This window comes from Manis pentadactyla, chromosome 3, assembly GCF_030020395.1.
Source record: "Manis pentadactyla isolate mManPen7 chromosome 3, mManPen7.hap1, whole genome shotgun sequence".
Classification (NCBI taxonomy): domain Eukaryota; kingdom Metazoa; phylum Chordata; class Mammalia; order Pholidota; family Manidae; genus Manis; species Manis pentadactyla.
This window is the reverse complement of record NC_080021.1, coordinates 207,917,593-208,041,672: the sequence shown is the minus strand read 5'-3', so window position 1 is coordinate 208,041,672 and position 124,080 is coordinate 207,917,593. Positions and strand designations below refer to the sequence as shown.

The following is a 124,080-nucleotide window of genomic DNA, read 5'->3' as shown; positions in this document are numbered from 1 at the left end:
ACGCTAGGACAACAGGGAAGGTGGAATGAAGCAGGTGAGAGCTCTGGGTACAGGGCACTGGGCAGTGTGAGTGCTGGCATTGGTACAGAAAAGTGAAGAAAGGCAGCACCAAAGATAAACTCAACAGATTTGCAAAATGTGTCCTGAAGTCATTTTCCATGTGGATACAATAATCTGTAGAACTCTGGATTGACAGGTCCCCTACTTCCCCTTAAAAGACTCTAATTTGCCAGTTGATGTTCTTTCCCTACTGAACCTTCTATGTAGAATCATAAAATATTGAAGCTTGAAGGTGCCCTAGAGATCATTTAATCAACCTCTGTCCATTTCACAGACTGATTCCTCAAATAGGCAAGGAAGGAGCAAGGGCTCTCCAACAGTTCCACAGGGGAATCTGGGCTAAAACCCAAGTGCCAGGCTCCTTTTCCTTCATCTTGGTGCCTGGGGTCTCCTCAAACAGCTGGGCCTAATGCAGAAGCAGAGACCAGAGCCCCAGGACTAACATTTCTAGAAGATGAGATGAGAGAGATCAGAACTGTCCTGGAAAGAGGGTTTTTGTTTGGCTGGAGTCTCGGTTATTGAGGGGGGGGCGGTGTTTGTGTATGTGTGTGTTTTATGTGTTTCGTGTTGTTTTTAGGGGCAGGTAGAAAGGGAGGGTGAAGCTGACTAAGGCAAGAGAAATCAGACCTAAGGAAACGATTATTTGGCTTAACAATTTTTTTTCCAAATAGAAAATCATTAGGAAATTAGAGCCAAGACAGAACTCAAATCCTCTGAGAACAGAGAAAGAGAAAGGAGCTATGCCCAGAGTAGGAGGAAAAAGTAGAACCGTTTCTTGGTCTGTTGGGGCCTTGGGACGGGGTTGGTTATCATTCATCTTCCTCTTGCCATCTCCTTTCATCTCTAAGGCAAAAGGCCAAACCGTGGCCCATTCATTAATTAAATGCTGGGTGTGGACATTAAAATGGCCCCTCTGTTTGGCTACTCTGTGTGTGTGTGTGTGTGTGTGTGAGAGAGGTGGACCGAAAAAAGGGTAGTTGCCATGGGGAAATGATAGGGTGAAGAAGTAAGAATTGCCCTGGTTTGTGACGTTTCAAAAGTTCCTTAACCTCACCAGTGTCTTAGTTTGTCCCTCTATAAAGTGAGAGTAGCATTATCAGCCTAGAAGGGTTGTAAGGATTAGAAATAATACAGAGATGTGGTAACCAATGGAAGGAAGCTGGCTGTGTGGTCTCTAGCTCAGAGCTCTCTGTGCCTTCACTCTCTCTTTCAGAAATGTGGTAAGACTTTGTCCCAGCTCAACTTACAGGGTTGTACAGGAAGATGTAAGATCAAACAAGTCAAAGACCTTTTAAGGTGTAGAATTTTGAACAAATATGGAAATAGCATTAATTATCAAAAGTCTCCTTGTGCTAAGATACCATGGGCAGAGACCACCTGATGTGCTTTTGAAAGACTGGAAAAGGGTACACTATCCTAAAAGCAATCTCCCTGAATGCCTCAAACTTCCCTATTCAAGCTTCATTTCTTTGGTCCTAGAGGCTGTCAGTCTCAAGCAAAGTGTGGTCCCTTACCCAGCAGCATCCCCATCACCTGTTATCAGTGCAAATTCTCAGGCCCCACCTCAGACCTAATGAATCAGAAACTCTGGGAATAGAACCCAGAAAACTCTATTTTAGGAAGATCTCCAGGAAAATCACAGGCATCTTATAGTTTAAGAAGTATTGTTTTAGAGCTTGTGAAAATGCAGATTCTGATTCTGTAGGTCTGGGGTGGCCCCAAGATTCTGCATCTCCTAGTGATTGTCTATGGTGCTGGTTCTTGGACCTAACAGGGTTCTAGAGTGTCATACAAAGTCAGGGATCCTTGCATGAAGTGAAGTAACCGTTTAACAGCCAACACTTTAGTTGAGAGTAGTTTCACACAAGGCCTTTCAGGAACAGGTTGCGAAACAGGCCAAGGGATTCTAGGGACAAGAGGAATGCAGGGCAACAAATAGAAAGAGGTCTCAAGAAAAAAAGAGGTACAAGGTAGCTAAAGGAAAGGTAGGCTACCTCTGTAGAATGTGCCCAGGGCAGGTCTGGACATTAATTAACCCATTCATTCACTAAGTACCATCTATGTACTAGGCACTCTTCTGTATTTCATACAGTAATCAACTCAGTTAATCCACAAAACAATTCAATAAGTTTGGTATTATTATTATCTACATTTTAGAGAGGAGTAAACCAAGGAACAGAGAAGTTAAGTAACTTGCCCAAGGTCACTCAGCTAGTAAATGGTAGAGCCAGGATTTAGAACTCAGGCAGCCTGACTTATTAGTACTAGCTACTTGGCTTAAAGACAGTTTCTGCCCTCAGGAAGCTTACAGTCCCATGAGAAAGATGATTAGGACTAACAATGTCCAACACTTAGATGATGGCTATTATGTAGCCAGGCAGTATTTTGAGCACTTTACATATATCTACTATTTTAGCTCTTGCAGCAATTCTAAGAGATGGGTAGGGTGTTGCTGAATGGATCTAGCTGTGTGTGGAAATGTGTAAACAGGTTTCTGTTTCTGGAAGTTTGTGTACTGTGGATCTCAAATCACTTAATACTCCAGACTTTGAGTTCTAAGCAGAAAAGCTTCATTTCAGAAATAGTCTTTGCAAAGAGGCCTCCAGTAGCAGGTCCAAGGCCTACTCTGTATCTTTGACTTTTACCCCCTTTACCACTTCATGAACCCCCCACCCACTGCCTCCAGGACTAGGCCTCGCTGCTCTGAAGAGCAGGTGCACTTTCCAGCTCTTCTGCTCACCCTGGCTCCTACAGCCAGACCCACGTTCATGCAACAGATGGGTCTACCTGCATGTGCTGTCCCAGGCAATTCTGTGAGGCCAGGCTGTTTCCCATCCAGGCAGATACTAGAATCAGGGGCTTGCTGTATTGGTTGATCACTGCTGCTGCAGCTCAGTGCCCAGGCCCACCAGGGTAGCAGCTGTGACCTGCTACCACCACTCTGGCCCATGTCTTCCTTCACATACCAGAAATCACTTCCTTACCACTTGGGATTCAAAAGATTGCCTAACAAATGAAAACTGATCTTACATCTTCACAAACCAATCTGACAATACATTTGAAGAGCCAAAATATGTTTATACCTCTTGATCCAGTAACCCTCCTCTGGCTTGGATTATTTATATGAAGTAAATTTCCAAAGGTGGTTTTGGGGTTGGGGGAGTTGTACACAAAGATCTTCTGTGCAAGATTAATTATTCATTCAATAAATATTGATTGAGTTCCTTCTATGTGCCAGACACAGTTCTAGATGGTGTAATCAAGATAAACAAGGTCCCTGCTCTCCTACAGATTATGTTATAATTAGAAAGACAATAAATACCTACACAAATGAGAAAATTAATCTATTTATAAAAATTCTCTGCAGAGAATTAAAGGTCTGTGATAGAGAATATATGTTCTCTGGCTGCTCTTGATTGGGTGGTTAGGGACGGTCTCTCAAACATCACTAAATAAGGTGACATTTAAGCTGAGAGTCTCACAACAAGAAGAGGCAGCCATATGAAGGTCCAGAAAAGAGCATTCCAGAAAGGCAGGCAGGCAGGCCAGCAGTCCAGGAAACTGCAAGAAGGCCAGTCAAAGAAAGCAAGTGTTGGGAAATGAAATCAGAGGAGGAGGGGCCAGATCAATAGGATTTTGTAAGCACAGGTGAGATGTTTGAATTTTATTCAGTAGACAGTACTGAGCAAGAGTGAAACCAGATTGTAGATGAGAAGACGGCAGGGAGACCAGTTAGGAATTATTGCATCTACCTTGGTGAAAGATGATAGTAGTTTGAACTAGAAGGTAGAAGTGGAGATGAAGAGGAATGGATGGGTTCAGAGTATTTTTGGAGGTAGTGTTGAAGGGTTTGCTGAGGGAGTGGGGATGGAGGTGATGAAGGCAGGGGAATAAGGATTACTCGTGGATTCTTGGCTTGAGCTACTACAGGAGCCATTTGTACAGGAAGATAGGAGAAGCTGCCAGTTTAGGGAAATGAGGAAGAAAGACATTATGGGTTGAACTGTATCCCCCCCCCCACCAAAATATGTTGAAATCCTAACCCCAAGCCCCTCAGAATGTGACCTTATTTGAAATGGGGTTGTAGATATAACTAGCCAAGGTAATATAAGGTCATATTGGAGTAGGGCGGGTCCTTACTCCAATGTGACTGGTGTCCTTATAAGAAGAGGGAAATTGGGAAACAGACACACAGAGGAAAGGCATGTAGACACACAGAGGAAAGGCCATGTAAACACACAGACACTCTCAGGAAGCCAGCCGTGTGGACGGGACACAGATTGGAGTGATGCCTCAACAAGTCAAGGAGTGCGAGAACTGCCAGGTGTCATCGGAAACCAGGAGAGAAGCATGGGAAAGATTCTCCCTCAGAGCTCCCAGGAGTCAATCCTGTTGACACCTTGATTTCAGACTTCTAGTCTCCAGAACTGTGAGAAAAGAAATTCCTGTTGTTTTAAGCCACCCAGTTTGTGGTTCTTTGTTATGGCAGCCCTAGGAAACTAAGGGAGAAGACAATAAAGATTTCTGTGGGGAGCTTGTTATGTTTAAGAAGCCTTTTAGATATCCATGTGGAGATGGATATAAGTAGCAATTGGATATATGAGCCTATAATTATGATATTTAAAGAAATGTACTATATTATACTACTTTAGGTGATATATTAAATATGACATACAAAGTGATGGCCTAAGAAAATGAGAAATAATCATATAAATAATGGTATGCACACTCCATATATTATGTCTCCTCTAAACAGAATCATTATAAAGACTAGGTAAGAACATGGAAAATGCTTATGATAATATTATGCATGCAAAGCCAGTGATTGCCACCATGTAAAAACTGTCTATAGATCAGAAGCAGATGCCAAACTGAGTTCAAAGCTCACCTTCAGCTCTTTTGAATGGCTTGGGATAAGCTGCATATCACTGCATCCTGCAGGTTAAATTTATTCAATATATTTGCAGCACCAGGGTAAGTGAACATGGGGCTAAACTGCTAAGTGTCGAGATGCAGAGTGAAGAAGCAATCAGAGTGGAAGTAGAATTAAGCAGGAAGTCTTCCTAGAAGAGCTGACCTTCTCTAAAGATGTACATGACCTGGGGCAGAGTGCTTCCGTTTGGCTAGGCACTGCAGCAGCATCAAGAGGTAGATTTAGTAAAACCTCTAGTGAGTCCTTCTCTGTGAACACACCTGTGCTGGAGTTCTTACCACACACTGAGTGTTCTGATTGTCCACATTCTTCCATCCCACTTGAGGACAGGGGATATATCTTGTTCCTCTCTGTGCTCTTAAACACAAGACCTGGCACAAGTGAGATATCAAGCCTGTTACGTTTAATAGAACATAAGAATCAGAATTTGTTTGTCATATAGGAACATGCAACAAAGGTATGATGATACCTAGTCAATCAAACTGCAGACGTGAGGCTCCTTAAAATTCCTACAAAGTAGGGATCTGAAGCCTGAAGCATAGCTGAACTTTTGGGGGACAGTTAAGTGACTTTATCTGAGGTGAGGACGGGGACTTGATTGCTTTAGAAGTGATAGAAACAAACACAACAAATAGTAAAATATAATAGAAGAAGACAACCCATTTTACAATAGCAAATAGAGTTAATGTATTGAGTAAATAGAACTCAAAGTATATAAAATCACCTTAATTTTGTTTTCCACTCTCAAATAAAAATGTCTTCAGAGGAAAGAGAGAGAAGCCCTTTCATGAAAACTTAAGCATCCTATGACTTTTGATCAACCTTAGGAAATAAAGTCCTGTGATCACTTCAGTCACCAAACTCTATTCATAACTTAGATGTTCAGTTCCATACAAAAGGAAAATATAAAATTTGATTTAAAATTCTATCTTTTTTCCAGCCCAGACTTGCTGAAGGTGGGACCCTTATAACTGGGGACCAGTGCATGGACAGCTGCTTCTGTCTTTCCTCCCCAGTTTGCTAACTGTGGCTTCTGACCTCTCCAGGGCTTGAGGCCCGGGAGAGTAAAGAGAGGCAGAAGGAAGGGGATCAGGAGGGCTCTTCCTTGAGCAGCCTGTTGTCAGATGGCTGACTCCCATTTGGGCTCATCTGTGGACTCTCAGACGGTCTCCCAAGGCCTGAAGACCTGTCACCGTGATGTGGGTGGTACACTGCCTTGTATCCCACTGTTCTTGCTTCTGTGGCCCTTGGAATCCAGCATTTCCTTCAGTTTGTGTCCCCTGTTGGGCAGACCTAAGTGGCCTTCACATCAGTTCTTCCAGTGCATGGCCCTCTTCTAGTCCTTGGGAATAGCATTCTTTGCTAACCAATTTGAGGCCTTCAGGCTGATCCGAGCAGTGAACTTCTCCTTTGTCTTGTTTGCCTACAATGACATCCAACTCTCATCCCTTAGAGCTCTCTGGTGACTCAGATGCCAGTCTGCCATGTCTCCCTATCTCAAACTACCATAGATATGTATTAAGGTCTCTGAGTAGATTCTATGAAGCCCCTCTTGACTTGAGAAGGGGAGAAGCACAGCAACTTACTCCAACACCAACTTATTCAACCCTAATCTCCTAATGACAGAGCTAAGGGTCTCAGGGCTCCTCCTAAGCACCATACTGTTAAATGGCATAAAGGGCATACACACACACACACACACACACACACACACACACACACACACGTATGTGCTCAAAGAGGAATCACAGGTGAATTCAATATCGTTTCTCAGTCTATTAGCCAACCTGAAAAATGCATTCATGAAGTTAACACAGGGCAGGATAGTTCCTGTTAGACACAGAAGAAAAAGCTCCATGGAGAAGGCAAATTCTCCTTAAAAAATGAGTAAGATATGGATAAGCTGAAATGAAATATTTTCAGGGAGAGAAAATAATGTGAGCAAATCGAGAGAGGTGTGCACAGAGACCTCTTAGTAGTTTGTTTAAATGAGACAAGTGGAAGATAAGGTTGAGCCAGACGAAAAACAAACAAGATAAAGGGTTTGAATTTTTTCCTGCAGGAAGCGAGAAGTTTGACGGTTTTGAACGGGGCAGCAGGATGGAGGATGGGCTGGGGAGGGCAGTGACTAATTCTTGGTGAAATGTGTTCTTCATTTCCTTGAGTCATTAACCAGGGCCCCATTAATAAGAAAAACAAAAAAAACCCTCCCAGAACTTGCTTTCTTTTCCAGGAAAACCCTTGCCCTTTGGAACCTCTCATGAGTTCAGTTTATAAAGACATCCAATCCTGTTTTTACTGTCAGTTAAGGGGCCTTGGCACAGCTGCCAGTCCCAGGATGCTCCTCCTAGCGCTGGGACCCTCAGCTTCAAGCCTGAGGGACTGCATGGCCCACCCCACCCATGGCCCCCAGTGCTGCCCTCTGGAAGAGGCTATGGAGACGGGCTTCCCTTTCTGAGCAGGAGGGCCATCGAAGCCTCGACTCTAGCCATAAGGGCTCCGCCCTGGGCCCACTAAAGCCAAATGGGAAAAATCCAGGAGGCAGCAAAGCCAAGAAAACAGCAGGTTTGGATTTAAATCCCAGCTCTCCCCCTTCCTTTTCTGAGAACTCACTCAGCCTCTGTGTCTTAATCTGTAAAATGGAAACAAAACCACCTACCTCACAAGGTTTCTATGAGGACTGAGAATTTGTAAGCATAGCTTAGCACATAGCAGATGCTTGATAAACATTCCTCTTACTTCTTCCCCCAACATCTCTCTGTGTCTCATTATTAAATGTGGTGGGGATTCAAGGATAAAGTTGAATCTGGTGAAGTTGCCAAACCTCTGCCATCTGCTCCACACAGAGACCCAGGGGAGAGCAGAGGGCTTTTTTTTTTTTGCTGTGTCTGAGCTCTGTAAGACACTTCTTCGTTTATTATTTTCAACAATTAAAAAAATCACAAGGCCACTTAGTAGCTGCGTGCACTGGTACAGACCTGGAATGAGTCCACCGCCCCCAACCTCTTCCCACCACTACTATCTGTCTCAGTTTCCCCACCTGTAAAGCAATTGAGACGTGCCCCCTTCCCCTTCGGTAAGTACCCACTAGGTTGAGAGGACAGTGCCCAGCAGAGGGCGCTCTGAGTGTAAACTTCCAGCCAAGGCCCTAGGAAAAGGCACTGGGCCAAGGAAAATTCTAGTGGAAAAAACGAAGAAAAGATTCCAGGTTTATGAGTCCCAGACTTTGAAAAACAGAACTGCTGAGTTGTCTCCTGAGTTAGGGAAAAAGAGCACCACAGCCGCCTCGAGATTTCCAGGAAACAGTTGAGTTTGTGAAAGCTTTAGGCAAGACTGGCAGAGGTGCTGGCGAGGCCCAGCTGGGTTCCAATGCCCTGGGATGTGGGGATGGGCAGTGTGCTTGTGAGAGTGTTCAGGTGTTCAGGGTACGGTGCAGTTACGTGACTGGAATTACATACACTGTGTGTGTATGTGAGTCTGTATCATTACATATGTTCATGTGCCTTTGGGCAATCTCACAAGTATTTATTGAGCACCTTCTGTGGTCCACTGGGCACAGGGCGAGGCAATGGGGATGCAACAGCAAATAAAACACAACAAACTAACACAACAAACAAAACACAGAGCTGAGTCTAATGACAGACGCAAATTTGCAAGCATTTTATTTCAGAGTGCAAGCGTCTGGGAGGCGGTTCAAGTGGCATTCCAGAACACTGGCTTTGTGGTCAGGCAGCCTGCGATGTGAGTCCAGCCACCCACTAGGTACACATTGCTGGAGAGCTCCAACACTCAGTTTCCTTAGCTGGAAAATGAAATATTAAAATTACATCCTAGAAGATAGCATGTGTGTGTATGTGTTCAATGACTGGTCTCAATTATGTGCATGCAGGTCTGCACCTGGACAAGCACATACAATGTACAAAGTCCTGGTGAGCTACATGTGGGGCATTAGCTCATCTGCTTAGGTGGTATATATGGTGTGCCAGGCTCCATCGGAGGCTGCAAACAGTTGCCTGCAGACACAGTTTGTGGGGATGCTCATTTGGTTTAGGTTTGTTTTTTGGCTCACAGAGTGTTCTAAAAATCAAGACACTCCACATAAAAATCCAGATTTCCAATGTCTCTTGAAACATTGGAAGATCTGGCCATCCTGCAAGAATTTGCCTGTGTGTGCCTGCATGCCGTGATCTCTGCTTCTCATAGTGTCCTTCCCAGGAGCACCCTCCCTCCTGGCTCATCTCCAGGTCTGTCTTTGGAGGGGTTCCAAGATGGTTCAGGAGGGCTCATGTGCAGACATGTTCTCTATGAAATAAGAAGCAAAACCAAGCAAGAGCTGAGCCCAGGGTCCAGGCTTCCCCAGGCAGTTTCAGTTTCAGTAACCACTGGGGCCGGAGAGAGCTGTGGGCCCTACCCAAGGCTCTCTGACAGTGTGGCTGGACACTGGTTTCAAAAGATAGTAACCAAAGATGGCAGCTAGACAGAATGGCTTTTCTTGTTTATTTGATTTAGCATTTTTTAAATGGCTCAATTATAGCTCTAAAATGATTAAGACAATGATCTCCCCAGAAAGTGTTACTAAATGTATACACTATGGTTCTTGTAAAAATGAGTAAAAGGCTCATGGTAGAAGCCAAAAAATGTATTTGTTAAATACATTTTGGGAACCCACAGTGTGAAAGGTGGGATTGATATTTTCCTAATCTCCATGGATCCTCTTAAGATGGCAAATCAGTCCCTCTTAATAAATATGTACAGCTCCCCCCACCTCATTTTCATGTGCAACATGAAAGCTGGGCACAAGGGTCCCACAAAGATGAGCATGCCCTGCTCCCTGGCCCTTGGGAAACTCTTGTGGAGAGATATCCGAGGAGAAATGAGTGGAGAATGAGAAAGGACAGGGTATTGTTGAGACATATGGGGACAAAAAGGCACCAGAACATAGAGGAAGATACCTCTGGACCTGTGACTTACTGTGAAAGTTCGCTCCCCTCTCTGGGCCCCCATTTCCCCTTTTGCAAGACCAGAAGAACAGAAGAGTTGAGGAAACACCAACCCCACATTCACAACCCTCCCTGGCCCCCAGCTCGGCCATTCTTAGGGGGAAGGCAGGCTGCAGGCCTGGTTCTTAGCCTCTTACTCTCCACCCTACATTCTTGCTTCCAAGTCTTGGCTTGTGCTGGGAATTCATCTGGCTTGAGCTCTGAAAGCAATCCATCAGAGGAGGTTTTTCATGTTGCTTTCTTTTAAAAAAAAAAAAAAGTGTCTGTAGTCCAGAAAGACCAAGCATCTAAAGGAAGCTTCTAGCATTGTTATATGGGTTCCTATTCCAAGAGGGGAGAGCAGCCCCTAGACAAGTGGGAGAGTTGTGGCACCCCATCCCCAGCACCAGGATTTGAATAGCTAAAGGGTTTGCCCTGAAGGAGTCCTCTGAGGTCATTCTCCCACTTTGCAGATGAGACAAATGAGGCCCAAGGTTTGAAAAGACTTTCCCCACAGTACTGAAATAATGTCCAAGGCCGATCTCCTGATTCTGAGTAAGAGCTCACCCTACTCTGCTTTTTCTCTCAGGCGGAGTCCTCGGGACAGAGCGAGATGAGGACTACAGGACTCCATCCCCCCTCAGCCAGGTGCTGGCTGCTGTTGAGCTAGAACATTGAGTTTTGCTCTGCACCAGCCAGGAATGCAGGAAACCCAACCTCACAAAGGCAAGCAATACTTCCTTAGCCCAGCAAAAGGCCTTCCAGGCCAGAGTATCCACTTTTGGGAGAATCTTTACTGCCAGAAGTCCATGAAAGAACGAATTTGACATGTAGAGAAACCAATGTTTTAGAACAGGGCACACAGGGAAGCAGAGATGGCACAGAGAAACAGTAGGTTGGCTAGTATTAATCCAAACATGTTTGCCTTATTCATTATTGGCATCTTAAGAATTTGTCCTTATCAAAGAGTCCATCTGCCAAGCTCTTTGCCTGGACTACATGACCATCCCACACAAGCCATTGGCACTGCCGTCAGAAACTGAAATCCCCATTGCACTTTCAAAGTGGCCAGTCCCACAAATAGTTGGAAAAACCCTAAGGACAGTTCTGGAGCCTACAATTCAGAGAAGTTCAGAGAAGCTTTGTTCCTTTCTTTAAAATCTGGAAATCTATTGAGATAGGGAAAATCACGAGACACAGAAACTCCCCTCAACAAACAACCCCAGACTTCTTCTCAAATTTGTGTTAGAATGCTGTTTATAACTTCATCACAGCCTGAAAAAGGCCAGGCTGTGATGTTTTCTGATGATGGTGGGATCATCAGTAACTATTGTTACCTTAAGTAAAAATGTTTATGGATAGTGTCTTGCATATTAGTCACTTAGTGAGCAAATGTTTACTGATTGCCTCCTGCATGCCTGGCACTCTGCTAAGCCAAGGGAAGCAGTAAAGAAGCAATCAGACACAACTTTATTTTAATGGCTTTAATTCGTTTGATTTCCTATATTCATGGAGTTCATATATCCTAGTGGGGCAGAAAGAAAAAAACTTGTAAACAGGCACATTTTGTGAATTGCCAGTTATAATAAACATAATGAGAAACAAGATGGAGATTAACAGAAGGAAATTTAGGACATTTTAAATCATCTCCCCAAGGCAGAAAATGCCCACAACAGGCTATAGTTTTTACAGGATCATTGGTGTGTTTTTTTGTTTTGTTGTTGCTATCAGCTATGCAAAAGTTACACGGGGAGATCAAATTTGGGTGGCTAAAGAATTCAGTACCATTTGGTCTTCTAATCTACTAGGTGACCGATAACCTGTAATAGTCTCTTTTAATTAAATTTCCTGGTTCAGCAATCAGAAGTTATCTGAGATATTTAAGATTAAGAACAGGAAAGTTTTTCACTGTTTTTATTGAACAGAAGCCGCAAATATATAGAGACAAAGCATATTGCTGGCAATGAAAAGAAGGAATTATAGGAGCAAAATTGGGAATGTTTGGTATTTATAGGGAGAGGGAGTAGTAGCCCATGCCAGGCTCCACATTTTACAAGTTGTTCACAAAGAGGAGCATGCCCAAACGGCTGTCCTTGGAAGACTGGATTCATTCACTTGGTTCATTTACACCCAGGAGGGTAGCCATCGTACGACTACCAGCAGTGACTATCACAGCCACAGCTATAGTTTGGGGCTTTGCTTGTGACCTAACACACTATACGTGTACAGTGAGTATGTGTAGGGTGAAGTGGACAATGTCTGCAGAACTGTAACCACCCTCTGTCCCCTACACCCCTCTGTGGAGCCTAATTTCCTGCCAAGACAGGACTTTTGATTTCCTTCTCTCCCAAACTGCCCTCAGAAAAGACTCCTCCTGACCCTTAAATGGAAGTGTGGGTCACCATGGCTCACTCCTCTCCTCTCACTGAAGAAGCTATCAGTCTGTCTCTTGTTAAAGCAATGTCAAGAATTAAGAGGCTGGAGAGCAGGTTGGACTGGGGTAGGAGTCAGGTGGCTCCACTCATCTACCTGTACTAGGCCTGGATTTTGTAAACTGAAAGATGGCATGCAAAGGACCCGGGAGAGTATCTGTTTGATTCTTTTCACCTAACAAGAGAGGAAACTGAAGCCTAGAGCAGGAAAGTAACTCGCAGCTTGCCAGTGAGGAGCCAGGTGAGATATCAGCTTAGTCTGGACAAGTGGAAAAAATGTGCAAAGCCTGGAGTGAGTGCTCTTCCCCCTCCCGGCACTACCAAATACTGGTAGCTTGACCTGGACCGCAAGACTTAACTTTAAGCCTTAGGTTTCCCATTGGGAAAGTAGAAAATAGTTTGCTCACTTGGTGATTTTATTAAATGGAGCGATGCATGTGATACTCTTAGAGCAGCATCTGATATAAAATAAAGGGTAGTCACTATTATTGTCACTGTTAGACCCCAATCCTCCAGAAGCTAAGGTTCCAACCTGGTCCTCCCACCCTGCTCCGCAGGCTAATGACTTAGGCCAGTGTCATCTCTCCCTCCTCTAATGCCCTTGGTTAACAGCATCCTGAACTATAACACTTATAAAGACACAGATGTTGGTTGGAGAAAAGGTTGAATGGGCTGGGACAGCAGAGCCAAGCCAGGCCAGGAAAAAAAATCCCAGTTTCCACATCTGGGACCCGAGAACATCTCATTAGGTACATGATTTTTAAACTGTGTCCCTTGACCTTAGAGGTCAGGATGAGGAGAGATGCCTAGCACATAGGCTCCCAGCTGCCTGCTCTGCTTAACAGAGCATCTCTGTTTCTATCTAGCTTGTATATTTGGGCTCCGTGTGAGAAAGCATTCGAAGACACAGTCCTGCAGTTAATATACAGTTTGAAAATGCCAACACATTCTGTAATCTTTAAGGTCATTTTCCACTAAAAGAGCAAAATCTATGAGCTATTATTTCTTGAATTATTATTTGAGCATTCATTTATTTATCTTCCATCTCCCCTCTATTAACAATGGTTTAGTGGCAGGGGGGAAAAAAGAACACAAGTCTCCTGGCTCCTAATCCAGTGCTTACTCCAATATATAAATATATCCTCCAATACATCACAGATTTCAGACAGGGGCAGAGAGACAGAAGATACAATTCCTTTCATCCTAGTACCAAATTGTCAGGGCCTCGTCAGTTTTCACCAGTTTTCTATTCTGCATTTTAGAAGGGATTAAAAATCTCTACTGTGGGGAACAGGACAGGAGGTTGTAGGACACTTAGAGTGTCAAGTACTTCAAGGGCTCGTCACACATGCTCTACCATCTTCAGGGCAGAATGGCTCATAAGACTTTAATTGTCCAGAGTCCTAGCCATTCAGTCCTGAGCTCCTTGCAGGAGCCACAAGCTCAAAAGGCCACGATGCTAAACTAGGCAAACAACTTCAAAGTCAAGAGGCTAAGACCTGAAGGATTGGGGCAAATCAGAGAACAGAAGCCCTTTGGTGCCTCCTAGAACAAGCAGAGCAGATATGGATGGTAAAGGCACCACCAAGGCTCAAATATTTCCTGCTTCCGTGTGTTTGCTTTCTTGTTCCTCAATCATGGCCCCATGCTCAGAACACCAGCTCTTAGGCCTTAACCAGATGGACCATTTTTCTTTTTAAACGTATTTTTAGAAAAAAAAATTTTTTTTTTTTCTGCTGGATAGAGATGAGTGATCTCCAAAAGGTTTCATTTCCTTTCTGAGTCAGGTTCAGCCTCACGGAGCTCAACTTTGAATTTCTGCTTTGCCATTCCCTGAGCACTCAGAGGTCCTCCCGTGATGCCCCCTCTATTTCAAGAGCCCCCCAAAATACGCCAAGTGACTACAGATAAGTTTTTGGTACTTTCCAAAATTAAACTATTTCCCTTGGTAAATTTCCACCGAATGAGGTCATTAATCTAAAAACAGGATGTGGCACATGAAGAGAGTGAGTTGAGGTTGCCTATTCACTTACACTGGCTGGGGCAGAGAAAAGGGATGGTTGGGAGAGAGGTGGGACCAGGGAATGGCTTTTACAGCTTCCAAATCCTTCAGGGATTGGACTGAGAATCAATGGATTTTTAAATCACTCTCAAACTTTCAATCTTTTTCTCTTAGAATTGAAAGACCCCACAGAGGCCGCCTCTGATTAACCTTCCAGACTGCCTGTCTTGGATGCCCTGGAGACCCTCTGCTTGTGGGCAAGCAGACATCTTCCCTCCAGGTAGGAACCTGAGGCCCTCCTTTCACCGGCAGACTCTATCTGGCTGCACCAACTTCTCCCTCAGAAGCTGGAATAAGCTTCTGCCCCAGAAGGATAAGAGGCTTAAATACATCCCAGGTTGAAAAAAGTACAAAGAAACCCAAAGGAATAAAACACAGTTCCCACCTCCAGCTAGGTGTCAAGACAAAATATTGGACCCTAATAATAAATAGAATGTAGTGGGTGTCTCTGAGTAACTAAAATAAAACAAAATCAACAAATTTGGTTGGTTTGGGCAGCCTCACTCCCTCAGCTAACAGTCTTGCAAATATTGGAGGTCTGATGGAGGGCCGTTATCAAATTCACAGAAATAAAGGTTGTTCATATCTTTTAAACAAGAATTCTATTCCAACACCAAGTTCCATTACTATTTTGATCGAAACACACAAATCCACAGGAAATAAGTGGCTCTGTGTGTGTGTGTTCAGATGGAAAACAAAACCGATTCCTTATAACATCCAGTTTTTTAAAGCACCTGCCTTCGGAACTGCTTTGTACTGCCTCTTTGCTGACTGCTCCAATCCAGTAAGCTTGGGCGAGCCTGGCACTGTGCAAGGCTCTTTGCAGAAATCCAAGAGGGCTGAGACTCGGGTTTTAATACTGCTCACTCCATTCCCACGCGGGATTTCAGGCTGGGGACGGGGGTGGGGCTTCAAGTCCCAGGTCTGCATTCGCTTATTCTGCTAACACTTGAAATTCATCCTTCTTAGGCGCCAGGAACACAGGTTGGGGAAGTGGGGATAGCAGCGTATCAGTCCCTACAGGGAGAAAGAACCTGCGATGCCGCAGTCCCGCCTCCGCTCGTTTCCCCTCCAAGAGAGTGCTCGCCCTGCCCCCGTGGCGGCCTCGGGAGCCGGCTAGGGCTGCGGAGACCCGCCCCGGCCCTCCCCGGCTTCCGCCGCCGGGGCCACGTCCTCTGCGCACACCGGAAGTTCCCGCCGGGCCGCGGAGAGGCGGCGGCGGCGGTGGCGCTGAGGTTGGTTGCGCTGCGCCCGCCCCACCCCACCCGACGCCAGGCAGTCCCGGGACTGCCGGCGGCTCCCTCGCCCCGGCCCCTCCTCCCGTCCCCGACGCCGCAGCTCCTTTAGCTCTCGCGGGGCCTCGCCGCGCGGCTCGGACTCGCAGCTGCAGACCCGCCCCCGGACTCAGGGCCCAGCCCATCCTGCGGCACCCGGGGCACCCCTGGGGCTCGCTTATCCTCGAACAGTCCCGAACGCTGGGCACGCAACAGATGCGGCAGTAGCGAGAGGACAGCCACCTGCCCTCGGAGGGCTCACGGGCAGGGCTGGGGGACACTGACAGGCAACTCACATCACCGAGCCGGGCCGTGGTGGGGTGCGGGGCGCGATGGGATCACAAAGCCGGGCGTCCAACTTCATTCGGGGTGGGAAAGCCACTCTGGTCCAGGTGCGCCCCGAAGGACAGGTGGAAGGTTGCGGAGATGTGCGTAAGCGGCAGAGAGACTCCGCGCGTGCCGCCCCCCGTAGGTGTGCACGGAGATGGGAGCGGTGCAGGTTCAGAGTGGAAGGAAAGAGGTCGAAAAGATTATAAAAAACAGCCAAAGAAATGGGGGCTGGCGGAGGGGGCAGGGATGCAAACACACGGAGTTGGTGCGGGAAACCAAGGAATGGAAGGGAATTCCAAAGGAGGGGCTGGGAGTCCTGTCAGGTGCTGGCCAGAGCACTGGTTGGACAGAAACTGGGAATGTCCCAGGCCATTTGTTGGCCTCGCCATTGAGAAGCTTGGGGAGATTGTTCCCTGAAATTCAACTGAGGAAGTAGAGTGCCTGGGTAAACAATCTTTTCTAGAAGTCCTGTTAAAGTAAGGAGTTGTAGGGAGAGGAATTTGGGGTGAGAGTGAAAAGGGATTTTGGGCACAATGTGTGCTTAGGGCACAGGCTCTGGGTTCTGGAGTTCCCACTCACTATCTGTGAGACCTTGGGTTAAGTCCCCTAACCTCTTTGTGCCTCACTTCCCTCATCTGTGCAATGGGGTGATGACAATACCTGCCTCGGTTCCTGTGAAGGTTAGCTGAGATGGTGCTGGTAAAGGTGCTTAACAGTACTAAAAGGTAGTACCTATTATTTGTCACTTTTATTTTAGAAGAGCTTGGGCATATTTTGATGCTGATAGGAAGGAGTTGGTAGAGAGGGAGGCATTGATGCGGGGGGAAAGAAAAGGGACTAGAGAGATAAATCAGGTTCCTGTCTAGGCCAAACCAAGGGAGGAGGGAATAGATGGGGCTCTGGGGAAGTTTGCAGGTTTGGAGTATGTGATTAAGGGGTAGTCTTTTCTCCGAAGTAGTCCTCAGGACCATTTGCTGAGAGGCAGGCCAGGTGAGGGAACAGTTCCTGATTTACACTGCAGTGGTTCATGTCCTCTTTTGCCAACAGCCCCTGGCAGCCCCAGTATTGCCCCCAGGGAAGGGGATCAATTGAATTTAGGGTCAGAGGACAGCATCTGACCTTCCTTGCCCACTTGTGAGGCTCAAGTAAAGTTGATGGATGCGAAAACACGAGATAAACACAATTTACCATTTTAATTCTTTTCCCTGATCTTGAGTAGCTGCAAGCACTGTAGCAATCATCAAAATACAATGTCAAAGCCTTTTCAGCACTTCACTTGGGCTGTGCACCATGCCACAAATCCACCCACCATCTCATTTAGTCATCACAACAGTCAGGTGAAGCAGGTGCTGTTATCCCCATTTTACAGATGCAGAAATGGGGTTCAGGAAAGTTAAGGACCTTTTCCCAGGACCCACAGTTAGTAAGTGGTAAACTTGGGATCCCAACCCAGATTGGTCAGCCCTCAAAGCCCGTATTTTGAAACCACTGTGAAAGTTTGCAAAACCCTGGTAGCAGCCCAGCAGGATAAAAAGATGTGGAGGGATCATCTTTTCCATCTGATAGATGAGCAAACAGGCTGGATGCTCTGACCTCCATCCTGAGTTCCCTAGACTCCACCAAGCAGCCTTGCTTTTGTCTCTCGTGTGGGTGGAAGAACGCAGAACTTGAAGTCTCACAGACCTGGTGCTAATTCTGCTCCACCACAAGGGGCTTGTGACTTTGCACCAGGCATCTGGTTTCTCTGTGCCTGAATGTGGCTGCAGAATTCCTGGCAGGTTTGCTCTAAGGTTTCTGTAAAGAATAGGAAGGAAAATGTTGCCCAGTGCACAGTAGACATACCAGGAGCCATAGTTTCCAGACAACCACGGATTTTTGTCTCATCTGGCCACTAAGACAGACTCTCTGTGACTTGTATTTATTTAGATCTTTGTTCTCCTCAGGGCTGGGAAGTGGTAGCACCTGACGCAAGTATGTGGCCACTTATGACTTCCTGAGTGGGGCAGTAGGGGGAGGACCCTGAGCAGCCCATGGTCCTGAGGCCTTACTTCAAAGGAGAGGAGGGCCCTATGCCATCATGGGGACTGCTGAGGAATGCCTCCCTGCTACCTCTGGTTGCCTTGGCCATAGGGTCCCGGGATCTTAGAGCCCAGAAGAGCCTTGGAGACGACCTGTTGTAACTTTTTTTTTTTTGCAGATGGGGTCGCTGAGACCTGCTGTGAAGCAATGCCTTTTACCTGAGACGCTCTGGACAGGGCAGAAGTAAAGCACCTGGAACCTTCATTTTTGGACCTGCCTCCAGAACCCTGAGAATTCCCACCAGGGTGGTGAGCACCCCCACTGAGAATTCCAGGCTGCTCGGAGGTCCCTGAACACAGATAGGCTGACAGCTGTGGCTCTCTGGTGACGTCCTCCGGGGGAGGAGGTGGAGGAAGCCAGTGGCAGCCCGAGGATCTCCAACAGGGGAACTCTAACTGTGTTTCCTGAAAGTTTGTGTCACAGGTCTTTTTTTCTCTCTGACTTGCTGTCTTGCTCTGTCTCACTCTGAAGAATGATTGGATACTCTGAGAGCCTTCAGTCAGCATCCAGGGGATTTTTTGCACCACAAAGGGTAATTCCTGCCCCATCCCTGCTGTGACTCAGCTGTGACGTTGAACCACACAAACCAGCAAGAAGATAAAGTCATCATATTCCTGCTCACCAGAGAGGGTGGCCCAGGCCAGAACTTACCTCTTCTCCCAGCACAGACCCACGGGGCTGGTCCCCTCTTCAGAGAAGCTAAAACAGACCCCCTGGCCAGCCTGGGACCCCGGGATGGCCTCTGGTTCAGCCAGCAGCCCTCACCCGGCCCCTGATGAGAATGAGTTTCCCTTTGGGTGCCCCCCGACCGTCTGCCAGGACCCATCAGAGCCCAGGGCCCTCTGCTGCACCACCTGTCGCTTTGAGAACGTGAGGTGAGGGGTTGGAGGAGCAAAGGGTGGGTGGGAAGAAGGTGCCAGGGTCGGGACCCCTGATGGGAGGCAAGGGTGAGAGGAACCAGTGGCTTTGGGCAGGAGACCTCACCTTTCTGGGCCTCAGTTTCCACACCCTTTCCTCACAGTCCCTGGTGCTGCCCCTTCTGATTATCGGTGGAAGGAGAAGTAACCACAGAAAGATGTTAGCTCCTACAGTAGAAGACCAGGGTGGAGGGGAAGCTTCTAGGCCCAATGGGGCTACTTACTTACTGTGTGGTCTGTGCAAATGGCTTAATATCTCAAAGGCTCAGCTTCCTTGTTTGTGAAATATCTATAAAGCTGTTTTCTGCCTCCCAGGATTATTACAAGGCCCAATCAGTAACATTCAAAAAAGGTCTTGTAATACTGAATATAAACTCTCTTGGAAAATGACAAACTGCTATACAAATGTAGCTCTTTCCACAATATCACCCATCTCCTCAGACTGTTTGCTGGGAACACTTTGAAAGGGGCCAAAGATATCTATGTTTATACATGATATATTTAAGTATGTGTATATATTAAGCTATATATTTGGATATAAATATATGTTTATGTTTATTTAAAATACACATGTTTTATATATGTATATAAGTATACATATATACTGTGTCACATATATGTAATATATATAAATGTGTATATTTATATTTAAAATATAAATAGCTCAGAGACGTGTGATAGCAATACGATCATTAGTATCCCATCTTAAGCAACTGTTTTGCACCTAGTGTGTGCCAAGTACTCTTTCTTTGCATCTTCAGAAGAACCTGGAAAGGTGGATAGTGTTCTTACCCTGTTTTACAGTGAGCGCAGGGAGGCCTAGTGGAGAGATTAGGTCAGCTTGCCCCAGCTCAGCTTCCTGGCAAATGTGCTCTTAAACTGCCGGGCACCCACAGCATGACCTTTGTGTGGGACATTACAGCTTAAGATGCTGGGGAAACTGAATTGAGCAAGCTTGAAAAGTTCAAATGTTTTGACAAAGGGGGAGGCTGTGAGGAGGGGAAAGGTTGCGGCTGTGGAAAGACCAGGTTGAGGGTGAAGCAAAGTTTGACTGGTTTTACCATCAAGCTGATGGTTCTGAGTTCACCTCAGGCTTTTACCATGGGTCTCTTGGCTTCCCTCCCCATTCTTCTAAAATTGGCTGAGGAAGGAGCTGACTGGATGTCAGAGGGGCCCAGATCTGAAGTCTGAAGAGCTCTGCCTGGCTCTGTTCCTGACGCCCTCTATCCTTGGCCAATCCAGATGTCCTCCAAGGCCTCATTTTCCTCCCCTGTAAAATGGGCCTGACCAGGGGTTCTCACTATGGATCAGAGTCACTTGACTTTGTAAAAGTACATAGGCCCAGGTATCACCCTGGTTAGTCTAACCCACTCCTGGCTAAGAACCTCAGGTTAGAGATCCTCTGAGCCCTCTTTCTATTCTAATAGGCCATGGTCATCTATAATTACTTAAAATAAAAGATCAAGACCAAATAGAGGAACCTGAAGAGGGCTGATGCAGCCACACATCCACAGTCCCTTATCTGGACCTGTCAGGTCAGATGCATTTTGGAATTCAAAATTTTTTCAGATTTTAGAAAAGCAGCTCAGCCTGACTATGTAATTCTTCTAGTGGGTCTTGGGGCAGCACCTTAAAAGCAAGCATATTAATACTTCTGCAGTGGAACATAAATACACTAAGTAGCATAAGTAAGGGCTGCATCAGTCTCCAGTCACTTCAGGTCAGGTTTGGCCACCAAGGAAGCTCACTGCAAACTTCAGGAAAACATTGGGTGTCAGTGCTTTTGAGTTTTGGGAAGGATGAGTCTGGGATTGTGGACCTGTGCACTCATTGATATCAGCCAGCATGCTGAGCCGGGCCTTGGCCTTTGGAGCTATGACAGTGGAGGTGCCAGGGAATCGTGAATGCCTTACTCAGCAGGATTTGTTCATGTGTCCCCAGGAATGGTGAGGATTGGATCTGTCCCAGATGCAGAGGGGATGACCCCCAGTCTGTAAGCCCAGGAAGCCCTCTGTCTCAGGAGAAGGTATGTTGGCACAGCCAGGAAAGCATATTGGTTTGTTTTCTCCATTGTTAAGAATGAAGCCAAGTAGGCAGCTGTGCACACAGGCCCTGGCAGGCATCTCCCTCCTTGTCTTGAGTCTAAACCAAATTCATTTTGTAAGCAGTAAGGAGACTGACATTCATAGGGGTAAAGTAAAAAATCCTCCTGGCTGATCTGTGACAGATTCGGAGAGAGAACACCCGTCTGTACCAGGGATCTACAGACTACCTGCAGGCCAAATCCACTTGCCACCTGTTTTTGTACAGCCCAGGAGCTAAGAATGGTTTTTATATTTTAAATGCTTTTAAAAAGTCAAAAGAATTATATTTTGTGACACATGAAAATTATATGAAATTCAAGCTTCTGTATCCATAAAGTGTATGGGTACAAAGCCACCATCCACTCATTTATGTGTTATGTTATGGGTGCTTTTGCCCGATAGCATCAGAGGTGAGTAATTGCAACAACAGAGGTTTCAAAGCCCAGAGTATTTACTTTCTGGTCTTTATCTAGACAGCTTTTTCTATTCCCGCTTGCCATCAGGGAGAGGCCATTATCAACTCACCTGTCAGGCTCGGCCACCTGTGCTTCTAGGAATAAGAGACGGCTTTGGAAGTGTGAGGGGACAAAGAGACATTCTCAGGCATCACACACAGTAGAACCCACGACCTCCTGAGGTGGAAGAATTCTCACAGGTCATCCATCTAACCCAGAGGTTCCCCATTCCTACTAGTTCATGAAAGGATGATGAAAATAAGGAAATCATAGTGGGTTTTTAATTAAATTCCTTCCATTTATAGAATCAACCTTTATTCTGATACTATGCCCTTCCTAAACATGTCTTTGTGTAAATGAAATATTGATAGTAGATGATAGAATTTTTGGTAAGGCCATTACTTGGTAAAAAGAGATTGCAATCTTTATGTTACTCTCCCAATTTAAAAAACAAACAACCTTGTATTGGTCTATGAATACAACTATAAGAACCACTCCTCTAAATCTAACCCCCTCATCTTCCAGGTGGGCCCTGACACCCACTGGGGAATCTCAGTGGGACTCCAGTGACCAGCGTCCCACTGCTCAGCCACCTTCACTGTCCACACTGTGAGGCACCCAACTTCTTTCAGCCAAAGCTCCCCTCTTCCCCCACATCATGACCCAGGAGTTAGGATGGCTCTGTGTAATTCAGTGTGTGGCTGAGATGGCTCCCATGCCTGTCTCTCCATCTGTGAAGTACAGAAGCTCAGTTGGCGGTACCGAGTCCTTCCCAGGACCTGTGACATCCAGATTAGCAGTCAGTGGCCGACATGGCAGCTCACCCTCCCACCTGTGGAAAGCAGAGGCAGGCACATTTCCACACTTCCTTCTCCCTTCTCCAGAGTTGGGGGACTTTCTTGCCCCACCCAGATCTGGTTTTGAGGGATCTCCCATGTCCTCTCAGCCACCCCTCCCCCACAAGCAGTCGGCAGAATAATAGTAAGAACCCAGTGCATATTCCCAGAACTTAACACTCTGCAACCAGGTTCGAACTAATGAGAGAAACTAAACCATGGAATAAACCTTCCAGGCCTCCCAGTTTGAGCTGAGCATCTAATTGGAATAACCATGAGACATGAGCAGAACCATAGTCCTGCCTGTGGCTGCTGGGCTCCACCCACAAAAGAGAGGGCCTGGGCTAAATGGCTTCTAAGGTCCCTGCTTCAGTGCTCCAGGACTGTTGTTTTTAACTTATTTTATTCCTGCCTCAACAAAATTAATACACATTCATTGTAAAAATCTTAGATAATATAGATAAGAGATCTTTTAATATCTCTAATCCAGTGGTTTTAATTTTTTCATCTTTGTCAACATGAAATCAGGTGAAAATAAAAGTGCTCTGATTAAGGGGGAGCCTGACACCCCATCCTCTTAGTTACCCCATTTCTTTCCCCTGTCCCAGTCCCGAGGGACTCTGGCGATGCCTGCCTGAGGTCATGCAGAGCACAGTTTGAAACTTGCTGCCTTAAATCAAATGAAGTGGCTCTAATGGTGGAATTACAGGCACTCCAACAGGCTTCGGAGTGGGGGTCTGCCTTCATTGGGGCACAGGCTTTCTGGATGCAGGCAGACCTTCGAGCAGCATCAGCCCCCTCCCACCCCTGGCTTCCCCACCCAGTGCAGTCATCACTGTACCCACAATGGAAAGCTGGGGGCCATGCAGAGCACCAAGCCACATCGTGGAAAGACCAGGGACTCCAGTGGCTCCTGACCCTGAAGGGAACTTTGGGGGACTTTTGACCAAACAAAGTGGCTGATTATAAGTCAATACTTTAAATATGTAGTCACACCAAAGTTTGTGCATCAAGGGAAACCTGGGAAATGGAGGTGGAGTGGCCAGAGACCAGCTGAGCTAAGCCCAGAGACACCCATCCTTGCAAACACTTTCCATGCCTTCTGCTCATCAGTTTGTCCTCATCCTCTGACTTCATTAGATTAGTATCTCTCTAAGAAGTGCTTGGAGCCAGGGACCAATTAGCTAATGTAAGAAGCAGATACCAAGATTACCTTCACGTAGAAGTGACAGTAAGTAAGGGGTGATCCAGTGGCTGAAAAATAACATTCAATTCCATCTGCCTGCAACCCTGTGAATGGGGTTGTTTCTCACTCTCTTCCCTCTGAGGCTGCTCAAGAAGGTCAAAAGCAAGCTGGCATCTGATGCTGGTGGCTTACAATAATGCCTTAGCTTATTCTAGAATCAGCAAATGACAGGAGGTCAAGCTGTCTAGTCCAATTTCCATTCTGTACTGGATTCCTGCCAGGTGGCTTTATGTCCTTCCAGTGACAGGGAGCTCATTATCCTGTGAAACCACCACTCCCACCATGGGGGACCCTGACTCTTGCACAGTTTTCCCCTGAATTTGTCCTGAGCTGAAGTCTGTTTCCTTTGGAGCCACAAAAGGCAAGTCAGTCAGCCTCCTGCCCCCTGGGCAGTCCTTCATCTGTGGAAAGGCACTGACCACATCCCTCTGGAGTCTGTCCCCAGTGTCTATACATTTAGGGTAATTGTGCTCCCATTTATTTGTGTCCTTTGAAGTGTGAATGCCCGGAAATGAACCCCTGAACCCTCACTCTGCTGAGCTTGATGGTTGCATTTATAACCTCATCAATTCCATGACCTCTTGGATCGTGGGTGGTGATGATATCCCTGTTTTACATCTCAACAATATATTGAAGCTCAGGGCAGAGGTGTGTTGGAACCAAAGTCATATAACAAGAGGGAGGCAAAGCCAGGCTCTAAGTCCTACCTCCTGGGCTGGTGGCTTCTCCTCTATGTTACCTCAAAATGGTGGCTCACCCCCAATTGCTTTACGCAGGCTTAAGTAATACAGTCAGCCTTAAGTGCTGGAATCCACCAAGTGCTATGGAAAAACAGGAATGGGAAGACTACTTTCAACTAGGAGAATTAGGCAGGGCTTCCTGGAGGAAGTGGCAGTTGAGCTGAGCCCAGGTTGCCAGAGAGGAAACTGGCCCAGGTACAGAGGAGGGCAGGAGCTGGCAGTCCGAGGCAGACTGACTGCCCTGTAACTGTAGAGTGCCTTTCAGCATCAGCTGGGACCTGAGCAAAATCAGCCCCTCCAGGCATCCAAGACTTCAGCCAGCCTCTGTGCCCAGGGTGCTGCAGGCCCCGTGTTCTGTGCTGTGGCTCTACAGAGGCAGCTCTCATGCTCCTGGCACCCTCTTAATGCTCATATTCTTTGAGGCCTACAGATCCCAAGTGGGAGACTCTTGACAGGACCTTCTACTGACCCTGTCACAAGGGGCCTGGGTTAGCACAGTGGCTGGGAACACCACACACCCCCAGGCTTCTCGGATATGGACAGAAGAAGGAGTGTTCCCTCAGGGCTGGGATTTTGTTTTCTGTTTCCTCCTCAGAGGAAATTCCATGTGAATTTTATTTTTAGCAATTTGCAAGCAGTGAGGCCACTCACACAGGCCACTTGTGGCTCCAGACATAGACCAGGCTTCGCCCAGGACAGATGCCCCATTCTTCTGCAACCCCAGCCTCCTCTGAAAGGGTACCTCTTGACTACCCTTGGGTCAAGGCGAGGACTCCCCATGGGGAGGAAGGACCCTGGTTGTGGACTCAAACCCATGGCCTCTATCTTGCCTTTGCCCCAACTTGCATTACCATGTATAAGAGAAGCAGAACCTCAAGGCCCTGACCTCTTCTCCATGACACTGTGAGATCTGATGGGGTGATGCTCACACAGGTGCCAAGGCAGCAAGCCCTTGCAAGTCTCTCTAACTATGGCAGAGAAGACCCAGAGTTGGTCAGCTCCTCAAATGTGAAGCTTGGTATGACTTCAAGCAAGCCATTCATCCGGGTTTCCCATCTCTATTAAGGTGAAACTAATATCTTGCCCTGCTGGCTGCAAAGGATTGCAGGGCTCCTGTGAGGTAACCTAAAAATGCTTTGGTCCTATATAAATACAAACACATGTAGGGATGTTCTACACTTCCCCTGGAAAACGCAATGGGAAAACGGAATTTTACAAAATTAGTCATTAAGACTTTAAGATGTGAAGTATTAAATGAGATTTATGTATATGATATCATGGGGGAAGAAAAAAAGATGTCCCCAAGGGCAGTGCTTAATTCATAGGGATAACAATCCTAGTAATAGTCATAATAATAATGGCTAACATTTACTGAGCACTGCATTAGGCAGAATGACGCTCCCCAAAGACTTCTGAGTCTTACTCCCCAGAACCTGGGAATATGTTACCTTCCATGGCTATGTTAATCCACTTGGATTGCTATAATGAAGTACCATAGACTAGATGGTGGAAACAACAGAAATTTATTTTTGACAGTTCTGGAAACAAGAAGTTGAAAACAGGATTGGGTTCTTCTGTGGTCTTTCTCCTTGGCTTGTAGATGCTGTCTACTCCCTGTGTCTTCCTATCATCTTCCTTCTGTGTGTCTGTGTCCCGAATTAACTCTCCTTAGACACCAGTCTTACTGGATTAGGGCCCACCCTGATGACCTCATTTTAATTTAATTACTTCTTCAAAGACCCTCCAAATGCAGTCACTTTCTGGGGGTTAGGACTTCAATATATGAATTGGGGTGGGGAAGAGCTCAGCCCACACAATGGCAAGAGACTTTGCAGGTGTGATTAAATTTAGGATATGGGGATGGGAAATTACCCTGGATTACCTAGGTGGTCCAGAGTAATCACAGGGTCCTCATAAGAGGGAGATGAGAGTCAGAGTCAGAGAAGGATTGGAAGATGATGCACTGTGGCTTTGAAGATGGAGGAAGGGACCATGAGCCAAGGAATGCGGGCCACCTCTAGAAGTTGGAAAAAGCAAAGAAACAAGATTCTCTCCTAGAGCCTCCAGAAGGAACACAATCATACCAATACCTTGATAAGACTTCTGATCCAGAACTGTAAGATAATAAATTCGTGTTGTTTTAAGCCATGAAGTTTGTCGTATTTTGTTACAGTAGCAATAGGGAACTGATACTAGCACTTACATGTATTATCTCATTTAATCCTCAAATAACTCTGTTTTAGGGGGTACTGTTATTATCCTCACTTTCCAGATGAGGAAGCTGAGACATGACTCTTCCAGGGCCACACAGCTAGTATGTGAGGTGACCAAAATGGGCTTTGCACCCCAACGGGCTGGCTCCAGAGCCTACCCCCTGAGCCCCTTTAGCACTCCAAGGAATGGGTGACTGATGATGGGACTATGAGCAGCCTGGCTGACCACTGAGGCCTCTGAAGGACCCCCAAGACACCCTGCCCCTCTCTGTCAGCCATTGGAGGCTGGTCACAGCCCACACCTATCTACATATCATAATGTTCATATAGCACTCCACCCTGCACCAGATGTTCAGTACAGACACAACACAGGCAAGGCTCAGCTGCTGAAAGAACGCACGCCCCTCCACTTGTGGGGTGAGGTAATGTCTGGAATTCCATCATTACTTTTACCATTTTCACCTTTTCTCTCTAGGAGATGGAGATGGGAGATTACCCTGTATTACCTAGGTGGTTCAGTGTAATCACGGGGTCCTCATAAGAGGGAGACGAGAGTCAGAGTCAGAGAAGGATTGGAAGATGACGCACTGTGGCTTTGAAGATGGAGGAAGGGACCATGAGCCACGCAATGCGGGCCACCTCTAGAAGCTAGAAAAAGCAAAGAAGCTTAGAACCATAGAGAACTGGTTCAAGCTTAGAACCATTAGAGAACTGGAATCATGGACTTGTAGGGATTTTTAGGGTCTGAAAGGTTACCCCTGGTCCATTCACTCTGAAGCCAGGTCCACACCCAGCATCAAGCCTCTGTTGTTACCACAGGCCAGGAAACTTCCTGCTGGGAGAGGCTTTCCTATTGCACCCCAGAGCCAGCATGGTATCCCTGCCTAGGCTGCCCGCTGACACACCAGTAAAACAACTGTTTTCTATTGTTTGTTGAGAACAACTCGTGCTGTAGCCCAGGGTGGTGGGGGCCAAAGCCAAGTAGCTCTTGCTGGGCAATATGCTCTGTGCCCAAGCCAACTGCACTCATTAAGCCTATAGCTCTCACTTATTTTACCTTTAAAGAATGCCTACTAATGTGGCTTTGTATTTGCTCAGCCCAAAACACCTCTGCCCTCCCCTCTTTGATCTAAATGTCCCTTCATTTTGCCCCATAAGATTATGCTTTAAAAAAGGAAAGCTCTTGGAAACTCAAGATGTTATTATATGCAATAAAATTCACTCAATTCAAGTGTACAGTTTGATGAAGGCCAGTAAATGTGTACACTCATGTGACCACTACAGTCAAAATAGTGAATGTTTCTGCACCAGAAAAAGCTTCCTTTTGCTCCTGGCTAGTAAGTCTACTCAAGCTGCATCCCCATGCAGCCACTGATCTACTTTCTGTCACTATAGCTTTGCCTTTTCTAGAACCTCATAAGAATGGAATCATGTATGTAGTCTTTGTGTTTGACTTCTTTCACTTAGCGTACTGTTTTGAAGTTCCTCCATGTTTATTGCGTATTTTAATAATTTAGTCCATCTGATTGCTGAGGAGTATCCTAGAGCATGGATATACCACAGTTTGTCCATTCTCCAGCTAATGGATATTTTGATTGCTTCCAGTTTGGGGTTATTAGGGATAAAGCTACGATGAACATTCACAAATGAACAAGGATGTATGTTTTCAGTTTATCTTGGGTGAATTCCTAGAAATGGAATGTGTGGCTTGTATGATAACTTTATAGGCATGGTTTGTAAGTAAGTTACTTTGTGAGTTCAATTTAACTTTGGGAGATAATTCCATGGGTTTTTCCAAAGTGGCTTTACCATTTCTCATTCCCACTAGCAAAACATGAGTATTACAGTTCCTCCACATCTTCACCAAAATTTGGCATTGTCATTCTTTTTTAAATTTCAGCCATCTACTGAGTGGGTAGTGGTATTTTGTCATAATTTGCATTTCTCTGATGACTAGTGATGTTGAGCATCTTTTCATAGGCTTGTCTCCTTTTGTGAAGTAACTGTTCAGTATTTTACCCATTTTTATTAGTTTTTTTAAAAATACTTTCTGGATTCAAGCCCTTTACTTCTATTCTGGAAAATTTTCTCCTAGTTGCTTATGGGCTTATTCTTGATAAGAGATAGTGTTATGGCATGGGAAGGGCCCTGTGGCTATGCTGCTCCCTACATACTCCTTTTCTGCTGTGAGCCTCAATTTCTTCATCAGTAAAATGGGAATAAAAAAATCTACCCTGCCTTCCCCACAGTGTTGTTAGGGGCCCTAGGAAGAATTATAACCATGAAACCATTATTTAAAACTCAAACCTATAAATAGGTTAACAGTATTGCCAAGTTGCTGTTGAGTACTGAGACCCTTCTGTGTCCCTGTCCTCTGGAAGGGACATTGGTGCGAGGCTGGCACATCTCGGTTAAGGATGGATTGCCAAGGAGGGATACAGATGGAAATTGTGAGAACCCCTGGGATTCAGGAGGTGGGAGGTGCTCACTTGTGCAGCCAGCATGTTCTGAGTGTCTCCTCTGTGCCAGGCACTGCCTTCAGCACTGGGAACACAACTGTGACCCTACTAGGGCCCCCACATTAGTGGGGGGCAACCAAAGAGTGAATGATTACAGGGCTGGGTAGAACATAGCCTGACAGGAGTAGTAGTTTGCCCAGAATCTCAGTGGGAGCCCTGATCCTGTTTTAAAGGAGGGTCACAGAAGGGCTGAAGCTCAGAGGGTGGAAAGGAGTCAGCCAGGCAGAAGGAAGAGTATGTGTAAAGTTAAGTGGGACAGCTGAGCTCCTACCCTGGTGGATTCTGATGCTTTGCAGAGAGCCCCAGTGATGGCCAGCAGGACCCCAATCCCCCATAACATCCAGTGACAACGTTATTATTTACAGGACCACCCGGAGGTGACTGAGGCTGAAGCTGTTTGCCCCTTTGCAGGTGTTGGCTGTTCCTTCAAGGTAAGCATCTGAGTGTGAGAATGGAGATCTGTCCACTCCTGTCCCAGATCTCTTGATTTTCCCACATCAAGCTACTCCTCAAATGCCTCTTACATTAGTGATTTTCCCAAGCAAAAGATCTCAGTAGCAAATCATCTCCTTACTCTGGGAAGTTCTTAATGTCTCACCTGAGCATTGTAGGTAGCATCACTAAAATGGCCCCCTTGCCTCTCTCCATGGTCCTGAATCATCACTGAGCTCAAGGGCAGGGCAGACTTGTTGTGGAGGCCAGGATGCCCATGGCTTACCTTGGGCATGTCTGATGTCAGGGTCCTCATCCAAATCCCTCTTGCTACACACAAAGCAACTTCCCCTTTGCTAGGCAAATGAAGCTGACTTTCCATGGCAACCTTCGGTGGTAGGACACTCCACTGCTCCCTGGTCCTCCCTTCACCTTCTGTTTTCACTAATTGCCCTACTTTTTTGGCAGGGGAACCCAAAATTCATGCAGGAGCATGAGGTAACCTCCCAGGCTGCCCACTTAAACCTGCTGCTGGGGTTCCTGAAAGAGTGGAAGGCCCAGCTGGGCTCTGGCCTAAGATCTGGGTCCATGGCCCTGGAGCAGAATCTGTCAGACCTGCAGCTGCAGGCAGCCGTGGAGGTGGCTGGGGACCTGGAGGTGGATTGCTACAGGGCACCCTGCTCTGAGAACCAGGAGGAGCTGGCCCTCCAACACTTCATGAAGGAGAAACTCTTGGCTGACCTGCAGGGGAAACTACGTGTGTTTGAGAACATTGTTGCCGTCCTCAACAAGGAGGTGGAGGCCTCCCACCTGGCCCTGGCTGCCTCCATCCACCAAAGCCAGCTGGACCGTGAGCACATCCTGAGCCTGGAACAGAGGGTGAGCATGGGAGACAAGTTTTCCTTCAAAGCCAGCTCAGGGGCTCCCCTTTGCCCCATCTTTCTCTAGAGCAGTGGACCAGCTGACCAGCCTTCCTTCCAAGCATTCTTCCTGCTCAGAGCAGTCACCTCCCCATCAAAAAGTATGTCTCCTGTGTCCCAAGATCTTCTAGGACTGAGTCAGCAGTTGCAGTCAAGTTCAGACTTCCCCATCCAGTGCTTCATTTCCTTTGCTTGAACTTCTGCGATGGGATATTCCCTCCCCAAGCTTCTTTTTCCATTGCTGGGTATTACTCACTATTGGAAGGTTCTTCCTCATACTATACTAAAATCATGTCTTCCCTGCATTATTCCTGGCCCTGCCCCTCATAGCCCACAAAATAAATCTGCCTTTTGGTCCCCACAGAAGCCCTTCAGAGATGAGCAGTCAGTGATTATATCCTACTTGAGTGTTTCCTTCTTTAGGCTAAACACCCCCAGTGCCTTCACTCCTTCATCAGAGCACATTGTTTCATGCTGTCCTCATATCCTCTGGCTCAGTCTCTAAAGGATTCCACACACTCAGAGTCGTGGTCCCAGACCACTTCCAATTCCACATAAACCAGTTATCTGACAGTTCTTGGTTGAGTAGGACTGCCCCCTCCTTTGTTCCAGAGCTTATGCTTTGTTAATATAACCAGCAACCATGCAGATGTTGCTTTCTTTCCCCAGCATTGTAACATCACTGTCTTATGTTGAGTTAGGTATGGAGTTTAGTTTTAACTCCACCATTAACTTACTGAGCAAGTCACCTCCCCTCTCAGGACTTAAACTTTCTCATTAGTAAAATTAGGGATTCGGTTTTCTTTAAGGACACTCACTTCCATTCCTGACTTCCCTACCAGAACACACCCAGGAATAAATTTGTATTCTTTCAGATGTCATGGGGAAACTTACCAGAAGAGCCAGGTGCTGGGTTCTATTGACTAAAGCCTTTACTCATATAACTCTTGCCCCAGTTAGGTGGGCTCTCCTCTGAGGGCAGCATCCATGTCCTCAGTTCATCCACAGATTTCATGGCTCTACTTTTACATGCCAAGCACTGTGCAAGGCATGGACACAGAGATAAAATGGGCATGGCTCAGCCCTCAATTGGAAAGATTATCTATCTGATAGGAAAGGCAGAAAAGTATCTATCATAAGACTATTGTAAGGGTTCTGTAAGAACACAGATGAGAGAGAGAGAGAGAGATGAGAGAGACCAGCTGAGCTAGGGAAGTGGTTGAAGTTTTCCCAAAAGAAGCACCAGTGGAGAAGGAAAAGAAATTCCAGGCAGGAGGCAGATGCACATGCCTGAGAGAGGCCTGGTAAGGAAGGCATATTTTGGGCAGCTCTATCTCCATGTCCTGCCATCCCCACTCCATCCCCAAGCTGGGTCCTGGTGCCTCTTGCTGAATGGCCTTCCCCACAGGTGGTAGAGTTGCAGCAGACCTTGACCCAGAAAGACCAGGCCCTGGGTAAGCTGGAGCAGAGCCTGCGCCTCATGGAGGAGGCCTCCTTCGATGGCACCTTCCTGTGGAAGATCACCAATGTCACCAGGCGGTGCCATGAGTCAGCCTGTGGCAGGACTGTCAGTCTCTTCTCCCCAGGTAACAACTCCCCAGGGGCACAGAGACCGTTGGGAGAGGCCCCATAGGCCCAGAAAACGAGCAGGGGAACCAGGGGAATCTGTGACAGCCGTACTGCATCCACTTAGACCAGTGTCCGTTCAGGCCGCCTACATGCTGGACCCATGGAGATAGCAGGCTCCCTGCTCAGCCATGCGGAGCATGGGCTGTTTGAACTGGGCACACCTCTACCTCCCTGAATGTTGGTCACATTCTACAAATAGGAATAAATTGTTATCTACTTCATTTGAAAGAGAGTGTGCTCATTCACTCATTTGTGTAAGTGAGAAGAATGCAGGGGAGAGTTTTCACCAGTGAATTCTGTGGGACCCCTGCCCTCAGAGGAAGGTCTGAAATAAGACTTGTGGGAACTAAAACAACATGCATATATGTACAACTGTGGGTAGCATGTGATATTGCACAAATCGGGACAGTTTATCCATTTCTGGGACCTCGGGGCCTGCCACAAAGTTTTGCATTAAGTAATTACTCAGTAGCTGTTTCTCTTAAATGATATCTGTATATCAATGTATATATGTGTGCATAAAATGTTCAGACCTGTGTGCTTTTCCCCTCACCTAAACGTGTATGAGTCTAAGTGTGTGGATTACAATTTTAACCTCTCACTTCCTACCTTTCCTATTAAGCAGCAACTCGACACATCCACGAGGGATTAAGAGAGGCTCCGGCGTTCACCCCAACCACAGAGCAGGGCTGGGTCCCAAAGTCAGGTCCCTTTCCTCGGGAGCAAGGGCAGACCCCTTCACAGGGCGGCCTTGCCCTCTACATGTGGGCTTTTCCCCCTCACTTCCTTCCAAAGAGGGAAAAAACAAGCAGTGTCTCTGGCTTCCTGTTCTACTAAAACCTAAGGGGCAGAGATGAGTCAGCCTGTTGGCCTGTCCCTTCTCCACCCCTTCCTGCCTGCCCTCCCACACCCTGTCCCCACTCTGCCTCTCCCAGAGGGGCCCTCATGGTGACAGCCACTGGAACCCACACTTGGATGGCCCTTTCAGATGCCCAGGGAGAAAGCGCACGGGCCTCTGTGCTTAGTCACCAGGGGATGATTCATCCCTCAGGGGCCTTTGCTAAGGGTGGCTAGCAGACACTTAGGCCTCACCCCTGCAGTACTAAGTCAGAAACTCCAGGGCTGGGGCCTGGCATCTGATTCTGATGGCCTTTTGACAGCCACTGGGCTGAATGATCTCCAAGATCTGGGTCCTCTTGACACTCCAGAATTGAGAAGAATGCTGGGCTCCAAGCCCAGATTTCTTAGTTTTGAGCCACTGGCCCTGGGCATGCCTCACCACAGGTCCCAGTTTCCTCATCTGCAAAGTCCAGCACTCTCCAGCTGCCTCTGTGCTGACTCTGGCTTCCGCATTTCAGCTTTCTACACTGCCAAGTACGGCTACAAGCTGTGCCTGCGGCTCTACCTGAATGGCGATGGGACGGGAAAGAGGACCCACCTGTCACTCTTCATTGTGATAATGAGAGGGGAGTATGATGCTCTGCTGTCGTGGCCTTTCCGGAACAAGGTATGGGCCAGGGGAGTGATGGGGGTGGGGTGGGGAAACCTGGCTCCTGGTTCTGGCTTAGCCATGAATGTGCCGTGTGACCTGGGCAATTCCTTGCCCTCTCTGTGTTATCAGTTTCCCCTTTTACAAAACAAGAGCCTGAGTTTACACCTAGTAGCCAAGGATCTCTACAGCATCAGTGTCCAGGGCTAAAATGCCTGGACCAACACCCCTAGAAGGGATGTGAAAATAAAATTCTTGTGGTGGGGTGAATGGGGAAAACTTCCTGGAGAGCACTGTGGGGCTAGCCTGAATGGCAGCATTTTCAGAAAAAGAGGAGGCAGATACCACTGCACACCTATGAGAATGGCCAAAATCCAAAACACTGACATCACCAAATGCTGATGAGGATGTGGAGCAAGAAGAACTCTCATTCATTGCCCATGGCACAGCCACTTTGGAAAACAGGTTGGCAATTTCTTATAAAACTAAACATACCCTTACCATATCATCCTGCAGTTGTGCTCCTGTTGTTTACCCAAATGAGTTGAAATTTATGTCCACAAAAAACCCTGAATGTTTGCACATGAATGTTTCTAGCAGCTTTATTCATAATTGCCAAAACTCGGCAGCACCCAAGATATTCTTCAGTAGGCGAATGGATAAATAAACGATGATACATCCAGACAGTGGAATATTATTCAGCAATAAAAAGAAATGAGCTATTAGCCCATGAAAAAACATGGAGGAATCTTAAGTGCATATTATTAAGAGGTAGGTGCCAATCTGAAGAGGCTATGTACTGATGACTCCAGCTATATGACATTCAGGAAAAGGCAAAACTATGGAGACAGTAAAAAGAGCAGTAGTTGCCAGGGCTTGAGAGGAGGCAGAGATGAATAGGCAGAGCATGGAGCATTGTTAGCGCAGTGAAACTATTCCATATACTGTAATGGTGGGTATATGTCATTATACATTTGTTCAATGCCATAGAAGATACAACACCAGAGGTGAACCCTAATGTAAACCACGGACTTTGGGTGATTATGAATTGACTGTGACATCCAAATTTGCCCCTTCCTGTTGGATAGAACATCTTCCCTAATCATAGGCAGCCTCTGAAGACCACTCAGGACACCAGTGCATCTGTTTCTGGATCTTGCCATACTCCAGGTCCCGTCCTTATGTTGCTTCTTTGATACCTAATCAATCTGAGCTCAAGGTCAGAGGGGCTACACAGGAGACAGACTCAGCCCAACTCTGAGCCCCCCAGTGCTGCTGCCCAGGGCCTGACCTCCCACTTGTCCCTGCTCTGCAGGTCACCTTCATGCTGCTCGACCAGAACAACCGTGAGCATGCCATTGATGCCTTTCGGCCCGACTTGACCTCAGCATCCTTCCAGCGGCCCCAGAGTGAAACCAACGTGGCCAGTGGCTGCCCTCTCTTCTTCCCCCTCAGCAGGCTGCAGTCACCCAAGCATGCCTACGTGAAGGACGACACCATGTTCCTTAAGTGCATTGTGGAGACAACTGCATAGGGTGGGCAGGGCCCTGCAAGCTACACCCAGTTCCTGAGGGAGCACAGTTCAGAATGGGGGGTTTAGCGAGATGATTGAGTCCCTGCCTGTAGCGCCCAAGATCCCAGCACAATGATGGGCTGCAGCTGATGTGACCTGAGTAGGACTGACAGATTGACTGTGGCTGGCTGTCAGCTTAGGGTGGTAGGACCTTGGGCTGGGCCCGCAAAGGCAAAGGGTCCAGAAGGAGTTGGTAGCAGGATTGTTCCTCTCTCCACTGACCACACAACACTGGAGGCCCAGGAGCCACTCTAGCCCTGAAGGTGGAGGTGGACTCTGACCAAGACGGGGAGGGAATGGGGACCAGGCCTGGAGCATGAATGGTGAACGGGAGGTGTGGGACCTAGCAGAGAAGCCCTTGGGATGGGAAGCTCTCTGCACTGGGGGAGGGCATCATACCTGGGGGTTGGATTGGAGACCTACAAGGTTCCTTTCAGTCCAGAAAGTCTCCAGTTCTAGGCCTCCTGGTGCAGGTGAGCCCCAGGACTCCAGGGGTTCTGAAAAAGTTCAAAAGCCTCATGCCCACTGGGTTCCTCACTACCTTCAGTAGCACCAGGTGGGCTGAGCTGGCCTCCCTGGCACCTGCCACCTGGGCCAGGCCGCTCTACTCCCCAGCATGCAGACCATACAGGCCCTGCATCTGTGCCTCCACCAGCCCAACTCCCCTTCCTTCGGATGAAACCAAGTCACAGAGCTCCCAGGAGCAGCCCAAAGGAATGTGGAGGAGAGGGCATAAACTCTCCACTCTCCCCCTTTGGGGCATTCCAGAATCCCATGTCACCTGATTCACCAAGGTATTCACTTCTCTCAGTTGACTGACCAGGGCCTCTGAGCTACTGAGCAGAGGTTGTTCTTTTAAATATGTACAAAACCAAAGAACATTTGTTTTAGTCTCTTTTGAAGTTTCCCTGAAGGATATGGCCATGGGAGCTGGCCATAACCGAGCCGCCCTGGGAAAGAACTGCAGAGTTGCAGGTGGTGATGCAGGTAGCGCCCCAGGCCAGTGTGCCCGCAGGAGCATCCCCTCTTGGCCTCTACCTCCTCCTTCCGGTAATGGGGAGGACCGCCCCAGACCTGCGTTCTGGGGAGGAGGTGCCACACAGTGGAGGCTCGAGAAAGAGCCTGGTGCCTACCTGTCACTGCCTGGACGTGGCCCATCCTTGGTTTCCCACCAGGAGGCCTCACACAACCAGTTCCTTTAGGGACCCTTACCTAACTCTCCAGAGACCCTGAGACTTCATGTTGCTAGCCAGGGCTTCTGGTCAAGACCCCGCTTTCCCACCAGCCTTCCTGCAGCTTCCTCCTCTGCCTGCTGACCTGCAGTCACCTTCACTCCACACCTTCAGAGTTTTCATCTGTGAAAAGGGTCCACGGCCCTGCCTGGTCTCCCTACCCAGCATTGGTGACAATGGTCCTCACAAAGAAGGTGAGGGAGCAGCACCACTCAGTGGGCTCAATGCATCAGAAAACCCAGACCCAACCTGGGCCATGCCTAGTATCCCATTGTGCCTGAGCACCTGAAAACAGGGCAGCATCCTCCCTGGCTCTGCCCAGCTCACAGGGTTTTCACAAGGCCCAGCTGGAGCTTACTGCTTTCTGTGTACAGCGGTGCTTTGCCATGCATGACAGGCAACAAACATGTCAGGACACCTTTTCTTGTCCCCAGTGCTGACAGCCTGTCAGTAATGAAGACTGACTTGCCTCCCCTTGACAAGGGTAAATAAGTCCAGATCTGGCCTAGCAAGTTATGGGGACTTCTGCCTCAGAGCTGGTGTCCTGGCAAATCGCACCATCGAGCTAACAGGATTTGTAGGGCAGGTTACTCTGAGGGGCAACGGTTGCCCTATACCTTTACTTATCTCTTATGGGAAGAGACATACTTTCTTTAAACAGTGGGAGTCACAGCTGTTCTTTGAGCAAAGCTTTGCTGAGACCTGGAGTATCATCCACTGCACTAGACTCTAGGGAGGGAAAGGTAAGATGTGCACCCTACCCTCAAATACTCAGCTTAGTGGGAAACAGGCACATAAGCATATCATTGAAACTGATATGTAAGAGTAGCTCAGAGAAAGCACAGGATCCAAATCCTGTGGGTGAAGCAGGAGGGCTTCGTGGAAGAGGTGACATTTAAACACAGCCTTAAAATATTTTGAGATGCAGAAGATAGGGGTGTGGAGAGGAGTAAAGATGATGTGATGGGAAGCAGTCTTGGCTACAGGTAGGGTCTGTGAGGCGGAACCGTAGCGGGGAAGGCAGAAAGGTGGCATAGGCTGGAGCATAGACGGCATCGAAGGCAGTCGCAGCTGCCCGAGAGGAGCGGCACAGGCTTTGGGCAGGGGGCCCCAAATCACCCGTGTGTGAGACCCTTTGGGCTCTGAGCATGACCAGGATTAATTTAAAACATTTACCAATTTGTCTTCCAGTGAAGCTCTGCATTAAGTACACTGAATGTTTGGCATCTCACCTCTTAGGGGTGATTCAAGGGGAGGGAAGGCAAGACACAGGCAAAGCCACTGTCTCACTGGACCCTCACAACCCCCCTGAGACAGGCATCCTGCGATCCCACCTTAAAGGTTGGGAAGCTAAGGTAGGAGAGGCCCAAGGTCAGGTTGGAGCAGGGAGGCAGCCAGAGTTAGAAACCAGGTCTTCTCTTGTTACTTTCCTTCCTCTTCAAGCTTCCTTGTGGCCAGTCTGTGTCTTCAGCTGCAATGAGGTCCCATCTTCATGGAGGCCTTGGGAGGCACTGGATCCCCCTGCTCCCCAGGAGAGCGGCCCAGCCCTATGGAACCACCAGTGCACTCTGTGCCCCAGAGGAGAGTGTAAGCACACACAGCACTCAGGCGTTCGCTCACACCCAATGCTCACAGGCCGCCTCAGTGGTGACAATTCTAACATCACAGTGTTGTTGGGAGGATGCCCAGATTGCCGAAGACACTGGCTTTGAACTCTGTGGGGTCCCAGGCTAATGATAACAAGAATCTCAAAACAGCCACGGAGCATCTAGCTGAGCGGCAGACACTGCACTGAGAATTTACGTGCATTGTTTTAATGAACCTTGCGTAAAAACTCCATGAGGAGGCCTGATTATTATCATCCCTGTTTTACAGAGGAGGAATCCAAGGCTTTGAGGGTGAAAAATCACTCACCCAGGGCCACAAAGAGTCAGAGGCCAGAGCAGTCTATGCCGGGTTCAAACCCCAAGTCCAGTGACTTGATTGGCATACTGTTGTGGAAACAGTACAGAAAGGTGAGATCCAGTTTTCATTCTGCACAGACTGCAAAATTTTTTAAATAGCCATAACAAAATGATAGCTATCATTTGTTGAGCATCCACTTTGCTTGCAAGTACCACACTTAATATTGATTACTGACCTGATTGTTTTCCTCACTTTATAGATGAAATAAACAAGCTCAGAGAGGCCAGGGAACTTCCCCGAAATCACACAGCTAATAGGCAGGTCTCTTTCCACGGTCAGAGGTCTTACCCATGTGTAAAATGGTGATAATTTCCTACCTCACAGGGGTGTTCAGGGATGAAGCAAGCCAACATACAGTAAAAACTTAGCATGGACAGCACGTAGTGTATGAGCTTTATAAATGACAGCTGGCATTACCGCTGTAACCACTACAGTGGTCTTAGCCCTCGGTCTCCAGTGCAGGAGCCATTAGTCAAAGCCATGACATCCTCCTCCCTACTAGTCCGGCTTCCACCTCCAAATCACCGACTGACTGTAGGCCAGCACCTTCCCTTCATCAGGCTTAGAAAATGACACTTGGACTGTAGGAAGGTAGGAACCACAATCCCTTCACCTGGGGCCACAAGACACTGCAGAGAACCTGCCACTAGGAGACAGCAAACATATATCCAGCAGGCTGGTCACCATGCACCTCTGAGGCTGTTTCTGCAAAGTCCTATGCCTTCAGCACTCCTGTCTCCCACAGGCATGGAACCTGCCTAAATAGCATGTTAGGTTGTTACTATCCAGAGCCTTCCTGTTTGAACTGCTTCCAGATGTTTTCAGAGCCTTCCACCCCAATGCTGGCACCTATTCCTTCTGGCCCAGAGACCTCCTTGCAGCTCCACAGGGCAGCCCAGCCTGGACCAAAACCTGGGATAGAGCTGGGAAACTGGCAGGGAGGGGAGAACCCAATGCAGATGGAAGCCAGACTGGGTTTCCTCCTGGGTCCTGCCAGCTGTATGGCCCTGCCCACTAGTGCAGGTGAGAGTTTGACTCAGGAATAGTTGTTGGCACCTATACAGACAGTGAAGGGAGCCCCTGAATGTGAGTATCTCTGGCCTCCCACCCACCCACTATGCAGTCTGGCATAGCGAGGCTAGGAAATGTGTCCAGGTTAGCATGGCCAGCCAGTGGGAGAGCCAGTAAAAGACCCCCAGGCTCAGTCTTCTCCACCCAAGCCTCAAGACCCTCTTGCTTGGCCCCCTGTCCCAACCAAAACACAGACCCCACAGGAAGAACAGAGCTAGGTGAGGGCCAAGCCTTGGGGAGGTCCCTTTCCAGGAAAGGGCCACAGGCCCTTTGTCAACAGGACAAGGCCTGCTCCTGCTGCTCCTGAGGTTTGGTTCTATAAAAAGAAAGACAGGAAGAGTTTGTGAGGACACTCAGGAGACCCTCTTGACCTCCCTGTGTCCAGAGCAATGCAAACCTGGGAGGCAGAGGTGCAGCCAGCCTTTGCCCCGGAGAGCCATCATAACCCCTGTGCCCAGGCATCATCATGATCTTCCATTATACAACCCTCCTAACTGTTCCTAGAGCATGTTCATACCCAAGAGATCCTTTGACCTTCACAAGGGCCCTGAAAGTAGGCCATTACTCTTTGCATTTTATAGATGGGGAAATTAAGGCTCATAGAGGGGATAGGCAGTATGACATAGTGGACAACAGTGTCCCCTCTGGATCCCCTTCCTGGTTCAGCTACCAACTCACTGGGAATCTCTGGTAAGCCTCTTCCCCACTCTGAGCCTCAGTTTTCCCATCTTTAAACTAAGGCTGCTGAATCCAGAAGCCTCTGAGGACCCTCCCAGCATTCAAATCTCACATCACAGGGCAGCACCCACAGCCAACTCATCAGTTCCACCCCCCGACCCTTACAGTTAAATAAGCCCTCATTTAACAGGTAGCATGTTGCATCTTCCCAAACATGGGTTATTATCAAACCTATTTTATGTACAAGGAAAATACAGTCAACCAGGGACATGAAGTGACTTATCCAAGACCCCACCATGAGTTAAGGGCTGAACTGGACTGTGAAATTAAGAGATCCAACTAGATTTTTCACCTTAATTCCCTAGAGCTGCTAACACATGTGGCTATAAAGCACATGTAGCAGGGTGAATAACAGCCCTTCAAAGAAGTCCACAGCCTAATCCCAGAGCCCATGAATATGCTACCTTACATAGTGGCCAAAGGGACTGCAGATGCAATTAAGAATCTTGCAATGGGCAACATTATCCTGGAATATTTGTGCAAGACTAACTTAATCACAGGGGTCCTCATAAGTGGCTCAAAAATGGTCAGAGTCAGAGAAGGCAAATCGACAAAGCAGAGGGAGAGAAGATGTGACAACAGAAGCAGAGGTTGGAACGATGCACTTAGAATATGGAGGAAGGGATGGATGGAGGCCAGCAGCCTCTAAAAGCTGGAAAAGACAGGGAACAGAGAATTTACTTCATGAACTTTTTATATTTAAGACATGTTGAAATCAACATTTCAAAAACAAAATATATTATTGAGCTAGTTTCACATGTTTCTTTTTTTAATGTTGATATTAGAAAGTTTATAATTACTTGTGTAGCTTATATTGTATTTCCACTGGTCAGCCATACAGGACTCCCATTGCCTTGGCTAAAAGGAGCAGATCCCCCCCCCAACAACCCTGTTGTAGTTGGGGAGGGGGCCGGGCGCTGGGTAAGGGAATCAGCCCCCCAAGCACAGTGCAGGTGGGTTGCCCTGGTGGTGGGTGAGGGTCTGGGTGCCCTCCTCCCCACCTCCCATCTGCCTAGAGTAAGCCCTGCCTCTGGGCCAGCCTATGTTCCTGGTAGACGTGACTTTTATTTTTAGCAGCCGTACTGGCTGCCTCGGCACAGCTGGCTCTGAAGCTTGCTGGGTGTGGGCCAGCCCCAGGCCTGCCAACTCCCTGCCAGCAGGCGTCTCAGGAGAACCCAGCTCCATGGCTCTGGGGCCTTCCAGGGCTCATAAGCAAGCCTCTCAAGTCCCTAGCAAGTAAATATTATCATGATCTGCATATTTTCTATGATGAGGCTGAGGCTAAGAGCTCGGAGGGGGCAGGGCAGGGTCTGAGCCGTCCTCCCAAAAGCCTGCAGTACCTACTGAACTCTGGGTGGTTGCCAGGTCTTGCAGCCTTTCTCTGGGGGCATTTTATACTTTGGAAAGTATCCTAAGCAAGAGAAATAGAGATAATTCATTAGGAAGAAGGTAGGTAGTAGGAAGTTTAGTTTCAGAGTGTGCAGCCAACATCTAATAAAGTGGGTCAGAATAATAAAAAGATCCATGCAAACATAAAGATACCTGAAAACCAGAACTGCCTTCTGGTTCAGCCCAAACTCTGGGATCAGGAACACCTGGGTTCTGAGCCCTGCCGGTCTGGTAGAGCACTCTGGCTTGGCCTTCTCTGAGCCTCAGCCTCCTCCACTACATAGTCAGAGTAACAGTGGTTAGAGGAACTAAATGAAGTTGTGGACGTTAAGTGCCTAGCACAGTGCCAGGCACTAGTGAGTCCTCAGTAACAGGAACACCAGCGAATATTTACTGTTATTCCTATCTCCCGAGGGCTTAATGTGTATCCAGCATGGTGCTAGCGGTTACATAAGTCCTCTCATTGCCACATCACAACCTCTATTATTATTATCACCTTTTGAAGATAGGGAAACTGAGGCTGAGGGAGATGAGGTAATCCTTCAAGGTCACACAGCTCCTAAGGGGCAAAACTAGAAATGTTTTGGTAAAAAGTTTATTAAGATATAATTCACATGCCATACAATTCACCCCTCTAAATGGTACAATTCAAAAACATTTATATTCATAAAGTTTTCATATATTTATATATATATATATATATATACATACCTAAAGTACATATGTGTGCATATATACTTTCTTCTGTTTCTTTCATAGAATCCTAACTGACACTGTCTAAAAACTGTTTTTCAATTTTAAATAATGTTTTATTTTATAAACAAATTTATTTTTAAGTAGACAAAATTATAATAATTTTAAATAATATAAAAGTGGGGTGCATTTTATGGTAAGTAAATCATCCTGCAGTAAAGCCATTACAAATGCTATAAGTGTTAGCTGCTCATTATTTTAAAAAGAGAGAGGGAAATACAGAAAAATATTCCACTATTCAGAGATAGCTACTATTAACATAGTAGTATATTTCCTTCCAGATGTATAGATACATACAGACATGCCAGACATACACAATCTCCGACGTTGAGATATGTGTACATTTTTTATTATCCTGCATTTTCTATTTCATATTGTTAACCATTTTCTATACCAGTGGGAAAAAATCTATGACAAGTTACTATTCATGGCAATGTATAATTCCATTATATGGAGGGGCAGAAGTAATTTCCATCCTCTTACTGTTGGATAATTCAGTTATGTCCCTCTGTGGTGAACGATCTTGTACCGAAGTCTTTGGTGGTCCCTCTGATCACTGAGGAGAGGTACTTGGAGGGACAATAACTGGACCAAAGGGCGTGAACAGGATGAAGACTCCGGGTACATAACTGAAATGTGTTTTCCAGGAATGACTTAGCAATTTAAACTGCCCAAGTAGTATACCAGAGTATATATCTCACCTCAGTAAATGTTGCTGTATTTAAAAACATGTGCTAATTTGCTACACAAGAAATGGCACTTAAAAATTGTAACATGCAGTTGAATCAATCTTTCTTTACCTGGCAATTTGCACTGCCATTCTTATCACACACTGAGGTCTGTATCTGATAAGGACTATTCCTGGGGGATTTTTGCTCTTCTGATCCTTTGCCATTTCCTATATCCTTATCACCTTGTTTTGATTATTACAGCTTTATAGTATGTTCTAAAATGTGCCACAACAAGGGTTATTTTCCTTCACACAATAAATTACCCTTTTTTGAAATTACTCTCCTTTTTCAACATTTGTTGACTTTTTATTCTTCCAGCTAGAACAAACATGATCAAACATTTCAGAGATTTTTATTGGAGTCTCATTAAACTTGCAAATGAACTTGATAAAAGCTGACATCTTTACAATATCCAGTTTTCCCATTCAAGACCATAATATGAATGAACCTCCATTTCTTTATCTTTGTATATTTCCCAATAAATGTTTATCATTTTCTTCTTAAAGGTTTTTCACATTTCTTGTTAAGGTTAGTTATTGGTACTTTATGACAGATTTTTTAAAGTCATTTTCTGATTGGTTATGTTGGTATATAGGTGGTACAGATATATTAGGCTGTGACTGCCTTTATATCCAACCAATTTACTGAATTCTCTTATTAATTCTAGTAGCTGTTTCAGTTAAATCTCTTGGTTTTCAAGATGGACATACAGATCCTCTTTTTAAACAAAAATTTTTATTGAAGTATCATTGATATACAGTCTTATATTGGTTTCAAATATACAATACAGTGGTTCAGCAGTTACCCATATTAAATCCTCATCCCCTCTAGTATAGTTACTATTTGTCAACATAGAAAGATGTTACAGAATCATTGACTATATTCTCCATGCTGTTCTACTATCCCCGTGACCAACTTATATTATGACTGAGAATTTTTGTGCCCCTTTATCCCTCTCACACTCTCCATCCACTCACCCTAGTGCCCCCGCATGGTGACCACCAGTCACTTCTCAGTGTCTGTGAGTCTACTGTAAACAGATCCTCTTTAACTCAGCATAATTTTGTCTTCTTTCCAATACCAGTAACACTCTGCAGCCACAGGACCATTTGGTGGATAAACATAAACCAGTTAACTTGTGATTTACGATCTTCAATTCCCTTGTAAGTAAAAAAATGGAAATAATATTCATGTATAATTATCTACCTTGTTGAGGTGCTACAATATTAAATATAATATTTAATATAAATTCCAATTTCAGAGTTCCTAAGAAGTAGCAGTATTTTTCTCCTGCCACCTCCTTGCTTCATATCTTACTGCAGTGGTACAACTTTCAGATCAATGCTGAATAACAGTAGTAGCAGACATCCTTAAAATGGGTTCCTAATTTTAATTGGAGGACTTCTAGGGTTTTACACACAGAGCCTGTTAATCAAGTGATCATGCCTTTATAGCTATTACATAAACACAACATGAAAATACAAACTCCTCTTTAAGGCAATCATGCTTCCCTAAATTTGAAAACTCAAATACCTCTGACAATTTTATTTGTCAACTATATTATCAGTGAAACTGGGGAACTTTTTTTTTTTTTTTAAGTTTGCTGGAGGTTTCTATACTTTGTTCTCTTGAGGAGGAAGTTCATTACTTTATGAGTCTTAGTAACTCTGAAATTCAAGTGAGAAAAACCCCTGGGAAGCTAGGTTAGATTAAAACTTCTGCAGGGCTTGCCTCCTCCTGGAGCACTGCACCTGGAGTCCTTTAACCTGGCTTCAGATCCTACTAGCTCCTTGTTGGCTGTGTAACTTGGGACAAGTCACATCACCAGCGCCTAGACCCTGTCATCAGGGGCAAAGCTGGATAACAAAATCCCTGACCGGTTGGGTTATGAGGGTCGCCTGGGATTTCACATGTAAGGTCGAGCCACACAAAAGGTTCCCAAGAATGTTAGGTGCAGCTAAATGCTCTGGGGGATTGTGTGCTGGGTTTATTCAAGGGGGAGAATCCCTAAAGATTCCTACCAATAAGTTGTTTGTCAAGTGTTCACTCATCAAATCCTCCTGACATTCCCGGCACTGTGTTAGTCTTGGGCACCAGTGGTCAACCTCCCAGAGCACAGGTTGTACAGGCAATAAATGAACACAGATAAATATGCCTTCCCATAGCGAGGGGCTGGCAAGGGCCTAACAGGGGAGCGGCTGATGGCCAGAGCCAGCCTCCTCCCCACGGTCCCGCCGTCGGGCGCAGCGCCGCCCAGCACTCAGAGCCATATGGAATGCATTGAGCGGCGCTTGCATTCCAAGCACGCGGTTTTGCTCTCTCAGGCGCCTTTTCCTGGAACGCCAGCCAGGCCCTCTCCGGGCAGGCAGGGCCTCAGCACCCGATAAGAGGGCCTCCTGCCGCTGCCTTACACCCAGAGCAGCGCCAACGCCAGCGAGGGCGGGAGCTTGGGGGGAGAATGGGCTCACGGAGGTGGCGGGGCACTGGCCCTCAGCAGCATGTCCTCCGACAGCCCTGGGGCCGGGGCCTGGAAGGTGGCCTGGTGAGAAGGAACCAGGTGGCCCCAGGGGTCTTTGGAATCACAACGGTCCTGTTGCTTTGTTGTAGAAAATAGAAACATTTAAAATAAAAATCGGAAGGTTGGCATTCCCATGAGGTTCCCCTCACTTTGTCTTGTTTCCCCTCCCTGATGGAGCCCTTCTCTTGTGGCCCATGACGGATTCTGTGCCCATCACGGAACTGTATCAGGTCGTACCTGACCCTCAAAGGTGGGTTTGATGAATGACTGGGTGAGGGAGTTATTCAGTACCAACCAAATGCCCCACACGATTCCCACATGAATCTCATGCCTTACAGAAACCCACTGTCCTAAGCATCGTTTGTGTTTACAGATAAGGTAACCGAAGCTCAGAGCTGGAATCCAGGCCCCACCTCTCGACTGTTCCAGGGGTCTCCAAACTGGCTGAGTCAGAATCACTTGAGGGCTGTTAAAACACAGACTGCTTGGTCCAGTCCGACTTTTTGACTCAGTAGTTCTGGGGTGGGACTGGAGAGTTTGCAGGTATCACACCTTCCCAGGTGGTGCTGATGGTCCCGGTCTGGGATCACACTTTGGGAACCTCTGCCTTACATGGTGGCGTCCCCTCTGAATAAATTCCCAGCACTTTGGCAAACCTTAAATTCACCATAGGCCACTTGCCATGGCAAGGATCTATGATGAATCTGTAATGATATTAGAAGGTTACATGCCTGACTGTCCACCTGATGTCTCCCTCACAAGAATGCCCCCCAGATGCTGCCTTCAGCCCTCTGTAAGCGTTCCCCTTAACACCACAGGACACAAACTTCCAAAAGTGGGGGGCATCCATCAAGCAGTGAGGAATTTGCCCCCTTAAGTGATCACCAGGAGAGAGGCTAGGCAGGGCTGGTGTAGGAGCTGGAAAACTTGGGGAAAACTGTGAGGGGCTGCCAGAAAGGGGCTGTACAGGATAGGACTGGAGAGCTGAGTGGTAGAGGAGGGAAGACAGGGTCTTCCGCACTTGAGCAGGCTGGGAAGAGATTGATGGTTCAGCTGCTGACTCAGGCAGGAAGCTACCTGCCGTTACCACCATAAGCAGGGGTGACCTGGGTGTGGTAAGCAGAGACCTAGGAGCTGAAGAAATTGAGGGTTTCCTGGAACTCATTTCCATTTTATTCCCCCAGTGGGTGCATGTCAGGCTCTAGACAGCTTGAGCAGAGTGAAAGTATTCTCGCTCATGTTGCACCTTATTAATTAGGCTATTAAATGACATCATATACAAGGGTGTTTGTTATTAATTGCAGCTGCCATTTATTAAGTGCTTATTATGTGCCCGATGCTTTGCTTACATCATCTCATTCAATCTCCCAACAACTCCCAGGTGGGTGCTGAGATTATCCCCATTTTATAGGTGAGAGAACTGAGGAAGGAGGCTTAGAGAGGTTAAATAACATGACTAAGGTCCTAGTCGCTGGGAAATGACAGGGCTATTGTTTCCCTATCACTACATTGTTCCTTGCACGGTTTATCATCCTGCCCCTCATTTCCTGAGCACCTGCTCTGTGAGAGGCCCTGGGTGGGACTGCAAGATGAATCATTCAAGAAGTCATTTATTCAACAAACTTTTTTTTGAGCACTTATTATTTTGTGTGGGCCTATTAATTTATAGCATGTCTTATTCCAGAAAGCACTTAACTTCTTTACTTGATATACAAGAGACTACCATTTTAAAGGTGCTTTCATGTGACGGTTGATGAGTGGAAAATAGAAGTTGGAAAGGTCAGAAGAACCCAGGAATGAGACAGGCACACAGGCCGCAGACCTTGAGGTCCTTCATGTTTTGGAGACAGGCCACAAACTGTCCTGAGCTTTCTAGCAGCCAAAACCTGATTCCACCTGGTTCAGGGTCTGTAAGATACCAACAAACCAGTTGCTAAGGCAAAACATGACTCTCATAGGCCCTCAGGCCAGAGAGGCCTTTTCCTAGTGATTTAGCACAAAAAGACTGTTGAACAAAAGGAGCAATGTCCCCAAACAGCTTATTTATTGCATGTACAGCACAAGTCTCAGGGGCTGTTGCCTGTGCCCCCTCCGTGCTGGCCCAAGTTCCAAAGTAGAAAAGAAGCTCAGAGGAGAGCAAGCGACAAACAGGGTAAGCACGCCACTCTCTACCTTAATCTACATGAAGGGTTTATAGGAAACGTTGACAACAAACTGGCAGTCCCCTAGGTAAAAGCAGTCCTCAGGTAAGCTGTGTGTGGCCTGAGAAGTGTAGTTAAACTGATTGAATTGGTTTTCAAATTTAAACAGATTTCACATGAAAATCCAGATTTGGGCTGTTTATTGAAAAAGAAAATCAGGATTTCACAACACGGAGCCCACATTCCCAAAAGACAAGACGTGGCTAGAGCTGAATAGTTTTCCACCTGATTCCATGGTTCCCTGAAGGCCTTTTTTTTTTTAACTTCCTTACCTGGCTTTGCAAGTCATAGAGAACTTGCAGCCCCATTTTATATTTTGAGTTGTGGCACATTGGTATGTGTCAGAATCACCCAGTAACTTGTTTAAAGAGTGGGATCCCAGGTCTGGCTCCTTGGATTTGGGGCAGGGCTGAGACAGGCAGCCTTCTAACAGGTGAGTGTCAAGCAATGGTCTCTCCTATTAGGCCTGGATCACTGGGTCGGGGCTGGGGGTAATTATATAGCTACACTGTATATAGCATTGCTGATCCAGATAAATGGATACATAGTGTTTCTTTCAACATCAACCTGTGGCAAGCACAATGGGTTGTGAGTTGAGGCTCACCCTCCCAGGTGCCCGGAGTTGCAGCAGCTCTGAGTTGCTGGGGAAATCCTGAATGTGGGGAAGTTGCGGTTCCTATGGCCAGGATCCTCACTGAACTTAAACCACCTGATAATGTAACTGGCCTGTTGCTAGGCTACCGCTTCCACACCTTTAGGCAATAAGCTATTATTGCCGTATATAGAGAGCTCAGCCCAGTGCTCTGCGCAGAGGTAGAGATGCTAGTGCTCCACCTGCCGCCGGGAGAACAAGCAAGGTAATAAACCCTTTCACCCCAAAGAACATTCTGCTGTCAATTTCTTTGGTCACATTGAATCCATAGCGAACTTGCCTGGGGCTGAAACCCATTGGCAAGACACTGAGTCAAGTGCTCTAAGTCACCAGGGTACTCAACCTTGGCTGCACATTAGAACCACCTGGGGAACTTCTCAACCATTGGTTCCCAACCCCATGCCAGGCCACCTCCTAGACCAACTAAACCAGAGTCTCTGAGGATGAAAACACAGGCACGGGCATTTTAAAGCTCCCCAGCTGATCCCAGTGCACTGTCAAGTGTGAGGAGCAGGGCTTAAAAATGAGCACCGGCTCTGGGCAGGGTCTGGTATTGACTGTAGGAAGACAGAGATAAGCAAAGCTCCTAGGAGCGGGAAGACGATGGAGGCAGGTGAGTGGGTGGCCTGTTATCCTAAGTGTGATAAGTACTCTAGGGAACCCAAGCGGGGACACCTAACCTAGCCTGGGGAGCTCACACTCTCACCCCTGCCCAACCCCCAGCCTCTGGAGGAGAGGCCTGGGCTGTTTTGGGAGTAAATACCATCCAGCCACATAAGGGAAGGAAAATCCCAGCCCAAGCAAGGGTACAGTGCAAAACTCTAAGGCCTGAATAGAGGAGCAGGAGATGGAGCTGAAGACTGTCCAGCACTGCTGGATCAAGGGGGGGTGGGGAGCATAAGAGGCCACAGAGTTGGGACAGAGCCAGATCACAAGGCCTTGCATCCCAAGCTAAGGAGATTGAATTTAACCCTGACTCTCGGAGGAATCTCTGGGGAGTTTGAAGTCACAAAATCATATGGGTGAAGAACCCCGTGATGAACTGGGGTTACCAAGGAGGGCTTCCTGGAGGAGATCAGACTTGAACCAAGGACCAGGTAGAATTTGGAAAGCTGGCAGGGAGGGAGAGGTGTAGTCATTCTGACTAGCTACTGCAGTTAAAGTTCTTGAAAACCCTTCCCTCCTCCACATCCTTTGAAACATTTGAATCACAGACTGCCTGTGTTAAATATGTGTTTGTCTGTTATTTGAAAGCTGTGGTTTTTCTTTTACAGTTTCTGGGCCCCATCCTTTGACTGGGAACCAGGAAGGAATGAAGAATTCATCCTCTTGCCCAGAGAGCTAATTATTGAAACACTGTGGGCCTCGCCAGGGTTTATGGCGTCACTGATCTCTGTCCTCCAACAGCTCCTAATTTCCAACTGGTCAGAGTTTTCAGTACGTTTTTATGGCCTGCCCCAAAGCCAGCTGGAAGCCCTTTTTCCATAAACTCTCCCTGAGACAAGTAGCCAGGTTTCACATATTAAAATGAAAATGTCAAAGGAGTTGTATTAAAATATATATATAGGCTCATTTGTGAGGCCTCAGCTCACGAAACTCACATCAGCTTCCAACAGCATGTGCCCGTTTTTTCCTGCAAAGCTGATGGTCAAGTTAGAATAATGATAATAATCACTTGATCACTTGTTTATCCAATTCACCCCACAAACAACTTACTGGGCATTTACTAAGTGCCAGGCTTTGAGCTGAGCACCAAGATGAGAAGATACCCCAGGCATAATTGCTCCATCCCCACTGCCCTCTAGGGCTCAGAAATACAGTTTATAAAGTGTTTTCACATGCAGTGTTGTGAACTGTGTGTACTGTTATATCCCCATTTTTCAGAGGAGGAAACTGAGGTTCTTAGAGATTAGATAACTTGCCCAGGGTCACAATGGTAGTAAGTGGTAAAACTGATCTTAGGTCCACAAGTTCAAATCCTAAATTCTGTCCACTCTACCTTGCTGCTTTTTACAATACCATCTAACTGTTACTGGCTTAAGTTGGACCTAGTTCCAAGAGGTTTAGCTATCACTTATAATCTGCCCAATGTCCACTCCCACCTTAGAACCAGGTGTCCCTTTTGGGAGAATTCCTCATTGTGAGGAAAAACTAGCATCCACTTTCCCATGGCCACCATTACTATGCAACCCTAGTGAAGCCAAGTTCTTCCCCAGCCTTTCCTCCTGTCTGGACAGTGGATAGGTACATGCGAACTACAGCTTCAGCCAGTCAGGTACTCATCCCCAGGGCTGACTCTTGAGTGAGTAGTGAGGGGACCCTTGCGGGTAAAATTCATTCTCAGTAGAGAACCCTGGATCAGACTGTGCCTGCAATAGTTCCTTGGCTGGGATTCCCTTGGCTCTGCCCTCTCTGTCCAAGCCTGTTCTCCAACCTCTTGTCAGTTCTATGACCCCTCACTATATTCTGAAGTTGGCCAGAGATGGTCCTGGTTGCTTGTAACCAAGAATCCTCACTGATAAAAGTTCATAGATCTCCATCCTGTTTACAGAGCTAGCAGGAAATAGCTACCTCCCTTGGGGCTGTGGGCACTGACCAAGAAGATTCTTATCAGGAAAACCATTTTTGACTGCTGTGAAATGTTGGCATAGCCTCTTTTGCCACGGCCTGAGAAATAGCATAGCAGTTGGGCCCAGCTGTCCATGCTGCTGCCTTGTCCTGAAAAGCCAGGCGTAATCTCTGTTCCATGCCTCATCGCTGGGTTCCAGACCTCTTAGCTCCTCAAGCTTTCACGTATCTTGCTCTTCCACGATTCCATTCCCCTCTGGGTCTTCTAAGAGTCATGAGCATGGAGAAGCAGGCTGAAGTAAAACCCACGGGTATGTTCTGCTGAAGGAGGGATGGGCTGGGGTATATGGACAGGGGGCAGAAGGGCCAGGAATAAGGGGGCCTTCCTGTGTGCTCAGGAGATGGGCTGTGACGGATCTGATCAGTGGTCTGTTTTCAAGGACTGTGAAAGAGACTTCATCATTCAGTGTTCTCCAGGAAGACAGAAACAATTACATATTAATATGTATATTTTATAAAATTTATGTTTTATTTAGAAATCTCTAAGAATTGGCTCATGTGACTGTAGGACTGCCAAGTCTAAAATCCGTAGGGCTGGCTGACTGACTGGAAACTCAGGCAGGAGTTGATGCCACAGTCACAGGCAGCATTTCTTCTCTGGGAAACGTGTTTTTGCTCTTAAGGCCTCCAAATGATTGGACGAGACCCACCCACACTATCAAGAGTAATCTTTACTTAAATCAACTGATTATAGACATTAACCACATCTACAGAATACCTTCATGGCCACGCCTAGCATAATGTTTGATCAAATAACTGGCTGCTAGAGCCCAGCCAAGTTGACGGATAGAATTAACCATCCCTGAAGGGTCATCCCAGAGGCCTGGGCCTTCTTGTGGTTGTCAGAGGGGGTGACTGCAGGAAGAATGGATCAGTAATTCGGTTGAGACACACTTGAGCTGACATTGGGTCCATTAGGTCATCTCCTGGGCTGCAGAAGAGGACATGGTCCCTTGGTCACACCAAGGGTGAATTGACAAATGTCAGGGTTGGCCATGAAGAGTTTGAGAATAGATTCCTCATTGTTTGAGCCAGAACTCTTCTCTGCTTTCCTTGGGACATGCATAGATGAAGCCCCTTGCTGAGGAAACTGTCCCTGCCTCTTCCCAGTGCTGGTGCCCTTCCCCTTTTTGTTCAGCTGCCTTAGCCTCTATTTTGGCTGGATGTCCATACAAACTTTGCCTGCCTATCCTATATAGGTCCCAGGGCCTCCCTCCTGAGGCCAACTGCTCTGGATTCCCTGTCCCCTTCTCTTCAAACTGCCCCCAACCCCAAGCCACCACACACATAATCTCACAGGCGGGTTAATTTCCAGACCCTATTTGTCTGAACACATCTGCAGTGAAGAGCTCTCAGCTCAAAGGCTCCTACCCAGAGCATCTCCCACACAGGCTGGGCTTCCTCCACACAATTCTGGCCCAGATGTTTCCTTTCCAGGAGGCATAAGGGACCTTGAATTGTAATCTTGGAAGAAGTAGCTCGACAATGCAGATCTGAGTGGTCTCAGCTAAACGTTTTGGAACTATTGCCCCAAATTAGGCCAAAGATCAGGGAGTGGGACAGACCACAGAGAGAAACCAGGCTTCAGAGTTTCTGCTGAGAGCACCAAAAGAATGAAGATTACCTTGTAATAGACATGGAATTCTGGTAGCAGAATCATAGTCTCTCCATGTTGAAAGAGGTCCTGAAGATCACTTAGACATTTCTCCCTGCAGGCAGGGCTCCCTCTGAAATTTGTGAGAATGTCACAAATCACAGACCACTCAACCAGAAAGGTTTTAAAATAATATGTTGGCAGTAGAAAAACCGCAAGAGGACTGCTGGAAATCTGACGAAAGCAACAAGATGTAAATCTCTGGGCAGGGAGGCAGAGACCCTGATCAAATTATGGCTCATCTGCAGATTTATCACTTAACCTTGAGCAGGTCTTTCTGGGATGACCCTGCGCAAGCCTCACCTGCTCTCCAGAAGCCAGTTTCTCCATCTGAAAATAAGGTGGGAAACCTGACTTCGGAGGTCCTCTCCAGTGTTGTGACCACCTGGCCCTGAGTCTGGTGTCTATCATTTTCTAACTGCATGACCTTAATCTCCCATCTCAGTTTCATCATCTACAAAATGAATCAGAATCCCTGCCTTGCTCTTCTTGTACAGTCACCGTGGAAATGCAGTGAGAGATGTGAAATGTCCTGTATAAACTCCAGAGAGCTATTCATAAATGAAGTATTATTGTAAGATGAAATATCACTGTTGGTTGTATCTATAGCGTCTTAAGCTGCATAAGAACTTACAAGACCAAATAGCAACATTGACAGAGACAGAGGGCTTTGGAGTCCTGAGCTCTGCTACATTTACCCATTTCCTCATGAGTGAAGTGGGGTAATAACACCACCTGTGAAACCCAGGGTGTCGTGTGTGCTCATTTGTGTTAGCAATCACCATGATTACCCTCTTATCCCGAGGCAAGGGAGGCAGAGTGGGGCAGTGGCAGGGCTATTGTCTTTGGGATATACCAGACCTAACTGAGTTCAAGCCTAAGTTCTACCATTACTAGCTAAATCATACAAATAAATGATCATGTTATGTCCACTGTCTTCTTTTTTGCTCTCCACTGTTTTTTCCTGAGTAGTTTTATCTTGTCTCCTTCATCAAATGCCCAATAAAGGGCCTGGCTTCTGGGGACCAGTTATCATCCATTTCCTCTCTCTCCCAAATGCCCAGCTTGGGGCTGGGCACTCGGCCACCCTGTGGATAAAATGAGAGTTCCTATAGCCAGGATTCTCACCTGGCCCTGGTTGGCTAGCTCACTGCACACCTGTGGGCAATACATGGCCATTGACTCTATATAAAGAGCTCCGCCCAGTGCTCTGAGCACAACACGGTGGCAGGGCTGCAAGGCTGCAGGAGAGCAGAGCAGAGGCTGGAGTGGTGGCAGCGCTGAAGACAGAGGCCCAGAGGATGGCTGTGCGGGACAACTGTGCAGAGAGGCCTGGAGGATGGCTCTGTGGGACGGTTGTGCAGAGAAGCCCAGAGGACAGCTGTGCGGACAGAGGGGCCCAGAGGCAGAGACTGGCTTGCTGCATGCAGACTCGCTCTGAGTGAATGGGATTTTAGTGACTGACCTGTCATCTGGGAATAAAGTTGGGTATAACCCTTTCACCCCAAGAACATTTTGCTGTCATTTTCTTTGGTCACACTGAATCCATAGCGAACTTACCCGGGGCTGAAACTCTGGAAGTATCTGCTAAAAATGACATAGATTAACAAAATACTGAGGGTTCTTGTTTGAGCTAGAATTTAATTTGTTTCTACCTACCTAATTCTATCTTTTATAATCACAGTATTTGTACCATATCAGCCAAAAACTGTGATGGAATATGTACACTTAATTCATAAAAAAAAAAGAGAAGAAAAAGTATCAAGTAATAAGTATGGTATTTGGTGGGTCAAGTCTTCATATGAGACCCTTTGTGGAGAAATATTGGGAACTACTCATTTGTTCTAACATGCTTTGACCAGTAAGTATATCTGAAGCCCAGATTAGAGAAGTGACTTATTCAAGGTTACCCAGGAAGAAGAAACAAAGTTTAGATTAAGCTCATAGAATCATTTTGTGGTCAGAGGGAGCTTAGAGATCATAGGCATTTGCTCGGAGCCACTGCTCTTGCCTTGATTCCATCATTTAACACATTATCATAATTCACTGTTAGATGTGTCTGTCCCTCAATCCCACCCACCGGCTCTGGACGGGAAGCCTCTTGAGGCCACAGGCTGTGTCTTACTCATCTTTATGGCCCATCTCCCCAGCCCCTATTGCACGGTTCCTTTCCACACCACATTTCCCTAAAAGGCTTATGAATGTTGAAAGTGTGAATAAAGAACCGCTTTATTTTTAACAGATGGAGAAACTACATTTTAGAGAAGAGAAGGGACCCGTCAATGGTTCCACAGCAAGCTTGCAAAGGAGGGCCAACATGATCTCTGGCATCTCTGGAAAGTCTCTCTTTTCTACACCTGGGATCACAGAATAGACAGACACTTGACTTCTCTCATTTCCCCACAAAAGCCACAGGTAAAGGTGTTTATGGCTTAGAAACTAACCAAGGCCACAAGCACTTCAATAGGTCACAGTCTGACCCTGTTAACTGTTGCTGTTTTTCACTTTTTAAATGGTGTTAACAATCATGCTTTATACTGTATTGAAAACTCTCATTACCTCCATGCTGAGGATATTATAAATTGACCCCTCCAAATTCAAGCAGTGAAACACAGGCCCACCTAGCTTGTCACCTGATTTCAAGGGTGAAGGCATAATTACTTCCAAAAATTGTATTACAATAGTAAGTATTCATATTTGGTGAAAAGCATCTTAATCTTTGTAGAGCACATTTTTACATGCTAACTTGTCTAGCACTCAGATATTTCTGAAACAAAATTATGTTTTCTCAAAATAAGTTGGTGCTATAAATTTAAAACAGGGGAACTTACTGTATGTGAATTACATATACCTCAATAATGCTGACTTTAAAAAGGAAGACTTAGAAAGCCACAAGGAAGAAAATAAAAGTCACTTTCATTTTCACTGTTTTCCTTAATTGAAAGAAATTGTCCTTAATTGAAAGAAAACACAGCATAGTGTAGCAGATGGAGTAGAATGAATTACTGCAAGGTAAGAGATCTTCTCTAAATGTGTTGGGCAGTGTCCCCTGCCAGAGAGGGGCCCCCCCAAGCCTCTACTCTCTCCCCTGAAAGTGGATGTGATGCCTGCCACACCTGCTTCATCAAGCTGTGGCAAATCTGCTTAACAGATGTGTTAGGACTCTGTGAGCTAAGATGCCCTCCCAGGTGACAGGTGGCGCTACCCACAAACCTCCTCAGCTGAAATCTTGTCATGGTCTCCCTGCCCTTCCCAACTTTAAAATTACCAAATATTTCAAACATACAGAAAATAGAGAAAAAGTGTTAGACTTGGGAAACAGAAGTATGAGAGAGAGCAACTGGACCAGCCACCCAGGTTTGTCAAATCTTGACACTATGCCAAATTTGCTTCAGACATTTTTATTTTTTCTAAGAAATAAAACATTACAGATGTAATTAAATCTCCTGAGTCCCTCTTCCTGATCTCATTCTCATCTTTCCCTTCCAAGAGGTAACACTATTCTAAATTTGGTGTTTTTGACTTCCCATGCAGGTTTTAGCACTTAAACTATCTGACTTTATCCCTAAAAATATATATAGGATAGTTTTTTAGTGTTTTTAAACACTTTGAGTCACACTACCTCTTCTACAACTTGATGTTTTTTTCAGACAATACCTATGTTGAGGCTTACAGCCTTGGCTTAATTTTACTCCCATATTACATACCACTGTATGGATAGATTACAAGGTATCTCGAATGCTGTTAATGGATTATTAATCAATGTCTAATTTTTCACATTATATGCTGAATGGAGTGGACTCATTAAATTGTAAATATGGGCATCTTCAACTTTTTTAGATACTGTCAAACTCTTAGATACTGTCAAACTTTTCTCCAAAGTAGTTGTGGCAATTTACATCTCTATCCACCGTGTATGAGGCCAAGGGACTCACATTCTCACCACCCCAACCCCCCTCCCCTTATCGACAGACTTTTCACCCTTTGTCAGGTTGGTGGATGTGAAGTGGTGTCCAGGCCTTTTCATTTGCATCTCTCACATGACCAGTGAGGTTGAACCTCTTTTCATATTTTTGGCCATTTAGGTTTCCTCTTTTGTGAACTGTCTGTTCATATCCTTAACCCCTTCTGAAGACAGTTTCAACCTACTTCTGCCAGATCCCAAAGCAAACTCAGGTCATGGCACTTCTCCGTTCTAGGCTTGGCAGGGCCCTGGTTTGCTTGTGGGCTGAAAATCAAGCTCTGCCCATTAACCTCAGCTCCACCTTCTCCAACCTCACCTTCCACTGTTTCCCTCCACACGCCTGAATTCCAGCCCAACAGTCACATCTTGCTGTGTCCAGCTCCCTGTGCATACCATTCCCTCCATCTAGAAGGCTCACCTCCCTATTTCCACATTCTACCTAAAATGCCATCTTTTCTGTGATATGTATCCTCTCATCTCAATTCACAGTTAGAGTTGCCTCTAATCACTAGTGACTCTATACCTTTCTAGTGGCAATTTATAATCGTTTGATTTGTAGTGTTTTAACAATTCCTCTCCTTGCATATCACTTCTTCATTTATTTACAAAAGCATCTGCTCCTTCATATGTTCTTTTAACCTTGTCACTGCTTGTGACAACACCTGACTCCCCCACGAGACTGTGGGCCCCACAGCTCCCAGTTCTAGTCCTGCCCAGGGGGCACCCAATGAATGTCATATCCTGACAAAGGACAATCACTGCACACCCAGTGGGTGCCAGGGGCTATGCGTATATTAATGATCATCTTTCATCTCTATTTAGGTGAGGAAACTGAGGCTTAAGAGTTGGAGTGATGTGCTGGGGGCCAGTAATTAGGGAACTGGCCTTTGAGACCCAGAGGTAAGCACTTACCTCCTTCTATAATCTCTGCCCCAAGTATCCTGGAGATCATACCCCATGGCCCAGAGGCAGAGGTGAACAGGGGAGGTTGGGAGGGGCTGCTGGCCCCAATGGTGATGTACACACTCCCCCAGCTTCCTGGGGTTCTCTGCAGGTTGTGGTAGTAGCAGGTGAGAGGGGGGCTGAGAAATGGGGGGCTGGAGGGGGGGATTGTTGGCACCTTTTCTCCACCCTATCCCTCAAAGAGTGAGTCTGGCAAGGGACATGTCTGCCCTTTCTCCCCAGGGCAAGGACCCTATGTGCCTGGAGCCAAGCCCGTTGCCTCATCTGCTACTACTGTGACTCTGTATGACTGTGCCCATTTATTGGCATGTTGTGTTTCTGTGGTATGTACTTATTATTGTATCTTTGGGTTGTGTTTCTTGCATTTTGTGTGGTTTGCTGTTGGCACACTGTTTCTTTGGTGTCTCTACGCCTGTTGTTTGTCTACCTTATGTGTATGTTCTGTTGTGTGTGCGGTGTACGCTGGGTCTCTCGTTTGTATCTATGTCTGTATTCGGAATTGTCTCTTTATTGTGTGTCTCTGTTGGGCATATGGTGTGCTGTGAACCGGAGCTGTGCGCGCTGTGTATCTGTTTCTGTGTGATGCTTGTGCTATGTCTCTGAGCTGCTCTCCGCTGCAAGTGTGTTTATGCTGTGTGAATCCTGTTGGGTTGTCCAGGGTCTGCGTCTACGCTGTGAGTTTGTGTGTGTCCGCACCTCCGTGCTGCGGTCCGTGATCTGTGCGCAGCGTTGTCTGTTTCCTGGGCAAGCCCGTGCCTGCTCTGCGCGCCGGGCGCGCGGGTGCCGCTTCTCTGCTTGCTCGCGGTGGGCGCGGGCCCTGCGTGTGTGCGTGTGCGCTGTGTGTGCGTGTGCGTTGTGCGCGCGCTGCGCCTCTGCGCCGGGCGCGGGGAGGCGGCGGAGGATGCGCGCCGCGGCAGGCGGGGGCCAGGGCGCGGCGCGGGGGCGGGTGCGCGGCGCGGCGGGGCCCCGCGGCCGCAGGCTCCAATGGCGAGGCCGGCGCGGCCCCCACTAATTACATAAGCGGGACGTCAATAATTCGCGGGAAAACGCGAAAAAGATGGCGCCCCGCGCCCGGGGGGCCCCTTCCTGAGCGCCCCGGCCCCTCCCTCCTCCTCCCCCCTCCTCCCCGCGGCGCCCCCGCCCCGCCCCGCCCCCGCCGAGACCCCGACCCCGGCCCCACGGGCGGACACTCGGCCGGGCAGCCGCGGGCGGAGCGCAGCCGCCTCCGCCGCCGATGCGCCTGGTGGCCAGACTCCAAGTGGGACCGGCGGACACGCAAACTCGCGGTAAGTTCAGCGGGGACTCCCCGCCACTTCTCTCCTCTTCCTGCATACAGCCCACTTTTCGGAATCTCCCTGAACTTTATTAGGTCGAACGCCTCCGGGAGGGGCGGTTTGAAGTCCTTGGGAGCCGCGCGCCTAGGGGATGGAAGTGGGTGCACAATGTCCGCGGGGTGGCGGGAGGCCCGCGTGGGTCCCCTAGCCTTTGGGGGGCGTGAGTGACAGGTCGCTATTCCCTTGCCCCAAACCTTTACTTTTCCTGTTTCGGGCGGGGGGCGGGGTGGGTGGAGACCGATGGGGGCGCTTGGGATTTTGCTCACGTCCGAAGTCAGGCTGCGGCAGGATTGGGAAGGGGAGGCTTGGCGTCGGAGCGACTGAAGAGAGGAGTGCATGAGCCCGAAGGGGGTACTTCTGCAAGTTTTCCTCCTCCTGAACACCCTTTTTAAAAAAGCCAACGGCCGCCCTGGGAGAGGCCCCGGCGCATGAATCATCCTCGCTTCCTGCCCCCTCGCGGCCCCGCGCTCCGGGTTCCGCGGATTTGAACTGGAAGCCGACGGGAACCCGCAAACAGGCATTTCTTTGCAGATGGGTTTGAATCAGCCAATCACAGTCCGCAGGGGCCCGCTCCGGGAGGATGGAGGCGCGGGTTGGGGGGGGGGCCGCCACCCGGGGGCCCCCGCCCGACAAGGGGGGCGCGGCAACCGGGTCTGCTCTCAACAGTGCGGCGGGGGAGGAAGTGTCAGTTTGTGAACCTGCCGCGGTCCGGGGCCCAGGCCTGGCGGGCGGGGACCTTGCAGCGCCTGGGAGCCAGGTGGCAGGGAGAAGGCAGGGATTCGGACTCCAGACCCTGCCCAAAGCCTGTGCGCTCTGCCCTAGAGAAAAGAGAGGGCTAGGAGGTGGAGTGGAGGAGACGTCTGGGGAGCGGAGACCCCAGAAGTGCCCTGCGTGCTCCAGGGCCCCTGACATGAGCACACACGCATTTATGCTCACTTACATAGTGCTACAGGCACCATCAAACAATCTCACAGGAGTACACCCATTCTCACGCGGAAACACACACAGGACTCTCTCCCTGTCTACAAATAATCACACCACCAGGTGCCAGGGCAGTGGCAAAGGGAGGGGACCAGAGTGGCGGGTGCGGGGAACAGAGCAGCGCTGTGCTTGGCTTCATTGAGAGTTGTGTGGAGAGGCATGGAGCCAGGTGAGACCAGAGGGGAGGAAGGGGCCTCGGCGAAGGCTTCAAATGCCAGTGAAGATTTCTGGGAGGGAGAATAAGATGGGATTGGTGGCCCTGTGGAAGGTCCGGTGGAGAGGCAGGAAAGCAAGGAGTGGCCTATTTAGCCCTGGGAACTGGTGGTACCATTCCCCAACTCAGATGTGGCCGAAGTGAGCACAAGAATCAGGAAATGTTATTGAATGAAAGAATAGCCCAGGCAAAAGAGAGGCCCTGAACTCAGACCAGGACAGGGGGTTGGAAAAGAGGGCTGAGAAGCCAGAAGTCACTGTGCTTTAAGTTGGCCAGCTATGCAACTCGTTGGTTGGAGGAGTCTAAACTGCGTGGGATCCTGGGGTCCACAATAGAGTCCTTAGCTGGAAGAGAGAAAGCAGCAGAGGAGCAGTGCATTTCCAGTAGGGGGAGAGAGGTGTGGAGAGTGTGGCATGGGATGACTTAACTGCTTGGAGCAAATTTGCATCTGAGTAAAAGCATAAGTGAGTTTAAATGCCCCCAGAATTGGTTTCTATTAAATCATCCCATAATTGAGAACAGAAAAGGGGATTACAGAAGACACAGATGGCCAAATCTATACCAGTTCATGAGCCATCCAGTTTTCCTGGCCAGATCTCAGGGTAGGAGTGGGGGGCGGGTATAAAAACTGCTGCTGCTATCCTGGAGAAGGCCCTCCACTCAGAGAACATGGAAAATGTTTGCTTAAGGGATAAAGTCTCAGGCTTCTAAATTAGGGAGTATGGTTCAGGCCCCCTGGGCAAAGAGACTGCTCTGTGCCTGGCTGAGAGGTTGGTTCTCTTTAGGAGGCGGCATGCATGCTATGAGGTGGGAGGAGAGGCAGGATCAAGAATCAGCTCACCTGATTATGAACCACGTCTCTGCCTCTGACCCTGTAGCCCCTTCGCCTTACCCTACCTGTAGAATGGGAATAATAATGTGTCCCTTGAAGGGTTGTCACAGAGATCCAATGAGATAAAAGTATTTGCACATAGCATGGGTTACATAAATGGCAGTCTCCTTCCTTCCCCTGCTGGGCTTCTGGAGCAACGAAGCAAGGAGCAAAAACCTTGTTCTCTCTCTCTTTCAGTGTCAGTGGAAGCTGATGGAGAATCGAGCTCTGGACCCAGGGACTCGGGACTCCTATGGTGCCACCAGCCACCTCCCCAACAAGGGGGCCCTGGCAAAAGCCAAGAACAACTTCAAAGACCTGATGTCCAAGCTGACAGAAGGCCAGTATGTGCTGTGTCGGTGGACAGATGGACTATATTACCTCGGGAAGATCAAGAGGGTAAACCTTTCCTCCCTGGCCCCAGTTCCCAGACTCAGCATCTCTGCTCATCCTTTGGCCTAGGCCTCAGACTGCTGGTGGAGGATGGGGGCTGCTGGGAAACTCCCTTCTTGTCCCTCATGCTCCAAAGATGAACGTGAAAGGAGCCGGAGCCTGCTTTTGCAGGGGCCATCCTTAGGGCCAACATCATCCAACCAGTTCTTTAGAAAAGTGCTCTGTGAGCCTATAGAACACAACAAAATCAGGTTGGAGAGGATCACAGATGACCATCTGGCCTTTGCTGTCCTCAGCATCCCCATCAAGTTATCGGTCGTCCCCCAGGTCCTGACCATGCAACTCCAGTGACTGGGCACACACTACTTCAGGCAACTGCTAGCCTTCTCCTCCTAGCCTAGCTCTGCTTTCTGGAGCATAAGGAGTGGGTTAATCCCTCTGCCCAGCAGTGACAAAAATGGGAGAGGAAGACCATGTTCCAGTGGCTTTTCCCCGGCCACTTTCTCACACTGCCCCCCCTTCTCCGTGCCTCAGGTCAGCAGTTCTAAGCAGAGCTGCCTTGTGACTTTTGAAGATAATTCCAAATACTGGGTCCTATGGAAGGACATACAGCATGGTGAGTATTCCTACAATTTGGGGCACCCCTGCCCGACCCCAGGTCCCCTTTCTCCTCCACTTCCACTTTTTTTCTTCTCTCCTTCTATGACCCCCAAGCCCACCTGAGATGATGATCAGATGACCAGTTGTGCATTTCCATGGAAAAGTACCTACACCATCTGTCATCCCCTCAATCACCCATACCTCATGAGGGAGGCAGGCAGGCATATGAAGAAGGTGGTTCGGGGAGGTGCCGGGAGAGCTGGGATGGGTGTCAGGCCTGTATCTGCTTCTTTGCTGCCTTTCATCTCCTGTTCCCAAAGCTCTGGGTCACGGAATGGGGAGGGGCCCAGGCCATCAGAATTGTCACCTCTAGATGTAAACACGGTGTGCCCCATCAACATGTGAACAAAACTAGTGGAGACAGCTCTCTCTGTGGTAGAAAGACAAACAAAGCAGAGATGGACCAGGTGGGGTGAAGATAGAAATGCCTGGACCAGCTTTCAGAGGTGAAGGCAAACTGGGGTGGGTATCATCCCTACCCTCAGGGAACTGACATTTTCTTACCAAGATGGCAAATCAGGGGCATTCTTGCCAGCTTCTACAGCCAGCTTCTGCCTTTCCATGGACATGACAGACATCACTAATCAGTCACAGCTCTCATATATTTTCAACATAGAGCTCCAAGCAGTTGCTACCAATCAGTCAGAGTTGTCAGGAGAGAAGAAGCCTGTTCACCACTTATGTTCTAACAGGAGAACAGACAAGGTGGTATGGGAGGAAGAGGCAGGTTTTAGGGTCAGATAGACCTTGGACCAATTTCTAGCTCTGCCACTTACTAGCTGTAAACCCTTATGCAAGTGGCATCAGAAAGAGATCATGAGAATACTGGCCTCAGGGTGGTTAAATGAGAGAATCCATGTAAAATACTTAGCTTGGTGCTGTTAAGTTAGAGAGAGGCAGTTTCTAAAGAATTTCTTACTGTAAGAGATGATTTTAAGGAGCCTGCCAAGGAGAGACCACAGGACCCAGCCAGTTAGTTCCCAAACTGCCTCTTTCTCCAAGATGGTGTGACTAATGCAGACTGGTTCTACTCCAAGCCCCTCCCACCCTCAATGTATTATGCAAAGACCCAAAGCAATGAGGAGACCCTCTCTTGGGTTATCCTCTCAGAGCAGAGGGAGCCAGTTGGGGAGGAAAGCAGACCTTGAGTAGAAGGCTCACTGTGTGCTAGGCACCGTGGAAGTGCTGCCGTGCTCACGTGGGGGAACAGCTTGGGTCCCCAGCCAGCTAACTGCTGCTCACAGGCCAGAGGGCAGGACCCTCTGGCAGTACCCAAGATGAAAGAACAAGGCTGAGCACACCGTTGTTACTGATTCATCATTTCATTAAACCGGTGAGGGCTTACTGACACCCACCATGGGCACCCCTTCCTAGTGTATGCAGCAATAAGAGCCAAAAGACCATATATTCAACAAACACGTCTTGAACATGTTAATGTGTCACACACTGTATGAAGTCCTGGGGACACACTGATGAGAAGATGCCGTTTCTGCCTTTAGAAAATGTTCAGTTTTCAGCTAGGAAAAATACGAGAGAAACACACATCAAAATGTATTTAATTTATTCTCAAGCCTTTCACACATAAACACATAGTCTTCAACAACCACAACAAAAAGCAAAGGAAAGGGAAGGAACCTATAGACTAAAAGCAATTGAACACACTTATGACATTTTTATTAAAGAGACATTTGGAAATGTGAATCTAACAATTTGTTGATAATAAAAATCATTTCATATTCCTAAAAGTTTTTTTAATTAAAAAAAATTTTTAGGTGCAGTAGAGATATTTGTTTAAAAAGTCCTAAACTTTCAGAGATACCTACTGAAATATTTATGGGAAAAGACTAGATATCTGGGACTTGATTCAAAATAATGCAGGAGGGGAAAGTGGGTAGGAATATAGTTGAAATGAGATTGGCCAGGGGTTCATAACTGCTGAGAACATGGAGTTTCATTCTAACATTCTGTATCTCATAATAAAAATTTTAAAAGTTATTTAACATAGAAAAATGTTTAATAAAACAGGTGAAGTTAGGCAAGACATGATAGGATCAGAAAGAACAAAGGATTTGATGTGAAACAGCTATCGGTTTGATTCCCACCTCTCCTTCTTACTAGCTAAGCAGGAACTTAACCTTTCTGAGCCTCAATTTCCCCATCTTTAGAATGGGGTAATGATATTAGGCACCTCAGAGTGAGTGGGGGAGATTTGGCATAAGAGGCTCCATGCTAGATCAGCACACAGTAAAGGCCTAGCACCTGGAATGTGATTTTAAAACTTCTAATTCCTTTGGGCTGGACCTGACCCTTTCTTTCAGCTGGCGTCCCAGGGGAGGAGCCCAAGTGCAACATCTGCCTGGGGAAGACATCAGGGCCCTTGAACGAGATCCTCATCTGTGGGAAGTGTGGCCTGGGTGAGTGTGCTGAGCAGGGCCCCATCCCCACTGGCCCCCACAGGGCAGTGGGTACTGACTGCCTTGGACTATAGGGACCTCAGCTGGTGTCCTGTTTTTCCTGGAACCTCAGAGCAACAGGGGCCAGTCTGGGAATGAGGGCCTGGGAGAGGACTCTTGGGGAGAGTTGGGGCTTCTGGACAGTGAGTTGAGGTAATGCAGGTTGGACCCTCTCTGGGTGGAGAGGATGGATGGAAGAGATGGGGCACAGAGGCTGAAGCTAGACCCTCGTACCTATACCACCAGGGCCCAGGCTGTCCTTTAGTGGCCTGCTTGGACATCAGCTTGGCTGCCTTGGTGAACATTGCCAGCCAGTCTCCTGGCAGCTGGCAGGCACATGGCCCGAGGCCTTGCTGCAGCCCTTCTCATCTCTGCTGCCTTTGGGCTGACTGGCTTTGGGCCACTGCTTCCTTGTGGGCATTCACCACCCCTCCTCTGCTGTAGGTTACCACCAGCAGTGCCACATCCCCATAGCAGGCAGTGCTGACCAGCCCCTGCTCACACCTTGGTTCTGCCGACGCTGCATCTTCGCACTGGCTGTGCGGGTGAGCCCTCCATCCTTCAGTCCCTGCCTCTGTCCCCTCCTCTAACTGGGAAGCAGGCGGCTCACAGAACCTGGGCTTTGGAGGCAGACAGCACTGCTGCCTCTTACCGGCTGTATGTCCCTGGCCAGGTTCCTTAGCCTCCCTGAGCCTTGTTTCCTCAGCTGTAAAACGGGTATGGGAATAAGCCCCCAGTAAATAGTGCTTTACTATTAAAGGAGAAAATCATGTGAGCGCCCACTCAATATATAGTAGTTATTCCTGCTGTGCTTATTACTATTGATACTATTATTAGTGGAGACCCTTCTGGAACCTGGGATTGAGGAGAAAAGCTCCTAGCGTTTCTGACTACACTGGAACGTCTGCGGGTCCCCTTCGTGGGCGTGTCCCCGGATAACCGTGCGTCGACCCCGCGGTGAGTCAGGCTCTCATCTCCCCACAGAAAGGCGGCGCGCTAAAGAAGGGTGCCATCGCTAGGACGCTGCAGGCCGTGAAGATGGTGCTGTCCTACCAGCCCGAGGAGCTCGAGTGGGACTCGCCCCACCGCACCAACCAGCAACAGTGCTACTGCTACTGCGGCGGGCCGGGAGAGTAAGACCTCCGGGGCGGGGCCTCCGGGCCGGGGGCCGGGAGAGTAAGACCGCCGGGGCGGGCCGGGGCGGGGCCGGGGCGTGCGAGGCCGCGGGGGGCGGAGCAGAAGGAGCGGTACCTCCTGGGTAGAGCCGGCAGGGTGAGGCCAGGGGGCGGGGCTGGAGAGAGCGAGGTCCGCACCCCCTGGCAGTGGGGTGGGCGGGGCGCGTGGAAAACAAGTCAGTTTTGAGTGGTTAAGATCCTGGTCCCCAGTGACCAGATCCTCACAGCCCCTTACAGCTGTGCAACACCTGAGCCTAAGTCATTGTAGTTTTCATGTCGATCGTGTGAGCGGAGCGTGAATTAGATAGTTCTCATAAAGGCTCACACACTGCCTGGCACTTGGTAAGCACTTATTACATGTGAGCTCTTACTGTTGGTACACAGAAGTTAAGATAAGCCTTTCCATTGTCAGAGCCAATGAAACAGTCTGCTGGTGAGATACTAAGGTTCTTTTCCCTGGAAGTGTGCAAGCAGGGATTTGGGGTTATACCCCTGGTTTGCTGTGGAGTGGATTCTTATCCTGACCACAAGTCAAGAGTCTTTGCTTTCTTGCTAACCTGGACCTCCACGTAGCCTTGGACAGTTGTACCTGTTCCCTTGGGCGGGTGCTGTGGGAGAATCCAGAAGTGAGAGAGGGGATCTCCACCCTCAGGAAACTCAGGCTACAGGATGCCCTGAAGTCCTGAATCTCATCTTCAGGCTCTTTTGACAAGTACTAGGGGTCTGGAGGCTGTGCTTACAAATTACAAATTATCTGGGTAATTTGGGTAAAATTAACTTGAAGTACTTCATCTCTCAAGTGGGATTAATAACCTTGGCCCCATCAGCTTTCTGGGATCCTGGGAGGACTATGGTCTCACAGATGGAGAAATGCTTATACGGACCTTTCCAGCATTGAGGCAGTGGTTCTCAATGCTTGTGAGCAGAGTTGCCCAGGGTAATTGTTAAAAATATATCTGTCAGGGGTTCCCCCAGAGGTTGAGTAGGTCTGGAGTGGGACAAGGAATCTTCTACATTTTAACCTAAACCTCAGATGATTCTGATGCAAGTGGTCCATGGACCACACCTGACAAGAAGTGAAGAAAGCATCAACTATTATTAAGGAAATGGCTTTTTTGTTCTTCATTTTCAATAAACTTATTGAATAACCATTATAGAGTAGATATATAGTAGCAGGCTGCCCATGGAGCTTACAGAGCCATTGTTCTCCCATGAAATCTTCCTGGCAAACCTTTCCATGTCAGTGGTGTTTGGGAAGCAGTGTGTGGGGTGCAGTCCAGAGATGGAGGCTCAAGCATGGAAAGAAGAGCACCGGCTTTCAAGTTAGAGAGGCGAGGATTTGAATCTCCATCCACCACTTGCTTCTTGGGTGACCTCGAGCAAGCCACTTAACCTCTGACTCATCTGTAAAATGGGGACAGTGGCCTTTTACTAGATGGTGAGATCAAATGATATAGCATATGCCCTGATCCCAGGACCTCCCCTGGCACAGCCTGAGTGCTCAGTAACAGTTCTCTTCCTTTCCGCCCGCTGGAGGGTGAGGGAAAGGTTGCTGAGGCTGATGCCTGGCTGGGAGTGTGGGCCTGGCTGACCCTGGCTCCTCTGGCTCTCCAGATGGTACCTGCGGATGCTGCAATGTTACCGGTGCAGGCAGTGGTTCCACGAGGCCTGCACCCAGTGCCTCAGTGAGCCCATGATGTTTGGAGACCGGTAGGTGCTCAGCCTTGGGGGTGAGGTGGGGAGATGGGGGACAGCAGCAGTGCAGCAATTCTTTCAGACTGCCTGCCAGGCCTAGACAGCCAAGTCTGTGATGGTGCGAACCTGTCTGCAAGCAGCAGCTCAGGGTGAGGAAGCCTTTTCAGGAGAGGAACATACTGGATCACATCCCCAGTTGCCACTGACTTGGGAGACCTTAGACAAAGCCTAGCCTTCCCTAAGTCCCAGTCTCTCCAAGTGTCTGGGGAAGGGGCAGTGATCCCTGCCCAGAGCTGTTGTAGGAACCACTGGGGAAGTGGGTGACATGATCTGGCTTCTAACCAATGGGGCTAAACTAATGGAAGGCTTATGTGTATCAAACCAGATACGTTTGTCTTTCCTGGTGTCTCCTGTTGTGCGTGCGTGCATGCGTGCGTGTGTGTGTGAGTGTGAGAGAGAGAGAGAGAGAGAGAGAGAGAGAGAGAGAGAGAGAGAGAAGCAGGGGGGTGGCGGGTGGGGGTGTGACCCTGACCACTAAAGCTCAATCTAGCTCAGCTTGCTCTCACCTCAGCCACACTCCAGGGCAGTGATATTTGGGACAGGATTTGAGGTAGGGGTCAGAGGGGGTCGGGGAGGATATCTTGGTCCCTGTCCTGTCCCATCCTTCACACACACACACACACACACACCCCTCCCCCAGAGGCCACCAGCTCTAGGAATGAGGACAGTACTGACTATGGGAAGGCGCGTTTGGAAGTGAAGGGGTAAAGGGGCTGGACTAGGGTGGGGTGTCGGAACCAGCCCCCTCTCCACCACCCACAGGTTCTACCTGTTCTTCTGCTCCGTGTGCAACCAGGGCCCAGAGTACATCGAGAGGCTGCCCCTGCGATGGTGAGAGGGTGGGGCTTGGCCCAGGCCCGTCTCTGTCCCCTCTGCTCCTCCCCTTCTACCTCCCTCCAGGAACAATTCCATTTCCAGCTGCTAGGTCCCAGCCTTGCCCCTGCCCTTCAGCCTGGGCCCAGGAGGTTCCAGTCCTGGTGGGTCAGGCTGCTGCCTCACCCCAGCCCCACCTGCTTGCCCCCTTGCCCAGGGTGGATGTGGTTCACCTGGCTCTCTACAACCTGGGGGTGCAGAGCAAGAAGAAGTACTTTGACTTTGAGGAGATTCTGGCTTTTGTCAACCATCACTGGGAGCTCCTGCAGCTTGGCAAGGTATACAGGACCATGGGATGTGAAAAGGGCAGGAGGTCATTTCACAGTGGGGTTACCGAAGTCCAGAGAGGAAAGAAGTTTGCTCGGGTCACAGTGCAGGGCGAGGGTCTGGGTCTCTTGAGCGCTCACTCTTGACAGTGAGGGCTGTTGGCTGGCACAAGACCCAGAGCCTTTTTGAGCTGCTGCATCCCTGAGTCCAGGCCTCTAAACCAGTACCCTTAAGGGGCTTCCTGATACCGGTTTTCACAGTGGGCGGGTTGGGGCCTCACCGATTCAGCTACAGGGAGCTGTGGGTGGAGTTTGGCTGGAGCAGGGCTGTCCACACAGATAGATGTAGATGTCTGACCCACTCCCAATTTCCTGGCTGGAATGAAACGTGAAGTGGGCCTGCCCCTTGCTGGTTGTACTTTGAATAGCAGAAGTGGCCATCACAAGACTGGGGAAGTCTGGGATCCAAGGAATGAAGTAACAAACCAGACACTTTCAGGATGCCAGAAGGGGAGAGTGACTTGCTGGTGGTCAGCACAGCTTTTGAGCTGGGACTGTAGATGGCCTCCCCAAGTACTTCCACAGAGGCTTTTTGCCCTAATGACATCCTTAGAATCCTCTCTACCACATCCAGAATGAGGCATCTTCTCTCACTACCCCAAACCTTAATGAAGACAGGATTTTTTTTAAAGTAACCTTTATGCCTTACAAAGTTTTTCATGTGATAACATCTTCATTTACAGTGTTCAGTAACTTATAAAAGACATGTGTATATTACAACGCTCTAAAAAGATAGAGCTAGTACTTTTTAAATAACATTTTTAAAATTTATTTTTAAAAAATCCATGTTCCTGGTAGAAAAATTTTAAAGTATGAAAGTGTAAGTAAGTATACTTAAAAAAAATCTCTACCCCACATTACGTCATCCTGAAACAGCTGCTATTGTGTAGGTGCATATCCTTCCCTCCTGTCTTCAATGTCTATTTTTTCTTTTTACATGGCTTAGATTATACAGTATATAAAGCTTCAAATCTTTTTTTTTTTACTTTATGTTAGAGCATAAAACCTTTTCCATGTTACGAGTTTTCATCAACATTTTTAATGGTCGCACTGGTTTCCACCATTGTTTGTTGCCTTCCTGCTGGGCACATAGTTTCTTTCCCATTTTTCTTATTTGCCAATCTTTAGGAACAATGCTATAGTGAACATTTTTGTGTGTACAGCTTTACTCATGTTTCTTATGTCTGCATGATAGATTCCATGGACTAGCATTACTGGGTTGAGGACATGGACATTTTCAAAGCTCTTGATACATTTAGGACAGGAGCTATCCTCCCCATTTACAGATGGGGAAGTGCACTCAGAGAGGTGGAAAGATTTGTCTGAGATCATGGAACAAGTGGTCCTGACCTGGAGGACCCAGAAGCATCAGGACATTCCGGGGAGGAAGGGGATGGGGGCTGAGGCCTCCTCAGGCACCATGTGCGTGGTCTGACTGGCTTGCTGGCCCGCTCCCCCTTAGCTCACCAGCACCCCTGTGACGGATCGAGGACCTCATCTACTCAACGCTCTGAACAGTTACAAAAGCCGGTGCGTGCAAAGGAGTGGGGGAGTACCACTGGGTCCCTAACAGGTGGGGCTTTGGTTTAGTATCTTCCTACTTCACAGCCTTTGCACATGCTGTTTTCCCGCCAGGGTCTCCCACCCCTTCCCTCTGACTAGATAAATCCTGCCCGTTCTTCAAGATCCAGGGAGTACCTCACCTCCTTTGTGACATCTCCCCTGACCACTCCAGCAGCCTGACACATTTTGGTGCTGGGTTCAGCTCCCTTGGGGCATGCACTCCAATCCCTAAGCCCTGTTACAGCCACCAGTGGTTCTGGGGTAGGCACTGAGGAATCGGTGCATCTTCTCTGTGGTGGGCAGCAGCCTCTTAATTCATCTCCAGCCCACACCTTCCCATCCAGACTTCTGAGTTTTTCTGAGAACACAAGCCTGACACATAGCCTACTACCAAGGGAATGCCCAGGCTTCTTAGCATGGCATTTAAGGCCTCATGATCAGACCCTGCTCACCCTTCTGGTACTGTCCCTTTGCTTATTTGTTCTGGGTGTCAGCCATTCTGAACCCTTTGCTTTCCCACTCAGCGCTTTTGCTCACACTCTGCCCTTTGCCCATGATGCTCTTCAACCCCTTTCTTTTACTTGTTCCATGCACAACTACTCACTGAAATGCTGCTCTGTGTCAGCCCTATGTGGGAACTGAAGACACAGTGAGGAATAAGACATGGTCCCTACTTTTGCAAAACCTCTCCAGATATCTGGACAGAATTATCCACTCTCTTCCGCCTTCCAGGTACAGCCCTACACTTGAGCACATAGGGTCTCCTACCCTCCTCGTGGAGTCTCCTGAGTCACCTCTCCAGGCTCATGGCTGCTCAGCCAGTGTTAGAAGGGTGAGGGAGGTGCCTGAAGGTGCTTCTGTCTCCTTGGGGAGACCAGAGAACAGAATGGTGTAGAATCTAGTGTTGACCATAGGAGTTCCACCGGGAGCTGCCAGTTTGAAGGAGAACAGCAGCAGGCACTTCACACATACATGAAGAAGGACAGGGAGGACTCACCAGCCACATTCCAGCCACTACCTGGGACCCCTGAGCCCACAGGCTTTGAGGAATGGGTGTCTCCATGAGCTACTCTGGATTTTAACTCCCAGTCCAGGGAGGCAGAGAGGGTAATGTGGACCGACAAACTCCAGAGCTTTCTCCTTCCCCGGTTCACCCTGCAGGTTCCTCTGTGGCAAGGAGATCAAGAAGAAGAAGTGCATCTTCCGCCTGCGCATCCGTGTCCCGCCCAACCCACCAGGAAAGCTGCTGCCTGACAAGGGCCTGGTGCTCGCCGAGAATGGCACCTCTGAGCTGCGTAAGAGAGGAAAGACCAAGCCTAGGTCAGTGCCTGGGGTCCTGGGGCTCGGGCTCAGCCAAACTCAGATTCTCTACTCCCAGCCCCCGGCCCCAGCTGCCAGGCTGCGTGGTGGGCCTAGAGAGTGTGGTGGCATCCAGGTGAGCAAGGAGACTGCCACCCAGTCCGTGCTGGGCTGGAGGCACCCTGAGCCAGCCAGCTGGTGACTGAGCCAGGACCCCGTCCCACACCCCGACTTCTCCCATTGCAGCCCCCTAGTGCCTGGCTTGGCGGGAAAGCCGGGTCACGGGCTCCAGTCTTGCTGGATCAGAGCTTAGGCAGAAAGTGAAGGGGAAGTCAGTGTTAGGAGTCCCTGACTCCCCTGGCTAAGCTAAGCCCCCTCACTCTGGGTGTGACAGGGCAGAGTACCCGGAAAGGCACCTTCCCTCTTGTGCCACCACACCTGCTGCCCCAGAGGATCCCCCTCCTCCCCAGGCCTCCTTGTGATGGAGAGCCATCCCCACCTCCACTGCTGGGACCCCAGCCCTTCCCCTGTGCCCCCTCCCTCTGGGCCTTCAGCCTCTGACTGGGCCACCCTCTCTCTTTTCTGTCTCCACAGTTTGTTGCCTCACGAATTTCAGCAGCAGAAAAGGCGAGTTTATAGAAGAAAAAGATCAAAGTTTTTGCTGGAAGATGCTATTCCCAGTGTTAGTTTCTTGTTTTCTTCCTCTCCACATTCACACCCAGGGATCCCTGTGCAGAACACTAAGTGCCCAGGCCCAGGGGACTCTTGCATGTCTCTTAAACCAGTTCCTACTGCAGCTAAATAAGAAGCCAGGCACTGCAAGCCCACTCCTTCCTCTCCCCAAGTTTGTCCAAGACCCTGAAGGTGGGGGACTTTGCTGTTCAAGTTGGGGGGACTGAAGGCCAGGGAGCGGCATGGCCTTCCCAAGGTCATACCTCTCCATCTTCAGCAGCAACCCCCTCACTGGAGACCCCCTAGGGGCAGTCATGTTTGCAGTGCTTCCTCTCCCCGGCACTTAGCAGTGTACAAGGCCCTCCTACAGCCATCATGTCACCCCACCTCTAAAGGGGAAGCATGGCAGGTATTACTGTCGACCTTGAGGTGACTGAGACACAGAGATGCGAAGGTCATCCAGGTGGCTAGAGACAGCCAGGATTAGAAGCGGTGTGACTTGACTCCCTGGTCAGGACTGGGAACAGAGAGGAAGTGACAAGTCTTACCCTCGGGAGGTGCAGCCCTCGGAGCCCTAGGTGGACCAGCAGGCAGCCTGGGTAGCCCTCTGCAGGGAGAAGGGGACATGTGGGAGGTGGACTTAATACTCACTGACCAGCCCACCCCCTCTCCTTCCTGTGTGTCCACAGAGTGACTTTACCTCAGCCTGGAGCACAAACCACCACCTGGCCAGCATATTTGACTTCACGCTGGATGAAATTCAGAGTTTAAAAAGGTAACAGTGAGGGACCCAGCAGAGAGGTCTGCCCTGGAGACTGGTATGGAACCAAGCGGGGAGACCACCTGCCTTCCCCTGGCACTGCAGGCAGGCCCTGGAAGGGGCAAAGCAGAGAGCTTTGGTGCGAGTGGAAGCTCCCTTGGGGCGATTCCAGCTCCAAGGTCATACTGCATAGGCCGCCGGAGGAGTCTTTCTACATGAGCGCTTTCCCCGTGACATGGCTCTGCTGCAGCCTCCAGGGCTCCCAGGGTCAGCTCCAAGAGCAGCACTCGAGGCCTGCCTTGCCCACGCCCTCCCTGCCTCCCCAGCTCCTGCCCACTTCTCCCTGCCTCACACCTTATACCAAAATTGCTGTTGGTCATCCCACATTCACTCCCCCAGGAAGCCTTTCCTAGCTGTCCCCAGGGTGTTGGGTGCTCCTGGTGTATTCTCATAGTACTCATGCTTGGTACACTTGAGGGGAGACACTGCATATTCCACATTCTATTTCTGAAATTAAGCCATTCAGTGCTTTCCTGTAGGTATGGAGGAGCGAGCAGGGGCTTCACCAGACAGCCCCTACTTACCAGTCACCAGTAATAAAACTTTAGCAAAGTTCTTTAACCTCTCTGACCCTCCTCACCTGTTTTTTGCACAGTTGTTAATGAGACTCAGTGAAGATACTGTAAATGAAAGCACTTAGGTATACAAAGTGCTTCCCACATATCTGCCATCACACTCATTACCCTTAATTATCACCACCACGGGGGAGTGTGGTCAGGGAAGACTTTGGCTTTAAAGGCTGGGCGGGTAGAAAATGGACAGGCAGAGAGGCAGTGGCCACTGCAGGTGTGGTGGTGGGAAGCTCAGCAGTGGGAAGGAGGGCTTCCGGTGGGACCAGGGTGCATGTCACAGGGGCCGAGAGGAACGGGAAAGGCCCCAAGGGGTGCTGAGGGCCTGTGGCCAGGCTCGCCCTCTCCTCCCTCAGTGCCAGCTCTGGCCAGACCTTCTTCTCAGATGTGGACTCCACCGACGCCGCCAGCACCTCTGGTTCTGCTTCCACCAGCCTCTCCTATGACTCCAGGTATACTTCCTGGCATGACGGACTCAAGTTCCAGCATCCCCGAGCCCCTCCACCTCCCACTTGTGACATGTGGCTCACTCAGTGTGAGAGCCATGGGCTTGGGAGCTGGCCTTGTGCAGTTGTGTGAGTCTGGGGCTGGGACCCCATGGTCTGAGTCACATGTTTCTGACAGAAGCTGAGGGCAGACATTCAGGTTGTTCCTAGTCACCTGCTGCAGGTCATGTGACACCTGTTGCTGGGCAGTTTCAGATCTGGAGTTCTTTCATTGTAGGGATCTTAACCTCTGCATGCCATGATTTTACATGTCTGTGCCTCTGACTTTAGGGTCCCTTGACCCTGGTTCTTGGCTGTCTGAATCTGATGTCTGTCTCCGGGTCCCCCTAAAGAACAGCTGTTAATTTGGAAGGCTGATGGAGGGGAAAATGGTGTCCTGCAAGGTGTAGGGTCTGGGAGAGGGACAGAAATGACAGAGGCCTAGCAAAGGGTACAGCCTGTTTCGCAATAGCTGGTCTTCAGCAGCTTAGGGAGGGTGTGCGACAAAGCACAAAGTTCTGAACCCTCAGGCTTCCTTAACTCTGCTAGGATACTTGAGGCCCTTGCGAAAAGTGTCTTGCCTATAGAAGCGTGTCTTGGAGTCTGTTTCCAAACATCTCAGGTGTCTATCTGCTGTTGCCTCTGTGTTTCTGTTTATTTCTCCCTGTTTCTTTGGTTCGCACTCGCTCTTTGGGCCTTTGTTTCTGTCTCTGAGCATCTGTGATTGTGCACTTCTTTGGTGTCTGTTTCTCTACTGCCTCTGCCTGTGTGTGTGTGTGTTGCACGTACATGTCGGTCTGTCTCCAGGCTCTGGGTACAAGGTAGACTAAAGTCTATAACTCAGTCTGTTCTCCCATCCTACCCCTTTTTGACTAATCTGGTTACAGCTGGGCCCAGGTGAGGGACCGGCAGGACAAGCAGGGCCTCTGCACGACTTAAGGAGAATGGCGCCTCTGAGCTCCCAGTGCTGAGATCCGAAATGTAAACAATGTGTACTTTAAAGCAGGACACGCCTGGGTTAGAATCCTGGCTCTGCCACTCCCCAGCTAGTGGTTTCTCCTCTGGAGCCCCCTCGGAGCTGCTGTGAGACAACCCAGGCCCAGGAAGTGCTCAGGGACAGGGACTGCTTGGGATTATTCCCTCATTCCCACCATCGTCCTTTTCCCCTCCCGGTACAGACGGACAGTGGGCAGCCGCAAGAGGAAGCTGGCAGCCAAAGCGTATGTGCCGCTGCGGGCCAAGCGGCGGTCAGCCGAGCTGGGGGGACGCTGCCCCTCGGACAGCAGTGGAGAGGGCGTTTCAGGCCCTGAGCGGCCAGATGAAGGCATCGACAGCCACACGTTTGAGAGCATCAGTGAAGATGACTCATCCCTGTCCCACCTCAAATCATCCATCACCAACTACTTCGGTGCAGCTGGGCGGCTAGCCTGTGGGGAGAAGTACCAGGTGCTGGCTAGGCGGGTCACACCTGAGGGCAAGGTTCAGTACCTGGTGGAGTGGGAAGGGACCACCCCTTACTGACCTGCCCCCTGGGGGATGCCAGGAGCCCTGGAAACCAAAGGAGAGACAGAGGAAGCCACAGGCTCTCCAGCTCTCTCCAGGCTGGGCTAGGGAGGGAAGCAAGACAGAACTGCCAAGTGCCTGTAAAAGGCCCTTCCTGCCTGCCAGCCACGGCCTGTGCCTCTCTGCTGTGCCCCTTTGCCTGTGTCCCTAAAGTCCCACTGGTTAATTCTGAGCATCTCCACACACTCCACACTCCAAGCTGTTTATGTTCTCAGAATCTGTGTCCCTCTGGCTTGAGGACCCCTTCTCCTGAGGCCTAAATCTGTCTTTCTCTTTGTCCCCAGTTGTGTCCCTTTTCCCCTCACCCCTTTAGGGTGTGTGTGTTTACGCACCTTACATGTGCATGGCTGTCCATCCACTGGACAGCCTTCACATCTGACCCATGGGCAGCCAGTCCCCCCAGGGACCACCCTATGAGAACAGGAACCTGAGACAGAATGGGTAAAGGTGTGTAAGAGGATGCCTCACAGAGCTTTCCTCCCGCTTTCCTGCCTCTAACCTGCCCTGCCCTGCCCTGCCCTTGGAAAGGGGTGGTACAGTGGGAGAGTGCTTCTGTGACAGCCTGTGTGGCAGCGACCCTGGGACTCTCAGGATCTAAGTAGTGAAGAGGCTGGGTGTCTGCCTCAGAAGGCACTTGCACCAGAGCCCCATTTTCAGGCTAGAGCGAAGCCTCATGGGTGTCAGCTTCTGCAACCCCAGAAGTTCTTTGCCTGGCCCCACCCCCTCTTACTTGCGTGGAGCTGGGCCTGGCCCTGCTGTAGTGGAGGCGGGCCCGAGGGACAGCGAGAGGACCTGGGAGGAGAGGAGGCCACATCACACTGAACCTCAGACTGGGGTCTGCGCCTCCCACCCCTGGGCCCACGTACTTACACTCAAGCTTCCGTCCACACGTGTGCCTTCCCACTCCAGGCGCACACACTCAGCCCCAGCCTCCAGGTGTCCACACACAGCCCCGTTCCCTCTAGTGCTGACCTGGCTCATCTGGGCTTTCTGTTGGCCCTCTTCCAGGTGTCATGCGCTGTGACTAAATGTCAAAGTCCAGCTCCTGCCCCCGTTTCTCAGCCCACCAACCAGTTTTGACTAGGGAAGTGCAGGGGACTCACAACCTCTTCCTTATACCCTGTCCCACCCTGAAATTGACAATCACTTTTTGGGACAGGTTGGGATTTTTCAAGCACCCATGTCTTTCAGTCCCCTCACAGGGAAGCCTTTGTCAGTGGGAGTATAAACAGCTCTCAGAACCAATGTTAAAATTCATACTCATCTGGAGGCAAACCAAAAATGGGAGAGGAAAGGGGACCCCTCATTTTTGCTGCTTCCAGAGATGCTAGAAACGGACTCATTTGATGAGAAAATGTTAAGAAGTGCCTTGACTGAGACAGGGGGACAACAGATGGGGACCAGCCTTGCCAAATGCTGCTGTGGTCTCTAGTTTGGCTTGGCTCTTTTAGGCGGCCAGCTACACGGCGAGGGTAAATAAATAATAAGGTGCAGCAGGCCTAATGGAGCTGGTTTTTCCACTAAGCTGACCCCCTCCCTGCCTGTGGGCATTTGGTGGCAGTGGGGGGGGGGGGGGCGATCCCTGAGATCAGACGCCTCTCCCTTCAAACCTCAGCTCTTACAGAGCCTTTCAGATGGGACCTCACCTCCTATACACAGCCTACCCACTTCCCTCTGCCTACTAGCATGGCCCAGGCAGAGATGAGCTCAGACGGGGCACAGTTCTCTTCCTTCTCAGCCCCACAGCTGCTGCCACTGAAAGCCCTACTGGGGCCAGGTGGAGGGGGAGCTGAGAAGCCAGCCCCCAGCTCAGCAGGGGTGTGTGGTCTGGGATCCAATTTGTGGCTTCCTGTCTGGCTTCAGAGAGCACAGCAACCTCCCAAGCCTGCTCTCCAAGCTTCTGAGAAAGAACAGGATGAGCAAGGCCTGTCACAGTGCATCTGCTCTACTCAGGCTCCAGAGAGGCTCTGGGCTTGAAGAGGAGGGAGAGGAAGGAATGTCTTCCTCACTTGAGAAGTCAGCATAAGGCCTAGCAAGGTCACCCTGACTTCACACCCAAGCATTTCACTCATACCAGATAATAGCTGCATTACTACCAACTGACCTTATAACCCTGTGCACCTTCAAAAAGATTTATGGTTTCTGAATTGCTGCTTTTAATAACGTTTGTTATATTAAAATTATAATTAATGTGTCTGGTTTACAGTTTAAAAGCTCCTTCTGAAGAACTGCCTAACTTCCCCCTAGTGAACTGTTAGCTGGGTAGCAGGGGGAACTGGCTTTGGTTTCTGATCTGGTTTCCTGGAAGCTGAGGAGGAATGGCAGGACCCCATCCTCTCTGGCCACCCTGCCACTTCTACCCTGTCTACCACACTCAGCAATATTCTTGCCCTCACTGCCCAGAGGATGTGGAACCTTTCTTCTACTGTGAGTACCGGTCCCATGGGAGGAGCAGCAGGGCAGGGGAGGGGGAGGGCAAAAATCTTAAGCTGAGGGCCACAGAGAAGTTAAGGTGGGAAATGGGCTTAGAAATTGAGCCTATTAAAATATTTAAGTACAGGCACTGTAAAGCTACTCAGTGCACACAGTCATGCGATTCTGGAAACTTGCAGCAAGGTCTGGGCTCGGCTCTGCTGGTTCTGACCTGCATCGCTTTGGCCAGGTTCCTCTGCTTCGGCGTCCTCACTGCTCACGTGCCAGAGATAGTCCCTCCTATATTCAACTCTGCAGATGTTGGGGGGGAACCCTTTCACATGTTCATGCAGAAGGGCACAGCAGGCAGAGGGGCTGGCCTGGCACAGGAGCAACACCACACTTAATTACTTTAAGTAAACTTTAAATGTGAAAAAAAGGTTATCTATAGGAAAGTAAAGGCCATGGGTTCAACTGAATCCTGTAGTTTCAGGGGTGATGTGCAGCCGGTTAAATCCCCCTGTTAATGTGTGCCCTTAACCATCCACATTAACCATGGCCCCCACTTGTTTCTACTGTTTCTTCTTCAACCTTTGAACTGCCCGCCAACACAACCAAACCACCACTGGAGCAGGGGGGTGGATTATTCTCTGGGCTGAAATCAATGTAATGAAATGAAAAGTGAATGGTGCAAGGTTCTAGCCTAGTTCCACAGTGAACAGTTACACAGACCTTCCTGGGACAGTGGTCCTCCAAGGGCTGGAAAAGTGCCTGATTCTCTGTGGTCTAGGTTAGAGTTTACAAATTTATAACAAATATACACCCTGGAATTTAGGAGCAAAAAGTCGGAGTTCTCAAGAATTCCCTAAATCATAAGTTACTCTTAAAATACTTCAAGCATTCTTCATATTCTCTTTCATTTTAGACTTCTGAAAAGAACTTTAACACATAGGAATATAAGAAAATATTAATTTAACACAAAGGAATATAATATTAAATAATACTTAGTAGTATTTACAAAGAACTACAGCCTATAGAGAGTATTTAAACACTGGAAAATGCCCAGGAACATTACTAGATAGTACTCAAATAACATACGAAATATCCTGGCAAGGTTAGGGGTATACAAAATCACATGTCAAAATTGCCAAATTAAGGATTTATTTTGCTTCCAAACCTTTTTTCTTGAAATACCCCCATAGAGTTTGGATAAAGTATACTATGTATATAAACTTCATTTGCAAGAATAACACGCTTTGCAGCAGACAGGGCTAGACATACACTTCGGATGTGGCAACAATCAAAAGCAAGACTGATTAGATGGTAACCACTTCTCTCCTACATGCTCCTGTCCGGGTTCTCTTAACCTTCAACTCTGCACGTTAATGTTTCTTGCCCTTGTTTTTTATTTGTTGAAGATGGCGTCCTTCAAATGAATAATGTCTCTGTGCTTCTAAGCCTTAGTATTCACAGATAATTTTAATGCTTTTTCTCATCTCCTCAACAGCTTTTTCTAGGGAAAAACTAACACATTTCCTGAGAAATGCTGGGAAGGAATTCCCACATGGAAATACTAGTCTAAGTCCTGGCTTCAGCTCGCACAGCATCATTCTGGGAAGACAGTGTGGTATAGTGGCCAAACCATGTAGTCATGCAGACCCTAAAAATCACTGACCTGCACTAATTCTGTTCTCTGATCTGTAGAATGAAGACAGTCAGTCACCAACCTCCGCATCTTTGGGGAGAAGTAAACAATGTAGTATATTTTTAAGGACCATATTAACTTACCACATAGATGTTTTAGGAACTAATAACTCTTCCTCTAAGAGCTGGCTACAGCAAGTTCTCTGGGTCTTTGGCCTACAAAGGTGTATATCCAACCTCTCTGGAAGAGACAGCAGGAGTATCATACTTAGAATCAGAGACTTGGGTTCAGAGCCTAGCTCTGCCACTTATATTAAGTGTCTTATGCTCTCTGATCTCAGGTTTCATCTGCAAAATGAGGGTAACAACATTTAGTTATAAGAAAAAATAATGTTAAGAACCTAGGACAAAACAAATACCTGGCAGAAAAAGCTGGTGTTTTGTCCCTCTACTCCCTCATTTCCCATAGACAACTGTGACACTTAGGCAAAGGAAGACCACCAAGAAACAGTTTAATGCACAGTCAGCACAGAACATGACCCAAGAAGACCAGAGGTAGAAAGAAAAATCTCTTGTAATTAGTTCCACTTTAAGAAAGCTCAAGGGAAGAATGGTGGATTTTGCCAATTCCATAAATTAGTAACTGTGTACTACAGAGAAAGCTTTGTTTATTTAAGAAATATTTGCCAAACCCTGCGCAAGAGATCAAATATATTCAGACACGCCCCTGCCCTCGAGTAGCTCACTACCTGGAAACAGGAGGCTGACCGAGGTACAAGGATAACAGGACACCGGCAGGAGAGAGGCCAACTTGGGCAGCCAGTCCTTGCAAAGGAGCAGCCAGACCTCACAAGCACTCATGCAGAAGGGCACTGCAGGCAGAGGGGCTGGCCTGGCACAGGAGCAACACCACACAGCATCCTGGGCCACCTACTTGCCTGTAGAACAGAGGTTGAAGGTGCTGATGGAAAAGTGAGTTGAGGTTATAAAGGGCCTTGAAAGCTAAACCAAGAAACTGGACTTTATCCTGAAAGCAATATAGTCATTTAGGGTCCCCAAGAACATTTTCAGTGTGGTTTACTTTATGCTAGATTTTCATATATATCAGAAACTGCTGTTGTAAAAAAGGGTATCACCATTATCACTCTTTGTTCTCCTGAGGCAGCCCTTTGAAATCCCCACTGGCTATCAAAAAAGGATCCCCTGGACTTTTAGAAGGGCCTCAGTCTGAAGTCCCTACAGAGTCTTCCCAATGGGGCCCTTGGAGATCCTAATTTCTACTTGGAGGAAATACGGTCCAAGAAGCACAGCAGGTGTCAAAATTACAGCCTGGCAATACCCCTCCCACACACCTTTCCCTCTGGGAAGAAAGACTCAGGATACCACAGATGTCTGTGGTGTCCCCCCAAACTGCCCACAGTCTCTCCAGAGTGGAGTTACCTTATGACCGATTCATGGAGGGGCCCTAGGTACAGTTTCTCTTTTTGCTGTATGGGACTCTGCCTTCCCTGCCCTCTTCCACCAGCGACTCATATAGGAGCAGGTGTAGCACCAGGCAGAACAGCCTTGGCTGTACTGTATGTAACTCCACACACTACCCTCTTTCTGGCCTCAGTATAGTTCAGTTTTCTTTAGTCACCTATAAAATGAAGACTGGCTTAGACCACTAGTTTACAAACGTTTAACAAACTTTTTTTTTTTTTGAGAGGGCATCTCTCATATTTATTGATCAAATGGTTGTTAACAACAATAAAATTCTGTATAGGGGACTCAATGCACAGTCATTAATCAACCCCAAGCCTATATCTCAACAGTCTCCAATCTTCTGAAGCATAACGAACAAGTTCTTACATGGTGAACAAGATCTTACATAGTGAATAAGTTCTTACATGGTGAACAGTGCAAGGGCAGTCATATCACAGAAACTTTCGGTTTTGATCACGCACCATGAACTATAAACAATCAAGTCAGATACGATTATTCGTTTGATTTTTATACATGATTTATATGTGAATCCCACATTTGTCCCTTATTATTATTATTATTATTTTTAAATAAAATGCTGAAGTGGTAGGTAGATGCAAGATAAAGGTAGAAAACAATTTAGTGCTGTAAGAGGGCAAATGTAGATGATCGGGTGTGTGCCTGTAGACCAAGTATTAATCCAAGCTAGACAAGGGCAACAAAACATCCACGGATGCAGAAGATTTCTCTCAAAACGGGGGGTGAGGTTCTAAGCCTCCCCTCTGTTGGTCCCCAATTTCTCTCCTGATGGCCCCCCTGCGACTGTGCCTGTCTTAGGTTGTTCCTCCCTTGAGGAATCTTACCCGTTTCTGGCTAACCAGTCATCTTCTGGGGCCATACAAGGAAATGTAAAGTTGGTAAGTGAGAGAGAAGCAATATTGTTTGAAAAGGTTAGCTTTTTACTTCTTTGCAGATTTATGCCCTGTAGCTTCTATGCCCTGCATTTGTCTTGAGGTATCTTTACCACTTGGAAGGATTACGATACTTGGTAATTTTCTATATGAGGCACTAATTCTACTAAAGAGTTGTAATTAGGAAGGAAGAAGAAAAGCTATAGAAGTAGCAGGTGGCAGAAAACATGGGAAGATTGATTATTTCTTTGACATATCTTCTTGTAGAGTAACATAAGCATGTGTAGGTTTTAAACTACTAATTAAATTGCGCACATACATTAACATAATAGGAATACAGCTACGTAACCAAAGCAGACCTACAATTACCAGCCATATCCAGTGAAACCAAGAAAACCAGTTAGGTACCCTAGGCACTTGTGAAAACTTATCAATGGTATGATGGATATTGTCTAACTTAATTTGAATAGTTTGAGAAAAATCAGACAAATTAAAACAACACATTCCTGGGAACTGTTCACATCCCATGTGTTCTTTTAACAGTAGATAGTCTATAGTCGCACGATTTTGGAGCACTGCAACTTGCACTTCTCCTAATTCTTGGTTGAGTTCCAACTATAGATCCAGTCAAAATTGTTTTACTGTATGCACAGGCCAGCTTAGATATCTCCTTCTTCATTCCAATGCCAAGTCCAGGAACTGGTGGGATGAGTGCATCTACAGCTGTAGCAGCGCATGGATCTTTGTTGAAGTTTTTTGATGTTCATCTTCTGGAATGACTCTTCCAGAGGATGTTGATGTTGGAAGTTCTTCTTCATATCGTATCTTAATTCATTTTCTGTGTAGCCAAATTAGGCTTTGATCCTCTGTATAAACACAAACAAACCCTTTGCCCACACTTTGATATGACCTTTATACCATTGTGAAGAACCTACTGGAGATCACCACACAGTAACTGCCTTTTTTTTTTTTAAGAGAAAGAAATATTATCAGAAAAATGTACTTCCATAGCTGATCATCTGACACCCTTTGAAAGATCAAAATTAAGGATATGTAAAGCATGCATTAATCGTTGATTTGCAGTTAGTTTTATCCTATCAGGGAGTAATCCCCCTTTTCTTTCTCTCTTTTTTTTTTGTTATCATTAATCTACAATTACACGAAGAATATTATGTTTACTAGGCTCTCCCCTATACCAAGTCCCCCCCACAAACCCCATTACAGTCACTGTCCATCAGCATAGCAAAATGTTGTAGAATCACTACTTGTCTTCTCTGTGTTGCACAGCCCTCCCCTTTCTCCCATCCCCCACATTATGCATGCTAATCATAATACCCCCTATCTTCTTCCCCCCACTGATCCCTCCCTACCCTCCCATCCTCCCCAGTCCCTTTCCCTTTGGTACCTGTTAGTCCATTCTTGGGTTCTGTGATTCTGCTGCTGTTTTGTTCCTTCAGTTTTTCCTTTGTTCTTATATTCCACAGATGAGTGAAATCATTGGGTATTTGTCTTTCTCTGCTTGGCTTATTTCACTGAGCATAATACCCTCTAGCTCCATCCATGTTGTTGCAAATGGTAGGATCTGTTTTCTTCTTATGGCTGAATAATGTTCCATTGTGTATATGTACCACATCTTCTTTATCCATTCATCTACTGATGGACACTTAGGTTGCTTCCAATTCTTGGCTATTGTAAATAGTGCTGCAATAAACATTGGGGTGCATCTGTCTTTTTCAAACTGGGCTCCTGCATTCTTAGGGTAAATTCCTAGGAGTGGAATTCCTGGGTCAAATGGTAAGTATTTTGAGCATTTTGAGGAACCTCCATACTGCTTTCCATAATGGTTGAACTAATTTACATTCCCACCAGCAGTGTAGGAGGGTTCCCCTTTCTCCACAACCTTGCCAACATTTGTTGTTTGTCTTTTGGATGGCAGCCATCCTTGCTGGTGTGAGGTGATACCTCATTGTGGTTTTAATTTGCATTTCTCTGATAACTAGCGATGTGGAGCATCTTTTCATGTGCCTGTTGGCCATCTGAATTTCTTTTTTGGAGAACTGTCCGTTCAGCTACTCTGCCCATTTTTTAAATTGGATTATTTGTTTTTGTTTGTTGAGGTGGGTGAGCTCTTTATATATTTTGGATGTCAAGCCTTTATCAGATCTGTCATTTACAAATATATTCTCCCATACTGTAGGGTACCTTTTTGTTCTATTGATGGTGTCTTTTGCTGTACAGAAGCTTTTCAGCTTAATATAGTCCCACTTGTTCATTTTTGCTTTTGTTTTCCTTGCCCGGGGAGATATGTTCAAGAAGAGGTCACTCATGTTTATGTCTAAGAGATTTTTGCTTATGTTTTTTTCTAAGAGTTTTATGGTCAAAACTTTTTTTTTTAAACTTAAATCTTACAAGGGAGCTCAATGCATAAAAATAATAAAAGCACAGTTGCACTGGTTGAAGTATGTGTAGGGGGCCTCAAACCCTTACCCCGACCAGGCAGCCCCCGGGGTACTTCTGTCAAACCCAGGACTCTGTACAGCAAGTCTGGAAAACACTGGTCTAGCAGTTCCCCAGGGCCCTCTCCTACTTTCGAATGCTCAGGTTCAATGCTCAGGTGAAAAAGTTAGTATGGTGGGCTCAGGGACTATGTCTCCACTAAGCAAGGCTCCAGACCTGATAGGTGTCCCAAGGAGTGCAGACCTGCTCCCAATCCACAGGGCTGTGTCTAATATTCCCCCCATCCTACATACACGTGGAACCTAATCCTACTCTCACCTCTGCAGGACTCAGAAGTAGCTAACATCATCTTTAGCTAGAAGTAATAATCCTGCTTATCCCTGAAATTCCAAGCTAGCAAGTCATCTTTTTGGATAAAGTGCTCACCAGTTTCTGTAAAAGGAGGCATTCATCCCACATGCTTCCATATGGTCACAGGACAAGTCATCTGGTCCATTCCTCAAGAAAAGCAGGAGAGTAATCACATCCTAGCATTTGAGGTAGGCCTGGTGACTGCAGGGGCCAGTGACAAACCTCACCTTCAATGCCACCTCCCCTTGGCCCCTGCCACACAACCACACTTACCACTCACCCGGTCCACCTTTAAACATGAAGCAGAGACAAGTTCCTGGGTTCTTGCTTGGACTGACTGGCCCAGCCCAGCCTTCTCCTCTAGCCTCAGGAGCCTCGGACCTTCAGTCCTCACAAAGTTACTTAGCTCTTCTGCTGACGAAAACACGAGTCCAGAGATGCTAGCACAGAAAGATGCCTCCCCTTCCCCAAAGTGCACCGACAGGCTAGAGGCAGCCAGCAGGAGGCACAAAAAGCTTCCCCCACTCAGTCCTCCTCCATGTCCTTCTCCAGCCGCCTTAAATAGTGCACGTCTCCTTGGTCCACGGGAAGACTGAAGACCTCTGGGATTTCAAAAGGATGAACCAACCTTTGAAAAGAAAGCACAACCCTGTGAGTGACTATGCTTAGAATCAGGCTATGCAATAAAACTCAACTGGAAGCCTCACTTCAGGCCCTCTGAAATCTGCTGCAGCCCACACGCCCAGCCCCACAGCCCACCTCCAAGCCTGTTTCCTACCTGTCACTGAGTGATCCATTAGGCTGAACAGCTTTAGATGCTCAGACATGGGTCTGAATTCTCAGTATGTGCCTTACTAGCTAAGTAACCATGAAAAAACCACTTGATTTCTCTAAAGGCTCTACAAAAGAGGGTTTAAAAACAGTACCTGCATGCCTGGATGGCTGAGGGTTCCATGAGACAGGTTATGTACAGGACTTACCTGGCACAGTGACTGGCCCTGGACGCATTCATTAAAGTTAGCTCTGTATTATTGTCCCACACTCATCGCTGCACCTTCCCCAGACAGCTACCCCCCCACCTCCCCAATACCTCTGTGTTCTCTTCTCCACCTAGAAAGTTTGCTTTTGATCAATCAAAAGCTTCTATCCCTCAAGGCCCAATTCAATCAGTGACCTTTTCCAAGGGATCTTCCCTGACTATCCAAACACAAAAGAATCCCTTCTCCCTGTTTCTTTCACCAAGTTCTCTTTACCTTCTAGATTGAAGAAACACGAGGCTTTGGCCTCAGTTTCCCATCTATCAGAAATGGGTAATAATCCTCTGCTTCCTTTCTGCTGAACGAGGTACTGTGAAGTCCTCAGGAGATTGGATGCTTAGTAAATCACAACGTGTGCAGGTGCTTAAACATTTGGAGTTGGGTAATTTTATCCAGTGCCTGAGGATAATGAATTTTCTTATTTCATGGACACCTAGATCAGTGTGTATGTTTTTATAAGCTGACATACAGAATTCTGTGTATGTACGAATACAGTATTCAGACATACACAATAAGACATTTTAAACACTTCAGTAGTAAGAGCTGCCCCTGACGCAGCACTTCCTGTGTACACTCCCATAAATTCATCCCGATACTCATAACAACCCACACCAGGTACTAGTACAGTCCCCATTTTACAGAGGGGCAACCGAGACACACAGAAAGCAGGAGTAATTTGCATGCACTTAAGCTACAATTAGCAAGTGGGGAAGCCAGGATTGGATCCTGCAGATCACACTGTGGGTTCACGCTCTTAATCCTGAAGCTGTCCCTCACAGCTTAATAGCTGTAATTTCTTGACTGTACTGGTTTCTACTAAAGGTGCCTTATTCCCACACCTCTGCAAAGGTGGTACCACAAGGGCCTTCTCTACCACTAGGTATAGCCATATTTTCGCAGAATCGTGGTTCCCTAGGATGTGAAATAAAAGGGTTTTATCCATATAGGTGATTTGCATCCCTGGCTGTACATCAGAGTCAATATGGGTACTTTTGAAGACCCCTATTCCAGATGAATTAAGTCAGAAGCTGAGGTGGGGCCTAAACTGGTCATTTGAAAAACATCTCCACATGATTATGGTATGTAGCTAGCATCAATAATCACTAAATCACAGTTCAGGCTAGTGCTGCTCAAGCTTTTAATATGCACAGCAATCACTGGGGATCTTGATAAACTGTAGTTTAAGTTCAGGGTCAGAATGAGATTCACCATTTCTAGCAAGCTTCCTGGTGATGCCAATTATTCCAAAAACCACACTTTGAATTAGGATTTAGACCAGTGGTTCTAAAGTGAGGTCCACTGAGCCCTGGGGAACTCTAACACCCTTTCAGAAGGCCCATGAGGCCAAAACCATATTCATAACAATACCAATTTGCCATTTATCATTTCACTATGTTGACATCTGCACTGATGGCGCAAAAGCAATGTTGGGTAAAACTGCCGGCCCCTTAGCATGTGTCCAGACGACGGCACCAAACTACCAGCCGTTACTGTAGTTTCACAACACACACCTGCATTTTTAAAAAGTCAAGTGCATTTAAGCACATCCTTGATAAAGTGGTAAAAACTACTATTTTTATTAAATTTAATCTTTGATTACGTGTCTTTTTAATATTGTATGGCAAAATGGGAAGTACACATAAAGAGCTTCTGCTGTATACTTAAGTTCAATGTTGTCTTGAACTTGTCTGATTGTTTGAGCCTTAAGCTAAACTAGACTTTTCTTCATGGAACATCATTTTTACTTTCAAGCCTGAGTGACCATAATTTGTCATTTTTACAAATTATGGTTACTTAGGTTTGAATATTAGGTAGATATTTCCTCCACTGTGAACAAAATGAGTACATCACTCAAATGAAGACAATTTACATCACTTACTGCCAATAAAAACAATTCATATTTTCAAGCAAAAATAGAACTATAAAAATCAGAAAAATAAAAATATAAAATGATGCCATTTTTCTCAATTTTTTGTTTTTTGGAAAAAAAGTTTTCCATAAAAATCAATCATTCGTGTTAATATGGTTTTATTTTTGTTAATTTAAGTGAACTAAAAATATTTTTTCATTTCTAATATAGTGAACTTTGCTATAACCCACATAAAGCTCTCCTGGGTCCTCATTAATTTTTTAAGTGTAAAGGGAAACTGAGACCAAACTTTTGAGAACCCCTGGTCTTATCCTAGCCTCTCACGTTACAGATGCAGAGTCTGGGGGATGGGCACCTGCCTGTGGTCACATGGGAAAGTGGTGACAAGGCCCTGCTTTCCAAGCTCATTCACTTGGTCCCTAGCGTGTTCCTGGCTGAGAAGGGATGCCAGCGTTACCTGATGTAGTTGGACAGCATGTGGACCTTGGAACTCTTTGTCTTTATTAACTGTAAAAGAAAAAAAATGATAATAATAATAATAATAATGATGATGATGATGATGGCTGCTTCAGGACCTCAGCCCCAGCTCTGCAGCTTTTGTTCACCTGGCCATTTAGGAAATAACATTCCTCCAGATCACCGGGCCCAGCCACTAGCTCACAAATGAACTGAGGGCATCTTCTGTAGGGCAAGAATCTCAACCAGTTGATTGCTGTTACTTTGTAATTGGAACCTGGGAAAAAACCTTAGTCTCAGTTGTCTCCTATAACAGTTCCATACCCCGTCCTCACTCACCAGCAGGATCTCAGTGGCTTCTTCTATTTCTCCATTCCAAAAGTACCTGGAGAAGAGAACAAAACCAAATTATGATGCTCATAGGACAAGCCCAGTGAAATGTCAAACATGGCCCGATCAGGTGACTTACTGAGGTGGCAACTTTAAAATCTTTCCAAGCCCGCATAAAAATATCTACAGTTGGCCATACCCCACAGGTATGGTTTTAGCACCTGTCTGAACACATCTGGATGTGAGAGGCTCACCATCTCTTGAAGAAGTCCATCTACCTTAAAGGTTTTCACACGAGAGGGTTTTTCCTATGGTGTGCTGACACCTGCTAGCCGGCTGTTTCCCCAACTTCCACGTGAAGAGCCACCTCAGGACAGCCCTGCAGAAACAGCTGTTTTCTCTACTCCAAAGTGGGCGTCTCCAGCTCTTTCGATGCTCGTCCTGTGCTCATGGCATACAGGCACCTCCCTATCCTTTGGCACTGGTGCTACTTTTCCCACTGACGCTCAAAGCTGAGTGACCACAAATGGACAAATAAAAAAGCACAGGAGGCTTCAGGGAGGAAGTGATCCTTGTAAGATATGCAAACAGGTCCACCACTTAAAACCAAAGTCAGTGATGATGTCCAGGAAGGAGTATGAGAGCAGCACCTCATGGGAAAGTAAAGAAATTTTCTACGATGACCTGGGCCACTGGCCCTAACTTAGAGGGCGTGGTAAGAGGATCAATTATAAGGAAGGAAATAAGAAGGGAATGCTAGGCTGAAATTCACTGCTAGCTCCCAAGCATTGGTTTCCAGACCGACTTTACGTGAATTACCTAAACACTTTTTAAAAAATTCAGTGACCCAAGTCCCAGTTTCAGGAAGACTGCGTAGATCTAGGACGGAGCTTAGGAACATAAGGAACAGCCCAATTTGGAGCCACGGCTAAATGATGTGAGCCACTGAGGGAGTGACACCATTGGGGTGGGGAGCCTTCATCATACAGCACTTCTCTGTTTTTACCTTTAGATATTATCTATCTCTTTTCCCCAGGGGAGGAAGCACATGAAAAGCTGATCAGAGAAATTAAGGCACAAGTAAGATCCTGCACAGCTAGTACTGGGATGCTGAAATACTTTGATGAAGGAAATGGCACAGACCAAGGTAACTAAGGAGAAGGTGTTAATGAAATGAAAGGCAGGCAATACACAAAATCAGCCTGTCATATATGCTGAACTCTCAGTTTTCCAGAGTCTAAAGGCAATGGAAATTATTTTCTTTGATATCCCTAGGTGGCTTACTTAGGGATGGAATGCCCAGTCTGACTTCTTTGCTAACAGCAAACTAATTGATTTAAACAAAGAATGTGCATACAAGATTCACTGTTCCCAAACTGTAGTCTTTTTTCCTCCTTTCTCTACACACAGCCTATTCTTGCTTTTGTTGGATGACATAAACCCGCTGGTTGATTTCCTCTAAATATAAATCCCCAGTGAATTAATACTTAGATGCTTTGAGTTGTTCTTTGACAATTCCCCCTAGTTCAGTGCTTTTTCCACCAGCCAGCACCTGACCTCGCACTGCCACCCCCCTCCACTGGCCGTAGCAAACTCACAGTGAGGATGCTTTGGGCAGAATGTTCACCGAGGCAGCCAGCTTCTTATCCAGTATTGTCCTAAAGCAAAGAGAGAGAGTGACAGTCACTGGGGCAAGAGTCCAGGATTTTAAGAGAAGGGACAGGCGTTCTTAGGAATTACCGAGGAAACCTGAGTCTAAGATAAACATTTAGAGAGCCCTGCCCCCTCAAACCAACACATTCCATAACCCCAGGCACAGAACCTCTGAAGACAGAGCTGTTTATAAGTCCTTCACTGGGTAGAAGAGAAGTAGGGAAACAGCTATGGGAAGGCAGTTTTAAGGACAGGCCCAGTCTGCCTGTGGAATGGGAATTAATTACCACGGGATGAAGAACAAGAAGACCTAGGTTCTATCCCTGACCCTGCAGCAGGATGGCTGTGTGACCTTATGCAAGTTCTTTTCTTCATTCCAGGAATAAGTATTTGAGCACCTATCCAAGACAGGCACATCCCCTTCACTCAAGTTGACTCTCCTGCTATACAGTGAGAGGACTGCTTCTGCCAATGGTTCCCACCAAGAACTCCTTTCATTATGCCACTCCATTTATTCTGCTTTTCTCTGTCAGATATGTATCGGGCTGTCAGTGCTTCTGATCTGTAGATACCCATGGGACTACGTAGAACAAATACAATTCCAAGCAAAAGCAGAATAAGCATCCCATCTTGCATTTGTCTTTGGCAAATATAGGCTCTTTTCACTTTTTATTTTCATTTATTTATTTATTTATTTTTAGGAGAGCAAGGCACAGGCTTTTATTTAGAGATAAAGTGAAAGGACAGAGCTCCTGGTTCACGCCAGGAGGGAACAAGAGAGTCCTACCTTTTATTTTTGTAAAGGTTTCTACCACAGTCTTTGCATGCCTCTAAGGGACAGATCTCAGGTTAGAATTCCTGGTCTGATAGTCTCGGATTCCACTGCAGACCCCTGATGAACACAGTACATGTGTTTGAACTACTACATGTATCACAGAAACAGGAGCACCACCAAGTCATTGATGCAAAGTTGTGTTGCCAAGCACTAAAACCTCAAGCCTGCAGCAGCAGGCAGGCCCTGACAAACCTTTCTCGCAGCTCAGGCCGCCAGAGGGACCTAGTCTTTCCTGTGAAGTGCTCAAGCAAACCCCATCTGAGCCTGCTCACTGATCCCTCCTTCCCTCAACTGCTGCTGAGAGAACTGACCTACTTTCTCTTCCCATGAGTTAAAGGCTGAACAGTGCTCTACTTAAGGCTCCACATCAATGTGGCATTACCACCGCCCTCATTCCCTCACTCCGAGCCTTAAATCCCTGTCTGTAAGGAGAGGCACATGGCACAAATTTATTTAAGCAATGCCTGCAAGTCTTACTCACTCAATAATCTGAAAAATTACATTTTATTGGTTTTGAAAATGGCATGGAAACAAGGTAGTGAGTTAAACCTCTGGAAGACAAAATCCCATTGCCTCACAGGCCCTTTCCAATCTCTTTGGGAGAGTGTGAACTCCTCAGAGACTGATCACAGCAGCCTATCCGTGGGTAAAAGACACAGAGCTATGGAAGGCTGTGTTATTCACAAAGCCCCTAGCACCACCCTGCATGTCCCCCCAAAAGAGACAAGAACAAGAGAGAGCACGTGAGCTGATTGATAAAATATACACATAGCCAAGACCAGCAGTGAGTCACAGGTGGGAGCTCAGATCCTCACACTCAGATCTGAGGAAAGCAGCAGACAGAAGTACAGAGCTGCTAGGGCCCCTGGAAACTGCAGAGCTTAGACCAGTGCTGCACAGACAACATACATACTTTGGCTCTCACAGCATTTAAAAATCTTGACTTTGTTACCAATATTTACTATCAGGATATTTCACACTCAAAAAACACAGATTATGTAGCTTCTCACCCAAAAATGAGGCTTATAACATTGGACCCACAGTCCTACGGGGTCACATTTAGCTAAAGCTGAGCAGTGGCTACTCCCTCTAGGCATGACGTATGCTTCTCAGGTCAACACAGTTCCCACTGCTCTCTTTCCTCCCAGCCCCCCGGAAGAATAAGGGTTGCTATCCACCACGTTCCTTCACTATTACATCCCACCCACTTTATTCAATTAGGTCACCTTGCCTGTACAAGCATACCTCATTTCATTATGCTTCGCTTTACTGTACTTCACAGATACTGCATTTTTTTACAAACTGAAGGCACAAGATTTCAGTGGAGGACGTCACTGCAGACGCAGTGCAAATAGCAAGAGAACTAGAGTAAAAAGTAGAGGCTGAAAAATTAAAATCATAATGAGTTATCATCTCACACCAGTTAGGATAGCCAACATCGAAAAGACAAGGAACAACAAATGCTGGCAAGGATGTGGAGAAAGGGGAACCCTCCTACACTGTTGGTGGGAGTGTAAATTAATTCAACCATTGTGGAAAGCAATATGCAGGTTCCTCAAAAAACTAAAAACAGAAATACCATTTGACCCAGGAATTCTACTCCTCAGAATTTACCCAAAGAAATTCTACTCCTAGGAATTTACCCAAAGAAAACAAGATCCCTGATTCAAAAAGACATATGCATCCCTATGTTTATTGCAGCACTTATTTACAATAGCCAAGATATAGAAGCAACCTAGTGTCCATCAGTAGAAGAATGGATAAAGATGTGGTACATATACACAATGGAATATTATTCAGCCATAAGAAGAAAACAAATCCTACCATTTGCAACAACATGGATGGAGCTAGAGGGTATTATGCTCAGTGAAATAAGCCAGGCGGAGAAAGACAAGTACCAAATGATTTCCCTCATTTGTAGAATATAAAAACACAGCAAAACTGAAGGAACAAAGCAAAAGCATACTCAAAGACTCCAAGAAGGGACTAGCACTTACCAAACGGTAGGGGTGGGAGAGGGCAGGTGAGGAGGGTGGGGGAAGGGGATTGAGGGGTATTATGACTGGTACACATGGTGTGTGTGGGGGTCACAGGGAAGGCAGTATAGCACAGAGAGGACAAGTAGTGACTGTGGTATCTTACTACGCTGATGGACAGTGACTGCAACGGGGTATGGTGGGGACTTGATAATATGGGTGAATGTTGAAACCATAATGTTGCTCATGTGAAACCTTCGTAAAACTGTATATCAATGAGACTTTAATTAAAAAAAAAGTAACAGAAGTTCTAGGAAAAAAAAAGCGGAGGCTGAAGCTGTGACTGAAATGCTACAATCTCATGATACAACTTGAATACGTGAGGAGTTGCTTCTATGGATGAGCAAAGGACGTGGTTCCTTAAGATAGAATCTGCCCTGGTGGAGATGCTGTGAAGATCATTGAAATGACAGCAAAGGATTTAGAATATTATGTGAACTTAGTTGATAAAGAGTAGTGGCAGGGTTGGAGAGGACTGACTGCAATTTTGAAAGAAGTTCTGTGGGTAAAATGCTATCAAACAGCAGCACATGCTACAGAGAAATCACTTGTGAAAGACGAGTCAATCGACACAGTAAACAGCACTGCTGTGTTATTTTAGGAAATTGCCACAGCCACTGCGACCTTCACCTGAGCAGTCAGCAGCCATCAATATCAAGGCAAGACCCTCCACCAGTGGAAAGGTGAATGCTGAAAGCTCAGATGATGGTCAGCAGTTTTTTAGCGGTAAAGTGTTTTTAAAGTATGTACATTGTTTTTTAGACATAATGCCACTGCACACTTCATAAATGACATTATAGTATAAACATAGCTTTCATATGCACTGGGAAGCCAAAAAATTCATTTGACTTGCTTTATCACGATATCAGCTTTACTGTGGTGGTCTGGATCTAAACCTGCCTTGCAGATATTTGTGTTTGTGACAGGGCCTAATCCAGTTCCCTCTCTGTATGTATGAGATCAATGCCCAGAGAAGACTTGTCTAAGGCCACATGTGGAGTTGACACCAGATAGGACACAACAGTCAGGATTTTCACCCTGGCCCCAGCAAGAGATTTTTCTAGTTACGAAAGTGTCTGTTATTGAAGAGATCTAACATCGCCGGGAACCAGAACTGAACTGACCAGAACTGAGAGGCAGCAGACTACACCCTATAAAGAACACTGAAGAAGAAAGAAGACCAAACTGGAGCTGGAAGACCTGGTCTCCGTGCTGCTTCTGCAGCTAATGCTGGGTGTCCCGACTGCTAACATTTGTGGAGCCATCCCACCATGTACCCATTTGCTCCCCTTCTACAAATCCTGAGAACTAAACCAGTTTGCCTCTTTTCTACCCAAATCATTAATAAAAAATACTAAACAGAGGAGGCTGAGGTGAGTTCCACGCCACATCACTAAAGGCTCCCCTTCAGACTTGCAGTTCAACTCCGTAGACTAAACACATGCTGCAACCCCCACTTTTACATCAAGCCTTAGAAACAACAGAAAATACCTACAACTTGGCATGCGGAACACAGGAAAGAGAACGTGTCATGTACCAGTGACAGTAAGGAAGCCCTGAAGAATGAAAGACACCCTGAGACCTGCATGGGAGCACGCAGGGGTATGCCACAGAAGATGAGAGCAACGGGAACCAGAGTAGGCAGGAACTTGGACGCAGCCATCACAGTGAACAGCTGGAATGCCACAGCAGGAGCAGGTGAACCTTCCCCTGCGCCCCCACCAAAGCTCGCATTGGCCCAGGCAGAGTGATGAGTGTTTGTTCCCAAGCAGGAACAGTGAGTGTGGGCAAAAAGTTTGGGCAATAAGGCAAAGCAGTGTCCTAGTGACTGGCAACAGCCAACTACAAAAGAGAATTCATGCCCAGAAGACCAGTTACTAGGGTACCCCAGCCAGTAGAAGGTTTCTCCAGTCCATATGCCCACTGGCAACAGTGCTACGCAATGAGAACGCCTTGCGGCTGTTCTGCACCTCCCACCAGTGTAACTAAAAGGACGAGAGGGGTTACAATTAAGAATCACAAATAATTTGAGGAAAGTCAATTTCAGGAGAGAGAAAAACAAAAGAATTTACATAGAGGAGAACCAGTTAATAGAATATCCAAAACCAATATTTTAAAATAAATATGATTATGTATACTTGGAAGTTGTTGAGAGAGTAGACCTTAAAAGTTCTCACCACGTACATGCAAATAAACATACACACACACATGTGCACACAAAAGTAACTATGAGGTGAAGGGTATGTTAGCTAACCTTAGTGTGGTAATCATTTCACAACATATATGTATATTAAAACATCATATTGTACATCTTAAATTTATACAATGTTATATGTCAATTATATCTCAATAAAACTGGAAAAAATGAAAATAAAATAAGTATCATTAATATCCACAGAATGATAAAGTTATTGTATCCATAAAATAAGATCAGACAATTATGAAATAAGGACATTTGGTCATTAAAAAAATAATCAGAAACCTTGAAAAAAATTATAATCATTTAAAAAACTCAACGGAAGGGCTAAACAGCAAAATAGACATAGCTAAAATATAAATAAGAGAGAAGCCTGGGCTCAGAAATTCTCCCTGTATGCAGAATAAAGGAACAGAGAAATATGAAAGTTCAGCCATAGAGAACAAATTCAACATCTACCTAAGAGGAGTTCCAGGAACAGGACACAGAAAGAATAGAGACTACTTAACAAATACGTATTGAACATTAAGATGAAGAGAAAATCCTAAAAACTACCAGAGAGGAAAAGCATTACCTACAAAGGAATGAGGTCCCGACAAATGCTTGACTTCTTATCAGCAAACCTGGATGCAAGATTAAAAAAGAACTCTCTCCAAGCTGACAAGTGATCCATTTACCTGAACTGGCCTTTCAACTAGTTAGAATCCATTTCTTCACAATATCCAACCTCACAGAGGTCAGGTGAAGTTGTTCCCTGACAAGATCCAGAGTGGGGTCTGGACACTTCAGCATAAAAACCAGGTATACTGGAAACATCAGAAGGGATTTTAATTCCTAGCTCCTAAATATTATGGTCATATTTCTGAAGTAATCACAGCTTCTTTTAGTCAAGAGCTGTTCTCCAAAGGTAATGTTAATGAGTGAAAAATAGACATTCTGGTTGAGGGAAGGAAAGATAGAATCAAATGCAAGTTTAGCCTGTGATGGTCAACAATTTGGAGGCTTGGGCGCACAAAGACCAGACTCCACATTTTAAAACATTGTAACATAGTCTATCATCAGCATCAAGAATGCTGAGTTTAGAGCAAGAGGGGAACAAGGAGCCAAATCCATTGCCCTGCAGTTCCACTAACCTTCTTCAAGGCTGCATATATAAAAAGGAATGAAGGGGAGAAATTCAGACACAACATACATTTACTGAGCATCTAAGATATACGAGTTACTGGGGAAAGGATTGAAAGCATTTTATATCATTTAATCCTCACAACAGTCCTGTGAGGTAGGAGGTAGGAGGCCTTATCCTACTTTATAACTGAGAAAACCAACACTTGCAGAAGGGAAGCAACTTGCCCTAGGTCACACAGTAAGTGGCAGCACGAAGATTCAAACAGTGGTCTGAATATAAGTCCACTGCTCTCACCAGCACACTACTCCTGCTTTTAGAAATTTGCCAAATATTCGGAATGGCCTCCTTCTCCTCACTTGTCATAGTGCCTCTGGGACTGAGCAAAGAGAATTATTTCCATGAAAGAAGAGAGCTGGACCAGGAATTGGGAGACTTACATTCTCAACCTACAGGGTTCCACTGGTCTCTTACCTTAACGCACGGGGAAAGCCACCTACCTCTCTGAGTTTGTGTCCCTTACAGGCCCCCCAGCACCACTTAACATTTCCAGCCCAGCAGCAGGATCCTTCAGGGGACCATTTAGCATGCTCCTCTTATTACCCCAAGCAGATAGCTGGGTAGGCCATCAGTGGATGGACAAGGTGAGCAGAAGCAAGAGGCCCCCCTGGAATAGCCTGGTAGCTCCCCGAGCCTTCTGGGATGCACCTAAGCCCCTTCACCATACCTGGCAATGTATCTGGCAATTTGCTCGTTGGGACAGTTGACAAAAACAATGGAGTAAGTGCTGGAGACAGAGCTGCCGGTGACGGCTGAGTGGAGCTGCAGGCTAAGGGTCCTGAGCAAGGGGTATGTCAGGAAAGGAGCTGTCAGGATCTACATGGTGGGAAAAGAAAAGCACAGGTCAGCAGTGATACAGCCAATTCTCTATCTGCCAGCTTACGCAGACTAGAACCACTGCTGGGCAGTATTTTTTCATTCTCATTTCCCATTCATAAAATAATTTCTGGGATCTGTATTGAGCTTTAATTCTTAAAGTTTCCACACCTAGATATTTCCTTGGCATTTTGCAGATGATAAAAAAGAGGAGGCTCAGGAATTTGCTCAAAATCACATAGCTTTTAATTGGTGAAGCCAGGATTAGGACTCAGGTCTGTATAACCTGAAATCCATTCTTATAGTAGAAAACTGCTACTGGAGGCAACACCTACTAGCATCCACTGGACTGCTGCAGTCCTGGGGAGATGATTGTGAAAGATGAGCTCTTGCAACTACTGATGCCCTGGGGAGTTCATTTCACCTCCATTCATTTGTATATGGGCCAGGTGCTGTGGGCAGTCTAGTGGAAAAGCTAGTCTCATTCTAGAGCAATGTGACCTGGGCCACTGTAACCGAGAACTGGTGGGACCAAGAGGACACAGGCCCTGAGGGAGCAGAAGGCAGCTTCCAAGGAAGGTACGATAAGTTGGATCTGAAATAGTGAGCAGGATTACAGGAGGAGACGGAGGTATTCCAACCAAATGATATATAATACAAACTTAGGGACAGATGAGAGATCCAGTCTGCGTGGGTCTTAGTCTGTGGGTATGAGATCAGGAGAAAATGGACTAGAATTATAGAGAAAGGTCATGCTAAGGAGTTTGGGGTGTACTCAGGTGACAGGGTACTTGGGGAGGTTTATAAGTAGCAGACTAAAAACATGATCAGGCTGAGTAGAGTAACAGGAGGGAGGATGGGGAGTAACCAGAATGCAGTCCTCCTAAAAGGCCATTGCAGTGATCCAGGAAAAAGACAGCAAGATCCCGAGCTAAGGAGATGGCAGTGACAGTGTGAGAGGAAAGACATTGGAGATATACTTTTCATACTTTTTTTTTTGTATCATTTATCTACAATTACATGAGGAACATTATGTTTACTAGACTCCCCCCATCACCAAGTCACCCCCACATACCCCATTATGGTCACTGTCTATACTGTTTTAATAATAAACATTTAAAATAAGAGAAAACGAAAAGAACTTGAGAGCATCTTTCATCCAGGGTTCTTTGCTTAGGGGTGACAAGGGAGTCATTAACAGGGATAGAGGCGGCTTGTAAAGAGTTCCCCGCCGTGACTCAGCCAGGGCTGAACAGAGCTTGCCTCTCCTGCCTCCCAGCCGCGGACAGTGCTTTGCTCAAGCAAACCTCTGTCTTCCCACTCCGTTTCGTCATCACCTGGGTCCTGGCTCCTACTTCTTGGCAGGGGCTGAGCAGCGTTTTTATGTCTTTAGCTTCAGTTTGACTCGAGGCCTGTCTGGGTTAGGTTTCTCATTCCCTCCCACTGCCTCCACCAACACCTCCAATTCAAAGGACTAGTCCTCTGAACTAAACCAGTAACTATGCAAGTAAAAAAGAACCAAGCTTTTCAATGAATCTTTTAGTGTATGTGTTTGTGTGTAATGACAACTCAATTAGACTACAGAAAAAATAAAAGCACTAGAGAGCAGGAGGTAAATCCTGGTTCCAGTATTGCTAACTGCCTGAGGCCTTTAACAAGTTGCTTCTCTTCCTTCTTTAAATGTTATCTAGAAAATGGAGATTACGCCGCCTACCTCAGAGCTGCCAAGGGACCAAACAAGATAGGAGATATAATTTGTAATCTCTGATTCAATAAAGAAACAGACTTTGCTTCACTCATCACTGTATTCCCAGCACAGTTCATGGCACACAGCAGGTTCTTAATAAATACTTGTAGACTAGTGAATTAATATACCAGCAAGACATTGTTATTATGACTAAACAGCCTTGTGAAGTAGGTAGGGCCTTTGGGTCACCCACTGTTAGCAGTGCTGTTAAGCAGAGAATATTGTAACCCCATCAGGTGTCAACTACATGATGCTCTTAAGGGGGCTTCCAGCACAGACTCTAAACAAAAGGAGCAATGGCCTATTCCCCAACCAAAAAAGCCATTCCTAGGAAAGATCTGGGGCATTTCAGCCAGCAGGTTATGGGTGGCACACACAGCTAAGAGGATTAAATAGAAACTCACCTAGAATGTATTGATGCTCTTATATGAACTCCTAGTCAAAACACTAAGAGGTGAATGGGCTCTCAGGTGTTATCTAAGACAACCTTTAATTTAACAGATAAGATAACTAAGGTGGAAGGTACAGAAGCTCTGTGACAGAACCAAGACTCCTGCCTCCCATTCTGCGCTCTTTCAACTACAGTGAGCATGACCAGGGATTGACACAGTGGGGTCATTTCAGCTTTACTTAATCCAATGGTTCTCAACTTGGGGCAATTTTGCCCCCCAGGAGACATCTGGCAACATCTGGAGACAATTTTGATTGCCATGACTGAGAAAGAGATGCTATTGGCATCTAGTGGGTAGAGGCCAGGATTGCTGCTAAACACCCTTCTGTTGTACCACTGATCACCTTGAAATACAGTCTTCACATGTGTCTCCCCTATCGCACATGAGCTCTTCAGCCTTATTTGTTTCTGTATTCCCAGCACTTTACAACCCCTGACAAGGAGTACAGGCTTGAGAAATGTTTGTGGACTATATCAAAAAAGTGTCAGAGACATGAAAGGTCAATTTGGAACCACAAGTGGACTCCAACATATTAGAAAGTGACATTATATGAATGCAAAATGGACAGAAACTACATCATGATATTCTTTGATAAAAAATTATAATGGGAAAAGATTTACTCTGATTTTTAAAGAAAAGTTTTTATAATACTTTTATACATATGTCTTTTGCAATATAACTTTTCTAATTTTATACTCTTTTAAGTATTTTATGTATACCTTTAGTTATTTCCCATTTCATTCTACCTTATCCCTTTTGTTGTCTTGGAGTATTTACATTGCCTTTCAGAGGTTATGCCTGACTTTACAGTCTGTGTTTGGCAGAAGGGGCCTCAAGCCACCTACTGATTCTAAACTTGTAATCCACCTACTTCTAAGGAATCAGAATACTCTGGAATTGACTGCAACATTGTGTTTATCTATACATTTTTCTTGGGTGCAAATCCAGAACTTTCACACACATAAAAAAAGTAAAAAAGACCTACAGTCCTAAGACGGTTAAGAACCACTGATCTGTGCCAATTTTTACAGATGAGGAATGTAAGGGCCAGAGAAGGCAAGAAATCACCCAAGTCATGAGCAGCAGAGCCAGGCTAGATCCCTGGGCTTCTGGCCCTTGCCTCTAGTTTTCCTTTCTGCTTCCCTCCACAACCACCACTACCACCAGAGGTACTCTGTAGTCACCTCCAACCTCAACATTTTAAGATATTTCAGAAATGAGAAAACAAAGTTCCACACCCTGCCCCACCTAAAACAGAATGAGGCGGTACCTGCAGTAGAAAGAGGACAAAAATCTGTCATACACCTCACCAATAGACAACCCTCCACCTCCCCAATGACCCCGGTAATGAAGCACTGCCCAGTAACTCCTCACAAGGCTGGGCATGAAGGGGTGCTGTTATCTTCAGAACCACACCACAAGCCACAGTCGCTGGAATACCGGGTGGCGCCTCCAGGGATTTTTCTGTTCACCCACCTCTTGCCTGCACCCAGCTCAAAACCCCAGGAACAGGAAAAAGAAATGCACCTTCTTCCCTCAGTCCCCAAGTTGGAGCCTTAGGGGCAAGGGGTTCGTGGCATAGAAGCTTGGAGCACTCACCAGGAGGTATATAAGGACAGAGGGCCGAGGGTAGCCTGGCAGGTGGCACCGTGAGCCCGGCCTGTCCATGACGTCGCTGGTAATTTATCTGCTCAGCCTTAGTGAACTGAGGCCTCAGCCTGAGCTGCCAGCTGATGGGCAGGCACGGAGAGCCTAAACTGCCCTCTGGCCTCCCCCACCTACTGCCCAGCCAGGCCCCAGCCAGGCTGGCAGGAAGGACAGAGTGGAGGGGGTGGGGAAAGAGGGAGCAATTTTCACTGGGCAACTCTTGCCCTAAAACACAACCTAAGATCAAGACACAGAACTACAAACCCTGCAAAAATAAAATACTAATTTTCCTGCCCATTCTAACAGTAAAAAATCATAAAATCCCCAGAGATGTACAGATTAAAAGACCCAAATTTCTTAGTTATGCAATGCCTTCAGAAGCTACGGCACACAAACACTAACACTCACACAAAACTCTCCCATTCTACAGAGGCCCGACGTGCCCATGAAACCAAGTAAGTGAAGCACATGCAGGGCTGCTTTCCTGTCCCCAAGTCCCCTCCTTCCAGTACCCCCCTTCTTATCCTCTCTGGCTCAGACTGTTCCTATGAACTCTTTCATCTTCCTAGGCCCTGCAGTGTGCAGCCTTTCCCAGGGCTAAGATCCCACAGCGCTGTTCTCTCTCAGGCACTTTGCACACACTTGTATTGCAACATTTAACATCAGCTATGGGAGCCTCAAACAAGTAAGAAAAGCAGCAAGCTAATGACTGATTGTTACCCTTTGGGAATGCAGAGTCCACTGCTGCCAGAGTTTCCAATTTTTTAATCCAGCATCTATAATGGGAAATATTTCAATTTTTAAATGAAGACATTTCTGGAGTGAAGGAACAGATTGAGTGCAAAAGGCACAACTTAAAGGAACAGTTCTACAGCTTGGTTGCAGTAGTGGTTACACAAGTGTTAAAAAATTCAGCCTACACATTTAAACTGGTGGAGTGTATGTAAATAGCACTTTAAACAAATGGGTGGGGAAACCAACTGGAAACTGTTTTGAACTGGACAGACCAAACAAAACACATCTGTTGGCCAAATCTGGACAGCAGGCTGACAGTTCACAGCCTCCTTGTTTAATGGCCTGTTTACCTTCTGTCTCATTCCTTGGTGCTATAAATTCTTAAAGCCCTGATACACATCTAGCAAATGGTCTGACAAAGTAGTTACTAACTCACTTGAAGCTCTAGTCCTGTCATTTACATTGTAGGCTGTGCTGGCAAGTTACTTAACTCTCTGTGCTTTGCGTGGCTTTTGGGTAAAGGAAGAGCCATTATCTCCCTCATAGGTCTAATGTGAGGAATAATATAGATCAGTGTTAAGAGTGCTTTATACATTGTATGACCATGTCGGCATTTGAAGGGCATGTAGTCTCAGGCCTACTACCAAGGTTAACTCAGAAAATCTCCACTTTTGACTGAAGAACTTTATAGCTGTGGGAAAAAAATAGGGTTAGAGAACATGAGGATAAGTGGTCCTAAGAAAACCTTTATATTCAGAGTCCACTAAAGTAAATCAGTAGATCACAGTCAAAACTTTACAGCTACTATAAAGGTATCATACCTCTTTTATGCCTACTGTATTAATAAGAAAGGCCAATGTTAATGACTATTTACCTTAGATACTTAGATGATTTCCTGAGATGTCCCCAGGCTTAGCACAGGATTCCACACAGCTTATGCTCAGTGTTTGTTAAATGACTAACTGACAGACACATGGCTGGTGATTTCAAGGGTGGTCAGGTTGAAGGTGATGTTGGGGCAACAGGGACATATGGCAAGAGATGATTTTCTTTTTTTTAAGAGATGATTATTTGTCAGAAATTGCCACTGGATTCTCTTCTTCATTCAACTCAGGCACCTCTCTACTCTCTCCAGATTCAATTCCAGGATTAGGTTCCAAAAGTCCAATTCTGCATTTATGGTTTTGGCATATTCTTCAGATATAATTAGAGTCTCAGTGCCACTACCTGAGGGTCCAGCCTCTTCTAGAGGCTTGTTATTCTTTCTCTCTACCTTCTCACCTGGATTCAGATTCAGACTGACTCTTGATTCTGATCCAACCCCTTAACCAACACTACTTCCTCTTAATTGTGTTTTCCTTCTTTTTCTTCAACTCCTTTGCTTTATTTCAAAGTTTCATTTGCACCTCTTTATAGGTTTACAACAACTTATTGAAATCTTTTTTAAAGGCCAAACTTTAGTCCTAGAAAGGATCCACATCAAAAGGATCCAGCATCAAGGAGGTCTGAAGCCTGGTGGAAGACAGCATTGAATTTCCTTAGATTCATGTTTACCTCTGGTTTGGGGGACTTGTCTTCTCCCTCAGACTCCATAGAGACTCTCAGTTATGGCCAAAGCCTGAAACCTGAGTAGCTCATTAATTTCACTTTCATGAATATCACTGAATTTAAAGCCCATCCGTTTTGCAGACTGTTTTTTCAACCTCTTCATTAGCTCTAGGGAAACATGTATAATCATTCACATCAACCCAAAGTTTCCACCATGCTTTATTAAGTAAGAGTGCCTGGTTTTACATCATCCATGCCTCTTTTGTCACTAAAGCAAGGCCAATGTTGTATTGTGACCACGTTTCTTTCAAAGTTAAGGCAAAAGTTTTTTTCAATAGAGTAAGCAAAGTGGTCAAATGCGTGCTCCGTTTAATACCTCCCGAATGCTTCAATTATACTCTGATCCAAGGGCTGAAGGTACCTAGAATCTTCCCAGGGGAGAAACACAGTATCAACATTAGGATGAGCAAAGAATAATGAGTCTGGGTGATCAGGACCTCTGTCCAAAATTAGCAGCACTCTGAATTCAAGATTTTTTTTGTTAAACTCCTGGCTTTATGGATAAAACAATTATGAAACCAATCTAAAAAGAGGGCAGTGGTTGATGATACTCTAGGGTGTGATTACCAAAAAACAGGAGGACATTTTTTATCTTTTTCCAAAAGGCAACTGGGATTCGTGTCTTTATAAAGCAGCAATGACTACCATTTTGTCACCAGCAGCAATAGCACAAAAATGAGGGAAATCCTGTCCTCAGCGTACTTTAAGCTTTCCAGATTTTTGTGACTTTCCCTAAAAGCATGTGAAGGTATGTACTCCAAAACAGACTCATCTCCTCAGTGTCTTAAGGCCTGCTGAAGCACAAAGCCTCTATCGCTGATCAGTTTGTGGAGTTGCTTGGAATGGCTGGGCAATGACTGGGCATAACGGTTCTTCCTTCCCGATCAACCTCGAATTTCGCGGACTGTAGCGATTTCTAAACTTAAACATCCCTTGCTCGCAGCCTTATCTGGGTTGTCCTGCCCAGTGGTTTCCACGAGTTGCTTGTAAATGCATTTGGCGTGGTTGCAAAAGGCCTTCAGAGTCACAGGCCGCCCCATAACCCCGCCACGGTCTGGTCATCGACCCAGAAGGTTAACTCAGTTTCCATCTTCTCCATGTTTACGTCACGCGGTATGCAGCACAGCACCTTGGAGCAGACGGGCGAACACTCCACGCTGGCCCTGATGGCCTTCTCGTTTTTCTTTATGGTGCGCACGGTGGACTCACTGACGCCAAAGTCACTCCTTCTTCCAACTTCTCAAAAATTTGTTTCCAAAGACATGACTCTCCACATTCTCTTGATACGTGTGCGGCCCGGGGGCCGGATGCCCATCGCCTCCGCTCCGCCCGGGGTGGTCTAAGCGGCTGCCCAAGCGCCAGTAGCCTCCATCGCTGCTGCTCTCGCCGCCGCCCAGGCCCGGTTTTAGCGCTAGGAGGCCGTCGGCGAGGCCGTTTAACCTTCGGCTGGTCCTCAAGCTCACCACCCCATAGCCGGGCACACTTGAGGAGGTCTAGCTCCTTATGGGAAATGCGCAGTCCAACCGGAAAGGCGGACTGCGTGCCCAACCGTGCGGCGCTCAGGACGATGCCCCACTGCGACCCCGCCGCCGGTTGCGACTGCTGGCCCAGCCCTGACGGCCAGCATATAGGGAGGTGTTGCGGTCCCCGAGCGCGCCCAGCCCGCCTTTACTTAACATTTTTCAGGTCTGCCTATTAAATCTCTCTTGTCCAACTTAACTCAGGCCCCCACTTTTCCCTCTTGCTTTGATTTGTTAGGTCTGTTGCTTTGATCTGACGTCTCATCCCTCTTGTTAGGTCTGTTGCATTTGATCCGCATCGCCATCGGGGCGGTCCGGAAGGCTAGCGGTCGCGGCCGAAAGCGGGGCAGGGAGGCTGCACCTGGCAGATCTCGCGAGGCTTGGAGAAGCGCGCCGGGAGCGGGGAGCCGGACGGGCGCACGCGCGAGCCGCTGCGGGAGGGGCGTGATGGCGGCTCAGGCGCTCGAGCTGCTGAGGGAGGTGTCTCGGCTGGAGGCGCCGCTGGAGGAGCTGCGCGCCCTGCAGTCGGTGCTGCAGGCGGTGCCGCTCAGCGAGCTCCGCGAGCAGACGGCGGAGCTGCGCCTTGGCCCTCTTTTCTCCCTGCTTGACGAGAACCACAGGTGAGAGGACCCTGCAGCTGGAGCCGGGGAGGGACCCCTCCAAGTACGGGGTGGGTGGGATGAAGGGAGGGCTTTTCCCAGTTGCAGTGCAGGCAAAAAAAACAGCCGAAATTTACGAGAGGGAAGGACCTGGGCCAACAGGCAAGAGACGGGGTTCGAGTTTAGCCTCTGAGGTGTTGCCCCTGGCCCTCGACTGGCCTCCTTGCCTTCAGCCTTCACGAGGATGTGGGGGAAAGCAAGGCTGCCCATCCACACGGAGGACTCCGCAGGCACGTGTCCAGGTTCTTGACGTTTTCCTCCTCTCAGGAAGAGGCCCTATCCTGGCAACTGGGCAAGATCCGTCAACGTTATAGATTCGCACACCTTTTGATGCAGTAATTCCTGTTACAGGAATTTAACACGCAGATATACTCGGACACAACCTGTAGCATATATATATGAATATTCATAACAAAGTGGCAGCAAAACACTAGAATCAACCTGAATACCATTAAAGGTGGATTCTGAGTAAGTTATGTCTCGTTACTATGTAACACTGCAACTATTGGAAAAATTAAGGTAGATCTGTATATGTGGACACGGAAAGATCTGTAATGTATGCTGTTGAATGAAAAAGAATTGCAGTTTATGATGCCATCATGTGTAATTTTTTAAAAGGATTACAATTCCCCCACACACACACACATTGCAATACACACATGCACATGCACACACAGGCGCATGCATAACATTGGAACTACCTGAAAGGTACAGCAGAAACTATTAATACAGAAGTGGGACTTCGAATGGTAGGATGGCAACTTTTCATTTTATGCACTTGATAATTTAAGAGTTAAAAATGTTTGTAATCTGGAAATTTAATAATCATTTTTCTACTTGAAAAGAATGAATCACTGGATGGTTTCAAGGCACTTTCTTGGCTCTGACCTTGTAAGATTCTTCCCTTTTTCATATGTGTTCTCCATTAAATCCTTTATTTAACATTTTTCAGGTCTGCCTATGAAATCTCTCTTGTCCAATTTAACTCGGGCCCCCAGTTTTCCCTCTTGTTAGGTCTGTTGCTTTGATCTGACGTCTCATTACCTCAGAGCTTCCTTCCCTATCTTGTCCTTCCCAGACTGCAACCACAGTGAGCTTCTCAGGTCATTTGGCTCAGATCTTTTCCATGGTTTCCCCCTGCCTGCAGTGTAAAATCGTGACTTCTCATTCTGGCATTTGGACCCATACAGTACATTTCCATCCTACTTTTCCAGCCTTATCTTTTTCCTCCACTCCTCTATAATATTTCATCTTAAGCTGCCATGTGTCACCACTTACATTCCCTTGAGCAGCATGACTTGGCACTTTCCTAACTTTATTTGTGCCACTCCTAACTGAAATGCCTTCCCTTTCTCCAAATTCTCTCCATCCTTTAAGACCCTAGTGAAGTGGCATCCCTTCCAAAAAAGTCTTTCAGGTCGCTCCAGTTGCAAATTATTGGTCCTCAGATCTCCTGAAGGACATTATCGTTATTGCTGTTAATGGCACTTGCACTATTGCCTTATGTTATAGTTCTGTATGTGTTTATTTCTATTTTGTAAGTTCTTTAAAGGAAGGGCCATATTTTGTTCATCTCTGCATCCCTCCTAGGGCACAGCACATGAAACAATATATGCCAAATAAAAGATAAGACCCTAAATTCTAGAGGCCACCTAGTCCCACCACTTTATATTACGGATGAAGAGACTTTCAAAAGTCACACTGTGAATTAACATCAGAGATTTAATAGGAATTGAAATGAAGGGAGTTTAAAGAATAAGATCCATGGGGATATGGTTTGGTGAATGAAGGAGCAGTGCTCTAGGAAATAATTTCAATGGAAAATTTAAAGATAGAGTAATTCAGAACTGGGTACATAGTAGATACTAATTGCAATTTGTGGGAATATTTCTTCTTTGGATAGTAGATTGAGAGTCTCCACATATATGGCTATGATGCTAAACCTCACAGGTTGCTATATATTAGTTCAGAATCTGATCTAATAGATGTAAAGTATTTGACAAGAGTATTTGTAAGAGAAGGTAAGTCCTGAGATTATTGCTTTACAACATGGAAGTCAAATAAGATTGATTATAAGTTATTAACTCTTTGGCATCTTGGTACCAAAGTGCCACATGTGACCTGAAATTTGTGTATTGTGTACAGTTTAACCTCTGGTTGTCTTTTTTAAAACAGCTTTATTGATACATAATTTACATAAAATTGCACATAATAATAAATACAATTTGAAAAGTTTTGTCATGTATACACCCATGAAACCATCACCACAATCAGCATAGCAGAGACTCCCTCACTCCCAGAAGCTTCCTCATGACCTTTGGTAGGCCCTCCCCATCACAGCTAGGCAACCACTAATCTGCTTTCTGTCACTATAGGTGAGTTTGCCTTTTTTTTTAGAGAGTTATATATAAATGGAGTAATTCGGTATGTATTTGGTTTCTTTCACTCAGCATAATTATTTTAAGATTCATTTGATGTAAATGAAAACGTTATGTTTTTATTACTGAATACTAGTCCATTGTAATGATAAAGATTTGTTTTTTAATCATTTTTTTAAATCTGTTTACCTGTTGGTGCACATTTGAGTTGTCTTCAGTTTGGGTATATTACAAATAACACTTGCTATGAACATTTGTGTATAAGTCTTTACATAGACATAGTCTTTCTTTTTTCTTTGAGTAAATACCTAGGAGTGGAATGGCTGGATCATATGGTAGATGTATGTTTAGCTTTTTAAGAAACTGCCAGACTTTTCTAAAGTAATTGTACCATTTTACATCCCCACTAGCAGTGTATGAGAGTAAAGTATATGCCTAAATATAAAACCTAAGACAATAAAAATTCTAGAAGAAAACATAGGAAAAAAGTTTTCTGACATTGGTTAAGTAAAGATTTCTTCGATGTGACACTAGAAGCATGATTCATAGAAGAACAAATTGATAAGTTGGACTTCATCAAAATTAAACATTCTGCTCTTTAAGTCACAATTGAGGGCATGAAAAGACAGGTCACAAGTGGAGAAAAATCTTGGCAAAGAATAAAGCTGATAAAGAACTTCAGAATATGAAAAGAACTCTCAAAAGAAATAACCCAATTTCAAAATGTGCAAAATGTCTGAAAAAGAAGACACAGGGATGGCAAATAAGCACTTAAAGAGATATTCAACATCATTAGTTATTAGTGAAACAAATTAAAATCGTAAGGAGATTCTACTGCATAATTAACATAATGGATAAAATAAAAGATGTGAAGCAACTCAAGTGTCTATTAGGAGATGAATGGATAAACAATATGTGGCACAAATGGAATATTATTCTTAAAAAGGAAGGAAATTCTGATACATGCTACCGCATGGAAACTTGAAGACATTAAGCTAAGTGAAATAAGCCAGACACAAAGGACAAATACTGTATGATTCCACTTTTTTGAGGTACCTAAAGCAGCCAAATTCATGGAATGGGGTGGCTAGGGGCTCAGGGAAGGGGAGAATAGGGAATTAGTGTGATGAATACAGAGTTTCAGTTTGCAAAGAAAAAGTTCTGGAGATAGATGGTAGTGATGATTGCACAAAAATGTGAATGAAATTAATGCCACTGAACCGTACATTTAAAAATGGTTAAAATGGTACACTTTATGGTATGTGCAATCAAATCTTTTTTTTATTTAAAGAAAAGAAACCAGAACCCATTAATAGTCATTCCCCATCCCCCCTTTCATCCGCTCCCAGAGCCCCTGGCAACCAAGAATCTGCTTTTTTTTCTGGATTTTTGTGTATATTCTGGACATTTCTTATAAATAGAATCATCATTAAAAGGAATCCTTTTATGTCTGGCTTCTTTGACTTAGCACATTTTTAAGGTTCATTGATGTAGCATATATCGATACTTCATACCTTTTATGGCTGAATAAATACTCCATTATATGGATATATCACATTGTGTCTATCCATTCATTAATTGATGGGACATTTGGGTTGTTTCCACTGCTGTGAACATTTGTGTGCAAATTTTTGTGTGGGCAAATGTTTTAAATTATCTTGAGTATAAAAAACATTCTCAGTTACTCCCTTAGGCTCAGTTATGCAAAGTGCAATCCCTAAGTTAAAAAAAAAGTATGTTCATTTTTAAGGCTTTTGCTTTGTATTGCATAATCAACTTCTAGAAAGGTTGTACCAATTTAATTATATACTCCTGCTAGCCATATATGAGTGTTATTGTACTGCCTATTAAGAGACAAGGAAGTTACTGTTGAAATACCTTATGTATCTACAGTTGGTATTCATCCAGTTCTGATTCATTATCTCTTCAGTAACTCCTGAATCTTTTCCCTCTTATCCATCCCCACTGCTACACCTGTTTTATCACCTCTCACTATCAACTGCCTTCCAACTGAAAAATTCTTTATCTGACACTGATGCACAGTGATTTTTCATGGTCTGCCATTGCCCTCCGGAAAAAGTCTCAGTTCCATAGAATGACATAATGTATCTATCAGAACCTGGCTTCTGTGCGTCTTTCCTGTTTCATTTCTTGCCATTCATCTCCCCCATTTGCCTTCTCTCCATTACTCTCCCACTCTGACGGCAGTCATACCCAGCTACATATGGTCCCTTGAATGCACAGCGCTGTGTCAGTCCTCTGTGCCCTTTCATGTGCTACTATGTCCTTTTCTTGGAATACCTTTCTTCTCCTAGGTGAATCCCACTTTTTCTTAAAATGTAGCTCAAGTATTACTCCTCTGGAGGCCTTCCTTGTACCATGTGTTCTTTTCATGAGCTTTATGGTGTCTCCTTTAGGGAACAGACCGCTTTGTGTGTATCCATTCTGGAGAGATTGCTCCAAGCTGTGGAGCCCGTTCATGTGGCCCGGAACCTCACAGCTGACCTGCAGAGGGGACTAACTCACCCTAATGATTCTGTAAAAATCCTTGCTCTGTCCCAGGTATGAAATTTTACTCACACATAATAAGGGAACTGACACTTAGCAACCACCTGCTCTGGACCAGGCTCTCTGCTGGGTGATAGAGACACAGCGGAAGGAAATACCATCTCTCTCCATCTCTGGGGAGTGTCTGGTCTATTCTAGTGTGCATAGCTGACTATAACCAGGTGGATACAAGCTGAAGTAAGAAGTTCCACTAAGTACCATGTGAATCGTGATTTGTCAAATACTGAGTTCTTTTTTCATGACAGATGTTGTACTATATACTGTTACAGCTACCAAGATAAATAAAGTTTATTTCTTTCCTTCAAGGAATTCCTAATCTAGAGAAAAATATTGCTGTTTTATGCCTTTTTATAGTGCCATGAACAAAGTGCTGTTGTAAAGTTCAGTAAACCAGCAAATTAAGATAGTAACTCATCACCCTGATAACCAAAACATCCTACTATTTCAGCAAAGAGCTGCTGCTGTGGATTATTTTGTTGCAATGTTAGGAATGAGCAGTTAGTTATTCAGTAGATATTAAATTACTGATTTTCCTTTTCTTTTCTAAAGTATTCATTCAATAAAAAGGGAAAGTTATCAATTTATTATTCTATTGTTTATGTGCCAGACACTGTAGTATATACTTAACCTATTTAGTCTCATTTAATCTTCATAACTTTCCTGCAGTTAAATATTCTAGTCACATCTTAAAGATAAAAAAGTAGGTTCAAAGAAGTTAAGTTGCCCAAGGTCAGTGTAGCTAAAAATTGGTAGAACTAGGATTTGTAATTTTTTACTCACTGAGGTGTCTCAACTCTACTCACCACTTCTTTTTTCTTCCCTTTCAAAGATGTAACTATACCATATATATGTTTGGCTTTAATGAATTTGGGTCATTTGGAATTTTTAATGATTGTCTTATAGTAGTTACCAATAATTTCTAAAATAACTGCACACTAAGGAAATTTGACCGTCATGTGTTTATGTTGACCTACTTTGGAAGAGTATTTCTGATTTTTTTTTTTTTTCTTTCAGGTTGGAAGAATTGTTGAAAATTCTGATGCTGTTACTGAAATTCTAAATAATGCTGAATTACTAAAACAAATCATTTATTGCATTGGTGGAGAGAATCTGTCTGTAGCTAAAGCGGTGAGTCAGCTAGAACCATCAGCCTAAACATTCAGACATGTTAGTAGCCTAAAAGATAAAGAAAGGCCTTCTGGACTGAAAGGTGTACATTTAGAATGGGTGATTTGTGTAATTGAATTTAAACAACTTCATATAGATGGTATCAGATAAATAAATGCTGTCAAATAAATACTAGTAAATCCCTTCTATTTTCTAGAATACACATACCTAACTATCCATCATAGGGCTTATGGTTGGGCTGCTTTAAGAGGAAACAAAACTTACATAATCTATTTTCTGTAGAGAGAATACTATGTATCTTTTTTTTATTTTAAATGATAGCTAAAACATAGTGAATGCCCATTGGGCAAAGTGCATTCCATATACTAATTTCACATCAATCTCATGAAGTTGACAGAATATTCTGTATTTTTATGACTTAAGAGATATTTTCTTTGCTTATAAGGCCATTAAATCCCTGTCAAGGATATCACTAACCCAAGCTGGATTGGAAGCTCTATTTGAAAGCAATCTGCTGGATGATTTGAAACATGTAATGAAAACAAATGACATTGTTCGATACAGAGTGTACGAGGTAAGACTAAAGGCACACTTTCTGGTGACAGCAATTTACAGGGCAGTAAGGCTGACATTGGAAGGCAAGATGGCTCACTTAACATGCATTTATTGAATATATAGTTTATATTAGGCCCTATATTATGTGCTAGGGACATCAAGATGAACTCCCTCCTAGTATATAAGACAGTCGAATAAAATAATATTTACAGTGTACTATATAAAGTGCTATAATAGAGGAGATAATGTTGAAACTAAACTTTGAAAAAAATTAATTGTAGTAGTAAGAAGAAGAAATGTTTCTCATTTGCACCAGCTTTTTACTAAGCATTATGCTAAGTCCCACATATATTGTCTTCAATTCTCACAGTAAACCCTGTATGTTATTACCATTAACCTCACTATTGATGGAGTAACTAACCTGAGGCCACACAGTTAATAGGCTGCGTATTTGAAATGGAACCCTTTGCAGTCCAATTCCCTCCTCAAAACACTTACTCTGCATGTCTTGGTACCACATATCCTGGTTTCCCTTATGCCTTTCTGGCTCATTCTCCTGGCTCATTCTCTATTGAACTTTTAATGTTGGAGTTTATGAAGGCAAATTCTCAAGCTCTGTTCTCACTGTGCTTTTTATGGTGATGACTCCATAAACCTCCAGACCTCTCTTCTGAGCACACACCTTCATGTCCAACTGCTTGCTCTTCCCCCTTGGATGTATTCTATGCCCCTTACAGTAGTCTCAAACCTACCTTCTGATCTTCTCCAACATTCCTTTGTCCCCATTAAATAAACAGCAGCAACAGGTTGACCCTGTCTTTCGTGCACATGGTTGGTTATTAGACATGGAGTTCATCCTCTGTGAAGCCTTGTTCTCCTTCCCACATATCCATTCAGTCTGCATTGTATCAGTTTTATTTAAACCCTGCATTTCTCTTTCTTGGGCAGAGCAGCCACCACCCTAGTCTAGGCTACCAGTGTCTCTCACCTGGACTACTGTGTTACATCCAAACAGGGCTCCTCTCATCCATTCTGTCATCACTGGTCTCTTTTTACATACAGTCAAAATGATCTTTTAAGAATCCAAATCTGATCTGTCATTCCCCTTTAGTGTCCTATATCTCTAAAAGCACTCAGGACCTACTGCTTGAATGAGTAAGTGCATGACTGATAGATTGCATGAATGAATGAATGAATGGTTTTTGCATTGTTTGTTGCTGATTCAGGCTTTTGTGCCCTGATTGATGATTTCTTAAAAACTAAAAAAAGTGCAGATACACCCAGATATAATGAAGTGTTTTTATGCCAAAACAATTTCTTATGTGTTTAATGAAGTTTTTCAGCTTGTGGAGACAAATAACGGATTTTTAAAAATTCAGTTACATAATGTGCCTACCCTGTGTTAAACTGAAAATGAGATATAACAGGTTTGGAGCTTTTTACATTCCCTGTTTTTTTTTTTTTTTTCAGCTAATTGTGGAGATTTCTTCTGTGTCACCAGAATCTTTAACTTCCTGTACCACCAGTGGGCTGATAACCCAGCTCCTCAGAGAGCTGACCGGGGAGGATGTACTGGTCAGGTGTGTGACTGAGAGAGTTCTGAAAGCCAATGTCTTCTTTTGGAGGGCCAGGAAGCAACCTTGGGATTTCGTGTCATCTTTAGAACTTATGCCCAGGTTGATCCCATGATAAGTGTATATCTTGAAAAGGTGGCCTTTACAAAATTGCTCAAGTTACATCATGACAACTTACTGAAACTTAGCAAAGCCCCACATGACAGTTCAGCTACTTTAGATAACTATGTTTCTTGTCCCTAAGGCATGTGTGCTCTGAAAAAGTTGTAATCACATGGTAACTGCCATTTTGTCTCACTTTAACATGTTATCATACATATGTTTTGGCACTGTTAAGTAATAGTGCTATGATAGGATAGCAAAAACATAATTTTTGAAAATGAGCAATACTTGGGCTCACACACATCTCTGCTATTTACTATCGTTTGACCTTGGACAAATTATTGTAATCTTTATGTTTCCTCATCTCTCAAATAGAACAATCATAACTCTTGTGAGGAACATACTATGGGGATTAAGTGAACTGGCCATCGATACCAGTACATTGGCTGGCATAAGTCCTCAAAAAGGTATTCAGTTAGTCTCTTCACTCCCAGCTTCCTGCTCTCTAAGTCTGCTTTAACATCTGCCAAATGCTTCTTTGTTGGTATTCCACAATTTACTAATACGTCCTCACTATTGAACACTTCATTTACGTCAAGTATTTTGCTGTTACAGTAGCACTGTAGTTTTATCATCTTTGTGTACACAGGTTTTTGTATTCCTTATCTTAAATGATTTTCTGATTGTCCTGTGTTCTTCAGATGTGATTGAATTTGTTAAACTCATATTCATAAATCAGTTACCTGTAACAGTGTTTTTGAGTTGCATTGTTTCAAAACATTCATAATAAGGAAATTCATTTTGTTAATTTTTTTTTTAGCCTTGTATTAAATTTTATAATATAGAAAAAAGACTGCAAGTAGTCAGTTAAAAAACCTTAGGATCAACTGTAGAAATATTATTTTTAGTTATTTGGGGTAATTTGATCATGGTTAGGCATTAGATGATAACAAAGAACTTCTTACCAATTTTTAAGACTATGTGGTAATGGCATTATAATTGTATAAGGAAACATTCATGTTTTTTAGAGATGCATACTGAAGTATGAAGGGGTAAGTGACAAGAGGATTAGAATTTGCTTTAAAATAACTATTCAATCAGTATTATGGGTTCACAGGGCCTTCTTATGAGTTCATGGGGACTTACACATGGGTAAGTGGCAGTTATGTCATTGCAACTTTTACATTTGACATTTCAAAATAAAAGTTATTTTTAAAAATCTCTCAGAAAGGAGCTATGTTATAGTGAAAACAGTAGTGGGCCTCAAGTCAGAAGGTCAAGACTTAAGTCTAAACTCTGCCTTGTAATAACACCGTGATTCTGGATAAGTCACTGCAATTTTTTTATACTTCTGTTCTTGTCTGAAAAATAGATCCAGGATTATTGACCTTTCAGATTTGGAGGAATTAAACTAGATAACCCATGAAAGCAATTTGCAAACTATGCTGATCATATGCAAAATTTTGGCATTTCAGAGCCACCTGTATAGAAATGGTGACATCACTGGCATATACTCATCACGGACGACTTTACCTTGCTCAAGAAGGAGTAATTGATCAGATTTCTAATATAATTGTTGGAGCAGATTCAGACCCTTTCTCGACCTTCTACTTGCCAGGTAAGAAATACCGATGCTGTCTAGGTGATGATGTATTTCATTTCTGCGTTACCTCTGACAGGGGAGGCCAGCGGTTTTCTTTGGAGCCGACTGATTCCCTTTGGATGATGCCTGTAGCCCCTTCATGAATTGGAATCTATTGCCCTGTGAACCATACACTGTTGATTCTGATTTTCTGAAGATAACCTTGCTGTTTAGAGCATGAGGATAGTTTCTTTTGAAATTCAGTCAAAAGCAACATAAATAAAAATACTGGTAATAACATTTTCAGTATATTCCACAGACTGATAAATCTCTGAGTTGGAATCTTTATCGAGTATAGGATCTACTCCAGTCATTCCCTTCTAGGATATGGTTAATTAGTTTTTCTTAAAAACTTACAGAAGTTGGAGATTTATCCCTTCTTTAGGTAGACTAGCTTATTTCATTGATGAACATCTCTTTAAAAATGTCTTCCTAGTAATTACTCCAAACTTACCTTCCTATAATTTGTATCAATGGTCCCTTGTTCAGCTGTGCAGAGGTGTCCATGAAGCAACCTCTAAAGGCCAAGGGAGAGGGAAGAGAAAGAATGAGGCAGACAAGTCCAGCTTGAAAGTTAAAGCAATTTTAATAAAGGGGCCACTTACAGAGGCATGTTGGGTGGCAGCAAGGCAGCAAGTGGGGTTTCTCTGTGCCTTTGCCTGTCCTGTACCTTCTTTGTAGCTCCAGCCTGTGTGGGTCTACATGCTGAAACTCCTCTGCCCATTAATTACTCCTAAGGGGCCTGGTGTCCTGTGTCATATTGTTCCATTCCATCAGGGACAGAGTTGGGGGATGGGGCATCTGGTTACACCAGCAACATTCCCTCCCAGGAGGGCGAGTGATGTGAAGGTCAGTAAGCAGCTAAGCAAATGGTGGATTTTACAAAATGGAGTTACTCTGGCTCCACATCCCTGTTCTTTGTTCCCCCTCTTGCATATGACAGTGCTTCAGTATTTGGACCCAGCTCCGTTGACACCCTGGGGTTTCTGTTCTCTCAGGACTGTGCATCATGTGTCTTTCCGTTTCTCCCTATGGCTGTCTGATTTCCAGGCAACACAGTATTACTACCTTTTTCCCCTTCCTGGCCTGTAGTTTAGTACTATCCCTATGAAAGCATAGAGCCTCCAATTTATGCTGTCTTCCTCCTTCATTAAAGTATATTTTTGTAATATTTTTAGGTTTTGTGAAGTTTTTTGGAAACCTGGCTGTCATGGAAAGTCCTCAACAGATCTGTGAGCGTTATCCTGTCTTTGTTGAAAAGGTGTTTGAAATGACAGAAAGTCAGGACCCCACCATGATTGGTGTAGCAGTGGACACAATTGGGATCCTGGGATCCAATGTTGAAGGAAAACAAGTCTTACAGAAAACTGGTTGGTGTAACTTGTTTTGACTTTCTTTAGGGATATTTTCTTTCCTACAAGGATTTAATATAAAAGTTCATTTGCTGGTGCATTAACTGCATTGTAAAAACTACCTTTATAGATGGCAATCTTTTTACCATGACCTTGGACTCATCCCTAAAAAGTCTCATAATTATTACCGAGTATTTATTTAACTACTGATCTATGTATATCCAAGTATCTATATAGATATATGTATTTTTTAATTTGTCTGGGCCAAACACTGTTTTCCCTCTGTGCTTTCCTTGCATAGTACTTATGGTACAAAGACCATGGGCTGGAGTCCCAAAAGACCTGGATTCATGTCCCCATTCTAAGCTGATTTAATTTTTTGAACTTCATCTACTCATTTCACTACTCTAGCCCTCATTTTCCTCATCTATAGAAAGGTCACAAGAACTATTTCTCATGTTGTGACTATTTAATGAAAAGAGACTTTTTTATATTTGTAATGTCAGGAAAAGAAAAAAAATTATTACTAGATTTTGTTAAGAATGATACTTTTTAAGTGTTTGTATGCACATTTTAAAACTCATCAAGCTATACACTAAGATTGTGCATTTTCTTATCTGTATCTCAATATAAAAATATTGATAAAAAAGATTTTTTAAAAGAATACTTTTATGGCACATCCATGAGTGTCTTGAAAGCACTACAAATTCTATACAAAAAATATTAGTGCAGCACTGTTAAAACCCTTGTGAAATCTATGTTGAAAATTAAAATGCTGTTGTGCATCAGTAGTATCCTTACATGTACTTTTCTAAGTGCTTTTACCTATGACATATAATCCTTTTATAATCCTGCAAAGAACGTACTATTGTCATTCTCATTTTACAGATAAGGTAGCTGAAACTCAGAGAAGTTAAGAAAATTTTCTAAGATCATACAGACTATGGGGCAGCTGTTACCCAAAACGAGATCCTTTGATTCCAGATCCTCTACACTTTGTCTTTTATATATATATGCTGTATTGCATATGAATTTGTGCATTAGGCCTGACACTTGGTCTCTGACTACATGTTTAATTTTGTGTTGGTTTGGGTTGGTAGGGACCATAATATATGAAAACATACCGTAAAAAATCTCATTGTTCATACCCATTAGGAAGATGGGTATTATGGACCCCCCCAAAAAAAAACCAGAAAAAAAAAGTGCTCACAAGAATGTAGAGAAATTGGAACTCTTGTGCATATCTGGTGGGAAGTAAAATGATACAGGCACTGTAGAAAATATTATGGTAGTTCCTCAAAAAATTATACATAGAATTACGATATAATCCAGCAATTCTACTTCTGGTATACACCCAAAAGGACTGACAGCAGGTCTCAAACAGATACTTGTACACTGGTGTTCATAACAGCATTATTCACAGTAGCCAAAAAGAGTAGAAACAACCCTAATGTTCATTGACCAGTGAGTGGATAAGCAAAATGTGGTCTATACATATAACGGAATACTATTTAGCCTTAAAAGGAATGAAATTCTCATGTATGCTGTATTATGAATGAGTCTTGAAGACATTATGCCAAGTGAAATAAGCCAGACTCAAACAGACAAAAAATGTTTGATTCTACTTACTTGAGGTCCCTAGAGTAGTCACATACACAAAGTATAGTGGTGGTTGCCAGGGGCTAGGGAGGGCATGTGGGAATAGGGAGTTTTTTAAAGAGTACAGAGTTTTGGTTTGAGATGATGAGAAAGTTCTGGAGATGGGTAGTGATGATGGTTGCTCAACAGAGTGAATGTACTTAATGCCACTGAGCTGTGTGCCTCAAAATGGTTAAAATGGTAAAATGTGTGTTATTTTACCACAATAAAAAACATTTTGTTATCCTTCAAAGGAACTCGCTTTGAACGCTTGCTCATGAGACTAGGATATCAAGCAAAGAATGCATCAACAGAGCTCAAAATCAGGTGTTTGGATGCAATTTCATCTGTTCTGTATTTACCAGTAAGTAGATTGGGAAATTAATGGAAGATAGTGAAATATGCTTGGGAGAATAAATCTGTTATGAGTCAACATAATATTGCTTAACTTAGTATAAATGTTGACCAAATAAATGCCACCTTTTCCACTTTTACTAAAAGAAGATAACCCTCATTATGTGACTAGTGTAATTTTTAAAGTGAAATCGTTCAGTATTAGAACTGTAGAGGACCCTGGAGATGCCTAGTCAACCCCATCAGAAAAAAACAAAAAACTGGAAATTCTGGGTTGGGCGTGGGGAAGTGCTCCAGACTTAGCAGAGATCACATAGCAAATAAATGACAGAGTGCCGTCAGAACCCAGGTTTCCTGATTTCCACATGTCTTGAGAGTTTCCTTTCTGTCCCGCAGCCTGAGCAGCAGACTGATGACCTCCTGAGGATGACAGAGTCCTGGTTTTCTTCTTTATCTCGGGATCCTCTGGAGCTTTTCCGTGGCATCAGTAATCAGCCCTTCCCTGAACTGCACTGTGCTGCCTTGAAAGTATTCACGGTAGGCATCCTCCTCTTTTCCCCAAGGCCTTCTGGGGCTCTGCCAGTTCAACACACAAGTACTTACAGGGAGCCAATCCCTCTGCTGTACCTTGGGGATACGCAAGTGCATAGTATAGTTCCTGCCTTCTGCTTAGTATAGACTGATAAGGGAGACAGATATGCAAACAAGATTGTTTCAGTAAAAGGTGTTAGGTGCTTTGGTTTGAACAGGCTGCTATAGGATCACAGAATTAATTCAAAATTCCTTACCTGCCATCAAGCAGGCACTCTACTGACCCACACCTGGTCTTTCTGAGCCTTATTTCCTGCCATTGCTCCCTGACACTTAATGCTCTAGTGATACCAAACTGCTTATATCTCTGAACCTTTGTGTGTCCTCTACACTCAACTCTGTTCCCTTACTTCATTTGTTAACCTCTCATTCATTCTTCAAGGACTAGCTCAGGGATCTCTTCAGCAACATTTGCCAAACCCACAAGATTGATTTAAGCAGTGTTGACTCTCATAACTCCTTCATTCTGCAAGTATTTGTTAAGTTTCTTTCTTTATTTTTTTTGCTAGGTACTGGGGGTACAATAGTGAGCAAAATATTCAGTGACCTTTTCTTTCATTAGCTCACAGTGGCTATTGAAGGATCCAAGCAGTGACATGATTGCTTAATTATGTGATTACAATTGTGGCAACAATTACACCTCTGTGTTCTATTTATTACATTCTATTTTAAATGTTTACATATTGACCTGTCTTATCTATTAAACAGAGTTCATTGAGAATAGGAGCCATATCTGATTTATCTTTTTAGCTCCAGCACCTAAGATGGTGCCTGGGCTCATGGTAATGTAGTAATCACTTTAGTAATTTTAACAGTGGGATCTCAGGCAGCATGCTGGGTCTAGAAGGGAGAGAACAAGGGGAGTTGAGGGGACAAGAAAGGGACTTCTTCCTGCAGGATGTGATACATGATCTGGGTTTGGAAGGATACAGTATTACTGTCAACTTCAAGAATGCTTGTTTTTAGACTTCTTCATCCTTGAAAATAATCACTGTGATGGTCATTTTGGCTCATGCATTGGTATTGCTTAATTCTTTTCCTGCTATTCTATGTTACGCTCCAGTTGGTTGGCCACGGTTATAGAGATAATTTTTGATTTACTGGATGGGACAAGTATTTGTATTTCAGCCCACCCTTCATTCTTGGCTATTGTTGACTAGGCTAAGTTTCTCAAACTTTAACCATAAAGATCTTGTTAAAATATAGATTCTGATTCAGTGGTTCTGGGATGAAGCCTGAGATCTTGAAGTTCTAACAAGCTCCCAAGTGATACTGAAACTGGTCTGCAGAACACATTTTGAGAGGCTATGAACTTGTTTGTTCCTTGTTCTTTGTTAAAATGTAATAGTGAGGTTTTTAAAAAGTATTATAAAAGTTGCTTATTCATTATCTTAATATTTGGAAGATTGAGTAGTAATTTTTTTAATCACTTGAAGTCATATCTTTTCTATTCCTTTGATTACTAGGTTAGTACTAATATTCATGTATTTACTTATTTTTGGTGAAATACTTCAAATATATAGTTATACTTTGCTATCTGCTCAGTCCCTTTTCCCTTTCTCCCTCTGGATGTAATCACTTTCATGAATGCAAAATTTACAAGCCCACGCATGATTTTATATTTTTACCACACATGTATATATCCATTAACAAATTATAGTATTTTACATATTCTTAAACTTTGTAAATGGTGTCATACAGTTCATTTCTTTCTGCAGTCTTTTTCTCTTCAACAATGTTCTTAAGATTTATATATGTTAAATGAGGCAATTAGAACGTCATTAGTATTTCACTGCGTAGCCACAGTGAATCATTCTCCTGTAGGTGAAGATTTAAATAGTTGTCTATTACAAATGATACTTTGATGAACTTTATTGAAAATAACATCTTATGCACATGTATTACAGTTTTTGTAGGATAGTTTTCTCTAGTTTTTGTTTTTATTTTTCCAGTGTTGTAATTATGCCATGTGTAGAATTTGGATCTACTTTTTTTTCATGTAACACAATTTACCTATTCTTTATAAACATTATTGTTAATGTTCACTTAATTTTTTATTGCTACATAACATAATTTACTTACCCATCCCCCCACTTTGATCAAACACATATTGTAACTTTCACTGTGGCAAACATCTTTATATACAAAGATTTTCTTTATATTTACATTATTTACATTTTAAAATATTTACATTATTTTCTTAAATTAGATTTCCAGGAGGAAATTTACTTAGGCAAAAAGTAACATTTTTAAGGTTCATGCTGCCAGATTTCGTTTTAAGGATTATGCCAATACGCTGACAAACTTCACTGCTCAAGGTTCAGAGGAATTGTGTTTCTTTCTGCCTTCCATTTCAGGCCATTGCAAATCAACCTTGGGCTCAGAAACTTATGTTTAACAGTCCAGGTTTTGTAGAATATGTGATGGACCGGTCTGTGGAGCATGACAAAGCTTCAAAGGATGCCAAATATGAACTGGTGAAAGCACTTGCCAATTCGAAGACAGTTGCTGAAATCTTTGGGAACCCAAATTATTTGAGGCTCAGAACTTACCTGAGTGAAGGTCCATATTATGTGAAACCTGTTTCCATGACAGCAGTAGAAGGGGCTGAATGATTTCTTCTAGAGTCTAGACCATTTTTTGACCAAAACTTCTCCTAAAGTACTTCCCGATCTGTACTTTACAAAACAGAGATTTCCCTCCCTCTAGAATTACCATGGAGCAACTAAGTGTAATCACCAACATTTGTTGTTTCTACATTGAAGTACAGTGTGGAACCAGGAAAGCAGGCAACCTTGGTCATAAACCAGGTGTTTTTCAGATGCCCTTGACTGCCTTAATCTTCATGAGAAGATGGAAGTTTTGTTCTCCCAGTACATATTCATGGACTTACTGCCTTATTTTAAAATCTGCTTCAAAGAAAATGGAACCAAATTGTGTCTTAATTCTCTCAACCACCTTTTTTCCCCTCTCTTTTTGGTCCTTTTCCCCTTCTGATTCCACTTTCTTGGCTATAAATAGTCCTTGAAAAAAAAGTAATGTGGAATCTTAAAATTATGTTCTCTATACAAGAATACTTTTATTAAGATCTCTTTGGATTTTCTGTTACTATTATTCCTTTGAAAAATAGGTAAATAAATCTTTAAAAAATATTTTCTAGTGTTTTTTGATGCTTTTTGGTTATTAATCAGTGAATTTTACTCTGTTGTGCTTTGTGGGGAAGAAGAGTGATGACATACTAAGCCAGAAAGATCCCCAGACTGTCATTTTATTTATTGGTGGATTATCAGTGTAGAGGGTTTTGCTTTTAGTTTTTCAGATCCATCAGTTAGATATTGAGTTGATGGGAGAGAGGGAAACTGACTCCTAATAATCAGTCAGAATGGGAATGCTGCGTATAAACCAGGATACCATGTAACAAAGGATGTACTTTCATTGACAAAAAACATCCCCACCTGTTTCTAAAGCCCTGCACTCCGCACTCTGCACACCAGCCCTAAAGTGTCTGCACTGGCATATTACCAGAGTGTGACAGTTCAGAATCTAGAGATAGGTTTCTTTTAAGCTACAGTGATGTTAATAAACATCCCTGCTCTGTAACAGATGGTTCTCAAGTGACTGGAATTCTCTTGTCCGAATTCATCATCTCTTCTTCCACCATCTCTGATATCCCTGAGTCTCCTGTTTCTATACTGACCATTTCCCTACTGCAGATGCCACTAATTAGGCTACAGCCATGTCTGTACTGGCTTGAGAAACTTGTCTCTTTAAGGTGAGTTTTGTTTACTCTCATGATGTTGATTTTACTCATTCAACATCAGAGTTCAGTGTTGCTGTCTCTCCTGTGTATGGCCTAAACGCTCATTCTGATTTTCCACATGTGCAAATAAAATTTGATAATTATTTTGCATTTGATAAATACATACTTACTGATAGTTTGTTATGGGTTTGGCATTGTCCTAAGTGCTAAATTTGTCTCATTTAAGTTTTACATTTCTACTTCACAGATAAAGAAGTTAAGTAGCTTATCCCAAAGTTCCACAGGTAGCAAGTGGCCAATAGTGGAAGAAAATAGGTCAACAGGAAATTAGTGTGTAGTATTAGAAAAAAACAAATGCCTACCCTAAACTCCAGGGAAAGTTTTAACAGAAGGAAACATCTGAATCTTGAAGAACCAGTGGGAGACAGTCAAGTGAAGAATAGAGTAGCATAGCAAGCAGAGGTACATTTGGGGCAAGACACAAAAACAAACATTTGGGAGCTACAAATAGTAAGACCAAAGCCTAGGACTTAAAGGGGAAAATTGCAAAATACTGTTACTAACAAGAATAACCATATCTTAGCATCTACTTTATGCTAGGCACTTGGTGTGCATTTTATCCTCATAACAGCTGTACCAGCTCAGTACCATTTTGTAGACAAAAGACACTAAACCTAAGAAACTAAGTACCTTGTACAGATGGCACAGCTCAGAGCCAGAATAGCTGGCTTCCTGTCATATGTGTTCCCCT

At 45.7% G+C, this 124,080-nt stretch overlaps 4 protein-coding genes across 12 annotated transcripts; 3 read left to right on the top strand and 1 right to left on the bottom strand.

The window, feature by feature from the left end:
• Positions 1-14,543: 14,543 nt before the first annotated feature.
• On the top strand, positions 14,544-43,586 carry TRAF1 (TNF receptor associated factor 1). 3 transcript variants are annotated; one of them, XM_036915484.2, is made up of 8 exons: positions 14,544-14,686; positions 18,268-19,024; positions 21,008-21,092; positions 29,525-29,590; positions 30,060-30,470; positions 31,920-32,097; positions 33,499-33,647; positions 34,945-43,586. In XM_036915484.2, exons 2-8 carry the CDS (start codon positions 18,885-18,887, stop codon positions 35,161-35,163), a joined length of 1,248 nt encoding a protein of 415 aa, XP_036771379.2. In that variant the 5' UTR covers positions 14,544-14,686; positions 18,268-18,884; the 3' UTR covers positions 35,164-43,586. The 3 variants fall into 3 exon arrangements, with proteins under 3 accessions (XP_036771379.2, XP_036771378.2, XP_057354964.1); XM_036915483.2 differs by lacking the exon at positions 14,544-14,686 and adding an exon at positions 15,681-15,701; XM_057498981.1 differs by lacking the exon at positions 14,544-14,686 and having other exon boundaries at positions 18,072-19,024.
• Positions 43,587-57,833: 14,247 nt separating this feature from the next.
• Positions 57,834-77,861, top strand: PHF19 (PHD finger protein 19). The gene is made up of 15 exons (XM_036915487.2): positions 57,834-58,947; positions 61,260-61,460; positions 61,989-62,070; positions 64,433-64,528; positions 65,012-65,112; positions 65,552-65,700; positions 67,357-67,452; positions 68,260-68,328; positions 68,528-68,648; positions 70,159-70,226; positions 71,421-71,579; positions 72,153-72,240; positions 72,920-73,005; positions 73,976-74,071; positions 75,283-77,861. The coding sequence occupies exons 2-15, from the start codon at positions 61,275-61,277 to the stop codon at positions 75,623-75,625; spliced, it is 1,740 nt and encodes a 579-aa protein (XP_036771382.1). The 5' UTR covers positions 57,834-58,947; positions 61,260-61,274; the 3' UTR covers positions 75,626-77,861.
• On the bottom strand, positions 65,766-105,373 carry LOC118927347 (protein CutA homolog). Of its 7 annotated transcripts, none has more exons than XR_008996615.1 (8): positions 102,775-105,373; positions 90,198-90,257; positions 88,609-88,654; positions 88,271-88,320; positions 79,755-80,071; positions 72,779-72,837; positions 68,995-71,550; positions 68,531-68,639 (listed from the first exon to the last, which is right to left on the bottom strand). XR_008996615.1 is itself a non-coding variant. In XM_057498980.1 (7 exons), exons 1-6 carry the CDS (start codon positions 101,184-101,186, stop codon positions 85,432-85,434), a joined length of 477 nt encoding a protein of 158 aa, XP_057354963.1. In that variant the 5' UTR covers positions 101,187-101,676; the 3' UTR covers positions 81,416-82,964; positions 83,504-85,431. The 7 variants fall into 7 exon arrangements, 1 of the variants encoding a protein (XP_057354963.1); XR_008996617.1 differs by having other exon boundaries at positions 79,755-79,814; XR_008996616.1 differs by lacking the exons at positions 68,531-68,639; positions 68,995-71,550 and adding an exon at positions 65,766-67,146 and having other exon boundaries at positions 102,775-105,316.
• A 61-nt stretch (positions 105,374-105,434) lies between these two features.
• PSMD5 (proteasome 26S subunit, non-ATPase 5) lies at positions 105,435-122,721 on the top strand. The gene is made up of 10 exons (XM_036915489.2): positions 105,435-105,648; positions 110,483-110,627; positions 111,648-111,761; positions 112,207-112,335; positions 113,787-113,896; positions 115,468-115,610; positions 116,813-117,004; positions 118,879-118,988; positions 119,375-119,515; positions 121,927-122,721. The coding sequence occupies exons 1-10, from the start codon at positions 105,476-105,478 to the stop codon at positions 122,182-122,184; spliced, it is 1,515 nt and encodes a 504-aa protein (XP_036771384.2). The 5' UTR covers positions 105,435-105,475; the 3' UTR covers positions 122,185-122,721.
• Positions 122,722-124,080: the final 1,359 nt, after the last annotated feature.

Coding starts and splice junctions, on each gene's coding strand:
- LOC118927347 (XM_057498980.1), bottom strand. CDS start 101,186: ATGGACAGGCCGGGCTCACGGTGCCACCTGCCAGGCTACCCTCGGCCC. Junction 97,320..101,117: donor CTGTCCTTATATACCTCCTG/GTGAGTGCTCCA, acceptor CCCACCATGTAG/ATCCTGACAGCTCCTTTCCT. Junction 85,535..88,270: donor ATGCTGTCCAACTACATCAG/GTAACGCTGGCA, acceptor TTCTTTTCAAAG/GTTGGTTCATCCTTTTGAAA.
- TRAF1 (XM_036915484.2), top strand. CDS start 18,885: ATGGCCTCTGGTTCAGCCAGCAGCCCTCACCCGGCCCCTGATGAGAAT. Junction 19,025..21,007: donor TGTCGCTTTGAGAACGTGAG/GTGAGGGGTTGG, acceptor ATGTGTCCCCAG/GAATGGTGAGGATTGGATCT. Junction 33,648..34,944: donor CGTGGCCTTTCCGGAACAAG/GTATGGGCCAGG, acceptor CCTGCTCTGCAG/GTCACCTTCATGCTGCTCGA.
- PSMD5 (XM_036915489.2), top strand. CDS start 105,476: ATGGCGGCTCAGGCGCTCGAGCTGCTGAGGGAGGTGTCTCGGCTGGAG. Junction 110,628..111,647: donor AAATCCTTGCTCTGTCCCAG/GTATGAAATTTT, acceptor TTTTTCTTTCAG/GTTGGAAGAATTGTTGAAAA. Junction 113,897..115,467: donor GGGGAGGATGTACTGGTCAG/GTGTGTGACTGA, acceptor TTGGCATTTCAG/AGCCACCTGTATAGAAATGG.
- PHF19 (XM_036915487.2), top strand. CDS start 61,275: ATGGAGAATCGAGCTCTGGACCCAGGGACTCGGGACTCCTATGGTGCC. Junction 64,529..65,011: donor CTGTGGGAAGTGTGGCCTGG/GTGAGTGTGCTG, acceptor CCTCTGCTGTAG/GTTACCACCAGCAGTGCCAC. Junction 72,241..72,919: donor TGGAAGATGCTATTCCCAGT/GTTAGTTTCTTG, acceptor GTGTGTCCACAG/AGTGACTTTACCTCAGCCTG.